The sequence below is a fragment of the Microchirus variegatus genome, assembly GCF_963457635.1.
Source record: "Microchirus variegatus genome assembly, chromosome: 19".
Lineage (NCBI taxonomy): Eukaryota > Metazoa > Chordata > Actinopteri > Pleuronectiformes > Soleidae > Microchirus > Microchirus variegatus.
In genome coordinates, this window is record NC_139820.1 from 16,336,477 (window position 1) to 16,458,637 (window position 122,161).

Consider the following 122,161-nt stretch of genomic DNA (forward strand, 5'->3'; position numbering starts at 1 on the left):
AAAAGATTAAATTAAAAAATGTGCAAAAACCAGGTCATTATTTTTAAGACTGCAGATGACATCATTAAAACACCATTGATTTTTAAAAGTGTCTAAATCTTTTGTCATTTTATAAAAAGCAAATTCTAGCCGTAGTCTTGCTTTGATGTTGCAGGCTAACACCGCATTGACCTCTTGACCTTCTTTGTTCTCCAACTTGTTTTTCCTAGTAACGTAAACAGCAAGCTTTGCTTCACCTAAGATAAAATTTAAAAGCTGCCATTTAACTTTGTTAGTTCTGTTAAAACCAACACCAAGAATAAAAACAGACAGAGAAAACTTTTCATTAAAAAGGCTAAAAACATGAGTTAGTAGATTAAAAAGAACAGTGAGCCTGCAACATTCAGTAAAAATATGAAAAACAGTTTCCTTTAAAACACAGAAAGGACACTTGTACGCAACAGTCGGGTTAATCACAGTGATGAAAGCATTGGAGGCTATAGCACCATGTAAAATCCTCCACTGGAGGTCACCAGTCCTTTTTTTGAGGGGAGGTTTATAAAAACTTTTCCACTGTGGACAGATGGGGTTTCCGCCCTTCAGTCTCTCTGTCCACACAGTGGATGGTCTGTTGTGAAGCTTGTTCTTGTGGATGGCCTTGACACAGTTTATATATAGGGTCCTTTTGTCCGCTGAGACGAGGCTCAGTCTCTCTGGGTTGTGTGGAGTCAGTAGGGGGCCACTCAGCTCACCAACATCAGGGCAGAGGTCGAGATCAGGGAAGCAGTCCAGCTCGTCCGGCACAGCGGCCCCTCTACTGTACTCCACGATGAGGCTCTTCTCCTTTCTAGAGAGCCTCTGCCTCCAGAGCTCCAGAACCCTCTGGGCCATCCTACAGGAGTGAAGATTTAATAAAATCGCCAAAGCTTCGGTGTTGTTGATGTTAGGTCCTGCTGTTTTGATGAGCCCCTCCAAGCATACAGTTTTTGATTTTTTTAGGGCTGCCGTCAGTCCAGGAGTGGCATCAGTGCTGACGTCCAGCCTCGCTCCGTGGATCAGTGGTTCTTTCAACAGCCAGTGCAGAGACTCACACTTTTTCCTTTTGCAGGTAAAAAGTGCCCAGGATTTAAAAACACCCTGATAAAATGGAGGTAAAACCCTTAAATTTAGAAATTTAGAATCAGTTAAAAACAGAGCAGCATCCAGCCCTAGATTATTAACACGTCTGAAGATGCAGCTTGCCGCTCCTCTCCAAACTAAATCTGTTGGGCCTGTTAAAAACCTTTGAGTAAACTGGAGCCTGAAGGTGGCTGTTCTACTGGCCAGGTGGATGAGGCCCTGTCCCCCCTCCTCTCTGGGTAAAAACAGCACCGCCTGTGGGACCCAATGAAAACCATTCCAGTAAAAATGTATCATCTTTGCTTGAGTTTGAGCTAAAAAACCAGGGGGAGGGTCCACACATTTAAGGCGGTGCAATAAAAGGGAAGCAACCAGATTATTTAAAACCAGAACCCGGCCTCGATAAGACATCTGAGGGAGCAGCCATTTCCATTTGGCTAATTTTCCTTCTACCTTTTCTGTGGCACCCTCCCAGTTCTTCCTGACCACTGCGTCATTGCCCAGAAATACGCCGAGGTATCTTAGGCCGTCTGTTCTCCAGCTTAGGTTCTGGGGAAGAACTGGGGGGTCACCACGCCACTGACCAACAGCAAGTGCTTCACTTTTATTCCAGTTTATTTTTGCTTTTGAAATAGTGTAAAACGTTTTGGTAATGCTGTTTAAAAAGTCAATGTCATTTTGGTTTTTAATAAAAACAATGATGTCGTCTGCATAAGCAGATAAAACAATGTGTTCATTAAAACCAGGTAAAACGAGGCCATTAATACTGGTTCGTATTTTTTGTAGGAGGGGTTCGAGGGAGCGTGTGTAGAGCATGCCAGAGAGTGCACAGCCCTGTCGGACACCTCTACCCACTCTGAAAGGCGCACACAGACTACCATTTATCTTCAGCAAACTCTCAACCTCACTGTACAACACCTTGATCTTAGCAATGAAACCGGCGCTGAACCCAAACTTTCCCATGGTTTTCCACAGGAAGTCGTGTTCAACGCGGTCAAACGCCTTTTCCTGATCTAGTGAAATTAGACCAGTGTTTAAGCCTAATGAACTGGAGACTTCCAAAACATCACGAATTAGGTAGATGTTATCTACCATAGACCTGCCAGGTACACAGTACGTCTGGTCCCGGTGGATGACCTGCTCCATAGCTCTTCCCAGCCTGTTAGCCAAAGCCTTGGACAGAATTTTATAGTCAGTGCAAAGCAGAGACACAGGGCGCCAGTTTTTTATCTCCTGCAGGTTTCCTTTTTTGGGCAGGAGAGTGATCACTGCCCTTCGGCAGGACACTGGCAGAGAACCCATGACCATGCTTTCGTTAAAAACATCTAAAAGATCCGGAGCGAGAACAGTCCAAAACGCCTTAAAAAACTCGACTGTTAGGCCGTCAATGCCCGGAGCCTTCTGTCCCTGCATTCCCTGCAGAGCGGCGTGAAGCTCACCTATCTGCAGCGGTGCCTCCAGCTGAGAGTTCGTCTCTTCAGACACCTGGGGCACCTCACTGCAGAAAGTGTTGAACAGTTGTTCGTTCTCTTCGAGTTCAGAGGCGTAAAGTGAAGAATAAAATTGGACTGCTCTTCCCCGAATTAGGTCAGGTTCAGTCAGCTCCTGCCCTGTGTCCGAAAGCACTGAAAGGATCGCCTTCTTCTGTCCAAGCTTCTTCTCCAGGCCGAAGAAGAAGCTAGAAGGAGCATCCATCTCATTAATGTTTTGGACCCGGGACCTGACTAATGCACCGTGCACTTTTGTGTCCAGCAGGTTGGCTAAAGCCATTTTTTTGGATTTGAGGACGTCAATATGTCCTCGATTTCCTGTGGAATCACTCAACGATTCAAGTTCCACTATGTTTATCTCCAGATCTTTAATAGATCTGGTGATGTCTCTGGTGACATTGAGAGTATGCTGTTGACATAGAAGTTTAATCTCTGTTTTCCCGCGGTCCCACCATTGTCTAAGACAATTAAAATCACTCTTTCTTTGTCTAAAAACTCCCCAAAAAAACGTAAAAGCATCTTTAAAACTCTTATCAAGCGTCAAAGCAGAGTTAAAATGCCAATATGCGCTTCTTGGTGAAGTCTTTTTTAAATAAGTGTGACATAAAATCAAAGAATGATCGCTAAAACCAACCGGTAAAATCTTACACAACTTAAACACATTAAAATGGTGTTTAAAACAATAAAAACGATCAAGACGGGCTAAAGAAATGATACCTTCTCTGTGATGGGACCACGAGTACTGTCTGGAGTCTGTATGCGTCCTTCTCCACACATCCACCAGGCTGTGAGCGTGAACGAGCTGCCTCAGAGCGTGTTGAGAAGCTGGATGCGGCTCTGCATGATTACGATCTAAAAACTCATTTTCAGTACAATTAAAATCCCCACCCAAGAATAAAAAATCCTCCTGGGAAATGTTATTCAGCTTATCTAAAAGCTTGTTAAATAAGAGTTTTCGCTCTGCACCGTTGTTGGAGGCATAAATATTGATAAAATACACAGTAAAATGAGCAAAAACAGCTTTGGCTAAAAGGAACCTCCCCTCTATAACATGTTCGACCTCCAGGGAAACAGGAGAGAAGCTCCTGGAGAGCAGGAGGGCGACTCCTCCACTGGTGTTGGTGCCATGGCTTAAAATAATGTCACCTTCCCACTCTCTGTTCCAGTTTACCTCCATGCTTTCATCACTGTGAGTTTCTTGTAAAAAGAGAACATCAGTTTGTTTTAAACGAGCGGTTTCAAAAATAAAAGCTCTTTTTTTGACGTCTCTGGCTCCGTTAACATTTAAACTCCCCACCTTTAAAAACGCCATAAAGAGTAAGAAGTTTAAAATGCCAAATAAAAACAACTTAATTAAAATTTGAAAACATACTTTTGTCAATGTCGCCATCAAGATGTTTTCTGACTTTGCGTACAAGTTTCCTTAATCTGTACACTTCTTGATCAGTAAAAGCAGACTCCCCTCTGTTCTTCATGTGGAATCTGGCTGAGTCACAGAACATTTCCAGATCAGGGAAGTATTCGTTTATGTTAGGCTGTCTCATATTTTTTGTTTCATGGAGAAACAGGCTAATCATTTTAGCGGAGTAAAACTTTTTTTGTTGACTGCTGCTTAGTTTCTGCAGTGTTGCATCACTGCTGTCAGATATATAATCACCTTCACTGTCACTGTTTGTTTGTTTCTGATCACTCAGTCTACTGCTCTTCCTTTCACCACACACACTATTTGCTTTTGCTTTTCTTTTAGTTGGAGTTGGTTTAGACATCACTGCCTCTTCTACCATCTCCACATCTGTTCGATTTTTTTGTTCACTTTCTTTATTCAACTGTTCCTCATTTGTTTTTTCTTTTGATTTCTCACCTACCTGTTCTTCATCTACCTGATCCTCACTTATCTGTTCCTCACTTACCTGATCCTCACTTGTTTTCTCTTTTGGTTTCTTATCTACCTGATCCTCACTTATCTGTTCCTCACCATGTTCCTCACCTGCATGTTCATCACCTACCTGATCCTCACTTACCTGATCCTCATTTAATTTTTCTTTACCTACCTGATCCTCACTCACCTGATCCTCATTTAATTTTTCTTTACCTACCTGATCCTCACTTACCTGATCCTCATTTAATTTTTCTTTACCTACCTGATCCTCACTCACCTGATCCTCATTTAATTTTTCTTTACCTACCTGATCCTCACTCACCTGATCCTCATTTAATTTTTCCTCACCTACCTTATCCTCACTCACCTGTTCTTTTTGTGCCTCACCTGTCTGTGTCTCACTCACACGCACACCAGTGTCACCAGTCACAACACACTCACCTGCATCCATGCCACTGACTCCACTCTTATCTACATCACCCTGTGTTACACCAGCACCGGTTTTTCCCGCAGCGTTACCGGGTCGCTCACTCGCAGCTCGTCCCGCGGTCCCGGTCTGCACCGTAGCGATCGACTGCCAGGGCGCGGTCCGCGGAGCGGCAGCGTCGGTGGCATTCTCCCCATCTGAAGCCGCCCCTGCTCGGTTGGGGCAGGTTCTAACTGCATGTCCCTCTTCGCCACAACCAAAGCACTTCATTACCTTGGATGTGGCGAAGAGGACATAATCGCACTCATCTACCTTTACGCGGAAAACCAGATCCAAATCAGCATCGCGTTTGTTCATGATCATGAAGAGTTGTCTCCTGTGGGAGACAACATGCTTCAGCAGGGGCGACTTACAGCCGGTACTGATCTTTTTAATTGGGGAGACGATTTTACCATGCCGTGAGAGTTCTCGTGACAGAAACTCATCAGAGATAAACGGAGGGACGTTGGATAGAATTACCTTTGTGGCAGGTAGTGACAGAGGCTGGACTGGAACGAACGTGTCTTTAAGTGTGATTCCCATTTCTATGACCCGGTTCGCCTTGTCCACCTGATCTAAAAACAGGACCACCGCACCGTTCATCCGCGCCAGAGACTTGATGCTGCTGTGACCCACGATCTCACCCACAGCCAGTCCCACGTTCTCAGTACTGCACGCAAACCCGGCAACAATTTTGATGCCGTGTTTGCGTGTCAGTCATGACAGGTTGTTACTGCTGACAACCATGTCGGCGTCTGAGACGCCTGCAGCCACGAGGCTGCACACACAAACAAATCACACACACACACACACACACACACCTAAACCAACAGTGAACCCCTATAAACACACCTTATACCATTAACTGTGATACTGTACAATATTACCAGAAAATATTAGAGCTAGAGAAGAAATTTGACAGAAAGTCAATCGCACTCTCGCCAGACGCTCCGCACACACCCACTCACTCAGAGAGAGAGAGAGAGAGAGAGAGAGAGAGAGAGAGAAACTAGATAGAAGTTAGTAGCGTAACACACTAAGGCAACATAAGGCAACATTAACAACCCTGATTGAACTCTGTGCCAAGACGCCCAGAGCCAGCCCCCGCCGAGCTACCGGCTCGCCGCCCACCATCACCCCTCCCAGGAGTCATGGCAAGCCCCGGCCAGGTCCCCCGGGGCTCCCTCTGACAGGCCGCCAGCTGACCCAACCACTTCCAGCAGGCCGCCAGCACCCGAGGCTCCACAGCCGCCCCCCAGTCCAAACCGCCAACCCCAGCCCAGCCGAGAGTCGGCGGGATTCACGTCTACAGCCACAGTTCACCAGCTCTCAGTTCGTTCGCGAGATTCACGTCCACAGCTCACCAGCTCTCTGTGTGTCAGTTCGTTCGCGAATAATGAGTGAGTCAGTGACTGACAGTGCGAACGAATCACAGCAGAACGGCAGCCACAGTTCTTCTTACTAGTCACTCCCTCCCCGCTCGGCGCAAGTTGGCGTCGTTTGCCGAAGATTCACAAGTGATTCACAGAACGTGGCAGTTCATGAAGTGATCCCAGTCAGTTCGTTCACTCAAATGATTGGTACTTTCGAAAGAATCACTCCTGACCGACACAACACTACAAAGAACCCACACCTTCAGTCCGACAACATAAACCGGTCACTCGATAATCACAAAATCAACATCAGTAAATAAGCAACATTCCTTGGTGTAACATTCCAAAACAACATGACCTGGACCAAACATATCAATAACCTGGAACAAAGAGCAAACAACAGACTCAACCACCTCAAAGCTCTCTGTGGAAAACATGGAGGATCAGCATCAACAGTTATCAAAGTTTACCTGGCATACATCAGACTGCTTTTTGAATACTCCGTCCCAGCCTGGATCACCATCTCTGACAACCAGGTACGACTACAGATCATCCAAAACAAAGCACTGAAGCTGACTCACAGACTCCCGTTCTACATCAGCAACCACTACATCCACACCATAACCGGCATCCAAATGAGCACAGCAATAAACAACCCAGCCCTCCAGAAAACTATACAGGCATCACACATCATAGTTGATACCCCCATGTCACACATGCTGCAGCTGGCCAAAGACCCCCACTCACAGAACTTACAACCAAATAAATGAGCACGTAGAGCACATCTCCTAACATCACATGCACACACACACTAATGTAAATCACATGCACACACACACAGTGTTTTTATTTCTTTATTGTTCTTTTATTTCTTTATTTGTGACCTTGGTCTTCACCTGCCAAAACCTCATGAATCCTTTGCCTCCTCACACCTCTCCGGCCCCTTCTGACGTCAAGAAATTATGGATAGAAAATGGCCCTGAGCTATCCCTCCAGGCTCATGACTCTTTAAACTGACGCTTACGTTTGCCCTTCCAACCGGACTCCGTCTGCTCATCCTCACTGGCCTAGCTGAATATTTTTCCTTTGTCCGTCCCTGTTCGTTTTTGTGCCGCAGTTTAACTGCTGATCTCGGATCCCTGCGGAATAACTCACAGCCAGAGCATTTGTCCTCGCCTCCACTGTTTCTCACGTTCGTCAGGTCCTAAGTTATGTTCTGTTTTTTGTCTTGTCACATTTTGTCTTTGTGTCTGTGTTTCCTGTTCTATTTTGTAATCCAATCCCTTTCCCTCTCGTTCCAGCATTTCACTTCCTGGTCCCTGCTCCCTGCATGCCTGCCTGGTTCCCCCTGTGCACCATGTGCGATTGTCTGAACACGCCCCTGATTGTTTCCACCTGTGTGTAATTAGTTCACTCCCCTGTCAGTATATAACCCAGCCTGTTCCTCCCTTCTGTGCCAGTCTGTCTTCAAGCCTCTGTGTGTAGATTTCATTCCAGCGTTTTTTCCCCGTGTCCCTCCTCGTGTATGATCGTTGCCTGCCTTGATTTTGAATATTACCTTCTGCCTATCGGATTTGTACTGTTGCCTGGACTGCTTGCCACCCTGTGTACCGAACCTGTTTCTGGACTCCTTGCCACCCTGTGTACCGAACCTGTTTCTGGACTGCATTAAAGAATTGTGAACTCTCCTACCTTTGTAGTCGTGCATTTGGGTCCTATCCTGTCTGTATCCCCAGTCGTTACACTGTTTGCTTCAAGGAAAAGATATTCAGAATGAAGCAGGAAACCACCAGAACCAGCCGCACTTTGGAAGAGCCCACTTGGTTTCTCCCCCACCTCAGCTGTTTCCCTTAAGGATATGCAGCGAGTGGGAGCCTCACCTCTTGCGCTCAAGGAATATGACTGATAGTAAGAGAAGTTTGTCTGGGCAGATTAGTGTATCCATAACAGCACCCCTCTATCTTCTTATGGGGTTAGTTTTCATTAACGTTATTAATCTACTTAATCTTCATTCGAAGTTGCATACAGGGATTAAAACATGTTTTGTCTTTTAATAATCCACTGTGCGTTTCAGAACGCTATGGGGCTGCATTGTTATTCACTAGCTCCAGGGCTTAAATCAATCAAACCTTCAGTTTTTGGCTGCTCCAGGAATCAGCTGATTTCACCATAATCTTGTTTCCACACACAACAGTATTCCTGGCTGACACAATTTATGGCACATTTCCACTCCATGACTGGAGCACAGACCCTGTCTGACACAGTCACTAGACTGAAAACAGCGACAGGTTTTGTGATGCCAGCTGGTGACCAGACTCCTGGTACCAGGAACTATGCTAGTGGAAACGCAACAAGGCGAGATGAATAGAGCTTGGGGAAATGCACCATTAGTCAGTTTACTTTTCTTTTAGTTGATGAAAAAAAAAAGTTACTACTAGCTTGGTATTTTCTCACTTTCCTCAACTTTTCATTCCTCCTGCTCCTTTCAGTTCACAGGTGTGTTTGATTTGTATAATAATGAAACTCCATCCTTCAATTCAATTCAATTCAATTGTATTTGTATAGCACCAAATAATAACATACAGTTGTGCTGATAAGTTTACATACCCTGGTAGAATTTACAATTTCTTGGCCATTTTTCAGAAAATATGAATGATAACACAAAAAAATTTCTTTCACTCATAGTTAGTGGTTGGCTAAAGCCATTTATTGTTAAACGACTGTGTTTACTCTTTTAAATCATAATGAAAACACAAACTATCCAATTGTCCCTGATCAAAAGTTTACATACCCTGGTGATGTGGTCTGATAACATGCACACAATTTGACACAAACGGGTTTGAATGGCTATTGCTAGTTATAGCAATTATTAATATTAAATTAGTGGGTGTGTATAAAAGGTCAATGATTTTCTGGACTCCTGACAGACCCTTGCATCTTTCATCCAGTGCTGCACTGACGTTTTTTGGATTTTAAGTCATGGGGAAAGCAAAATAATTGTCAAAGGGTCTGCAGGAAAAGGTAGTTAAACTCTATAAAACAGGAAATGGATATAATAAAATATAAGGAATTGAGAATGCCAATTGTGTTCAAACTCTTATTAAGAAGGGGAAAATGAGAGGTTCTGGTGAAACCAAACCATGGTCAGGTAGACCAACTAAGATTTCGGACACAACTGCCATGAAAATTGTTCGGGATTCAAAGAAAAACCCATAGATAACTTTAGGTGAAATACAGGTCTCTGAAAAAATGTGGTGTGGCTGTTTCAAGATGCACAATAAGGAGGCACTTGAACAATGTTGAGCTGCATGGTCCAGGCGCCAGAAGAAAGCCATTACTACGCAAATGCCACAACGTATCCTGCTTAAAATACACCAAACAGCACAGAGACAAGCCTCAAACCTTCTGGAACAAAGTCATTTGGAGTGATGAGACCAAAAGTTTTTGACAACCATAAACACTACATTTGGAGAGGAGTCAACAAGGCCTATAATGAAAAGTACACCATTCCTCCTGTGAAACACAGTGGTGGATCGCTGATGTTTTGGGGATGTGTGAGCTGCAAAGGCACAGGACATTTTGTCAGAACTGATGGAAATATGAATGCAGTTAGTTATCAGAAAATACTGGAGGAACATTTGCACTCATCAACCCGGACACTGCGCATGGGACGTACTTGGGCATTCCAACATGACAATGATCCAAAACACAAGGCCAAGTAGACCTGTCATTGGCTACAGCAAAATAAAGTGAAGGTTCTGGAGTGACCATCTCAGTCTCCTGACCTCAGTATCATTGAGCCACTCTGAGGAGACCTCAAACATGCAGTTCATGCAGGACAGCAAGACAATTTACAGGAACTGGAGGCTTTTGCCAGGAAGAATGGGCAGCTTTACCATCTGAGAAGATAAAGAGCCTCATCCACAACTACCACAAAAGACTTCAAGCTGTGATTGATGATATTAAGAACTGGTATATGTAAACTTTTGATCATTTGGATAGTTTGGACAGTCATTTGGATAGTTTGTGTTAATTATGATTTAAAAAGAGTAAACACAGTCATTTGACAATAAATGGCTTCAGCCAAACACTAACCATGAGTGAAAGAAAAGTTTTTGTGTTATCATTCATATTCTCTGAAAAATGCCCAAGAAATTGTAAATTCTGCCAGGGTATGTAAACTTATGAGCACAACTGTATATTATCTCATGGCACCGTACATAGACAGCATCATGCGGAGCAGAGAAACCCAGTGAGCAAGCACTAGGCATCAATGGAGAGAAAACTCCTTTTTAACAGGAAGAAATCTCTGACAGAACCAGACTCAAAGATGTGCAGCCATCTGCCTCGACCGATTGGGGTGAAAGGAAAAATGAGGGACAGAGGAGAGGTGGGGACCAAGAGCAGATATACAAAAATTGTATCAAGTTATATCTGTATACAGGACAGTTAAAGTCAGTGATGATGTGTTTATAGAACTACAATATCATTTATATAAGCAGCAGCAGTGTGCGTGCACCACAGGAATTCCCCCAGCAGTCTAGGTCTATAGCAGCATAACTAAGCGATGGTCCAGCTTTTCCCTGAACTAGCTCGAACTATAAGCTTTATCAAAAAGGAAAGTCTAAGTTTTAAGTCTAACTTAGTGTCCGCCTCCCGAGCTGTCATTGGGAGCTGCTTCCACAGGAGAGGAGCCTGGTAACGGATGGCTCTGCCTCCCATTCTGCTCTTACAGGAACACGGAGACAAACAGCACCTTAAGTCAGTTTACAGTGTCCAATTTGCATGTTGCATGTTTTTTTTGGACTGTGGGTGGAAACCAGAGAAAACCCACGCACACACAGGGAGAACATGTAAATTCAATACAGAAAGACTGCGAATGATATAATGGTAATAATTATTATTATAATAACATTTTATATATATATTATATGATATAATAATTATGTTTTTCCATGTGTAAACTATATCTATTACAACTGTTTCGTGTTAAAGCTCCCATAGACCGGACTTCCAATTAACGCTGTTTTTTGGTGTATCTCGGACTGTATTACCTCATTTATGAAGCCCTAAAGTTTGGAAACAAACAGTTCAGCCACTGCTGAGAACGCTGGGTTGTATTGTATTCTTGGGCTCTACAAGCGGTCTGAAGAAGCCTGGACTCATGACGTAAGGATCCCGTCTCCTGAACAGCAGCTCCTGCTTCGGGCACTAGTCCAGGCACATCCAGTTGTGTACATTGAACCGCAGAAGAAGAAGAATGTCTGTTGTGGAGGTGTTTCACTTGCTACAGTGTAGACTACAGTGAATCTGGATCCGACTCCTGAGGGACTTCGGTGGGGAGTCGTGACAAAGCCATTTAACAATGTTTTGTTTCACAGGGGGAGCTGAACTTCTGAGAGCTGATAATAATGATAATTATGTCACTTCGAGGTACCTGGCCAATCACAAGACAGTGGGAAAGCTCTTGTTGGCTGGCCAATCACATCACAGTCCGTCTTCCGGGGGTAAGATTCCGGTCTGAAACAGCGCGGCTGACGAGAGCTTGAGTGAGGAGAGATTTTGATCGGCTCGTTTGCAGCAACTCTATGGGAGCTTTAACACACTGATGTGAAAAGATTGAAACCTTTATTATAATAATTGGGATTGTACATTAATGCTGAAAGCTAACGGGGCGTGTGTTCTTGGAGCCTGTAGTAAAAAGACTAACCTTTTCATTACAGCACATTTTACTGCCAAGATTGTCTGCAGACATTTGTTAATCTCACAGAAACAGAAAGTTTTTTTCCAGGGATATAATTATAATTTGATCAGATTCCACCACCACCAGAATATGCAGTATGTGTTTATTTTATTTTTGTGTCAGATCTCTTGAGCTGAGACATCATTCCACTGTGGTGTGGGAGAATTTCTCTCTAAAGTCATATAAAACCTGCAGTGAAAGTGGCCTCGCCCCGTCTGCAATCGTAACTGAGATTGTTTCAGCAGTAGGAGTTTTTGAGGGGAGAGAGGTACGAATCCCTTCATGGTCAAAACTCTGATCTGGTGGCATTTCCACCTGAAGAAAAGGGGCACTATCGGTGTGGCAGCAGATATTTTTTCCAGCCTTTATGCCAGTCAGTGTGTGTGTGTGTGTGTGTGTGTGTGTGTGTGTGTGTGTGTGTGTGTGTGTGTGTGTGCAGTGACATGCAGTCAGGGTAGGCAGGGTAAATGCTGTCAGGGAAAAAATTTGAGGTTGAGTGTAACGTTAGATTATTTTTTGTTTAATGTTGTATTTTTTAATTTCAGATAACTCTGAATGTGTCCACATTTGGTAATTTTCATAGTCTAATAAAAGCGACCCAACAGCGCTGTTTTCTGGTCAGGCAGCGACTGCACAAGCCATTCGCCATAGCATTCTATTACAGAGCAAAGACACAGACCTCCTCTGCCTTTCTGTCTCATCGCCTTGTATGGGACTGTTTGCTTAGTTAGTTAAAATGTACGTCAAAAAGCACAATGCTACGCTGCCTGTTGACGTAACTGTACTATGCTTGTGCTGCATTTACGTTCGCATCACTTTCGTGCATTTGTCAACCCGCCGTCACAACCTCTCGCCGTTTTACGTCCAGCAATTTAGCGGGAGGTGTAATGATGGCTCTACAAGAGAGGCTTAAACATTTTTTCTTAAGGCTGGCATTTGATGAAAAACACAAGCTTTTATTAGTGGGAGACCCTCGACTGAGCTACAGGACCTTCTCCAAAGGAAGGGCCAGAAAACGATACGTACCTTTCAAAAGGAGTGGTATAAGAAAAAGGACAGAGCAACTGTAAAGTCTGTAGACTGTAAACTGAAGTCAGGAGACTTTTAGAACTCTGTCATCGACAACTTTATGGACTTAATCTTCAAATGAACAAGTGCACTGCCTCTCTTTAACACGCGACGCGCGCACCCATCCACACACACAGTTTAAGTTTCTGTTATAGTACAATACTACAATCTTGATATTCTCAGATTGCATGGTGCACTGACTGCAACATATGAAATACTAATTTAGTGTGTGTACGTCTTGGGTCTGTGATTGCCTGCCTACCCTACCCTAGAGCTCACCGCACGTTACTGTGTGTGTGTGTGAGAGCATGTCAGGTTGAAGTGTGTGGTCAGTGTTGGCTTTTTGCTGAAAGCCAAAGCTCTCCCAAAGCCACAGACAAAGCCACAGCAGGTGGATGAGTAGCAGAAAGGAGGAGAGCGGGGGTGGGGGGGGGTGGGGGTTGGTGAGGATGGGGTCTCAGAGCTCAATGCTGCCCTCATCACGCTCCTTGAACCTGAAGAAAAGGCTGATTAATCGGAGCCTATTGGGATGAAGGCGCCACGCTTGTCCTTTTACTGTGGCTGGATGAGTCTGCGGGACACCAGCTGAGAGACAAGAAAGGGATGAGAAACAATTGAAGAGGAGCTCTGGAGACAAAATTAAAATAATCATATTCTTAAACGTAGCTGTTCTTTTGCATTTTTTTATTCAACTGGCATCAAATTCCTGTCAACAAATTGTTGGACAGTGACAGTATGAGATTAACATTTTCACATGTATTATAAGTATACCAATTTTGTGGGTTTAGTATATTTGGTGTGTTTGAACTGTTACTTTTATACACAACAAAAGTTCTCTGTCAAATATGCAGACAGATGATCCCTGTGGCGACCCCTAGAGTGACAGAAAATTAAAGAAACATTTGATTTTCTGTTTTGTTTTTTTAGTTTGTGTATCATTCAGCGAGACTGACCCCCATTCGAATTACGAAGACTTCCAATCCCAAATGGACAGGATTATGGACGGTTTTTCACACCTAGCATATAAAAAGTGTCCTGGATGTGTTTGGTCATGTGACCACATGATTGGATCTCACTCCCCTGTTCTGTTCTGGATGCAAACACAACACACTGGTGCCAGCTCTGGTCCCAAGACTAGAACACACACATAAAAAAGTCACTGAATCTTGTCACTGGTCCGCAAACCACCTCCAAATGTGGTTCCTGTGAATCTGAGGAAGCATTCAGAACACACTGGATGTGTTTGCACCTGTACATGGAGCTGTCCACTTGTTAATGGAACACTTAGGATGTTACTGTAATACCAGATCTGAACAGGGTCTGACTGAGCGTGGCAGAGATGGAGCCCATGGCTGACCCGCTGGCTGCTGTGCTCCTGTGATTCCTGCCAGGATTTGTGTAATGGATTCCTCTCAGGTCCGATCATCTGTGCTCAGTCTGGTCCCTAGAGCCTCTGGGAGTCTGCTACTGGCTCCTCATTGTCTGTTTGTGAGTGAGACCTTGGACTGAAACCTGGATGTAAGGAGGCAGAACCTCATGTCGGAATGTTTAGGCTGTTGTTAAGGCCGTTGACATTAATGAAAATCAATACAGTGTGTGTGTGTGGGGTGTGTGTGTGTGTGTGTGTGTGTGTGTGTGTGTATGTGTGTGTCTTTGAAGGCCTCATGGGGGTCGGTGACTCCCCTTTGTCTCCTGTTGGCCTGCTGTCAAAGTGTCTTTGTTGTGACAGTTGGGCTCCTTTTATACAGACTAAATCACCACTTTCAGCTGTTCATTTACTGGCCTATAACACCTGACAGCCTGCATGACACACACACGCACACATTCCCTGACATCACCAGATTCTAAATCTTTTTCTGACCAGAAAATGCATCAACATCCACCCTGTGAAAAAAGAGAATGACATGAAAAGAAAGATGAGGAGGAAGGGTAACGATGTGGGACAAGAGGGCAAGGGGCATTTGCTCTCTGACCATTGTCTTGTGGCTGGGACAAGGGGACGGGGGGGGGGGGGTCATATGACACAACAACCCAAGGTAATCAGTAACTCAACTCTAGATAAGACACAGAAGTAGAACGCAAAAGAGAAGCACAACAAATTTCATTCCAGTTTCAGTCTGATTTGTCCGAGTGACAGGAAGTTAATGTGTGTTGTGAAAGCAGTGAAGCACCACTGAAACACAAACTGTAAACACAGCCACTGAACACATTCCCCATGAAGCTGTTTATGTTTACTCACCACAGCAGTGCAAACCATTATTATTGTGTGTGTGTGGTTGGGGCGGGGGGGGGTCCTAGGTTTGCCATGGGGTCGACTCCCATCCAGAAAGCATCCTGACTAGATGCCCGAACCATGCACCTCAACTGGCTCCTCTCAATGTGAAGGAGCAACGGCTCAACTCCGGGCTTCTCCCAAATGTCCGAGCTCCTCATCTTATCTCTTCGGGTGGACCCAGACGCCCTGCAGAGAAAACTCACTTAGACCGCTTTTGTCTGCAATTTTGTTCTTTCTGTCAGTACCCACAGTTGAAGACCATAGGTCAGGGTTAGAACGTAGATTGACCTCTCAATAGAGAACTTTGCCTTTGGAATAAAACGGCAGTTTTGTTCATTAAAATCTATGATAAAGTACGACACGTATAAGTGTGATTGACAGTTGGTCGGTGCCTGATTGTAGGTGAAGTGTGCATTTTCAACATGGTGCCAGTCAAACTGCAAATCGCAAGGTTTCAAAATGGGAAATAAAAGATTAAAATTTGTTTAGATTAAAAAGAAGACACAGACTTTCGCTCTCACTGCAAATATGGCTGTTAGGGAAAAATAAGCTTAATGTTATCCAATGGATATTTAATGCAGTCAAAGTGTACATAGCTTGAGTTATGTCACACCTTCTTGCAAAAGAAAGCAGAGCTTACTTGTAATGTAATCCCTGAATATCAATATGAATGTCAGATATAATATAGTCATTGAATAAGTTACCACGGTTTGGAGCATAATTATACAGGAGAGCTAAAACAAACTTTTTATTGATTCTATTTAGCAATCTGTACTTTACTATAGATTAGGCCTCACACAATCAATTTTTTAAAGTTGTTCTTTTTTGCCAATATCTTTGCCAATTGCTCAATAACCTAGCTAGCTCCAAGTTTACTTAATAGCACTTGTTCTGTAGTATACAACATCAGTATTCTGTTTACCTTCATCTTCAAATATCTTCTCCTGAGAGCAAAACACAGTGAACTCAGTGGGAAACAGATCGAGGAAGACACTTGTCAGACTTGTTATAACTCTTTCAGAAGTGTGTGTGTGTGTGTGTGTGTGTGTGTGTGTGTGTGTGTGTGTGTGTGTGTGTGTGTGTGTGTGTGTGTGTGTGTGTGTGTGTGTGTGTGTGTGTGTGTTGCCGACGTGTAAATGTTAGGGGGCTGAGCAGCATTAGTGTTACCAGGGTGATGGCACAGGAGTGTAAAGGCAGGGGCAATATAAAACCTGTGCCTTTGTGCATGTGTGCCAGCTCTGTTGTTATGGGGATGGGCGGGGGGGGGGGGGGACTGTTGTTAGGGTAACACATCCTGACTCAGACCTTTTCTCTCATGACCCTCTTTGACTCCAGAAAGAACGAAAGGCATCCATAACTGTCTGTCTCACGTGTGTGTGTGTGTGCGTGCGTGTTTGTCACCTCTTCAGTGCAGTGTAAATCATGCTGCATTTGTTTGATTTGTGTGCGACTTTGTGTGTGCACCCTCTGTCCTTAGACCCTCTGTCCTTAGACCCTCTGTCCTTACACCCTCACATTGAGTGAGGAAAATCTCCAAAAAAACGCTTGTTCAGGGAAAATGGGAGAAATCTCAGGAAGAGCCACAGAGGACGGATGCCTTTGTCAGGACGGACAGACATGCAGTCCACTACAAACAAAACATTACATTTATAAAGAGTGGAAACATATAAATCATAGAAAGGTCAAATGTAGTAGTGAGAATTGAGAATTGTATGAAAAGAGTCAGATGAAGTAAAAAAGAAAGTTAAACTATCACCGGTCAGACGTTCTCTCAGCCAGTGTTTACAGAACTTTCTGAATTGGGACCCACTTAACCAATTGCTGTAAAAATGTAGGACATCTTGAACAGTAATGTACCGTTCTTCGTGAATACAGTTCTACTGCAAATGTTGATAGTAAAATTGCAAACTGCTGCAAAATATTATGGTATAATGCAGTATTCTTGAATGTGTGGGTTAAGTCTGTATCAGAATCAGTTGGAGTCTGATACTGTTGACTGAGGTCTGTGCACTACTCATCTGAGTAAAATCCTGATCTATCAACCCACACAACTGCATTTAGAAGTTAATAACAGATTAATGAATTAAGGCTAAAGAAGGAGACGACAATGATTTTGAAACTTCCAGCACCAAATTGGTTTGAGAACCTGCTTTGTGTCTGACAAAAATGTAATAACTTTGAATTTGTCGGTGCTGTGTGTGTAATACATTGACTTGAATAAAAGCATCATTTGGTAAAGGCATATTTTGTCCAAGCCTTTACAATGCTAGCAATTTTAACTGGAAATGATATAGTTATCTTTTTTTAAATTATTAACAACTTAATGTGAAGACCATACCAGACCTTTTACAGCAATAATTTGTTTATGGAGATTACAGTAGGTAGACAGTATAATGGAAGCTAAATAGCTCACAGTATTATACTGTACAGTTTATAATCTGTACAGCATAATACTGTCATATTATTTACAGTTACAAAATTGTTGTTCTATTACAGTAGCGACACTGCAGAAATTGTAGCGACTGTAGCTGCCAGTATTTTACTTTAATATAACAGGACATTTTTCGTACACTGTGAAAAACTATCCTGACCCAAATTACAACACCCTAATATAATTTTGAATTGATGAATAAATCCTATAAATCCATTTCCAAGAGATATTTGGCAAACTAATTAAAACTTAATTTTTCTATGTGCTTTATGTGATTCAATCTGAGAATGGACTGAAGTGATGGGTTCACTCAGGACAGATTTAAATGCTGTGTTCCATTTTCATATCTATGGTTAAACTTTCAACAGTGCTATGTGTATGACTGATTTTACTGTGAAACACATATGACAGAGTGATATTAACGGTAAAAGTTGCAGTGTTTGTACGGTGGAAATCAAATAGGAACTTCCCCTGACCATGGAAAATCTGAGTTCCGACTACAAATGGAACGCACCTGTGTGTGTGTGTGTGGGTTAGGGGTGGGGGCTGCATGCTGTGTCTAGTGAGCCCAGATGTCTAAGGCTGTGTTGGGGATAATAGTTTCTTTTAGAGGCAACACTGTGTGCAAATGTGTGCGTGTGAGAGAAAGAAACTTAAAATGTAGAAGAGTGTATGTGTGTGTATGAGGGGCCGTCAGGGACATTATTCAGAATAACCTCTCACACACGTGAAACGCTCTTACATACACTACTGAAAAACTATTCTCTCACATACACTACTTAAACACTCTCACACATACAAGTGAAACGCTCTCACACATACTACTGAAACACTCTCACACATACAAGTGAAACGCTCTCACACATACAAGTGAAACGCTCTCACACACACTCCTGAAAGGCTCTCACACATACTAGTGAAAGGCTCTCACACATACTACTAAAACACTCTTACACACACTCCTGAAACGCTCTCACACACACTCCTGAAACACTCTCACACATACAAGTGAAACGCTCTCACACATACAAGTGAAACGCTCTCACACATACTACTGAAACACTCTCACACATACAAGTGAAACGCTCTCACACATACTAGTGAAAGGCTCTCACACATACTACTAAAACGCTCTCACACACACTCCTGAAACGCTCTCACACACACTCCTGAAACGCTCTCACACACACTCCTGAAACGCTCTCACACAGACAAATGAAACGCTCTCACACATACAAGTGAAACGCTCTCACACACACTCCTGAAACGCTCTCACACACACTCCTGAAACGCTCTCACACACACTCCTGAAACGCTCTCACACATACAAGTGAAACGCTCTCACACACACTCCTGAAACGCTCTCACACACACTCCTGAAACGCGCTTACACATACAAGTGAAGCGCTCTCACACATACAAGTGAAACGCACTCACACATACAAGTGAAACGCACTCACACATACAAGTGAAACGCTAATGAACTAATTAATTAATTTAATTAACCTAAATAACATTACTTACGGTTAGTTAAAATGTTAATTAACTGTTCATAAATGTATATGACAGCATTAAGTACCGTATACTTTTGGGTTGGTTTTTATACAATTCACACTTCTCTCTCACATATATGGGAGACTGCCTCAGATGTGTAGCATGGTGGTAAATGAGGTCCCTCTCACTGCCCCCCTCTGTTGGCCAGTCAGAAGCAGAGCTGATGCAGATGACCTCTGGAGATGAAGATGCAGCCTTCACAGCAGCAGACTAAGCGGTGGCAGCTGTGAGTTTGGTGCACTCCCCTGATCTTGTTGCAGGTGCCATCTGTCTCCACTGCTACATTCAGAGTGGATGTGAGGAGGAGAGTGACAGCACAGTGTGGCTCTGCTCTGCTGTCCAGGAGCACAAACACTGTCTGAGGCTTAGAGGAGAAAACATCAGAGTCCATGGTAGTTGCTGTTTTCAGCGGTCTTCTTCCCACAGGGACCAAGACACGTTTGTCTTATCTATAGATGGTACAAAACCAGACAGATGACAAGTCATACAATGCTATACTGTGTGTGTGCGCGTGTGTGTGTGTTTGTGTGTGTGTGCATGCATGTGTAAGCCAGGAGCCACACTGCACACAGCTGGTGGTGCGGCAGCAGCGTCTGGTCCCAGCAGGGTGTATTCTTAGCTCCATACAACCCAATAAGTGAAATGAGATTAGTCTACACACTCACTCACTCACTCAGACAGAAGTCTCCTGTCTGTGGGAGTTTTTGTGGCTCTTTCCACATCTGTGTTGTGCCTGAAAACAGCCCTGGCATCATATGTGAACATACACTTTCATTGTCCTTCAAGCAGGGCTTTTCAGAAGGCTGTCCAGCCAGTGTGCCGGTCAACCCCTGTACTACTATTTTGTGTTACATGTACAGTAAACGGATACAAATAGATACAAAATGTTATAAATAGAAGTAACAGTACCAATAATATTCAGGTACAACTGCTACAGTTGGCTCATAGTGCAAAAATTAAAAGTTACAGTACCAACAGGACACAGGTACCACTACAGTTGGCTCATAATATTCTGTGCAAAATATTCTGGAACATACATAGGCTGCCTACAATTACAGTTGTACTAGTATTTGCCAAAAAGTGTCACAAAGTGTCGCAAAGTGCCAGAAATAGGGGATGCTAGTGTTTTATTGGCTTTTTAATAATACATTCATTATTTATGGGTTAAATTGCTTGAAGGGCCGGTTAACAAAAGGTTCACACATTAAAACGTGCAAACCACTCCTTGCACCGAATTTACCCAAACTGAACAAAGGATCAACAGTTCCAGTGTGCTGTGATGTAAAATCACAACAAAATGTTGTTAATGTTATTTGTGTGTGGAGCTGACTCTTGTCGCAGGAGGGCATGCTGGGCTGCAGTCAGTGCTGACTGTGTGTCAGACCTCATACATCCAGACTTCAAAGATCCTGAGCTAACCCTTTAAAAATGTATTCTATTCCAAACAGCCTGACATAAAATTCTGTATTCTGTAAAAAATAGGTGTGTTTGCTGACAGACATGTGTTGGTTGTTACATATTTAATTCACAGTGTACACTGCACCATGAAGACACATTTAAAGCTCACATAGAGTGGTCCTGTTGCACATATATGTTAGTTATAGAGGTCTACTTACATACATTAACATTACATTGTTTTTATGGTCAAAAACCTCCTAGTTGCTGTAAACAAGCCGATAGAAATCTGTCTTTTCTGACGCTGTGCTGAGCCGCGAGATTTGAGACATAAATCTCACACCCAGAAGACAGAGTGTGTTGTGATTGGCCAGCCAGCATAGAGAACTTCCCAACTGTCTTGTGATTGGCCAATACCCGGAAGTGACATCATCAGCACACTTCAGAACCTTCAGGGCTTCGTAAACAAGGTAATGACGCAGATACTCACTAAAAAACAGAGTTAATTGGAACTCCCGGTCCAAGTCCGCTTTAATATTATGTCTGTTTTTACTTAATGTAAACCATTTATGATCATATATCAATGAGAAATGCTACGATATTAAAGAACTATCTTGTTTTACTTATTTAACTTTTTTTTTTTTTTTTTAAATACAGGAGTGAGTGTACTGTATATAAATAAAACGTGATTTTGATACACAATGTGTCGTATATTGTATGGACCTGTATACAGTGCGAGTGCAGTATCACATTTCTCTTAAATAACTACAGCATTTCAATCTGTTTCTGGTTCTCTTTCGAAAATTCATTCACACAGTGGCTGCAGCCTCTAATACAGAAACCCTCTCCATGTTTGCAGATCTTATTTTCTGCATAATTAATTCTGACATATTTGGTATATTTGGAAATGTTGGGATCGTCACTTTTTTCTTTCTTTCTTTTTTTTTTTTTTTTTTACAGTAAAAATCTCCAGGGATAGAGCTGTGGGCAGTTCTAATGCCCTGGACAATAAATACACTACGTGTGAAGTTTCTTTTTATAGTATTTGATGTACATCCCGTCACCACTGTCCAACAATTTGAGCAGTTTTCACGTTTGTTTTCATCAATCAATAGCTGACATTTGTCATATTATTGGAATTTGCTGGTTTTGAAATGTAGACATTTGGAAGCCAAGCTTTAAATAGACTGTTGACCACAGAATATTTGGTTGAGTGTGTGACAGAGAGAGAGAGAGAGAGAGGTGCTGCCAAGAAAATTGTGTGTGTGTGTGTGTGTGTGTGTGTGTGTGTGTGTGTGTGTGTGTGTGTGTGTGTGTGTGTGTGAGGGAGCGAGAGAGAGTGAAAGAGAGTGTGTTTACATGTGTTATGTGTATGTTGGAGAGGAGAGGATGGTGACAGGGGAGGGCATTAGTGAATGACTGTGCTATTGCATCCTCTCAGGAGACCTCTAAAACACACACATTTCTGTCTACACAGAGGGAGAGAGAGAGAGAGGGAGGGGGAGAGAGAGAGAGAGAGAGTACCTTAGCACCTCCTTCGTCCTCCCCAGAAAACTCCCATCTCTCATACCTCCACATCCTCGCGCCGCCCCTCAGCTAAAGTCAGCTCTCACACACTCTCTCCTGTGGCAGACGGACACACCGAGGGACGGTGCTGTGTGTGTGTGAGGAGCAGCAGAGCCGTGCGTTTTTTTTTACCTTCAGACTGTGTGTAAATACATATGTAGATATATATATATTTATATAGATATATAGTTGTGTATATATATATATATGTGTGTATGTACGATATACACGTCTGGGGAAGACTTGGAGATCCCGAGGCGCATGTACACAGACAGGAGGACAGTGGGAGCCGACAACGGGTGATAAGCCCTTCAGAGTGGAAGAAGAGGGGGGTGTTGGAGGACGAATCATCTCCCCGAGAGTTCGCTTGTTCGTTCTTTATTTGACTGACTCTCCTCATATCCCCCCACCGGCTTGTGTTTACGCGGGGCTGAAAGTAAAAGGAAAGCGCAGGAGTTGGTTTCAAAGAAAAGGTCTGATTCAGACAGAGCTGCCCTGGGGATTTTTTATTCGTAGTCTGTAGTTTTTTAATTTGATTTCAGCATCCCTGTTTCCCCCCCCCTTCTGTCCCCGTCCTTTCCTGAGTGCGCAGAGGAAGGGACGGGAGAAGCAGGCGGGACGGAGCGTCTCCGCCGGGGCTTGATCGACTGGTTGCAGGATGATGGAGTGACAGACTTCCCTGGATCCTGCCTCTACTCTGCTTTGTGTCAACTATATTTCGCACTTCGGAATTATTTCAGGCGCCACTGGCCTCCCCTCTTCTCATGATGACCGGGGACTGTGTTCTGCGCTGCGTCCTGATGCTCTGCTGCGTGCTCCTCTCCGCCAACGCCAGTAACTGGCTGTAAGTTGGACTTTTAAACCCTTTTAACACCTGATTTTGTTTGAGACTTTTTAGACTCCACTGCTCATTTTTCTCTTCGTCCTTCACCTGCTCTCTTTCTCCTCATCATCTTCACAGCCTCCTCCTCCTCCTCTTTCCCTCCAGCTCGGTGGCCGCGCAGGTTAATTAATGGTTAACCATCCAAACTCACTCACACTCTCTCTTTATGACAGCTCCCCCTTTCTCTGTTTCTCCCCCAGACCTAATAACTTACCAACACCGCACACACACCAGTAAAAACGCTTTCTCTTTGGAAAGAGGCACGTCCATAAATGTGACGTTTCTTTGTGCAAATTGGCATTGTAATATATTGGTGTAGTCGATATAATGTAATATATGATTTGATAAGACCCACACGAATTGATTATAAAATGTAATTATCCAATTATTAAAAAAAAAAAAAAAAGATATATATATATATATATATATATATATATATATATTTATTTATTAAAAAAATAAAAATAAGGTTTTACATCATTGATTTCAACACTGATGCTTTTCACAGATTAAGAGAGGTGTGGTTATAAGAGGGACAGCACCATCACTGCAGAACTGACCCTGCTCTGACACACGGACACTCTCTCACTGAATACATGATTTTAGCCACTTAAAAAACAGCTCGCTGAATAAAATCTACACCTACTCTTAAGTCTATGATATGTTAAGAAATGACTGCATCTTTATCACTCTACCACACCAAAGTCCATTGAGATAATTGGTGTTTTAAGCTTGTGGGAACACATGTGCTGCTGGTATACTGCTGCCTCATTTGGATTTCAAAACACAGAAATCAGAAATGATGTAAAATCATTGATTATCTCCATGGACTTTGGTGCAGGGAGTCAACAGTTTACAAAGCAACACATGGTAACAGCAGGATATATATTATATATCTATCTATAAAGCAAGTTATGTCTGTCTGTGTGTCTGTGACGGGCATATCTCGCTGACCATTAGTCAGATCACCCTAAGACTTTGGATATGGGTTGAGCATGGCCCGATGGTGTGCATTCTTGATTGTCAATTTTTTTTGGAGGAATTACATTTTTCGCCGATTTATCATGCTGCACTTTCACTGATTTATCACGATGCACCAGGCCAGGCAGCGGCTCATCAGCAGCAGCTGCGCTGTCTGGAGCAGGGAGGTGGGAGTAAAGAGGCTGTTCTCATGGTGGGTGAGACATTTTCACATGGTTCACGGCAGAACATGGTGTTATACGATGAAGTCGTGTCCATTCACCAATACGCGAGCACATGTTTGTTTTGCATTAGCATGCTACAACTTTGTGGCTAACTTGGCGAACCTGTTTCCAAAGGTAAGCTAGCGAGGCTACGATTAGCATTAGCGTAGGGATAACGTAATACAAACACTGTGCAACCTCATTAGGCACAACGCAAATGTTTTCATTTTCAATTAGCATTAGCGTAGCTAGCTGTTGTGACTGTCAGCCGCGCCAGTCCGAAAAATCTTCTTCGGCTCCCACTATAGGAATGCATACTTCCTACAGGCACTGCACTTGTATAGCAACTATATGATTAGGCTATATCATTATTATTTGATTCAAGCAGACATAGACTTACACTTAACGTGTTTTCATGTTTTCAGTGAGAGCATATCAACCATGTCTCAAGCTGGTTCTTAGTGCAGGGAGTCCACTAAAGTAACCTCTGTCTATATGTCTGTACCTCAAACAAACACACACTTGTAATGCATTATTATATGAAGTAGATTTAAACTGTTGTTAGTTTACCAGTTGATTCTGCAGGTGAACATCAAATATATAGCCATGTACATAACTGGGATATCTCTAGACAGAAAAACTGCAAATCTGTACGTTGATGATCCTATATGGTGTGTGCTGAGTTAATTGTAACACACAGACATTAGCCTGCAGTTGAACTGCACAGTGCCACCTCTTCATGGGGCCGGTCGGTCGGGTCGCATGTGTGTGCCTGCTCTCCCAGCAGCCAGTGGGAGGAGGCTAGGTGGGTTTCTACATTCCTCCGCAGGCTGCACTCTATTTTGTGCTGCCATTCATTTCTCGCAGCTTCAGCTAATTTACAAACAGCGTTCATCATTACAAAGAGAACCCGAGGATTATGGCCCAAGAGTCTGACAATTACGATGATCAGACTCTCGTATGTCCCTTGTGTGGGGAGTGTCTCTTTAGGAGCTTGGAAGATGGCTGCTTTGCTAAATATCAACTGCATGTTTGATAAAGATGTTTGTATTTTGTATTTCCTTGTGTTAAATCCCGTACAAGATTCGCACCAGGATCTCGCTCCAGCCTCTTGCATTTACAGACCGTCTAACTGATGTTGTTGACAGATTGATCAGAATAAGTCAAATTAGGGCTGTGCCAAACAGAAGTGGCTGCCCTCGCTGAGTGCAGAGGTAAGTGTGCTGTTTGAGGTTGAAGGCGTGGTGACAGCAGCAAAGAGCAGACATGTACAGGCAAGCTGTAGCTCTCTATGAGACTGCAGCGCCAAAGCAAAATGTGAGTGAGACTGTATATGAACAGCTCAGTCTCAGCTCCACACAGCTGCAGGTACACTCAGGGTCACACTCAGGGTCGCAGGATGAGGAACAGTTTGATTACTACTGTGTCAAACTCGTGGTAACTTGGAACACGACGCATAACATAATGTCCATAATGTCCTTTAGGGACGGCATGATACCACTTTTTCATGTCCAATACCGACTTCACTCCAATTAAGTCACAACATGATTCAGCTAAAATGTTGTTTCTGATTTGTATTCATTAATATTTTGCAGTCTGTGCAAAGTGAAGCATGATATAGATCTATTTATAGAGAGAGGATTTTTGGATTGGAATGCACCGCTACCATACTGAGTGTTGTATCAGCTCATCCTTAATATTTTATAATAAGAGTCTGTTCAAAGTCTGATATATATATACATATATATATATATGTATGTATATATATATATATATATATATATATATATATATATATATATATATATAAATACATTTGAAACCAAGTTTTCATCTTCATTATTTTTTTTGTGAGATATTTTGTTCCCAAATTCCTAACTCCCAGAAATTTTGGAGCATTTTTATATGGTCCCCTCATGATGCTGTTCTTTCATTTGGTTAGACACTACTCAAATTTGTCATGTATTGTCATGTTTTGATATATTTTGATGACAAGTACTTTTTATTGGGTGTATTTGTTTTCTCGGGTAAAAATCTCCCGGGCGTTAATGATGGTGTTTTGAATTTGAGGGATAGTGTTGTAGGGTTAAGAAAGTCACGTGACCGATACAGCTGCAGTATCGTAGGTCATGCGGCACGCCAAACTGTGTTTAAAAGGAAGCGCATCTGTCAACGGGATGCATCTCTGCCAAAACAATCAGTCATCATTTCAAACATTCAGAGATACCTGGCAGAGGGCAACATGCCAAGATCTCAGGATCCTTTGAGATATTGGGACAACCAAAGGCACACCTACCCAAACCTCTTCCTCCTGTCCCTTAGTGTTGTGTCGGTCAGGAGTGATTCGTTCGAAAGTACGAATCATTTGAGTGAACGAACTGACTGGGATCACTTTATGAACTGATTCGTTCCTTTCTTAGTTCAGTTGAGCTCAGCAGCGATCGTGGCGGCTGGGAGCGGAACTGCCGCGTTCTGTGAATCACTCGTGAAGTCGTTTGCAGACGCCGTCACTCACTCGTGAATCTTCGGCAAACGACGCCAGCCAACGAGCGCCGAGCGGGGAGGTAGTGACTAGTAAGAAGAACTGTGTCTGCCGTGCTGCTGGTATTCGTTCGCGCTGTCAGTCACTGACTCACTCATGATTCGCAAACTAACTGACACACAGAGAGAGCTGGTGAACTGTGGACGTGAATCTCGCGAATGAACTGTCGCTGTGGACGTGAACCTCGCGAACAAATTGACACAGAGAGCTGGAGAACTGTGGCTGAGGACATGAATCTCGTCCGCACTGTCACTCACTCTATGACCCGCGGTGCGAACGTACTGCGAACGTACTGCACTCAGGGAGGAGGTGAGTCACGTAGCAGGGCACCGGGCTCCTGCTTAGCGGTGAACGAATCTTTTGAAAGAATCATTTTATTAACAAAATGAATAATGTTTCTGTGTCTTTGACGACCGACAAGCCTCATAACACAAACATGTATTCGCCTTTCCATCTTTCTTGAAACTGCCTACCATCTGCATCAATCTTTCTCTTCCTGGACATTTTGGGATCATTTGTGGATATTTCAATCTCAATTTCATTCGCATGATGCATATACAATGATACACTGCAAACTATTGGCAGGATGCCGTCACTCCACGGGTAACACAATCGCCATGCATTGTGGGAAAGGTAGTTTATGGTCAACACACGCCTTAAAGCAGCATGGACCTCGCGGGCCACATAAAATGATGTGGCGGGCCCCATATGGCCCCCGGGCCTTGAGTTTGACACATGTGCCTTAAATGATATTATTGTATAGCCTATACTAGGTCATTAAATCAGAATGTCAGTTGAGTCTGTCATTGGGTTGCCAGTAATTACTTTTAAGATCCAGGAGGTGTCAGAAAACAGAGTTGTCGATAGCTCTCGTTGATGCAGGAGACATGGCGACCTGAGGCAGAACAAAGGCTAGTGAATATCCAGGAAGTCAGAGTTGAGAGAAACAGAAAATAGGACTACGATGTTTACCGCCGAGGTGTAAAGAACAAGCAGACACTCAGGCTTAAGAAGGTGAGGAGGAGCCGCCGCAGGTGTAGCTGATCACCAGCGTCCTCAGTGGAAGTAGGTCAGCCACGCCTCCTGCAGAGAGGGAAGAGAGGGAGAGCAGCACGGAGGAGCACCACAACAGCAATAATAATAATAATAATAAAGGTAGAGGAGAGTGAGATCGTGACAACAATAAAACCCAACATTCTCAGCAGTGGCTGAACTGTTTGTTTCAAAATATTTAGGGCTTCATAAACGAGGTATTTGTGCAGATACACACCAAAAAAAAAAGTGTTAATTGGAACATTCTGGTCTATGGGAGCTATAATAAGTAAATGATGTTACATTATTGACCAGTTATTACAGTATGAGTTTTTATTACATTATCAGCGCTTATAAGGCTACTGACCCACACCATAATACAACCACACATAATGTGACACTGATGTTATTTCATACATGCATATCTTCATCTAAATCCTGTGAGGATTCACATGTTACCACACTCACTGCTCTTGTGTGACACTGAACCACAGCCTGAACTGGGGCCTGTTTCAGAAAGCAGGTTCAACAAACTCTTAAACCTTAAGTCTAGGTTGACCAACTCTGAGCAAACAGTGATTAGACTCGATCCTCCTGCTTCTCCCCAGAGGAGTTGGTGATATTAATAAATGCATATGCAGCAAGTGAGCATATATTTCAAAAAGAAAATAAAAAATAATAATTGGTGAAAAAAACAAATGTTTTGTCTTGATTATTCCATTTATATTATTATACACTTATATTATACAATTATATTGCATAAGTGTGGCACCAAACGGACTTGGCAGCAACTAAAGATGAAATATACAAATGTAGTTCAAAGAGAACTACTGAATTAACATTTAAACATAATAGTCTCTCCAAGATCAAGTCCTCCTTTTGTCAAAATGGTAAAGGAAAAGTGTTCACTTGCTTGTAAAAATGTAAACAAAACAGTGTCTCCAACTTGAGAACTAAAGTGTGAAAAAAGGTCAAGGAAAAGTGCACATTTTTGGAACCAAAAATAAATAACTCAATACAAACAAAAAGGCTACTTTTATGACTTTTTTTCTGTTACTTGCTAAACTCCAACGCTACATGATGTTGAAAATGTAAGTTTATAAGGGGGTAATAACTCAAAGCAAATGTGTTTAGTGAAAAACATGTTTATTCTGCTGCATTAAATGTAAGCATGAGTCAATGTCTTATTATTCTGTACTTTGATCGAGATATACTAAGTATTAATACTTTGTGGCAGAAAGAAGTAAAAAGTATAAGCTTTAGTATTAAAGTATAAGTGTAAGTCTTATGTACTTAGTCTTAGACTTCTGTTTATACTTTTCAGTATATACTGTATGTATGGTATATGTATATCAAATATAGTATATAAAAAGTAAACTTCAAGTATACTGCCCCAGTTTTAGTATAAAATAAGTATACTTAAGTATAAGTACAAGTGTACCATGTCTGCCACTGCCTTCACTCTGCCTTCCCTCAGTATATATGCATACTGTATATACAAACCTTTTGTGCGATAAAAAAAAGGCAGTCTCAAGACAAAATAATCCAAGAACAAAGCAAAGAGCACAAGGATAAATGAAAAATAATAATTAAAAAAATTCTGGAGAACAGGACATGAGAAACCTTCGAGTTGAAAGACAACTCGCTCTACCGTTCAGTGACATGTCTGTGACACAGAATGTCAATTATCAGAATTTAAATTGTTAAAGCCTAATTGAAGTTCATACAAATGAATGTAAAGTTGTGTCCATATAACTTAGTACATTTGAATCAACTTTATTAATTTGAGTGTTACCAACTGAAATCAGCAAAATAAACAGTGGAAACTATTTTTTTTTTTTACTACAGTCCCACCAAACCCCACTGATGGTATTTCCGTGCAAATACTCCTATGTGTCAGTAGGGTCTGGTCTACCTTGTTAGTGTGGACGAATAATTCTTTAAAAATAATTAGTTTTGTCAGTTTGACGCACACACACCGCAGCTCCTGTCAGATCAGCTGATGAGGCCGAGATTCTTATCTTTATGAGTTCATTCTGCTCATCTTACAGTTTTCTTGCACATTCTCACTTTTCTCACATTTTCTCACAGAGCAGATGAGAGTTAAGTGATGCCTTTGGTGACTTTTTCTCTATATACCTACTCTACAGCTTTGGTCTGTGGCTACAAAAGCTAATCATAGAATGACAGCAAATATCTTACTTTGAAATTATAATCAGTTTAGGGTCTGTTTCTGAGGTGTTTTTGAGGTATTTTTTAAAAACAAACAAACTTATATCTATATATCTATTGACAGTCTTTTACTAACCCTTACCATGAACCCTGAAAACAAAATAGATTAAAAACATTTTGACAGTATAACATATTTTGGTCTATATATTTTAAAATAGTTATGATATCAACGAGAGGAATGGTGTAAATATTAAGCTCAGGAGAGAGAATAGAGAGAGGGCATAGAGCTTGGATGCACAGAAATTGTGGTCCGCACTGGCGCCTCACACTTGAATGTGTTGAGGCTGTGGCATGTTATTTCCAGAACTCTTGTCACCAGAGTGTCATGCGGTTATGGTGACACCTGTGGAGCCACAGGGGAATCACTTTGGGTAACCAGATTATGTGCCAATACAGCTCACAGCTGGTGAGGAAACACCAGGCGCCGCTGAAGGCATAAATGTGAGGAGCTGATTGAACTGATTTCACTTTGGCATCTGCTTTATTGCATTGGCTAGAGAACCAGGTACAGGGACTTGATCATTTGAAAATGTCTCAATCATAGATTGAATGCAAGAGATGAGTGTTTTGCCGCTGTCAGTGTTAAGGCCACATTATACTTCTCCGACTGCGTAATGCGTTATCCGTCTGCGTCACCACGTAGACCACTCGAGCCTTTATACTTCTGCGTCGTGGTGACGGATAGGCGCTGCAATTTCCCGCCCGATCACTAGGGGTCGCTGCGCAAGGTTGTTGTGCTTTTGGCTACAGTGAGCAATGGCGTCCGAGGGAGAAAGACTGTTGTTGTTGAAACAGCGGCCGTTTCTCACTTTTCTGTGTCCCGGAACGCAGTTTTAAGATAATTTGAGGCGAGAAATTGACCATTTAGAGTCTAAACATGTGCTGTGTGTGTTAAGATATGACGTATTTATAGTTTGGCAGCGACGAAGTCGGCGGTGTTCAGCTCCGCCCTCTGTGGTCGCTCGCTACTCACTGTGAGCCGGCACAGAGCAGCTTCGCTTGGCCTGTCCTGAGGACCAATCGCAGCTCTTGTCGTCTCAGTTGTCCCTTGACGGAGTGACGGACACTTAAAAAATATTCCGTGCACCCGGAGACGACGCAGAGGCTCTTGACAGGTTCTGCGTAGGCTACGCTGAGGAATCTGCGTAGCCTATGCAGAGTCCTCTGCGTAACCTACGCAGAGCACTTTACGCAGGAGTATAAATTGGGCTTTAGGGACAGCACCGCTGACCAGTGAGCTGCATAAACTGCTGCTGTATGTAACTGTATCAGACTGAGTCTTTGCTCCAGAGTCCTCCGACACAAGGATCAAGCTGATCACTGCCGAACTGTAAATCACTTAATAAGAATTCAAAATCCTAAAGACGTGGGTTAATCTCCGACCATTAGCAGGGAAATATCTAAAATCTCATTTTTAACAGAGGAGTCTGGTTCGCGACTGGCATCTCACTGCCGCTGTGTTTCATTCCAGAGTCTGGGCTCCGGTCATGGAGGACGTACTGAACAAATATTTTCAATTAACTGCTTCGCAAGTCACTAGACACTTGTTTCGTGTGTGCGTGCTTGTGTGTCTGTGTAAAACCTCATTCATTTGCACATATTACCCCATATGAACAATTATTTTGTATTTAGTAGTTTAAAAAAAAAAAAAAAGATAGATTAACATTGAAAATCGGATCTGGTATAAAAAATCAATTGGAAAATATAACCATACAGACTTCCACTCAACATTTTCTCACAACAAAATTTTAAACAAACTCTAACCGAAAAAAGTAATAGACTGAAGCTGAGGCTTCATGCAATCCATGAAATAAGCCAAAATATCAGTAATACTCAGCACTGCCCCTGCAGGCTGGAGCAGGGATTTTAACACCCCAAAGGCAGTCTTTCCAATAGTAGTAGGGCTATTCACCAAACTACTTTGTGAAGAAACAGTCTATTGAAACAATTCATTGTTTTTGAAACAAAATATAAAGGTTCAGTAGATATCAAATAGATAAGTTTCAAACTTGATACTGTATTAAAATAAAGGACTGCCCAGAAAACAAGAGAGCTATACATATTTTAAAACCTTAAAAAGAAAAGAGAGAGAGATCAAATTTGAAATAAAATGGTCAGAAGAAGTAACCTTATTTTCTGTTTTAAATAAGCACTAATATCTTATTTAGAGTCTGACTAAACATCAGATTTTGACTAAACCATTCAAAATGTTCAGCCCCAAAATACTCATCAAACCAGTTTTCACAAGGCCTGGATGTCAGTTTTCAGCTTGTGTACTCAAGTCTTTACTTTGTTGTTGTGCATTACAGAAAAAGGTCGACACTTGTATAGCATGGAACGACACAAGTGTTGGCTGGTGAATAAGGACACAAGTCCACTCTAAGGGCACTTTCACACCAACAGCAGTTGGTGCGCACCAAACGATCCATTGGAACCAAAAACTCGAGTTCGTTTCGTTTTCGTTGGTGTGAAAGCATCAATCGCACTCGGTCCGCACCAAATCAAGCAGACCGAGACCGGCAAAAAGAGGTGGTCTCGGTCCGCTTGACTCCGCACCAAATGTCAGACTCTGGTGCGGTCCCTCTGGTGAGAACGTGAACTCGGGTCCAAACCATATTCTGCAGTAAATGCCATGAAAAAAACGAACTGAATTTTCGTTTTTTTGGCCAAAAACGAAAAAACGACCCGTTTCCAGTTTCTGCCTTTGTCAAATGTACCAGAAAAACAAACGGAACAAACGTACCTTGGTCGACATAGCCTACCGTGTAGGTCTTTGGAGCAATCTTCGTCTCATAGTTAGCTGTGACTCATTCTCAAATTGGATATTTTGGAAAAAAATGGCCAATACAGAGAATGTAATAAATGAAGATCAGAGCAAGTAGCAATGTGCGAACGTGTTGCTCCATAGTGAGTCAAAATTGCCGTCAATCGGGCCAATTTTGGTTGGTTTGCTGGTGTGAAAGCGGACCACACTGGAGTCATATGTTACATAATAACAATTGTATTGTCAAATAATCAAATAATCGATCTAGTGGTGTGAAAGCGCCCTTAGATAGTGCAGCGCGACAGACACACTCCGGCATTGATAAATAAAAGAAACAAAATTTAATGTATGATACTAGTGAGAAAAATAAAGTTTAATGTGCATTTCCTAATTTGTATGATTATGTTTGAAACAAAATGTTGCCTATAAGGCAGCAGAATAATTGAAGTATTAAGTATTTAATACACAAAACAAACAAACAGAAAAAACCCAAATAGAATGAAGTTACAAATAAAATGGACAGGCATAAGATAACTTATTTTTATTTGGAATCTCTCTGATTAGTTTTATAAGACCTTCAAAGTTGTCTATTCCAAATCTAAAAATACTCCTGCTGAGATTTTACAAACCCTGACTTGGTTTATTGTGTTTTCTTTTTGTGAAACACATACAGGCGTGCATTTTATACCCAAGCTTAAGACTGTTTAAAATAAAGGCCTTGTCTGTAAGTCAGCAGAGTAATTAAGTATTTAAAAACCTAGAAAGCAAATAACATGACTAAAATAACATGAATAAAGTTGTAAAAATGGGCAGGACTGAGAAAACGTCTTTTTATGTTTAATGTTAAGTTCCAAAAATCTTCAATGTTCATACCAGAGGCTCCTATAACCACAGATAGAAAAGACAACAAGACATGCATATTAAGTTTCAAAGCCAAAGTGTATTTTCATGTATTTAAACCTATATAGACACTCCTAAACTGAGAGTTTCTCACCTGCTCTTGCTCCAAACGATGGACATGGCTTTCTACATGATATACTATCAAGACAGCATATGACATGGAAAATCTCACAAGCCCACAGGCCTTTCTTCAGACTGCTTTGAGGTAGCGGCCCTTCCTGTAGAATGTACATCTTCTGAGTTTTCTGAAATCACATAAATGTAAATAAATGCACTTAATTAAAGTGTTCAGTCACATTGTAATTAGTTGACAGATGGCAGCAGTTTAAACAGTTTGTGTCCGGGGTGTGAGGGGTCTGCAGAGATGTTTGCTGCCTAAATTTCCATACCCTGGACCTGCACAGGTCTTGGATTGGGGGGAAGATCTTCTCTGCAGACTTGATTGTCCGTTGCAGCCTGGTCCTGTCCTGTTTTGTGTCTGAGTCAAACCACACAGTGATGAAAGTGCATAGAACAAACTGAACAATGTCGGTGTAAAAGACGACCAGAGAATCTGTGGCACTCCACCGTTGTCACTGTGTTTTTGAGGGTGGTGAGGGGGGGGGGGGGTTTCTCCTAAAGTTCACCTCCGTCGCCACCGTCTTGAACGGCTTCAGCTCCAGGTGGTTCTGACTGCACCAGTGGACCAGCTGGTCCACCTCCTGCCTAGATACCCGGACTCGTCAGTCATCACTTTTGGACTGACGAAGAGACGAGATTCATGTGTCCTTGTGCTCAAGTTGTTTCACTGCCCATGCAGCAGCTCAGCTGATTAGATGAAATTAGCTTTGTGGAAGTGTTTGCAGAATATCACAGTAAAATGCTTGTTGTGTTTGGATAACAAGAGTCTGCCAACTGTGACAGACTCATGCATCTATGGCAGCAAGGCTAGGGGAGGAAGAGGAGAAAGATGATCATTGCAAAGACAGCAGTGTCCTCAAGCCCCAAAGCAACAACTAACTTTTGACCAGGCTAAAGCTGTCAATCTGAGGGAGATTAAAGAGGTTTTAGCAAACTACATGTGAGGAAGATGCTACTTTTCCAACTATGGAGATCCCTACTTTCTAAGATAATCAATTAAATTATCAAATAACCCCATTATGCACCAAAAAAGCCTGACGAAATCAAGCAGCAAATGTAACCAAAGTTGGTAGCTCTTCAGCTCCTGAAATAGAGAGAGAGACAACCACATACGTGTGTGTGTGTGTGTGTGTGTGTGTGTGTGCTGTGTCAAACTCAAATTCCTGTTGGACTAATAACCCTTAATTATCAATGCAAGTGCATATGCAGCATTAGAAGTGTTTAAAGATATCACTGTGTGTCAAAAAGTCAAATGAAGGGATTTTGTGGAGTGGTGATGAAGTACCACACAGGTGAGAACCACACCTGAAAATGTACAAAAGAGGGTTCTTTATGCACATGTTACACATGTGTGTTAACTGAGTAAACAGTAATCAGGAGCAGTAAATGGTTCATGTCTGAACCTGCTCACTGTGCATGACTGATTTCAACTTTACGAGCAAGCTTATCTTGTTATCTATTTAAACTGAATGTGAAAATAAAAATGTAATTCATCCTTAACACTGTAGAAAAAGACTCAGTCACACACCACTGCAAAGTCTGTTTAGTTTACAATTTTATGGATGTTTCCAATTAAACAGTTCACTGTTTTAGAGGTCATTTATGACGTAATATATTATTTAAAGCGGGCCTAGAATGGAAGTACCAATTAGCGCTGTTTTTTGGTGTGTATCTGCGTCATTACCTTGTTTACGAAGCCCTGAAGGTTCTAAACAAACAGTTCAGCCACTGCTGAGAACGCTGTGTTGTATTGTAATCTCGGGCTCAGCGAGATCCCTGAAAAATCCTGTTCTGGTTACGTAAACAGCATTTATCCTGAACAGCAGATCCTCCTGGTCTGGGCACTAGTCCAGGCACATCCGGTTGCAGAAGAAGAATAACGTCCGTTGTGGAGGTGTTTCGCTTGCGACAGTGTCTTCTGACTCTGGGTCCAACGGAGTCCCTTTTACCATCAAAGTCGTAAAAGGGACTGCGGCGGGGAGTCGTGACGGAGCTATTTCTAAACATTGTTAAAACAATGTTTTGATAATGAGTAGCAGTGCATCCACCATCCCCCCCACCGAGGGGGAGCTGCGCATTGAAATGAGTTTCCTCTGTTTCAAAGCCCAGTGTCCTCCACTTGTATTTATACACGTTTCCACTCAAAGCTGCTTTACGCTATACCAAGGCTATTCACCTTCAGGCCCACGGGCCAGAACCAGCCCTTCAAGCAATTTGTACCAACCCGCGGCCCATTAACCCATAAATAATTAATGTATTATTAAAAAGCCGATAAAACCGTAGCTTCGTCTAGTTCTGGCACTTTGCAACACTTTGCATCACTTTTTGGCAAATACTAGTACAGCTGTAATTGTAGGCAGCCTATGTATGTACCAGAATATTTTGCAATACGAGCCAACTGTAGTCGTACCTGTGTCCTTTTAATTTTTGCAAAAATAGCCTATTGTGGCCATTGCACCTTAATGTTGTTTATATTGTTACTTTTAATTTTGTAAGAGCCAATTGTGACTGTTATACTGGAATGTTGGTTTTACTGTAACTGTGACCTTTTTGCATAAAAAAATGCAAATTGTATTACCTGAATGTTGGTGGTTTTATTACTTACCTTTTTTGCACAAAACTAGCAGCCATTTCATTAAATAAGCGCTAGATAATGTATAACATTTTGTATCTATTTGTGTCCGTTTACTGTACATGCAACACAAAATAGTAGTACAGGGGTTGACCGGCTCACTGGCTGGACAGCCTTCCGAAAAGCTGGTTAAATTTTAGTTGAATAGCCTTGCACTATAACGTTTTTTTTACCCTCTACCCATTTTATGTGCAGCCAGGAATCGAAATAAATAAATAAATAAACACAAAACAAGTCAACTAAGTTCTGAAAGGCCAGTGGCCTTGCTGGTTTGTGAAACAGTTATTTATAACTATGTTCTTCGATGAGCTCCCCCGGATGATTTTGCCCGATTTATCCGATCACCATCTCACTCACCACAGTGAAACCTGCTCTGTCTCATAGAGATGAACTGAATATATGACAAGAAACTCATGTCAGACGACAACAACAACAATTTTGTCACACACACACTTTGTGTGTGTGTGACAACAACACACACACACACAAAGTGTGTGTGTGTGTGTGTGTACATGCACACACTCTCTATGTGAGTTTGTGTTTTCTCCCTCGCCCTCGCTGACTGTGTTGTATTTCTCTGTGCAAAGATTAACTAACATGTTTAAAACATCAAGATGCATTTTGCTGTGCCAATTTTGTACTTTGCAGGAGAGAAACTGTGTTTAAAGTTTAAAGAAAGCCATTAAAACAATTGAGTTTAAATATATTTATCAAGATTAATTACAGAAAATTGTGAGATGAATTAGTTCACTTTTTTTGATTGCTTGACAGCACTAATATAAATACAACAGTACATATTTAACCATTTATTTTATGATTATTTTAGATGACGCAGAGCTTCCCTTGCTGTCATAAATGTGTAGTTATATAATACATGTTGTATATGTTTTTAAATCATATGTTCAGTTTGTTCATATTTTGACATGAAATTAATGTGTTATGTTTGTTTGCATGGGGGGAAATGGGGAAACACTGTGTTCGAGCACTTCTTCCTTGAGCTTGAATCTCACCTGTGGTGTTGCTGTTGTCACTGCAACACCACAGGTGAGCATTATAGAGACACATATAATGCAAATACAATTCTACACATCACAGCATGTTTGTCACTCAGGTGGTGGTTTAACCCACAAATATCCAGTCAGCTGACTCTACCTAGACACAGCAGTGGTCACAGGTATACAGCACAGGAATCATCCGCAGCCAAGTCCTGCATTTAGAAACAATCAGCTGTTCACAGCTATTGTTTCCCAAAGCTTCAGACTACGAAGGCCGCCAGGCGCTGGTTACATCACCTGTTATGAGATTGACAGCAGGGCAAAGAGTCAGAGGACATTTGGAAGAGACCGGAACGTGTGGACATCATGCACACACGTACACATGTTAGCATTTAGTCCTTTGGGCACTAAAGCCCTAAAGCACTAAAGCCAAGATGGAGGATAATTTCATGACTTTCTTAAAGTCTCTCCCCAAAAGTGTGTGAAAGTCTCTCTCGCGCTCTCTCTCTCTCTCTCTCTTTCTGTGTGTGTGTGTGTGTGTGTGTGTGTGAGAGAGGGTTGCGGTGTTGGCAGAGTATGTTATTTTTAGGGGGAAATGAGCTCTAGTGGAGCCAGCAGAATTAAAAATACATCCATGCACTTCACTGTCTTTACTTGTATCTCTTTCACCAGTCACATTGAATGATTCCCTCTTTTCTTTTCCATGCACATAAACCCTCCTTCAGTCAGGTCTGATAGTATTGCTTGACAGAGCAACATTTTCAGATGGAGGACATCGATAACATTTGTGTTTCTTTAATGCTGAACTAGACCGGAAGTTCCAATTAACGCTGTTTTTTTGGTGTGTATCTGCGTCATTACCTTGTTTATGAAGCAGTGGAGCTTCGAAACAAACAGTTCAGCCACTGCAACACTGTAAACAGCATTTCTCCTTAATGAGACAACCTCAGGTTGCGTACACTGAACCGCAGAAGAAGAATAACGTCCGTTGTGGAGGTGTTTCACGAGCGACAGTGTCTTCTGACTCTGGGTCTGACTCCGGGTCAAAGTCATAAAAGGGACTGCGGCGGGGAGTCGTGACAAAGCCATTTTTAAACATTGTTAAAACAATGTTTTGATAATGAGTAGCAGTGCATCCAGCATTCCAGAGGGGGGAGCTGCTCTTCTGAGAGCTGGTGCGCTAATTACATCACTTCCAGGCATTGGCCAATAACAAGACAGTTGGGAAAGCCCTTGCTGGCTGGCCAATCACATCTTTTGGGGGTGTGATTTCAGTCAGGCTGATGAGAGCTTCAGTGAGGAGAGATTTCTATCGGCTCGTCCAGTAACTAGGAGGTTTTTGAGCATAAGACCAAGTTAATGTATGTAAGTAGACCTCCATAACTCACATATATGTGTGATAGGACCACTCTATGTGAGCTTTAATAAAGCTGGGGTCATTTCACATATGTCTTCATGTTAGTTTAAATCATAATTGACATTTTTTCCAACTTTACTTGCAGTCTCTAATTTAGCTTGACCTTTTTTATTGAGCCAAACATCGTTTTCTAGAGTATGGCTGCTGAATCGTGGATTATTATGGTGGAAGTTGAATAAGCTCCCTCATGTCCCTAAATATTCTCTTCTTCAGCTTCATGGAAATTACCTGCAGATATTTAGAGGAAAACAGCAGCAATTCTTTTACACAGTTCAAAACATGACATTTTCTTTTCTTTTTTTCTTTTTTTTTCCCTAGTAGAATAATTAAGCCATTTTTCTGTAACTTTATTCAAATCAACATTCAATGAAAAGATGGATTTTTTTCAGGGAAAAGTCTTTCACAACAGCCAAGACAGCTGCAAAGTCGAAAAACTTTGCAGTCTTGTCAGGTGTCTGGGGTGAAACTGGGAGGATAGTGAAACTGGGGGAATAGTGCCCTCTAGAGGCCCATTTTCAAAATGTCTTACACACAGGGGGTGTCCACTGCAGAGGGAACACAGAGGGTTATTTTAGGTCAGCCTAACTTTAAATCTTTGGCTTTATTGTTTGCAGTAAGTGAAAGTGATTTCACTTGAATCCTCCTCATGGTGTGTTACTGCTCCAAAGGCTAGGACAAATATGTTCAGTTCATCAGGTTAAAGACTAGACTGTAAGTGGCTGCAGCACTGTTGCTCTGTCGCTCTGTTGGCTCTGTTATGAATCTCATGTGCCCAGAGGCTCGGGAGAAAAGATGTTGCTTAGACTCTTGCATTTACCATCCACGCTATATTTACCTGTCAGTGTGTACCTCCACTGTGTCCACTGCTGGAAAGGCAAACATGGGGATATTTTCATGTAAATACACATAAAAAAGATGATGGGAGTGCAGTGTGTCATTTTCTCTCTCACACTGTCTGTGTGTGTGTGTGTGTGTGTGTGTGTGTGTGTGTGTGTGTGTGTGTGTGTGTGTGTGTGTGTGTATACTCACACAGTAATACGTTTATTACCTCTTGAGGACCTTTGTGGAGTGTGAATACTATATGAATGAATGGTATATTCAATATTTTACTTCACTATTTTATTAATGGTATAACATTTGGAAATGATTGACTACATTTTACTATATAAATATTAATAATATATATACATATATATATATATATATATATATATATATATATATATTTAATGAATTTTATGTTTGAAATTCACAGATTACTCTGTCTAATTTATTGATTAACTTAGAATATCTGACCAAATTACTAAATTAATCTATTATATTATAATAGAATTTTGTAAGAATATACTGTATATATATATATCAAATCCTTTATTTTACCAGGGAAGTCCCATTGAGATTAAAAACCACTTTTTCAAGGGAGTCCTGGCCAAGAGGTAGCAAAAGTTTCACAGTTACAGTTACCACATACATACCGACAGCAATTAAAATGACGAAAAACAGTTACAAGTGAAGGTGGTCGTCTCTGATACTCTCAGCCTGGATTTAAAAGCATTCAAAGAAATCAATTCAGTTATTGTCTTTTTGCAGCAAGTTCCATGTAGAAGGAGCAGAGTAGATGAAAGCCCTCTTTCCCAGTCCTGCGCAGGCAAATGGAATAGCAACAACGGATAATTTGAACGCAAACCATAAGAATCAACACTTCTCCGTGTGATTAGATTGCAGATATAGGAGGGCAGTAGCCCAACCATGGCAAGCATTTCAAACAGTCATGATTGTTTGTTTTCAAATTGTATTATTGATATTGCAATTTAAACTGCATCCATAAATCATTTTGCATACTGGTGCTAAGATTCTGCTTTAAGTGAAAAGCTGGATCAGGCATAATTATTTTTATCTGCCTGATAAACTATCAATTTTATGAAATTGAATTTAATTGTCTGAATCATATTATTCACCAATAGATTAGTTAAGGGCATTAAATATGATTGAATGGTGTTTTTACAGGCTTGTCTATTCCACGGCTGACATTTTCGAAAATGGCGAAATTTTTGCAGCCACTCTTCCATCAGTCTGGACACTAGTGTGCTCGCAGGCTGCATGTGTGTGTGTGTGTGTGTGTGTGTGTGTGTGTGTGTGTGTGTGTGTGTGTGTGTGTATACTCACACAGTAATACGTTTATTACCTCTTGAGGACCTTTGTGGAGTGTGAATACTGTATGAATGAATGGTATATTCAATGTTTGTTGTGCAGAATGAGTGCTGTAGCATGGCTGGACATTTTGATTAAGACTATAATCAGTCAACTGATTTTACTGATGGATTAATACTTCACTATTTTATTAATGGTATAACATTTGGAAATGATTGACTATGATGATTGATTACTATATATAATATATATATAACGGAATAAACGCCAAGTCGAAGAACAAGAGATGCTTGCGGTGCAATGCTATTCTAGTGAGAACTCTAGGTTCTAGGGAATAGCTGTGCAGTCTTTTGTTTGTGTGTGCGATGACTCCTCCGTCTCTGTGTTTCAGAGTTTTTCTAACCTTGTCTCTGGGAAGTGAAGGGTATTCGCAGAAGAATGGACAGATAAAGCGAGACAGGCCTGAAAACTCTCTTTCACACACACACACACGCTCAAGGCCTGAGCTGAACTGTTCCCACGCATGAAAACACACACACAGATACACATATCCAGAAAATCACCTGAATAACAACTTATCGAGTGTTTATTAAATGGGTAAATGTCAGTGTGTGTGTGTGTGCGTGCGTGCGTGTGTTTTGTATGATGTTCTGCATGATGGTCCTTCCAGCTGGATGCCTTGGCCTGAATGCAGCTCTCTGCCCAGGGCTATGCTTAACTACAGGGGGATCAAACGCCACACATGGCTTTGATAAAAGCCTCACAACTGCAGTGGAGCAAATCAGAGGCTGGCAGAGCCGAGTTAGAAGGTGGAGACTTAGAATAACTTCAAAGAGAGTGAGCCCCACTTTGAACCCCATTTGTTTAATTTCTCTTGCATTGTCATTGATGTTTTCTTCTTTAGTGTTCAACCTGTCTCTGAAATACATGTGGCTATATTTCCTTTTCATGGCATAAGCATCCTTGCATTGAATTAACAAAAGACTTGAAGCTGCAGGAGAAACACTGGAACTATACTAGATTCTTGTGTCTCATATATATATTCCATATATATCAAAGGGACAAAGACTTTTGTTTGAAAGTGAAGCCCAAGGAGTTGGATGAAAGTAGCAGTTAAAACCACCGGAGGGCGGCTCTGCTGGTTACTAAAAGACCGTTTGCGTGGAAGTCTATGGGAAAATTAGCTTCTATTATTCATTCGAATTATTCAGATTCTTTATCGTCATGAACGCTGTGTTTTATTGTAATCTCAGGCTCAGCGAGATCTCTGAAAATCCCGTAATAGTTACTTAAAACAGAGGTTCTCCTGAACAGCAGACCCTCCTGCTCCGGGCACTAGTCCGGGCACATCCGGTTGCGTACATTGAACCGCAGAAGAAGAATAACGTCCGTTGTGGAGGTGTTTCATGAGCGACAGTGTCTTCTGACTCTGGGTCTGACTCCAGGTCAAAGTCATAAAAGGGACTGCGGCGGGGAGTCGTGAAGAAGCTATTTTTAAACATTGTTAAAACAATGTTTTGATAATGAGTAGCAGTGCATCCACCGTTCCAGAGGGGGGAGCTGCGCTTCTGAGAGTGGGTGTGCTGATTATGTCACTTCCGGGTATTGGCCAATCACAAGACAGTTGGGAAGGCTCTACGCTGGCTGGCCAATCACAGCACAGTCTGTCTTCTGGGTGCGAGAGTTTGTCTGAAAGATCGCGGCTGGCAAACAGCGTCAGAGAAGAGGATTTCTATCGGCTCGTTTACAGCAACTAGGAGGTTTTTGACCATAAAAACAAGTTAATATATGTAAGTAGACCTCCATAACTAACATATATGTGCAACAGGACCACTCTATGTGACCTTTAAGTTCCTGTAACCCCCCAGACACAGAGACTTTAACATAGAAATACCGATCAGTGTAGCATTTGACTCGCTTGACTGGTGGATTATGAGACAGTGAGGTCACTCCTGAGGCTGGAAGTGAGCAGATGTGGCTGAGATGTGGTAAAGTGGAGGCAGCAGGGTTATCACCGCGATGAGTGCTGAATACTGACACTGTCTGGGTGGGAAGAGAGGAAAGCGGCAATCAAAGAGGCAGAGAGAAAGGGGAGAAAGATTATCTGGACAGCTAAGAGGAGGAGATGAAAGGCTGAATAGAGAGGAGGAGCTGTTTGACCTCTCAGGGATGATATACTAATTATACAGTAATGACAACAGTAATGTGCTAATGCCTACTGTCTAGTGCTTTTGTCCCTGACAAGCACAGAGACCATCTGAGGTTCCAGCTAAGCGTAACTGAAGAGGCATGACTTGTTGTCGTTGTCAATAATCTGACAGCAGAATCCTTTGCAGTCTGGATCTCTGGTTTGATTGAGACAGGTAGACAGGGCTTCACTGAGGTATGTGTGGTCTCAGACAACTCATAACCTGAGACTCATAACACAAGCCTGAGAAAAGAAAACAATGACTTGTACTGAATAATAGCCTAAAAGCTACTTTTGTTGGAAAGCAAAAATACTGGTTTCATCATGAAATTGTTGGGTTATCACATTTCATGTCCTTTAAATGACCTTTTTGTATGTGAATGTTTTTTTTACTATTGAATGTAGTTTATTTAGAATGTGAATATTTGGATAAAAACGTTTCATTATTTTAAATGGATAGTTCAGGTTTGGTTGTATGAGGTAACTATGCTGAATGCAACCCCTGACTCGTGCTCTTACAATGAAAACATGGCTGCCTGAAAACGGATTTAAGCCACATAGCAAAAAGCTCACCAAAGAGAATATTTTTGCTATTTTATCCATCAGACAACCTTTTCTGACTGTTCACTCTCCTTTACCAAAGTCCAATCTGCTAAGGTTTTATTATCACATGCAGAGACAACATTTTTGTTGAAGTTTGGTTCCAGTGCTACAGTACAGTGTACACTACTGTGACAAAATGACAATGTCATAATGCCACCTCTCTCTTTGCTGTCGTTGTCATGTTCCTCTTCCTGTGTTTGGAGATAGTTTGGTCTGTTAACTTTTTCCGGTTTTCTTCGTACTTCGTTTCTGTGATTGTACTGCAGTTTAGAGTACTTTTGAGTCGTTTCCTGAAATGTTGTTGTGTTCAACGTTTTCAAAATGACAAAGGAAAAATATGTTTATATTCCCAGTTTTCATGTGGATACGTCCTTATTTACATGTAAATGCAACTGCTGGACCTACTTGTCAAAAAATAACAACGAAAAAAGTAGTTTGTGTACGTTTTGTTCCATTTCTGTGGACATACTGTCGGTCCTGTTTCCTCAAGAAACCTGACTGTGCCAGGTGAATCTGCACTGGAGTTGAGAAACGATCACCTTTGTTTTTAAAAAAAACCAAAGACTTATAGTCTCAATAACAAGTGTTGAAGTGACGCCTTCAGACACACTGTGGTGTAGACAGTGCACAATCAGCTCTGCTCTGTCAATGGGAGACTCACTACCAGCTTGTAACAAAGAACTATTTCTGTGAGGTGCAGCTGGGCTCAGGAGATAAAAGACTGAAGTGAGGTGAGGTGGATGTGTGAGGGTCAAGGCACCCAGACCAATGCCATCTTCTCAGATTATGATATCTGCCTGACCTGGAGGTGCTGTGTGTGCGATAAGCCACTTTCTCTCCTCTCAGTATCCTTTACCAGGCATTTACCCAAAACATTCTCACAACGTCATGGGAACAAATCTTCAACTAATTCACTTTCCCTTGTTTTAAAGGAATCGTTACATGCCTTTTCTTCAGCCACATTTTACAATTTACACAAATACCCGAATGGAAACACAGAAAAAAAATATTGAAATATCACACAAAGCTTTTATGGTTGAGGGAGGTCAGAAGTCAGCACATTGATAAAAAGTCAAATTTAATGTAATAGGTAAACTAAAATTTCTGAAAATTCACTTCAAAAATTGAGACAACTGAATGTCACAATCTATAAATAAATGTTACATCACAGAGGATGTATCACCAAATGTTTCATTTTGGTCAACAAAAACAACATTTAACAGTCAACAGTCAATAAGGACATCGTTTTAAAAAAAATTCAAAAATAAATCAGAACTGCCTGCTTTTTCCTCATGCTTTTTTTTTTCTCTTCTCAATGTTCTTTCATGTCACAATCTTCTTTTTTTTCCTTCTGGAAAACATAACTTCATCATCACTGCTACAGTCTAAAGAGATCGTGTGTGTGTGTGTTTTCTGTCAGATACTTGGCCAAGCTGTCATCAGTGGGAAGCATCAGAGATGAGGAGACGTGTGAGAGGCTACGAGGACTGATCCAGAGACAGGTTCACACTTTTTTTCCATACGTTCATGTTACACACTGTACACACCACTGTCAGTAGGACTGGGTATTTAACTGAATTATACTTATTTTAAATGCCAATTTTATAAAAAAGTAGATGGACAACCTTCACTGTGTGTCTGTGCTGCAGGTTCAGATCTGTAAGCGCAGCGTGGAGGTGATGGATGCCGTGCGTCGTGGGGCTCAGCTGGCTATAGAGGAGTGTCAGTTTCAGTTTCGCAACCGGCGATGGAACTGCTCCGCTCTGGAGACGATGCCTGTGTTTGGCAAAGTGGTCACGCAAGGTAAGATTATTACACTCCACAGTGATGTACGGTGGCCCTGAGGTGCAAAACACAAACACAAATCACAAACACAAACACAAACACAAACACACTGCAATCGACCACGGTCGTCGCTCAGTAGATGGACACACAGTCCGTGTTTTTAACAGGAAGGAAAGGCACCAGACACCTATCCACCCTGCTATCATGGATGGGGGTTATGTTATACATCCATAGGTGTATGCTTGGAGCACGTCATTTTGCGTAACATTGCGTAAAATGGGGCTGTTTTCGGTCAAGGAGCCACTGAAGATGACGGTAAAATGATGTCCGCCACGCGGTGAAATCAGTTTCAGGTTGGATATTCAACAGACATTCGCTCCAGATCCAGTGGCATGCTCCTCCGCCTCTCCCCAGAGATAGCTGCACGATCATGGCTTGTTCAAAGTCCGGTCTTGACTACCGCGGTCCCATTTAGGGACCATCAAAGTGCTGAAATGGAATAAAAAAGGTGTTGTCTAGGCAGTCTAGTACTATCTTTCTGCACAAATTTTGAGGCTTTAGGTCACATGACCTGGAAGCGTTATTCCATTTTAATACTTCTCATGTATGTATTTTGTATATATATATATTTATGGCAATATTGGCATTTCAACGATAATTTGTTGATCTTCTTCATCTTCATCTTCAGTAGCTCGTTTACCAAAAACAGCCCCATATTCAACAGTGACCCTGAACTGGAAGTCCTAAAACACGTTATGCAAAATAACATTTACAAAGCCTACACCTATGTATGTATAACATAATCCCCATCCATGATAGCAGGGTGAACAGGTGTCTGGTGCCTTTACTTCCTGTTAAAAACACGGACTGTGTGTCCATCTAATGAGCGACGACCGTGGTCGATTGCAGATACCTACCTCTTTCGTTTTGAGATAACACTTTTGTGTTTTTTTGTTTTCTGCTTTTGGGTTTTTTGATTTGCGTTTTTTATTTGCATTTTTGTTTTGCGTTTGTGTTTTTTTTTTTTTTGCGTTTGTGACATGGGGAGAACATGCAAACTCCAACCGGTGCTCTAACCAGGGAACCCGTGTCTTCTTGCTGCAAAGGCGAGAGCGCTAACCACTACACCAACCGTGGGACATTTGCAGCGAGAAGATCTGGGCTCAACAAGGGCCTTTCTGCATGGAGTTTGCATGTTCACCCCGTGTGTGTGGGTTTTCTCTGGGTTCTCTACGTTTCCTCCCACAGTACAAAAACATGAAATATGGGGATTAGGTAAATTGTTCTCAATAAATTGACCATAGGCGTGAATGTGTGAGTGAATGGTTGTTTGTCTCTATATGTGGCCCTGCAATGGACTTGCGAACTGTCCAGGATGTACCCCACCTATTGCCCTATATCAGCTGAGATAGGCACAGCACCCCCTATGACCCTCCGGTGGAGGATAAAGCGGTAGATGATGGATGGAGATGAATGGATGGATGGATGGATGGATGGATGGACAATGGATGGAATATCACGAGAGTGCTGTTGTACTGAAAATCAACGTGGGGAAATCAAAAGAGAATTTGATGTTATAGGCTAGCTAGCACACACAAGAAGGTTTTTGTTGAGGCTATAATTTATGTTTGTGTTCATGCTTATAAGTGTCTCACCTGTGTTCACTCACTGCAATGAGCTCCCTCACTAATGTAACATAAACACACCAAAGTATCCTCCTTCTTCTCTCTGTCCTCTCCTGACAACCATTCATACATTAATTCAAATGTTATTTTGAATGAATGAATTATTACGTTTTTTTTTTGTTTTTTTTTAGACCCCCATCAAATGTTGCCTTTGAGGCTTTCAGGGGGTCTCGAAGGTTAATCGGGGTGGTCTAACCCCCCCAGACCCCCATGTATTTCGCACAGTGATTTTACATCCTAAACATGCAGGAACTGTTGATTGTGTCAGTTAAAATGTATCCTTTTGTGACTTTAGTGTTTGAAATATGTCATGTAGATGACATGACCAAATGTGCCAGCAGTAGAAAAGCATGTCCTGTGTCTCAGTGAGCTAAAAACACTACAATCTTTGGTGAGGGAAATTGACTTCACTTCCCAATCTAAGAGACGTAAACATATTTTTAAGTAGTTTTCAGTAAATGAGCATCAGTTACTGGTGTAGGGGACACACAGTCAGTGCTGACTGTGTCAGTACCTCGTACAACCACCTTCTAATGTCTGGGCACCTTCCCTGAAGACTTAAATGCTCTCGTCATCTGTATACACACAGCTCTTTTCAGTTCTATAATGAAACAATATGACTGTGTTTATGTGTGTGCGTCTCTGCTAGGCACCCGTGAGGCAGCCTTTGTGTATGCCATCTCAGCCGCCAGTGTGGCATTTGCGGTCACAAGGGCCTGCAGCAGCGGAGAGCTGGAAAAATGTGGCTGTGACCACAATGTACATGGAGTCAGTCCAGAGGGTAGGTCTCTCACTCTCTCTCACACACACACACACACACACACACACACACTATAATATGCGACAATTAAAAAATTATTTTTATTTTGAAAGAACCTGGCTGGAATTATGTGTTAAAGGTACCGTCTGTAAAATGTTGTAACATTTATTCACGGAGTTAAATGTTGCACCAGAATATCCCTCGCCTTTTGTGATCATCATAACTCAAAAGACATGTTTATGCAGTAAATGTAGAACACTCTCTTTTCCAGGGTTCCAGTGGTCGGGCTGCAGTGACAACATTGCATATGGTGTGGCCTTTTCTCAGTCCTTTGTGGACGTGAGAGAGAGGAGTAAAGGTCAGTCCTCCAGCCGTGCACTCATGAACCTGCACAACAACGAGGCGGGCAGAAAGGTAACTCACTGCTCTCATTAAGTAAAAACTTTTCATTTGAGTATTAGAGTAAGGAATATTTTTTTCCATGTAAAGTTGTTGAGAATTCGTTTTTGATATTGACATAGTTTGTTATGTGCTCACATACATGACTGGGATTTAAGTACAGTAATAAGAGAGACATGAAAATAAAGTCACTTTTCTTCAAAACTTCACTTGTCTCAAATTGAGACAAGAAAAGTGACTTTGTCAGTGATTCATATGAGATGGTTACAAGTTAAGACTCAGGTCCTGCAAGATAAATCAAGTCCAACACAAGTCTCTCAGATAAATTCATTTCATGACTAATCTTGTTCATTCAAGATTAATTAATGAATGTCTGTCAGACTCAAACAACAGTCAAATGAGTTCACACTATTGCAAACAGGTAAACAGGAGTAAAACACATTGGTGCCGTTAGTAGATCATCTGCTAAAAGGGGCGGGGCAAAAACTCTAATCTCAAACATTAATAACGGTAGCATATTAAACTAAACAAATAAACAAAATATAGATGTATGGTAGCCCATGTGTAGGGGCGTTTTGTTTTTTCTAGATCAATAATCAGTCATAATGTATATAATACACAGATAACATTTGCAGATGCTCAGGTCTAATGTGAACAACTCTGGTAGCAGATCAAAAGCTTGTCTTATTTCATTTTTATGTACGGGATATGTTACTGTGAACACTGTGTTACTGTGTGATGGATGCACAGCACCAAATCTTTTTGTATACACTGACAGTTTTTATCAGCTAAACAAAGTTGTTGTTTGGCTTCTCTGCAGGCCATCCTTTCCCACATGCGAGTGGAGTGCAAGTGTCATGGTGTGTCAGGCTCCTGTGAGGTAAAGACCTGCTGGAAAGCCATGCCCCCCTTCCGCAAGGTGGGTAACGTCATCAAAGAGAAGTTTGACGGTGCCACCGAGGTGGAGCAGCGCAAGATGGGCAGCACCAAAGTCCTGGTGCCTCGCAACGCTCAGTTCAAACCTCACACTGACGAAGACCTGGTCTACCTGGACCCCAGTCCAGATTTCTGCGATCACGATCCACGGACACCGGGCATGCTGGGCACAGTGGGCCGCCAATGTAACAGAACCTCAAAGGCCATAGATGGCTGTGAGCTGATGTGCTGTGGCCGCGGCTTCCAGACACAGGAGGTGGAGGTGGTGGACAGGTGCAGCTGTAAGTTCCACTGGTGTTGTTATGTCAAATGCAAACAGTGCCGCAAAGTGGTGGAGATGCACACTTGCCGGTGATGGAAGCGGGACCACAGAAGGCACTGCTGATGGACAAAACAAACGCCCCTACACTCTCTCTCAGTTACCAAGACCAGAGAGAGCGAGGAGAACTCGTGAAGCTCAAAACCACCATTCCCACCTAGCACTGGTCAACGTAAACAGACTGGCTGAGAGGTCAGAGGTCAACCTGTTCATTTAATGCCATGTATGGAAATGAGTCGTTTATGCATGGGATTTAAACCTACAGAGGCAGTTTGTTTCTTCTCGAGGCTAGAGTGTCTTTTGCTTTCTGTCTCTGTCCCTCGCTCTCATATTAGGTTCGTCATTGATAATTCTTTTTTTTGTAATGGTTAACTTATTTGTTGAGACTGAGGAGGCTGACGGGGGTGCGGGGTGTGGTCCTCGGAGGAGGGGACGAACTGGACCAATTGATGGGACGATGGGTGGGAGGGATTAAAGTGTTGGGGTGTGGGGTCCAGAGGAGTGTTATTTGCCCCCTGTCCTTGCTGCTGCTGCTTCAGTGACTCAGTTGGGGTGTTTGTAAAGGGAGACGCCAAGACTGTCGGAGGTTGGACTTGAACAAAAAGGAAGACGTCACAAATGGACCTGATGTGATTTGATTCCTGAGTGAACATGGGTGCACTGAGGTTAAGTCACTTATTTTGCCCCCTGCAATGCCCTGATGCTGCTCCACTCACTCATACAGTAACTCACTGTCTTTCCACCAGAGGGACAATGATGATGATGATGATGATGATGATGATGAACAGGTGAAAGCCACTGTCAGCTCCTTTCTGTCTTTTCACCTGTCACCTGTCAGCAGTATCACTGACTGACAGGTGACAGGCATCACAAACACACACACACACAGAGCTTAAACAACACCTTCAGTCATTCATAGCTGCTACCTGCAACAACAAGAACCCAGAAACCTTGTACTGAAACCGGTCTCAGATCTGATCTAAAACGTGCATCACGCTGTTTCATGCTCATTTGGATCAACGCAGATCATGATCTTCACCTGCACATCTACCACCCTACAAAGGCTAGTTGGCACATACACATTAGGGCTGTCTTAAGGACTAATCAAGCTAACCATCATCATGAGTGGACAGTCACATGACCAAAGCATCTGAAACTGAGGAATGTGGAAGAATTTTGGGTCCTTTACACAACCAAGGTATGCCCTCTGGCAGGAAATGATGCCGTTCACCTCTGTCGACATATGTACTATACAACACATAAATCAGATAATATGTCAGACAATTTGTCTCTTTACCAGCTGTTTTTTCATCATAAAAGTGAAGATGGTGGACAGATGTTGTGCCAAAACCGTCAGAGACAGGCTAACAAATGTGATTTTGGAATAAGTGACAGCCCTAAAACACACACACAGTTGTCTGCTGGGGTTGCCGAGCATGTTCACCATGCATGACAACTGAAGCACTTTCACTCCAAGCGCATACAGAGCCCACATCGACAAAAACACACACTCTCTTTCTCTCTCTCTCAGTTTTCCATGCCACTGTTAGGACTGTCTTGTTATCTTGTGCCATCGCAGTAAAACCAAGCTTTCCTATAATAAATAACATGATATCATCGACATATAGAGACATACTGTAGCTCTGTAAAGACTTATACACTGAAGAAGACCATACTGCCAATGAATGTATGTTAATATGGAATATATGCTGTGTCAAAAATGACTGTTGTCAATTATTTTGTGTGTGTGTGCGTGCATGCGTGTGTGTGGGTGTGTGTGAGAGAGAGAGAGAAGGAATGCCACAGAAACAATGTTGCCCTGACGGAGAGAAAGAACACAAGATGGAAAGTGAAAGTGCAGATGTGTGGAACACACACAGATACACACACAGCCCTGCTGAGAGACACACATTTTTCAATAAAATCATCCATTTCCCGTGTCTTCCAGCTGCATTATTATGTGGCCACAGTGTGCACCATGCTGCATTTTAAATGTGTGTGTGTGTGTGTGTGTGTGTGTGTGTGTGTGTGTGTGTGTGCTGTTTGTGTGAGGTACACTCTTAGAAATAAGGGTTCAAAAAGGGTCCTTCTACAAGGTCTGAGGTTCTACCTGGAACCATTTGCTTCTGGAAAAACCCTTTCCCTGAATTAAGGGTTTTCAGAGGGTTCTTGGTGGAACCCTCCAAAAGGTAGAACCTTGAGCCAAAAAGGGTTCTCCTATGAGGACAAGCCAAAGAACCTTATATGGTTCTACTTAGCACTTTTATTTCTAAGAGTGTACACCCTGAGGCCCTTTTCCCTGAACCCCTGACATCTATAAACACAATTTATGTACAACATACAGTACATGTACAACATACAGTACATGTACAGTATATGAAGTCGAGAGATATGTGGCCGTGTCTCCTTGCAGCACTGGCAACCTGGTTGCCTGTTTTTTGGTTAAAGAACAAGAGCTTCTGGTTGAGTTTTAGTGACCAACTGACTGATTTTGGGTTGAAGAGGGAAAACAGGCAGTAACACTGGGCTAGAAGAGGGATCACAGCCAAATGCAGACCACATGGCACAAGCTATTTTCCGAGTCTTGTCTTCATCAATAGGATACTGCTACCACCCCCAAAACACACACACACACACTCCAGCTTTCTCACTCTTTCAACCTTTGACTTGAGCTGGTTCCTGTCTGAAGCCCGTCTGAATAACATGAAATTCCAATTGCTGTCGGTCTGTGATGGCGAGGATCTGTCCCTCATTAAGCTACCATGATGGCGTAGATGAGATGGGTGGTGGTGGCACACTGATTGGGAATGTCAGTGGGGGTTTATTTGTGTACAGTCAGTCAGATAACTCAAATACGTCTTGTGGTTTGCTGTGGTTGTAACAGAGACATGAAGCTGACAGTTGATTTTACCACTTGGTGGGTGGGTGTGTGTCTGTGTGTGTCTGTGTGTGTGCATGCATGCGTGCGTGTGTATGCCTCGAAAAACTATTATGCAGCAAGTATGGTTTTGCGAAAGACGGTTTGAATATTTGCCGAATGAAACTCCTCAGCTTATTTTATCTAATAATAGTAATAATGCTAATAATACTAATACTTCTGCAGTGTGTGTGTGTTGAATGAAGATGGATAAGGAAACCCACAGAAGGACTGAACTGTGGCTGGACTTCTTAACAAAGACAGTGACAGACACAGACACTTTGCTCGGTGAGTGGAATCGTTAGCATTTTAAGCTAGCGATCTTTATGCTAACGTGTTAGCAAACAACAAAGAGATGGATTATTTAGGGGCAGAAAGAAAGCAGGACATGAAAATAACTCGACACAATAGTTAGTAGTAGTGGCTAAAGTTAGCTTTTGTTATGCTAACGTCAATTCATTATGTGTGTGTTTCTTTAGCAGCATGTTTAGCCATGTTTACATGCCATGGTCATCTTTTTGTGTGTTATAATAGCCAATCTGCAAGCTCACAATGTGTTGCAGTGTGTTGAACTTATAGGTCTGCTGCTATTTTCACAACTTATGTGTGACACTGCCCAACAACAATATCCAATACTTATTGACCTAAATAAATTACTTCTTTTTTCAACTAAAACTAGACTAAAACCTTGAGTGTTTGTCGACTAAAACCCTTTTGAGTTTTCGTCGACTGAAACTGGACTAAAACTATCACATAGAAGTGACTAAAATGTGACTGAAACTAATAAGCATTTTCGTCCCAAAGACTAAGACTAAGACTAAATCTAAGATGGTTGTCAAAAACAACACTGGTGGGGACAAGGACTTCCTCCCCTTGATAGTGATGGATGCAATTTAACGGATGGTACATAAACTCTTAGAATGTATCAATCTTCAAACAGGCTATTCAATACTCTGAACGTTTTTGAGCAGCAGTCCCGGTGCCAGCTCAGTACAGAACAGCCTTTTAGCCAGCAGGGAAGCCCTGTGGGCCAGGTGCCCATCGAACCCAAGTCACACTATCAAATACGTCATTATTATGGTTATATTGTTCTTACCAAGAAAGATGTTTGTTGCATTTATTTGGAGTTACATTTGTTCCACTGATATTTCTATATGTGCAAATTGTGATCCACACGTATTTCTTGATTTGAATGCGTGTTTTGAGATCCACAAATCAAATGTGTAACTTGTATATTTATTTTACAAATAGAGATGTGCAAATAAAAACGTGACATTTGTGAAACAGAATTTTAGTTCCGCGTTTGTGGATCACCACACGCATTCGTATTGAGACGGTAGTAGTCTCAATAATGCCTCCCTTCATCAGCAGGTGGCAGTGTTTCAGTAGAATCTAGTTTCAATCTGTGAACACGTCGTTCATTTGTTTTTCAAAATAAGACCAGAAAAAACAAAAAAATGAAAAAACAAATCGATAACGACAGTTTCCCATTTAATCCAATTTTGATAAATGCAAATTGCGTGACCCGGAAGTTATCTGTACTAGAACTCTATCAGAGGGCCTGCAAAACAAAACAAATGTCACGATCTCACCTGCACCTTCCTCACTATTTTATAATTATTTGTATTATTGTTTTGCTGCTGCTGTTTCTCCTCACTCTGACTCTGCAGGGGGCGTGGTTAACCTACTTCCTCCAAGACGCCGGTGATTGTCTACACCTGCGCGGCTCCGCCTCACCTGCTCCAGATGAGCAATCAACGGGGCTTAAAAGCGGAGCCTTTCCTCTTCACCGGCGTCAGATCGTTTTCTCACGTACATGGTAAAGACATGCCAATCGTTTTCTCGCTGAACTTACCTGCTCTGGATACTCACCCGCCTGTCTTCGCTCCAGGTTGCCACGTCTCCTGCCGCTCCACGAACTCACTGGTTGTGTTCTTGTATCCCTACGCTCCTGGGATCCTCGTCTCCAAACCCGTGAGTTCGTTCCTCGCTGGAACACTGCCATCCTGCCGAGCCACCCCCGCAGTAGCTGCAAGGACATTTTTCCTCCTGTCTCTCTATCTATCCCCTATCGCTTCCTTAGTTTTTGGAAGTCGCTGCACATTGGCCAATCACAACACAGTCTGTCTTCTGGGTGAGAGAGTTGAATCTCAAATCTCGTGGCTGGGAAACCCTGTCAGAAAAGAGGATTTCTATCGGCTCGTTTACAGCAACTAGGAGGTTTTTGACCATAAACACAAGTTTAATGTATGTAGGTAGACCTCCATAACTAACATATATGTGCATCAGGACCACTCTATGTGAGCTTTAAATGTAGTGTGTTTCTGGACATGGAGGCGAGGATTAGCCAGCTAGAAGCGCGGCTCCGCACTGTAGAAGCTAGTCCTCTAGTCTTTGGCATTTTCTATCCCCCGCTTAGGAGTGCGAGTCCGGTAGCAACCGCAGCAGCAACGGCAGCAGCCACCGCTACCTCACAGTTAGCTACAGCCCCCTAAGCAGTTCACAGCAGCCGGGAAATCAGGGAGAGTGGGTGACTGTCCGCAGTGGGAAGCATAGCTCTAAGGCCGACCCACGTTTCAAACACATTTTCCCCACTCAGCGACACACCTGCTGAGGAAACGACTTTAGTTATCGGTGACTCTATTTTACGGAACGTGACAGTCGGAGGTCACCAAAATTAATGTTGGGTCGGTGTGTACGTGTGCGGTTTGTTTAATATTTGTTCTCTCCGCTCTAAAACATTACTTATAAATCAATTAATAAACAAACTGTCACGATCTCACCTGCACCTTCCTCTCATTTTTATTGTTAGTGTTTTTGTTCTGCTGCTGCTGCTTCTTTCCTCCCACACTCTGACTCAGCAGGGGGCGTGGCTGACCTACTTCCTCCAAGACGCCGGTGATTGACTACACCTGCGCGGCTCCGCCTCACCTGCTCCAGATGAGTAATCAGCGGGGCTTAAAAGCGGAGCCGTCCTCTTCACCGGCGTCAGATCGTTTTTCATGCTACACGGTACAAGTCATGCTAGAAGTCAACTCGCTGTACTTACCTGCCTTGGATACTCACCTGCCCTTCCTTGCTCCAGGTTGCCCGTCTCCAACTGTGAGTTCGTTCCTTGCTGGAACCCTGCCTGTCTGTCGAGCCACCCCCGCAGTAGCTGCAAGGACAATTTTCCCCCTGTCTCTATATCTGTCCCCTATCGCTTCCTCTAGTTTTGGGAAGTCGCTTTTTGTTATTTCGTTTTTGTAAATAAATACCTTTTTGTTTTGAAATACCTTGTCTCCGTCTGCTTCCGGGTCCAAACCTAAACGAACTCTGACACAAACAGGATTTTAACTTGCTCTGTTTAACGGAAACATGGTTTCAAGTCAATGACTAGGTATCTATAAACGAAGCAAAGCCCCCTTCCCACACCAATGTCCATACTCCTAGAGGGAATGGCAGAGGTGGAGGGGTCGCAGCAATATTTAACTGTACACTTTCTCTCACCTCTCGACCCACGGGCCAGTTTATTATTGTATACCACCCACCTATCTGATTTAGTTCTCCGTTCAGACAAAATCATCATAGTAGGTGATTTTAATATTGACGTAGATGTAGCCAGTAATAGTCTTGGCTCATCTTTTAAAGTTTTGCTTGAATCAATTGGCTTCAAGCAGCAGGTTAACAAACCAACACATCGTCATAGACACACACTTGACCTTATCTTGACATATGGTATTGACATACATAACTTGGTAGTATTTAATGAGAATCCCTTGATATCGGACCACTGTCTGATCTCATTTGAAGTTATAATCACCAATGCTACTGACCCTATACAGCAGCATTATTTCACTGTTTATCTGACAGTTCAGTTGAAAAATTCACTGAACAGCTCTCGTCTGCCCTCCAGCCATGTTTTATCACAGAGGAAGACTATAGAAACATCTCTCCCACGGGACTTAATGGAATAGTGGACAACACAAATTGAACCACACCACCTAATAAGTGAATTTCAATATAAATCAATAAAAAAAAAAAATGTTTGCATAAATAGCAAGACGAGTATTACAGTCCTGTAATTACTCGTCCTGCAAACAGCAAAATCTGTTCAACACCAACAGACATGCAGTCAACCATTGTGCATGCCTAAGGTACTGGACAGGACAGGTTAAAAAAAAAAAAAGGAAAAATTAATTGGAGAGAATATTCAGAAAAAAGAAGTTTTAACATGCGAGTCAATGGGAGAATGCTGGGGTGATTCTCCACGTCAATGAAATCGCCCGGAGAGGCAAGACCATTTTCTTCAGAAAAGGATTTTTCAGAAGCAAATTCCAGGTAGAACCTCAGCCCTTGTAGAAGAACCCTTTTTAGGAAGCCTTATTTCTAAGAGTGTAATGCGTCGCCCAAATTGCCCCTATACACTGTCTGCCTATGTATATATGTTTGTCTGTGTCTAAGCAGTAGACCAGCTGCTCCTGTGTCCTTGCAAGCTGAAGTGACATATTTTCTGACCTTGACCTTTGTTGCAGGAGAGTGAGTAAGTAAGAAAATATTGTGACATTAAACATGTCCCTAATGCGTCGTAAACTGAACTATCCCTTCAACTTTATAATGACAACATCACAAATACAAATCATGTGAAAGTTTAAACAAACCAAGGCAGTGACTCCTCTCCAAAAAATTCATTCAAAAAGTACGAGAGATGACAAGATAAAGCATTTTATGCTTTCACATGAATCTTCTTCCCAGAAATGCAGATAATAGTTCAGATGACACCTCATCATCCTCATCAGGTACTGAAGATCTGCATATTTCAGGCTAAAGGCTAATGCTCTTTCTCTGTGTGTCTCTGAGTGAGTGTGTGAAGGGTTAACAGAGCAGGTTGGCTGGATGTTAATGCCACTCTCACAGAGAACCCAGACGAAGGCTGGCTTTAGGCCAGGGCTCGGCCCTCCCAGGCCTCTCTCAAACTCCCACATCTCTTCAGCATACTTCTCATATTAAAAGAAAACAAGTTACACAAATGAGACAGATGGTTCTTGTTTGTGATGACAGTTGCAACTCCCCCCACCCCCCGTAACAGCCTTGTTGTGCAATATGATTGTCACGGGCAAGTGTGGAACTCATGGACATGCAATTCAATTCAATTCAATTCAATTCAATTCCATTTTATTTTTTGCTAGAACGTGATTAGAATGTGTCACTAGTTAGTTTAGAATCAGCAGTTTATCACGGATGACGGATCCGCTTAAGTGATGTTCGTATTCCCATAGCAGCCTCTGCATTAAAACCACTTGAAGCTCAGCTTCAACTGTTCTCTATGTTTCTTAACCTTTATTTATACAGGTAAAATCTCATTGAGACCCAGGGTCTCATTTACAAGAGATACCTGTTCCAGACAGGCAGCAGCAAAACATAATTTTTGGGGAGTACTCATGACTTTACTCAAGTATATTTGAGAGGCAAATATTGTACAATACATTTCCATCCATAACCGTGAGTACCCGATACTTCATCTAGGAAAAAAAAACAAAAAACTCCATGGTCTGATTTAGTTGAGAGACGAAACCATGGACTCAACAATGGATGAAGATGCAGCAGGTCCATCCCGGGAATGTGCCAACCCGTCGCCGCACCTTGTCAGACTATTTAAATTTTCAAGTTAATGATAGTGTTCACTTCAAGTGTTTGTTGTGTTTACCAAAAAATAAAAATGTTCACCGCCAGTGATATTACACATGTATGTAAGCTGAGCATTTGTTTTTATGTTCTTCAGTATGCTGTGTGTTTAACACAGTCAGGTTCAAATGCGAATGTAAAAAATCCATGAAAACTCTAGCAGAGGTTTGTCAGAGCGTTGCCATTCTGCTATTGCATTGTGGGTAAGTGAGAAATGTTAAATAAAGCAACATAAAAGGTAAAAAAGATTTTACTTTCAATTCCTTTTACATTCTTCAAGGCATTAACATGAACATTTTTCATAACTCGATGTAGGACGTTTCTATACGTAAATGTAAGTACTGTGGCAGTAGTAATGCAATATTTACAAAACATGCTCTTGTAATCTTGATACTCAAGTACTTTCAAAAACAAGTACTTTTACTTAAGTAGACATCTGACTGTAGTACTTTACTTTTACTTGAGTACAATTTAGCAAGGGGTATCTGTACTTTTACTCAAGTAATGGAGCTGTGTACTCTGACCGTTACTGAGAATGTAAAGTGTTGCATTACTTGCCTTACTACAATTTGTTTGAATGAAACGCAGCAGTGTCAAGCTTTCTGACAGCCACACATCAGCTGTAGGGAGAGAGCAGGGGTGGAGATGATTGATGACGACACCATTGCAAATGCGATGATGATTGGCTCAGTGCGGGGTTGCCCTGCTCACTCTGACTCACTGTACGCTCTAAGACAGGGAAACATGGCGTTTCCAAAGTGGAAGTACCGACACTACTTCTCGCTTACTGAGGTCAAAGGAAAGAATGTGCATGTAACATGCACCCTATGCCTATGGGGAAAAGTTTATCCTAGTCTGACTCAAGCAACGAGCTGAATATGCTGATTGCAAGGTATGTTGTTGAAAACATGTTACCCCTGTTGTTGTGATTCAACTTAGTAATTGGTGGGAAAATATTAACACAAATGATTAATTATTTTTAATAATTAATTTAGTTATTAATTTCTTAAAAACGGGGCACCACTCCTCTTAGCGTGAGGAGAATGACAGAGAAACTGTCACTTTACAACCTTAAAGTGTCTCTTGACTATCAGTTATAAATAATTCATAATAAGTATATTAATATGAATTAATAAATAACAAAGAAAGTGTGAGATCGTACACTGGCTTCTTTCAATTACCCTTTGTTACAAACAAGCAAGCACAAAAGACAGAAACGGTACTTTTAAAGTAAAGGTTCAACATTTATTAAAGCCATAAAATTAATCAATAACAGCAACAAACATCAATCCCTTAATCTAAAATAACTGCTGGTAAAAACGTTTCAATATAAAAGAAAGAAAGTAAAATAAAATAAAAAGGGGTATGGACCTGAGTGCAGGAGTGTGTGTGTGTGTGTGTGTGTGTGTGTGTGTGTGTGTGTGTGTGTGTGTGTGTGTGTGTGTGTGTGTGTGTGTGTGTGTGCATGTGTGAAAAGGGGGCGTGTCACTTTGGCAGCAGGTAACAGGAAGTGAACAAAACAAAGCCAAAGTAAAACAGGAAGCAACAAACAAAGCTAAAAGGTAAAGGAAGGAGGGGTCTCTGACGTGACGGTTGTCACGGCGACGCGCCTCCCACTTCCGGGTTGCCAAAAGCTACGTCACGTGAAAATGGCGTCACTCGCTGTTACCGTGAGGCGACGCGAGATGGCGCTCGTGCTCTGATTTCTTCACTCCGCTCTTCCGTCTTTCACCAGCGGAAGCGCTGAGTAAAAGAGGAGAGTTGAAGGAGGAAATGAAGTCAGCAGTGACGTGGAAAATTTAAAGAGAATGGCGGCAGGAAGTGGAATAGACAAAGGAACGAGTCTGATCAGAAACTTCTGTAATCACACAGTTTATCCGGCTTGTCCGAATTAAACGGGGGTTCTTACAGATCATGGAAAATTTCCTCTCAATGAGTGATCGCGGACTGTGTTGAGGACACAGGATCGCGATACACGAGGACAAATCACAGTACAAAAGGGGAGACAAGTGAGGAGAAGCAGTCGTCATCAAAGCTTTGTTGAACAAAGGAAGGCAAGGAGAACAGGACAATAATTGTCTGTGGCTGAACTTATTCACAAAGACAGAGAAAGCACTGAGACTGCTGGTGTGTGGACTGTTAGCATTTTAAGCTAGCGATCTTTATGCTAATGTGTTTGACATTGTTAGAAATCACACTTTCAGAATCTGTAAATAACTCCAAATGTTCCTAAGTAGACTTGTGACCGGTTTTGCCATGGTTGGACACAAATATTCAATTTCTAAAACAGCGCCCCCTGGTGATGGCAGACAATGCCATTTACTGTGCAACAAAAAAACAAAATGTTATGACTTTGCAAATCCTCTTCCAATCTGAACCAAACTTCCTTGGATTGATGACTGTCCGGCCCTGAAGAAGTCTATATGAAAATGTTCAATTAAAAAACAGAAGTGGAATGTAACTTTGCCGTACATTGCCCGATCTCCACGCAACATGATATGTGAGTCAAGGGAACTTCCCTGAACACGTTAATGGACACGCCTTTGACCCAACAGGAAGTCAGCCATTTTAACCAGGAAGTGCCCTCTAACTTTACCGTAAATTGACCAATCTGCACGGAACTTGATGTGAGACCAGGAACCTATCCTGAAAATTCAAAAGATGACCTTTAAAGATCTTTCTTTAAAAGAAAGTGTAACGCACTAAACAGGAAGTAAAACATTACTTTGCCTCCACAGCCCAACATCCGCATGGATGGTGCTGATAATAATTACAACCGCAAACAGTGAATGAACAAGAGACGAGCTCAGGGCGCAAGTGTCGAGGTGGGAGCACATCGACTGGCGCGCTTCAAGCTCAAACCCGTTAATACCGCTTGCGATACTAGTTATTATTATAATTATTACAACGATAATATTACAGCTCTAGTCTTGTCATATTACAACTTAAAAAAATAAAAACCTTCTGTGGATAACTTTTTTTCATAATCAGTGATGTTTGTGACAGATTATTTGAGAGATGTCATCAAACAACAACAGTGCAGTCACTCAAATCCACTGATGTAACATACATGTCCGCTACTGTAAGTGACATTCACTGTGAATACAGCTGTGTTTTAGACTTGCTAAGACTTGGATGGAAAGACCTACAGTATATTTTGATCCAGGTGTCTGTCCAACACAGATGCATTTTACCCATCCAGTGAAAGTGACAGTTCTTCTCCTGCACACACACACACACCAGCAGATGGTGGATGAGGTTGTTGATGAGGGCTTTGCCTGCCACAGCTTCACCTCTGGATGCTGGTATAGAGGATTACTAAGAGCTTTACTGCCTTTACTCACTCTCCCTCTCTCTCACACACACACACACACACACTTTCTCCCTCTGTGTCTGTAAGTGCTTATTGTAGAACTTTTCCTTAACACCTGGACAACAGTATCTGTGTGTGTGTGTGTGCGTGCGTGCGTGCGTGTTAGCTATCTGCCATGTCAAAATAATCCTTGCAGTGACCAATGGTGACTTCAGACATGTTCTGACACACACTCACTCACACACACACACAGTTACATATTCTTCTCAGGACTCTGCATTGACTTCCATTCATTTGGACAGACTAACCAAAGACTTATCACTTCACCATAACTTAACCATAATCATTAATGAAACTAACCCTAACCTTAACTTAACCACAATTCAAATCTTAGTCTTAAACTTAACCAGCTCATCGCAAACGAGGCTCTGCTTTGTTAGTGGTGTCCATGGGGACTAGGTCCACTGTGCATAATGTACCATATATATATATACATATGTATATGTATATATATATACATATATATATATATATATATGTATATGTATATATATATACATATATATATATATATATAGCTGAGATGTCTGATTGCTGATTTAGTGCTGGGTTTGGATTTATCTGTGCAGATCATCATAACGGTGTCTCCTAAAACACACACACAGTCTGGTTTCCAATGCTTTAGAGAACATAACATTGATTTACTGGAGATCCTTTTCCATAAGTACGACTGGCCTAACACTAACTTTAACCTTATCCTAAACATACAACATGTCTTCATCTCCACCTTAAAATGTAATCATTTACATTATGGGGACTTGATTTTTGTCCCCATAAGAAAGTAATTTTTATAGGTGAGTGTTTTGTAAATTGGCTAAAAGCTCTCATTTACTGATATATGGTCTGTCAATAACTCATCCTCAATGTTACACATTTGACTTTTGAATTATTAAGTATACATGTGAATTTGTTTTCAGATTTTCTTTTATGAATTTTAACCTTTAGGCTTTTGTTTCAAGCAGCGGATATTATTTTCAGAGTGGACATTCTCTGCATCGTCAAACTTTCTGTGTCTACGTAAGCAGCAAACCCACCAAAGAAAAACATCAACACCATATAATTATCGTCACATCGTCAGCTCAGAATTCAACATTACCACACATTGCAATGTTATGTTCATTTTGTGCAGCCCTCATCCTAAATTTGCCTGCTGGTTCCAGGCTTGATGCTGACTGGATGATCCCAGAGGACAAAACATTTAGATCCATTTGTCAAACATAATGAAGACCAATGGAGGCCAGGTGGTGTCTCAATGCACGTGGAAAGTGTGTGTGTGTGTGTGTGTGTGTGTGTGTGTGTGTGTGTGTGTGTGTGTGTGTGTGTGTGTGTGTGTGTGTGTGTGTGTGTGTGTGTGTGTGTGTGTGTGTGTGTGTGTGTGTGTGTGTGTGTGTGTGTGTGTGTGTGTGTGTGTGTGTGTGTGTGTGTGTGTGTGTGCTGACAGACAGCACTCCAGAAACGCAGGGAATGTGTGAACACTTCACAGGGATTGATGAGGGTGATGGAGGGCGAGAGCAGATGATCCAGGTCACCTCACCTTTGAGGACATAATAGGAATAGGAATGACAGAATACATGATCTGTCAGCATCAGCATTACAGCAATACACATTTACATTATCTCAGTGGTAACTATGTGTAGGACAATAACACATTTTAGACACAACAGACAACTTTCCTGTCCCTAGGTATTTGGTCGCGGTCATAACAATGTGGAAGATAACTTTGGTTTTAATGTCTGCTTCACGTACTTCAGATGAAAGCTGATCTTTGTGAGAATAAAAGCTGGAAACACAACCTCCATATGTGTAAGACATGGTTTGATTCCACTTGTCAAACCTGATGAAGAGCCATTCATTAGAATCCAGCGTGTTGGAGCAGAGAAACATCGAACATCTGCAGGACAAACACTACCACTGAGAAACCCTGGATATGAACTGTCACTATCACATGTAAACAATATGTATCAAAATGTTGATACAAGGTGAGAAAAGTCCCAAGTCTCGTGACCAGTTTAAAGTTCCAACCATGTTTCATGTGTGTGGAAATAATTTGAAGTGATTTTTGTCACAAAAATAGTATATCTATTACTCAAAAAAACATAGAGAAATAACTTCATTAAAACTTAGCATTAAGTTGTGGGCCACGACTTTGGGCTCTCTGTTCCACAGAGATGCATTCAAGAATCCTCATCAACTTCATCACTTGTGCAAACACATGAACTCTACTAAATAAACGTTTGCTGCCACCTTGTGATCATAAATGGACCCCAAATTAGAAAGACTTGTTTGTATTCATGCAATAATTGATAAAACATTTATTTCTAAAAATCTTGATAATATATTACAAATTGTCACAGGAGCTGATCTACGTTTTATATATGGATGTATATATATATATATATATATACATATGTATATCTATTTATACTGTATATATGTGCGTGTGTATATTTATAAACAACTTAATTATCAAATACTGATCCCTAATTTATACTGCATGTAAAGCTAGAATAGCTTAAATATCCAGGCTAAATTAATCATCTCTATTATCTTTTGAGGTTTGAATTCTGCAAATCTGATAAATGTACTTTTGAAATAATTTTAATTTTTTATGAATATATATATATATATATAATATATAACTGTGGCAGTGGGGCTTGGTTAGAGCGGCGGCTGCTGGAGGGAAGGGAGGAGTGGCTCAGCCGGTGATCAAACAGCTGGACAGAATCAGGTAATTAGTCAGCTATATAAGCATGTTTGTAACCTGGTTCTGGTCTCTTGCAGTAGGCTGGGTCCACACGCACGCGGAAAGAGACGGAGAAAGAGACAGAGAAAGAGACAGAGAAAGAGACAGAGAAAGAGAGAGTTTGACACCACAGCAACAGCTGGCTTCCTTTGTTCGTGTGATTATTTCTGTTACAATAAACCGGACTGTACTCACTCAAACCGATCTTGATGATATATATATATATATATATATATATATACATAATTATTTTTTGAGATTTACCTCACAACTGTCATTGTCACTTATCAGCTAATAATCAAACAATAATCATGATGGTGACTGAAGTCACTTTGTCTTTGGTTTTATGTTTCACTGAGACTGTGATGTTTGAGTCAACAACACCCCCCACTGGCTGAGCAAGCAATGACACATAATTCAGCAGTTGTGGTCCTCAACATTTGCAGAAAGAGAGAGAGAGAGAGATTTTTTTGATTTTTAAAAATAACATTTATTTACATGCAGATGACATCATTAAAACACCACTGATTTTTAAAAGTGTCTAAATCTTTTATCATTTTATAAAAAGCAAATTCTAGCCGTAGTCTTGCTCTAATGTTGCAGGCAAACACAAACGCATTGACCTCTTGACCTTCCTTGTTCTCTAACTTCGCCTAAGATAAAGTTTAAAAGCTGCCATTTAACTTTGTTTGTTCTGTTAAAACCAACAACAAGAATAAAACAGAAAGAGAAAACTTTTCATTAAAGGAATACTTCACTGATTAGCATGTGGCTTTGTATTGCTAGAATAGCAATAATTTTTTTTTAGAAAGTGTGCTTCCCTCCCTCATTTTCCCCCTGATTTCTATTTTTTTTTATTTTTGCTCCCGGAGGAAATGCACAACGTCAAGATTAGAACTACAACACTAGTTCTGCACTTTTTGGACTCACCCACAGGTTGACGAGACTTCCCAGAATGGACGAGCCTTCATTCCCAGAATGTAAACACAGTGTCCGCCATCTTTGCTAAAAGTTACCACCGGCTCTCGCTCTCTTTAATTTGGCCTTATAAACTGAGAAGACAATGACAGAATGTAGTTTTCAAACTGTTATGGCTGCGAGGGAAAAGACCTGCTTTTTCGCATTGCCCGCGGCCGGAACCGGGTACCTGGAGAACTTTTTGTAGGCACTTGAATGTGCCGCCGCGGGCTCTGGCTGCCGCAGCGGAGCGGAGCTGCACACACTTCGGCCTGGCCCTGGCCGGATCTGGAGCAGCTCGCTCCAACTCCGGGCGGGCAATGGGGGTAGCGGGCGCTGAAGTGGATGAAGTTGTCATCGACTTGAGTGTGTCGAGAGGAAAAGACCACCACATAAGCCCTCCCGCCCGCCATTCGGGAGTGGCTGTAGGAACTACAGAATTGTTGTGGTTGTATAGTACACGGGGTCCTCGCCCCTGTCGGAACACCAGGCAGAGACAGTTTACACCTGTTCACATACTGCATTTGGGTAGAAAACGCCGTAGTTTTCAGTGTAGTACATTGGGCTGTGTCTGAACACTCTGCCCGGAGGTCGTGCCCTGCAGTGGCCGACCCAGAGCTGGAGGCAATGAGGGTCAGGATGCCAGACCTGGCCCCCTAACTTAGACAGGAGATCCAACCTGTCGGGGAGACGCTGCGATGAGCTGCAGCAGAGCCTGTGCAGCAGAGGAAAACATGTCATCCCTGATCAGAAAAGGGGGCCACCAGTAGCAGGCTGTGGCCCTGCTGGGGGACCCTCTGCAGTGTTTGAGGAATCAGCGGCTCTGTGGGAAGGCATAGATTTGGTTTGTCCACCGGAGGGCAGTCTGAAGAATCCAGCAGCGATAAACCAGATTTGACCTTACTTGTAATGACACGTTTGTCCACTAGAGGGAAGTTTGAATAATTTCTCAGCCAATAATCAGATTTAACCTTACATGTAATTACATGTTCGTCCACCAGAGGGCAGTTTAAATAATTTACCATCCATAAATCAAATTTGACCTTACATGTAGTAACAATTTTGTCCACCGGAGGGAGAGTCTGAAAAATCAAGCAGCGATAAACCTGATTTGACTTTACTTGTAGTAACACTTTTGTCCACCTGAGGGCAGTCTAAATAATTTAGTATCCATAAATCAAATTTGACCTTACATGTAATCTCAAACTTGTCCACTAGAGGACAGTCTGAATAAATTCTCAGCCAATAATACAAGTTGACCTTACATGTAATAACATGTTTGTCCACTGGAGGGCAGTCTAAAGAATTTACCATCCATAAATCAAATTTGACCTTACATGTAAAAACACGTTTGTCCACCGGAGGGCAGTCTGGACAATCTAATTTTTTCCCCCTTTAATTTTGAACAGGAACATAAACATTGAAGTCAACTTCACAATATTCACAAGCAGAAGACGGATGTTTCCAGATTTCCAGAGTGTGCTCTGAAGACGTGGGTCAGAAAAAAATGATATGAAACTGAATTATAAAAATAGATGAATAATGCAAACTGGGTCGTCATGAGTGCAGCACTCGGGTTAACTGACAAACTGGGTGGCAGCAGGGTCTGAGCATGTGTCTCAGGTCTGTGTGTCACAAGGAGAAGGGAAACATTGCTAAGATCCTGACAGTTATGGGGACTTTTTTGTAATTATTGCTTCTTTTTTTCCCCCGTAGCTGCTGTGTCACACTGTCTTCAGTCGTTTTGTGTCCCTGCCACCTCTGTCTGCCTGTTTTTATATAATAATTCATGCCTATACTGTTATTTTAACCACAATGGTTTTCATACAGTTACAGTTGTTATTTTTGACCACTGTCAGTCAGGTCACTGCTAATAATAATCATTTTCCACCAGGTTGTACACTGAGAGGTGTAATGCTGCCCTCCACAGGAAAAAATACATACATACTTTTACATGCTTGTATCTGGAGCAGGGTCTGTTGAAATAAGCCCTGAATTTCATCATATTTTTTTAGATTTTATTTATCACCGCATTTGAGTCAAAGGAAAGACACTCCTCAATGAAAAGATATTCAGAAGTGAGAGACGTGGTCTTTGACTTGTTTGAATATACATTGCACTAATAGTTTGGCTCCCTCTAGTGAAAAAAAATGCAAGGTCAGTTTCAGGGGTGGCTTTATATTTATAATAATAATAATCACAATAATCACAAAAAATACATACATATACAGTATATAGGTATATACACACACACATACACATATATTTATACATACAAACAGAAAATTAGTGTTATAATTGGCTTCCTAAAATTAACAGATTTATAACTTGACACCAGTATGCTTATAATTGTGATACAATAAAAGCTCTTTAATTCCTATCAGATTTTAATTCCATAAAAATAAAATATCTCTTGCTCCCAAATTTGAAATAACTCTTCACCTGGAGAGGGTAAAGCTATAAAACTCCATTCTCCATCTTGTTTTTTTTTATAATTTCAGTTTGACATTCTCTTGTTATGTTTTTAATATTTTTGTATGTACATGTACACCGAGGACATCAACACGGCCATCCAACCGCTAAAAAAAAGAAGCAATTTTTTACCTTTTTTTAAAAAAAAGCTATCAATATGAACAGATACAAAGCAGATTTTGATCAGAAAAAGATGCATTTTTCATCTTAAAGTGAAAATGTAGAAACTATATTTAGAGAATCATCACGTTATAGCTAACCCTATTGCATTGTAAATATTTATTATAATTTATTTAAGCTCGTACAGCACTTTGGGGCAACAGGACAACCTCAAAACAGGAATTAAGTATATGGATATACACGCATGTAAAGAAATGTTCAGTAAATGAAGGATAATCAAGTTATCTATAATGTGAAAGAAAATATTCTATTTCATTTTTTGTCTTTAGTCATTTCTTTGTGCTGCTGCCACTTTTCTTCTTTGCAATCTCTCTGTCAAAACCTTTTTAATGTCCTTCGTCTTGAGACAGTAGATGAGTGGATTAACTACAGGAGGAATGAGGCTGTACATCATCGTGATGATAATACGAGCGTCGTTGCCGAACCTGAAGCCCAACAGGTTGGAGAGGTAAACGAAACACCTCGGCACATAATAAAGGCAGGTGATGAAGATCTGAGGAGCGCAGGTGGAGATGATTTTGTTCGACCGCTCAACTTGAGACATTCTCAGAGCAGCTACGATAATGGAAAAGTACGATATAATGATAAAAGTTAAAGGAAGTAACAGCACGACCATGGCATTGGCGACGGCGACCATTTTGACATATGTGACGTGTTTCCCACATCCCAGCTGAGATATCGATATATGATCACAGTAGCAATGCACAATGATATTGAGGTTGCAGTATGGTAAAGTTAAGGCATGGAGCACGATCCCCAGCATACACATAAATGATATGAGGCAAGACAAGACACAAGCAGCGCAAACTGTTTTGTTTGTGACCCAAACAGGATATCGGAAAGGAAGCCATATGGCCACAAAACGATCCAAGGCCATGATCAGCAAAATTAACGAATTAATCGTTCCCAAAGAGTGGACGAGGAACATTTGTGTAAAGCAGGCGCCGAACGACGTCGTCATGTCGTTCCACCAGTATCTGGCTATGATTTTTGGAAGCGTCACGGTGCCAAAAGTCATGTCTGTCATCGCCAGGTGGCAGAAGATGAAATAGGACGGTTTGCGAAGTGTCCGCTCGAACAGAATCACGGTCAAAATGAAAGTGTTTCCCACCACAATGGCCAGGAAAACGAGGAGGAGGAGAGCGGACACCGCTCCATTGTACTCGGGAGGAAGTCCAGGGAATCCAATGATCATGAAGTCTTTGATGTTTGTCGTGTTGGGGAATTTCATCATTATTTACATGTGTATTAAATGCAATATTTTAAAGTCAAAGTAGAGCAAAGCAGGCATAGAAACATCCAGGAAATCAAGGAGTATTCCACAAATGATATACAATACCTAGTTCTACATGTCCTGTATCATCTGTATGTGTATGTACTGTAGTGTGTGTGCAGAGTGTGGAGCATTTCATCTATTTACACCATGAGGTACTCGGCATTTATGACGCGTGTGGAGCCAGAGTGCAAAAACGTGACAACAAACTGACGTAGTGTAAAAGAAGGAGTTGTTTTTGTGTTGGGGGGGAAATACATATGTGCAAGATGTGTGTAAAGATTTGGGCTGCAAGAAATAAGGAAATCATGCCATGGTGTTTTTGAATATTGCCATGATAATTACACTTGGACGCGTTTTGTTCTACACACAGAAAAGCCTGGACTGAGACGCGAACCAGCAACCGTCTTGATGTGAGGCAACAGTGCTTGTCCGAAATGTTACATTTACAGTTTTAGTTCATCATGATGTGTTCAGTAGCTTCAGACACTGAGAGGAGACATTTTGAGGGTGAGGTGTTAAAGGCTTAAAAGAGAAAACAACCATGTACACAAGTATGGTCTGAAAATAACAATAAAGAAAACAATTCAGGAACATTGTGACAGCGATGGCACGACCGGCGCAGTATTATTGCACAAACACACAATCAGGATGCACAGCATGCACACAATATTGCTCGCTGATGAGAGCTGACCTGTTATCTTTGACATCTAACCGCAGAAACACACCATATTAAACATGTCAGCTAACCAACACAACACAACACAACGCCAAACGACGTGTTAGCCAGCTAGCGTGCTAACCGCTATCGCACACATGCTAATCGCTAACACACATGGTAACAACATAATACGACAATTAAACAATCAGGCAGTAACAAACATGGTGTCTGTTCACTTACTGACTTGTATATATACACATAGTTAACACACAACAGGCTGCTGGAACTCCAGTGAACAGCAACCTGACTCACAAACATTGAATACTGAAATTGAACAAGGAGGTGTCCCCCAAAACCTGAGTTTGCACCTTACTCACGGGGACACTTGTAATTAGAGGGACGCTGGGTCTCTCTGTCTCTCTCTTCCACTTTGCCCCTGGTGGTCACGGGGAGGGGAGACGGGTTTGACGACAATGACACAAAAAACCAACCAGCGTTGAGATAACTGGACTAACGTCAACGTCGTGTTCTTATCCGGTGTCCAGTCAAACTCAGTGGGTTCACTGTGGAGGTAAAACCTCATCATCTCTGAGCTCTACAACACAAACATTTTAACTACAGAGAGTGTTAAAAAACATACACTGCACTGATAGTTTGGTTCCCTCCAGTGGACAATTCAAGTTTAATTTTAAGGGTGATTTTATAACAACAACAACGATAACAACAATCAAAGGGGAATTTTTTTTTTACACATATATACATATACATACAGACAATTGTATTGATTAATATAATTGTCTTCCTAGATGTAACATGTTGAAATGAACTAAATTGAGTGTGAAGATTTATTAACTTGACACCATCATGCTTGTAATAATTCGACAATAATATCACCATTCTATAGGAAATCAAATATCTTTTGTTCATATCTTTTAAATAACTCTACACCTGGAGAGGGTAAATCTATAAAAGAATACTAAATTGTGTATTATGAATGAATATATCTTCCATATAGCGTTAAATAGTTCAGTTTCCTGCTGACGATTTGTAATTTATGTTGTTAATGTATTCAATATTATTTGGGATATGTACACACACAAATTACAATTTTTTTTTAAAGAGCCCACATTTATCACAGTTAGGTTTCAATTCAAAATGAGCTATAAAGTGGTTTATTAATCAGTTCAGTCTATCAAGTGAGAGAAGAAACACTTCAGAGATCGTTGATTGTTGAGCCTGTTCAACACATGTTCAGTAGCAAAGTTCGAAGCAAGTAAGACAAGCAAAGTACTGATGGTGAATCATAATATTACATTTAATGTGTGCACTTAGAATCAAAATCAGGTAAATATATCAGATAAATATATTGAAATAACATATGAAGACTATTTACTGAGGAATAATATGAATTTAAATAAAACAAGAAATATAAACAGGTACAAGGTGGATTTGATCAAAAAAAGAGAACATTTGACCTTGAAGTGGAATTGTATGTATCTGTATATCTGTCTCAGTTTTACTCTGAAATGTTGAATAACTAAATGGAATGATTATCATTATTATAAGTTGTAGATAAAGTGTAAAAATATATATATATACACACTTATTATATATTAGGAAGTAAAATGTTCCTTAAATGAATGGGAGTGTGTACAAACTATATTTCCACAATAGTTATAGATGAGTTTAAAGAAAACTATACACTGTTCATTTATGACACGTTATTTGACATTGTTTTTTTTGGACATTTCTTTGTGCAGCTGCCACTTTTCTTCTTTGCAATCTCTCTGTCAAAACCTTTTTAATGTCCTTCGTCTTGAGACAGTAGATGAGTGGATTAACTACAGGAGGAATGAGGCTGTACATCATCGTGATGATAATACGAGCGTCAGTGCTGAATTTGAAGCCCAAATGGTTGGAGAGGTAAACGAAACACCTCGGCACATAATAAAGGCAGGTGATGAAGATCTGAGGAGCGCAGGTGGAGATGATTTTGTTCGACCGCTCAACTTGGGACATTTTCAAAGCAGCTACGATGATAGAAAAATACGATATAATAATAAAAGTTAAAGGAAACAGCAGAACGACCATGGCATTGGCAAGAGCGACCGTTTTAACATATGTAACATTTTCCCCGCATCCCAGCCGAGTAATCGATATATGATCACAGTAACAATGTATAATGAGATTGAGGTCACAGTAGGGTAAAGATGAAGCATGGAGCACGATCCCCGTCATACGTATAAATGTTGCAAGGCAGGAGAAGACACAAACAACGCAAACTGTTTTGTTTGTGACCCAAACAGGATATCGGAAAGGAAGCCATATGGCGACAAAACGATCCAAGGCCATGATCAGCAAAATTAACGAAACAATCGCTCCCAAAGAGTGGACGAAGTACATTTGTGTAAAGCAGGCGCCGAACGACGTCGTCATGTCGTTCCACCAGTATCTGGCTATGATTTTTGGAAGCGTCACGGTGCCAAAAGTCATGTCTGTCATCGCCAGGTGGCAGAAGATGAAATACGACGGTTTGCGAAGAGTCCGCTCGAACAGAATCACGGTCAAAATGAAAGTGTTTCCCACCACGATGGCCAGGAAAACGAGGAGGAGGAGAGCAGACACCGCTCCATTGTACTCGGGAGGAAGTCCAGGGAATCCAATGATCATGAAGTCTTTGATGTTTGTCGTGTTTGTGAATTTCATCATTATTTACATGTGTATTAAGTGCAAGCTTTAAAAAGAAAGTAGCTTAATGTCACTGGAAATCAAGCATCAAAAAACATTCCACAGATAATACAAAGTACCTTGTAACTACATGTCCTGTATCATCAGTATACACTTACGTTTTATTCTACGTGTATTGTGTGTGTAGCATTCAGACTGTGAGGTACTCAGCTTTTATGATGTGTGTGTGTGGAATAACAGCATCAGGAGCCAATTCCCAGGTGTACTAAAGTTGTGACGTAGTGTAAAAGAAGTGCTTGTTTTTCTGAGGCACGTTTGGGGGGCGAGGGATTTAAATCTGTGCAAGATATGTGCAAAGATATTGACCAAAACAAATAAATGTATTTGCTTTGATATGTTTTGTCCAGTAAATTTGTCATAAATGTCACAAAAACTGACCGTAATGAACTACATTTAATTGTAATTTAAAGCTCCTCCTCACACAATAATAATTTAATTTTAAAGAGATGAGAAATTATCAGGAGCATGACCATGCAACGACTTAAAATTGATCAAAAACAATCACTCTGAAACATATAGAGAAGTGTCAGCAAAAGAAAACAATACATCCCTTGATTTTCTTATCTGTTACAGAATATTATTTTATTATTGTATTTCATCACGTCTTACAGCTCATGTTAATTTTCCTGACGAAGAATCTCTTTTTCGGATTTTCCTTGATATCCTTGGTTTTGAAACAGTATATTATGGGGTTGATGGCGGCAGGTAACAGGCTGTACAGCATGACCAAGACAATGCGAACCGGAACGCTGAAACTCAACCCAACAATGTTCGCCATGTACACAAAGCACCGCGGCATGAGTTGGAAATACGAATAACAGCCACAATGATGACAAAGTACGAGAACACGATGAAGCCCAGAGGCACCAACAGAAAGAACATGGCCCTAACGAGGGCAACAAGCTCAATCTCCTATACATCAACAACTATACCCACCATCCACGATAATGGCAGAATCCACAATATTCCGCACAGCACTGAAGCTGTGGTGTTGGTGAAAACTGTCGTGTAACGCAGCGGAGTGCAAACAGCTACGGTACGATCGAGAGCCATCACCATCAGGACGAACGAATGAGTCGCTCCGGGAAAATGGACGAAATACATTTGCACGAAGCAGCCGTAAAACGAAACGACGCCGTCGTCGAACCAGTATTTTGAAATGATCTCGGGAAGAGTCGCGGTCCCGAACGCCAAGTCTGTCATAGCAAGGTGGCAGAAGATCAGATACGTGGGTTTGTGAAGAGAACGTTCACATTTGACAAACACTAAAATAAAAATGTTTCCTGCCACTATCACCAAGTAGAGAACGAAAAGCACGACTGATACAGATATATAGTAGTCTGGTGAAAGCCCAGGAAATCCAACGATGAAGAAATATTTTATCCTGGTTACATTAGTGAACATCATGTTCTCTGAATTAACAACAACAAACTCAATGAGAAAAAAGGGAAACAGTCGTTGGTCACTAAGCAGTTGTTAGACACAGCACAGAGTCAACCTCTGTCTCTCGTGTTGTTTCATATAAAACATATCAGTGATCACGAGATCCGCCATCATCTCACCTGAGATGAACTCCAGTCTAACGCCGTACTTTATGCAAACAAGTAGTTCCTAAAGGGCTGAAACCCCAAAGGAGATCCACTGTGACAGGTGACGTGTGGAGTACAAACACCGTTGTTATGTTTAAGTATTTGTGTATAACTTTTGACATGTTTTGCAATTTGTTTTGTGATATAACTCTCCTAAGTCAAGCTCCGGCTCAATATTTACTGTATTTAAACCAAATTGGAGCATCGCTATATGAGATACCTTCAACTAAGATACACTAATGCATGAATGCTTAATTTTGAACAAAACACAATAAAAAATACAAACGTAATATAGTAACTAATTATATCAGTTGACTTGCTTTTTACATTTTGTTTTACAAATTAGTGTTGTGTCGGTCATGAACGATTCGTTCGAAAGAACGGGCACACAGAGAACTGGTGAACTGTGGCTGTGGACGTGAATCTCGCAAACAAACTGACACACAGAGAACTGGTGAACTGTGGCTGTGGACGTGAATCTCGCGAACGAACTGACACACTGAGAACTGGTGAACTGTGGCTGTGGACGTGAATCTCGCGAACGAACTGACGCACAGAGAACTGGTGAACTGTGGCTGTGGACGTGAATCTCGCGAACGAACTGACACAGAGAACTGGTGAACTGTGGCTGTGGACGTGAATCTCGCGAACGAACTGACACACAGAGAACTGGTGAACTGTGGCTGAGGACATGAATCTCGTTCGCGATGTCACTCACTCTATGACGCCGCAGCGCGAACGTACTGCACTCGGGGAGGACGTGAGTCACGTAGCAAGGCACTGGGCTCCTGCTAAGCAATGAACGATTCTGTGAACAAATCTTTTGAACGAATCATTTTAATGAACAGATTCTAGTGATTCAGTACACTCAAATGAACTGAAGTTCCCATCACTATTACAAATCAATACATAATAAACGTTGTTAATCTACGTTGCATGTGTTCATTCCAAGTCACATACAGGGATCAAAAATGTTGTTTCATGCTAGACGCTATCTTTTAAAAAATCCACTGTGCGTTTCAGAACGTTATGTGGCTTACACTGTTATTAGCTAGCTCAGTATTGTTGTCTTAGATTGCAAATGATACAAAAATCTAAACTTCTGTTCGATCAGATGATCGTATTATAAGCTGTAATGGGAGCATGTGAGAATCTGCTATTAGCACACAGCTTTGGTGGTGAGTTATTGTCTGTGATGCTAATGATTTAGCTACTAGCTGAGAGTTAGCCCATCATCAGTTCATTCAGCAACAGACTGAACCATCCGCACAACACCACAGAGCCACTTAAATGTATTTTATTTTATTTTATATTAGAACTATGTATCTATATTTGATCCTTCTACGTCTTAAATATATTACTTTTCTTGTTTGTCATTTGTATATATTTCCATGTATTTTTTTCTCTGGGAACCCCCTGGGATCTTTTCATAGAACCCTCAGGTTCCCTTTGACCTGCTATTGAAAACCATTGTTCAAACTATTACAATAGTTTCTGTCCTGTGGACTAACATGGGGAAACATATGAATAAACAAGTACATAAATAATCTGTGGGACCCATGTTAATCTGTGAGACCCATGTTAATCTGTGAGACCCATGTTAGCTCTTCTTCCTCCTTGAATCTGCTGAAAGACACGTTTGTACGTCCACTTTAGCTTTGTACTCAATCTGTTCCACTGTGAGGTAGATTAGATTAGATTAGGAGTCAGACAGAGACAAATATGGACAGAAAAGGCAATGAAACCGATTTAAAAAATAATAATAACAAAGTGCAAATACTAGATAAAAATGAAGGAATAAAAAAATTAACATTATCAGGATATTTATGTAGTGAACATAACAAAACTAAGAGGCGTAAAAAGTTGCATGAAAATGATTTTTGAATCGACAATGAACACATGGCAAATAAACAATAGCATTATTAAAACACAGCCTTTGTGATTTGCTTGTTGCATTGTTTCCAGGTGTGACAAGAAAAAGATGAATTGTTTAGTCCCACTGCTGTTTGAACAATGTCACTAAAATTCAATTCAATTATGGAATATTGTTTAAAACATGGTGGTCCAAAAGACCCTGATATAAATATAAAAAGGCTTATTCTACGGTAATAAAATCAATGATTTATACATTCAGGTTTTTTTTTTTATTATACACTCATACAAGCACAGTAGACTTTTAACTTTTACATTTGAATAAGAAATAGTGGAAGTTTTTTTTCCCCAACATAATAACTACATACGTATATATAAGTATCATTTGTGGTATAATGTCAGTGGATCTGTAAATACTTTCATCACGCAAAAAATCAAACATGCAATGTCACTTTTTAATGACACACACACACACATAGTGCAGTGTATGTAAAGAAATCACACCTAGATATATGTAGACAATATATATATCATACAAGTAAAACAAAATATATCATACAAACAAATGCTTTTGTGTGTAGATTTGTCTTTTGTATGTGTGTAATATTGTCACTGTTCTGTACATTTTCTTCTTATAATGACCAGTGAATCAGCATGAAATGGGAATTTTGATATCAACACACGTTTACTCTGAAACATATAGAGATCTTAAAGCATCACTGGATTTTACTCATCTATTTAAACAATTTTATATTGTGATCGTATTCCATCATGTGTTTGAGTTTGTGTTCATTTTCCTGACGAGGAATCTCTTTTTCAGATTTTCCTTGATGTCCTTGGTTTTGAAACAGTATATTATGGGGTTGATGGCGGCAGGTAACAGGCTGTACAGCATGACCACGACAATGCGAACCGGAACGCTGAAACTGAACCCAACAATGTTCGCCATGTACACGAAGCACCGCGGCATGTAATAGAGGAAGGTGATGAGGAGCTGCGGCGTGCAGGTGGACAGAGTCTTCATGCGACCCTCGGAGTTGGAAATACGAATAACAGCCACAATGATGACAAAGTACGAGAACACGATGAAGCCCAGAGGCACCAACAGAAAGAACATGGCCCCAACGAACGCAAGCACCTGAACTTCTCGCACATTCTCACACCCAAGCCTTGTGATTGTGATGTGGTCGCAGTAGCATTGAAGAATAACATTGGAATTGCAAAAAGGCAGCGTCAGAGCATCAACAACTATACCCACCATCCACGATAAAGGCAGAATCCACGATATTCCGCACAGCACTGAGGCTGTGGTGTTGGTGAAAACGGTCGTGTAACGCAGCGGAGTGCAAACGGCAACGGTACGATCGAGAGCCATCACCATCAGGACGAACGAATGAGTCGCTCCGAGAAAATGGACGAAATACATTTGCACGAAGCAGCCGTAAAACGAAACGACGCCGTCGTCGAACCAGTATTTTGAAATGATCTTGGGAAGAGTCGCGGTCCCGAACGCCAAGTCTGTCATAGCAAGGTGGCAGAAGATCAGATACGTGGGTTTGTGAAGAGAACGTTCACATTTGACAAACACTAAAATAAAAATGTTTCCTGCCACTATCACCAAGTAGAGAACGAAAAGCACGACTGATACAGGTATATAGTAGTCTGGTGAAAGCCCAGGGAATCCAACGATGAAGAAATCTTTTATCCTGGTTACATTAGTGAACATCATGTTCTCTGAAACAGTCGTTGGTCACTAAGCAGTTGTTAGACACAGCACAGAGTCAACCTCTGCCTCTCGTGTTGTTTCATATAAAACATATCAGTGATCTTCTCCAGTCTTACGCCGTACTTTATGCAAACAAGTAGTTCCTAAAGGGCTGAAACCCCAAAGGAGATCCACTGTGAAAGGTGACGTGTGGAGTACAAACTACGTTGTTATATTTAAAGGTGCATTATGTAATAAATATAAAGCAACTGTCAATACAATCCTCCTAATATGTCACAGAGACTCAAGAATAATGCTCATATAACAAACTGAACTCACCAACAACAACAGTACAGACAAAATATTTGCATTAAAAAAAATATTTTGCAGACTGCAAATCATGTTTATGTTTTGAAATCATGTTTTGGCATGTGGCGCCACCTACCGCCGTCTACCAATCATTGCAGTCAGAAGAGTCTCAGCTGCCGAGCAACCACGGGTTGCCAGTTACGTCAGAAAACGAAACCTAAAAGACCTCGGTATTTTGAATTTGAATGTAGTAACTGTTTTTGGCCACATTCTTACATATGGCACCTTTAAAGGCCACATTATACTTCTCCGACTGCGTAATACGTTATCCGTCTGCGTCACCACGTAGACCACTCGAGCCTTTATACTTCTGCGTCGTGGTGACGGATAGGCGCTGCAATTTCCCGCCCGATCACTAGGGGTCGCTGCGCAAGGTTGTTGTGCTTTTGGCTACAGTGAGCAATGGCGTCCGAGGGAGAAAGACTGTTGTTGTTGAAACAGTGGCCGTTGTCACTTTTCTGTGTCCCGGACCGCAGTTTTAAGATAATTTGAGGCGAGAAATCAGCCATTTAGAGTCTAAACATGTGCTGTGTGTGTTAAGATATGACGTATTTATAGTTCGGCAGCGACGAAGTCGGCGGTGTTCAGCTCCGCCCTCTGTAGACGCTCGCTGCTCACTGTGAGCCGGCACAGAGCAGCTTCGCTCGGCCTGTTCCTGAGGACCAATCGCAGCTCTTGCCGTCTCCGTTGTCCCTTGACGGAGTGACGGACACTTAAAAAATATTCCGTGCACCCGAAGACGACGCAGAGGCTCTTCGCGGGTTCTGTGTCGACGCAGAGGACTCTGCGTAGCCTACGCAGAGCACTTTACGCAGGAGTATAAATTGGGCTTAAAGGGGAAATAAGTAGTTTATAGTGCCATCTAGAGGAGAGGCTGAAATTTACAACAGAGACCTGCTGCTCTCCTCACCCCCTCCCTTCCCTGAGCGCTACGGTATCCGCAGCTGATCAACTGTCGTCCTCGTCGTCTTTCTCCGTGTCAGCAGATGAGGTTCGTGAGGTGAGGGAGAGGGCGAGCTACCGCAGCCGTAGCAGACGAAGCGGAGAGAGAGGAGGCGGGACTTCCGCTACAAGTAAAGAGACGCTTGTTTTGTTCTCTCGCGTTTGTCCTTACAGGTTCCGATAGAAACATGGCGTCTCGCTGCTAACAGTGGCTATGCAACCTTTTTGAAACACTACGAAAATGAAACAAAACCTATTATACAGCGACTAGACAATGCAGGAGCACATAATATGTATAAAAAAGTGGATTTTGGGATTTTTTATAAACCCATAAATACTACATATTGTACCTTTAAGTCTTTGTGTATAACTTTTGACATGTGGTGCAATTTGTTTTGTGATATAAATCTCCTAAAAACCAGGCTACAGTACATCCAGAAAAAATAAAATGGTTTTACAGATTAGACAAGATTTGACATCACTTGTTACAACACCAATTGTGTCCAGTTGTGGTTTGTATTTGGAAAAAAATATAAATTGTCTATATTGTGTATCACTGCTGTATGGAATATGAAACAGGACTATTTCAATCAATCAATCACTCAATCAATGTTTATTCATATAACTCTTTACAATATCTGCAAGGTACTCACATAAAAATAAATAATAAAAGAAAACACTCAATAGCAGGAATAAAAACACAATAAAATAAGATTAAATACAATGAGAAAATGTACAAGTAAGAACAGGGCAAAGTGTCACAAGGCCACTCTGAATAAATAAATATCTTTTGAATTTACTTTTAAAATCTCCCAGGTCAGTGATAGAACAAAGGAACGCTCGCCCCTCCCCCGCACCGTTTGTATCATGACCAGGGGACAGTAACTGTTGACCTTTTGTTAAAAGCTCTGCTAAATAAGGTGGAGCGAGGCTGTCTACTATTGTGACTTGGCACCATACCAATAAAGTTGATATGACATTGAAATGTGTTGTGTTCATTTACATCTGTTTTTCACACGCTTGTCATTAAAGTGATGTCATCCTTTTACCTTGTATTTTATTCTTAAAATGTCATTATATTTTGTTGTGTGTTGCTTATATTATATCTGTGAAGGCATTATTATTATTATAGTAGTAGTAGTAGTAGTAATGTTATTATTATTATATGCAATCAAGTATTATTCGTTATTGTATCATACCTTTGGCCTTTAATTTAAAAAACAACATCCCACTGAAATTGAGAGCTGATTTTACAAGACATATGGCATCAGAAACACACAAAACAACTGAATCGGAAACATCTGAGGAATTTTTCTTCATAACTGCATATACAAGTATCAGTTGTAGTATAATATCAGTGGACACGTGCATATACATATCATACACTGTACACAACACACATGGAATATAATCTTCACACATTTAATCCCATTTCTTGCTAATCAACTGGACCTTTCAGACTGAAACTTTGATCTCGACTCTAACTTTAGTCGCTCTCAACCTCTTCATCAACATCTGCTTGATGTCCTGAGTCTTAAAACAGTAGATGAGTGGATTAACGGCAGGAGGCAAAAGACTGTACAACAATATCAGCAAAATGCGAACGTCCAAACTGAAGGAAAAGCCGACTGTGTTTGCGACGTACACAAAACATCTGGGCAGGTAAAACAGACACGTGATGAATATCTGAGGGCTACAAGTGGACAAGGTTTTCTTGCGTCCGGCGGCGTTGGTCATCTTCACGATGATGACTATGATGGACATGTAAGAACACAAGATGAACGCCAGAGGAACCAAGAGACAGAACATGGCCATGCAGAGAGTCGTGACCTGGACGATCCTCACGTCCTCGCCGCACGCTTGACTCGTGATGGAGATGTGGTCGCAGTAACACTGAGCGATGACGTTCGATTTACAGTAATTCAAAGGCAGCGCTTGGAGGATGATGGTGATGAGCAGAGGCAGAGGGATGAACCAGGCGAAGCCGCAGAGCGCCGAGATGCTGTTGCTCGTCACGAGGACGGGATAACGCAGCGGGACGCATATCGCGATGAATCGATCCAGGGCCATCACCAGCAGGATGAACGAGGTCACGGATCCCAAATAGTGGACGAAGAACATCTGCAGCAAACAGCCGTGAAACGAAACCGCGCCGTCGCCGAACCAGTATTTGGAAATGATCTTGGGGAGAGTCACGGTGCCGAACGTCAGATCGTTCAGCGCCAGGTGGCAAAACACCAGATATGTCGGTTTTTGGAGAGACTTCTCACACGAAACGAAGGCTAAAATGAAAATGTTCCCAATTGCGATGGACAGGTAGACGACGAAGAGCAGAGCCGACACGGGTCCATAATACTGAGGTGAAAGTCCAGGGAATCCCAGGATGAAGAAGCTCCTCGTCCTCGTCACGTTAGTGAGGATCGTCATCGCCTCCAAGACAAAGAAAGACCTGTAAATCATCATAATTTATAACATGTGAATGATTAAAATTGAAGTATCAATATCCATGAAAATGACATATAACATTTGCATTAACATTATAATGATCACATACATTCACTCTTTTCTCTACCTTGTGTGAATCGCACACAAATGTTATTTTCCAACATTTATTTCATGGATTATTTGATTTTCTGAGCTTTCCATGAAAGTCAGAGTCTTACCTCTCAGATCGGACACCAGACACTGAGAGATGATGTGCGTCCTGCTCGTGTGATGCTTAATATCTGTTCTCCACAATGTCTGACCGTGATTATACCCAAAAGGATCATATCCTCAAATGATTCTCCTCCACAGCGCCCACTACGCACACCCTGTGGTATCAACAACACTTACATCATGAACATCAATACAAAAAACAAAGTCACTAAAACAACGTCTTCTGCCTACACAGGATTATCAAAGATAAAAATTATTTAATGACAGCACAGTCTTTGTTGCTATTAAATAAAGTTTGTTAATCTTTAAATATGATGCAGTACAGCTTTAAAGCTATAGTTCTTACGTTTTAAGTTGAAGATTTTTGGTCCCCGATTCGGTCCTTTTGACAAACAATTGTTTTCCTTCAGATTATTATTATATCCATGGGTTCACTGTCATATTTGAGGGGGTTAACATGCATAAAAACACTTGAAACTCTGCATGGAGTTTCAGGTCTGGCAAAAATGCGATATTGGCATTATCGCTTGGGCCTGTGAGTTGCACCAGGACTCTATAGTGTAGATGGAACAAGCCAAGATTAAGTTGCACTGAATAACACGAAACATAATGGGAGCTCGTAATAGACCAAGACGAAAAAAAAAAGTGCAAATTGGGACCACGTCCTCAACTCAACAGGAAGTCAGCCATATTTGAATTTGGCGTCCATCTTGGCGATTGGCACGCTTTGTTAATGAACAAACTCATCTGAGCCCGTTCATGTACCCACATAAAAAAAATGTGACACTGTGTACTAGACACATCAAAGCATAAACATTATCAAAAGATTTTGCAGATTCAAAAGGGCGAATTTTGACCATTCGCCACCAAACAGGAAGTGCCCTATAACTTCGCCATACATTGACCGATTGCCTTGAAACTTCATACGTGACACGAGAGGGGGTGAACGAATAAAAGTGAAGACTGTTGAGTGAGGGCGATGATGAGGTCAGGGAAGTGCTGCACTCCCAGACTTGTGTGGTCTCCCACAGACACAACAGAAAAACAGAGATAGAGTTGTGTGTCGTCCCTGGATTAATCAGCATTATGTGAACTCATTTTATAATAGAATCAAACATTTTTGTTGTTCCTGGAGGGCAATTTGGTTTGCAACAGTAATCAATTCACCAATTGACACCATGACATAAATACTATACATAAAAACCTGACAAAAATGTTATTATATATGCACAAAACTAAAACTAGACTAAAAAAATTGATACATATAGTCAGTTGTTGTTATTGGCCCAAACATTTGTCAGACTTTTGTTTCAGAGGGTGATGTGGGTCAGCGAGGATGACATTTGCGCCTCTGAAAGACTTGGTAGACCTCGTCAAGGTTTTGAATTTAACACATTCATTTGCATGGAAAAGTTACAAACTACAGTTTTAATAGAAAATGTAGAATACACAAAGAGAGATGGACTATCTCTATTTTTTTAACACTTTACACAAAATGTACCTCCATCTATTCTCCCCTTTTTCATGTTCAAATACACACAAATGCACCAAGAATATAAAAATACAGTATTTGATATATGTGAGAACAAAGCCTGGGATGTTTATGATTTAACTTATCTGATGTTCTCATGATGAAGTTTTGATAAAACAGGATTTAAACTAATACAATTTTTAACCGAATTTAAGAATGCAGTGTGTGTCGGTTTATATTGTTCAACTAAAATTAACAAAGAGACGAAGAGAACAGAGTCAAAATGACATTTATTGACATATTATAGAACAAATTTAAAGTACAAACATCTAAACTCAAAAAAACACAAATTCAAAAAATCTGAGGATTATACACTTAGAAAAAGATTAAGTGTAAAAATGTTATATTCAATTTCAACCCAATCAAAAATAATTCAAATGACATTAACACAATATTTACCTTTAATTTAGTGGAAAGTCCCATTAACACGAACACAAACAAATCTCTACGGTGCAGAGATTGAAAAAGAGAGAAAAATGAACGTGTGAGTAATTTTACTTCATAGTTGTAGTATGAAGTACAGCATGTGCAGACCAGTAAACACATATCCATGGTAACATTACAGTAATAAGATGTTATTTCCAAAGTAACAGTCTTTTGCTTGTGGTATGGAAATGAGTGTGACTCAAAATTGATAATTAACATATTATTGTACTAAAGTTTGTCACAAAAACACATTTCTCATAGTTATTACCTGTGATTACTAAAAAATAAAAGAGATTAGATTAGAATTGAGTTCTTCAAAAGCAGAGTTGGAAGCAGACAGTACAACACTATGATATAAAATAAGCAATATAAAATGTACAAAATATTCAAAATGAAAAAAGTACAATAACAATACTATGTGAACAATGGAGCAGGTTTGCAAAACAACTGTTTTTATAATGTACTAAAAGATAATAATATTAAACCTAATTTATACATAATTACAAAATAATTACCATTCTATGACCAAATGTTGGTATTGTCCTACTGTTTGGTTCATTGTGTGCTTTTTAAATTGACATTAATACGACAATTTTATCTCGATTCCAATTTTCCTTCTATTCAACCTCTTTATCAACATCTGCTTGATGTCCTGAGTCTTAAAACAGTAGATGAGTGGATTAACGGCAGGAGGCAAAAGACTGTACAACAATATCAGTAAAATACGAACGTCCAAACTGAAGGAAAAGCCGACTGTGTTTGCGACGTACACAAAACATCTGGGCAGGTAAAACAGACACGTGATGAATATCTGAGGGCTACAAGTGGACAAGGTTTTCTTGCGTCCAGTGGCGTTTGTCATTTTCAAAATAACCACGAGGATAGAAATGTAGGAAAACAAGATGAACGCCAGAGGAACCAAGAGACAGAACATGGCGACGCACAGCGAAGTGATGGCGACGATCCTCACGTCCTCGCCGCACGCTTGGCTCGTGATGGAGATGTGGTCGCAGTAACACTGAGCGATGACGTTCGATTTACAGAACGGCAGCGTGAGGACGTGGAGAACGACGGCCACCATCAGAGGCAGAGGGATGAACCAGGCGAGGCCGCAGAGCGCCGAGATGACGTTGCTCGTCACGAGGACGGGATAACGCAGCGGAGCGCATATCGCGATGAATCGATCCAGAGCCATCACCAGCAGGATGAACGAGGTGACGGATCCCAAATAGTGGACGAAGAACATTTGCGCGAAACAGCCGTAAAACGGAACGACACCGTCACCGAACCAGTATTTGGAAATGATCTTGGGGAGAGTCGCGGTGCCGAACGTCAGATCGTTCAGCGCCAGGTGACAAAACACCAGATATGTCGGTTTTTGGAGAGACTTCTCACACGAAACGAAGGCTAAAATGAAAATGTTCCCCATTGCGATGGACAGGTAGACGACGAAGAACAGAGCCGATACGGGTCCATAATACTGAGGTGAAAGTCCAGGGAATCCCAGGATGAAGAAGCTCCTCATCCTCGTCACGTTTGTGAGGATCATCATTTTCAAAAGGAAGAATTAGCAAGGAAAAACATGAAATAACAACCTGCACGAACAGAACAAGTCTGAATTATTCAACTTAAATGAGACAATCAATATTAAACAGTTCAAATTAAAAGCACCACGTGATAAAAACCTCACGAGTCTAATGACTCAGTTTGAATAAGACTCTTACTTTCGAAGAGCTCAGTTTCCAAATGCAGGTCAGGTCAGATCAGCCTTTTATCAAGTTTGATCTTTAAAGGTAGGGTTAGAGATCCTGGAAACAGTTGGAGCAGTCTACATTCTGAATTCAAAAGTCCAAGCCCCCTTTCTCTAGACCTCCCTCCGAAACTACGTCTCCAGAGCACAGTAATGAACGCGCAGCGAACATGGATTCACGAGCACTTATATTATACTTTTATACTTTTCGCTAACTTCTTTGGATACTTGGCCACCAACAAATACTCTCGAAAGATCACAAAGACGAGTAGACACAGAGCCACCATGGCATCACTTTGCAGCCCTTTCTGTTCTTTCAGTTGTCGTCACCGTTCAAACGCAGCACCGATGTTCACTCTGATCTTGGATCGCTCTGCATCTGCCTTTTTCTTGGCAGTAGCTTCGATCGCAATAGGGAACATTTTCATTTTAGCCTTTGTTTCGTGTGAGAAGTCTCTTCAAAAACCTGGTTTGGCGATGGCGTTGTTCCGTTTTATCGCGCAAATGTCCTTGGTCCACTGACCATGACCTTGTTCATTCTGATGGTGATGGCTCTGGATTGATTATCACGATACTTTTCATGAAATTTCCCACAAAAATACATCTTTTGTTTGCGACTAAAACCTGTTGTTGGCACCTTTTCTGGCATAACATTGCTGCAACTCTCCCGTTGGATTTAGCAAGCTAGCGTTAGCTCTGGCGTTGTATTCTGAGCATGTGCGATTAGTGCAGGAAGAGGGGTACGTGCATCAGGGAGAGGGCGTTTAGATGGCAATTTGATTGATGCATCACGATCTGATTATTTTGATTGGATGGTGTTTTTACAGGCCTGTCCTTTTCCACAGCTGACTGACATTTTTGTGGGTTAATTAACTGGTTACAATCAGTGTGAAGAAGATTTTTAACCCAAAACCCAAAGTATGAACTTTAATGTTGTTGCCGATCAGAATGAGGTTTGGTGATTCATGCTGAGTCTGTGAAGAAACTATTTTCATAACTAAGACTTTGAATGTTTGCAGAAAACCTCACAGTGACAATAAACCAAGAAGAAGTTCCTCCCATAAATTTGTCACTCAAAAAAAAAAGTCAGTCTTAAAACCATGAGAACATAAATTACACATTTATATTTTTTATTGTTTGACTGACACAACAGAACAGCCGTACATCAACATTTTTTTCATTTTTCTCTGCACTGCTAAATTAAAATGAGTTGGGAAAAATACAGTAGAATCATTAAGACTGTAATTTGTTAAATGTTTCTATAACCTTTATGCCTTTGTATGCAGTTGTTCTTACTGCTCTTATTATATTATGAGGAACTTCATATGCACCACATGAAATAAAGACACACTTTTCCCATGGTACAATAAAATATTACAGTTTACATGGTTATTGAATATTGCGTAATTAACAAAAAATAAAATATGTAATTACTTAAAAAATAAATTAGAAAAAGGAAAACATGCTCGGTCACAAACTGCAGAAACCTTAGGCGAAATAGTCTTTTTCGTGTATTTTTAGCTCTTATAGTTTTGTAAAAAGTATTTTAATGCTTGTTTTGTACATTCCCAGTCATATTTACTTTATACACAAAGTAAATACTGGTGACCTATGACAGCTGGGATTTGCACCAGCAGCTCGGCAAGCCTCATGTGGAGGATAAAGCGGTAGACAATGGATGGATTGAAATCAGCAAATACATGAGAATAAGAAAAAGAAAAATACGGTCAGTCACAAACTGCCGAACTTTTAGCCTTTTGTGAAATGACCCCTTTCAATCTCGTTCTCGCATTTCTTTAGCTGTTATTACATTTGGACACATTCACATTTACTTCCTCAAAATAAGATATAAATAAAAAGATGCTCAGCCTCAAACTGCAGAAACGTGTGTTTTCCGTGTAACTTTGTTGACGTGTCTCCACAGACTTTCCCTCATATCTTGTGCTCTCAGGCAGTAGATGAGAGGGTTGACCATCGGCGGACAAAGACTGTACAACATGATGATCACGATTCGCACGTCGGCGCTAAACCTGATGCCCACGTTGCTGGCCAAGTAAACGAAACACCTGGGTAAGTAATACAGTGAGATGATGATGAGCTGAGTGCTGCACGTGGACAGAGTTTTCAGGCGACCGCTCGAATCCGCGATCTTCAGCACGGCGACGATGATGGAGCCGTACGAGAACGCGATGAAGGCCAGCGGCCCGAGAAGAAAAACCAATGCCATGATGAAGGCGGGGAATCCATACGGCGCTCGGTCGGTGCACGCCAGCACCGTGATGCCGATGTGATCGCAGTAGCAGTGATTGATGACGTTTGACGCGCAGTAAGGAAGAGGATACGCTCGGATAACCATCATTAAAGGACCGGCGTTTGCTACAATCCACGCCGCGACACTGAGAATGTGGACGGTGGACATTTTCAGGACATTTGAGTATGTGAGAGGGTGGCAGATGGCTAAGTATCTGTCCAAAGCCATGAGGAAGAGAATCAACGAGTTCACCGAGCCCAGATAATGGACAAAGTACATTTGAATGAAACAGGCCATGAATGAAATGCTCCCTGAGTCAAACCAGTACTTACTGATGATCTTTGGCAACGTGGTGGTGCTGAACAAAGCGTCGGACATGCAGAGATTCAGAATGATGAAGTACATGGGTTTGTGGAGGCGACGGTCGGCGGCAAACAGGAGAACGATGGTGGCGTTTCCGAACAACGTCAGGAAATAAACCAGGAACAAAAGTGCAGAGACAAGACCGTGGTACTCTGGATGGAGACCGGGGAATCCTGTCAGGAGGAACTCAGTCACACCGCTGTGGTTTCCCTCTGACATAGTGGAGCGGGAACGTCCTGGACAACAAAGTAATCAAAGTAAACTAAGACAGACTTTAACTATAACCACTTTAACCTGACCACAATTCAAATATTACTCCTAAATTAACCCGTTCCTCAGTAATGAGGAAGTTCTGCCTCATCAGGACCAGGTTTTGGTCTCGGTGACGACTTGCAAGGTCAGTTTTGTTGCCAGAAAAGGTCCTAAAGAGGTAACAAATAGGTAAATACAAACATATTTCAACTCATACATATATCGATTCAGAATAAATAGATTGATTATTTCTCATATATATGACTGACTGTTTACTAAAAGACTTTATGTTGTCAACCATTTATGAAACTTTTATTGGCCCAAAAGGAGGAAATTGACCAGCACTCATTGCATTAAAAACATAAATAAAATAAATAAATAAAGATAAACAAGACCAATTATCAATTACTGCACAGGACTCCATGAAACTCACCTTTAAAAATACATAAAGCATTCATAAGGCATGAATTATTTCAGGAATGACTGAGACAAATATCTACAATTATCATTCATATTATTCTTTTTTTTAAATAAATAAATAAAATAAATACATCAAGAATAAACACATAAGTTTCTCAAAGCCTGTCGCAGCATATTCTACTATCTCGCATCCGTATTCTACCTTTTATGAAGTCTGTCAGCATGACTCCATATGAAGTACGGTTGGAATCCATCCCATCTTTTCTCTTATTCTCTGAGGATCACTGTCGATCTATTGTCTCTACGAACAGAAATATACAATTTCTACATCATTATTTAAACTTTTGAATTCTAAAAAGTCACATTTTTACTCTAAAATCCTTCTTTTTAGTTGTGTACCCGTATCTTGTGCTTTTGCTGACTTAAGTCCGTGGCATACCCGGCGGAAAGTACGAAAGTATACCAGGGCCTTTAACATCACATGGTACATGGCCAAGTGTATCCTCTATTTGTTGGACAGTCTTCAGGGATGCGGAAGTGGCTTGTTACCATTTTCTCTTGCATTTCTCATTCAGTCACCATTAAAAGTCAGCTCTGCACACACTGATGTCTTCTTCTTCTTCTTTGCCCCATAAGTCCTGGTAGGCTGTACCCTAATGCTGCATTTCTATCATGGTACGGTTCGGTTTGGGTCAGGCTTGTGCTTCAACTGAGAACATTACCTGGTACATGGTAGGCAGGGTGTGTACCTGTGCGACGACAATGAATGACGACATCGAACGAGACACAACAGACACGATGGAGGACGTTCAGCAGCTCATTTTGTGTCTGTTTGTCTCAACAAGACGCCAGGCTTTGTATGAGAATGGACTGCGGGAAAAGAAAGTTTGTGTTTTTCTGTCGCCCCACCAGCTAACTGAACGTGCCGTACCATTTTACCCTGGTACCTGGTTATTTTGAGGCTTTTCCAATAGAAACGCAAAAAAAACCACATACCGTTCTGTACCAAACTAAACCGTTCCACTTGATGGAAACACAGTCTAAAGTTACTACTAACATTTTGAAAAATTTTTGAAATCACAGTTCCAAGTTCTTGAACACAGACAGAAGTTGCGTGAGGGCAGCATCTGTCTCTGTTTGTTTCTCCATGTGAGACGGGGCAGAGGTGGTTCATTTAGCTACTGATTTCACTCACATTTCTCATCCAAACATCACCAAAGTTGGTACGACACAAACCGGAGCCTTTAGTGAGTCACCTGCCAAATTTGAATCCTGACAAGCAAACTGTTGGACATTTATGTCATTAACAGACAGATGTTCCTTGACTAAATCCATCCATCCATCCATTATCTACCACTTTATCCTCCACCGAAGGGTCACAGGGGGTGCTGTGCCTATCTCAGCTGACATTAGGCGATTGGCGGGGTTCACCCTGGACAGTTCGCCAGTCTATCACAGGGCCACATATAGAGACAAACAACCATTCACTCTCACTCTCACACCTATGGTCAATTTAGAGTGACCAATTCACCTAATCCCCATATCGCATGTTTTTGGACTGTGGGAGGAACACGGAGGAAACCCACGCACACGGGGAGAACATGCAAACCCAAAAACCTGGGTCTTCTTGCTGCAAAGGCAAGAGAGCTAACCACTACACCAACCGTGGGCCCCTTGACTAACTCGAGGGATTTAAATTATACAACTCAGTTGGGACACACTAAATGTGTTAAAGACATTCACCTTGCAATTGCTAATTGCTAGATATTTTAATTTTATTAAGCTAATGGCTCATACGTTCCCACCTGGGTAAACAGGTGCCGTCTAATAAAACTCCCCGGTGTGCAGCTAAACTGTTACTCAGGGCCGTGTGTTGATTTCCCCCAGTGATTAATCGCTGTCTCTCAGCACAAATGTGTTCAACAAGGCAACGAGCTGGCAAATGGGTTTTTTCAATTCAAATCAGTGACGGTTTGTTTTTCACTCCGTAGCAGAAGCAAATTGAGAACAACAACACCCTTTTTGGTATGTGAAGGCCACCGTGGTTCCCTGATGTGCTTTGGGAAGGAATGAGTAAGCAGAGGAAGAGGAGTCCACCATATTTGTTTCAATCTGCAAGACCAAGACTTACTGGGTGAAATACTCTAAATACACACCTTGTCCCTGATCTTGGTCCTGGTCCTGGTCCTGGTCCTGGTCTTGGTCCTGGTCCTGGTCCTGGTCCTGGTCCTGGTCTTGGTCTTGGTATTGATCTTGGCCTTGACATTGGTCTTGAGGTTGACGTTGGTCATGGTATTGTATTTGGTCTTGACCTGGACTTTGTTTGGAATTGTTTTTGGTCGTTGGGCTTCATCATGGCCTCACTCGTCTTGGTGTTGGCCTCAGACATTGTTTTCAACTAGACTTGGCTCTTGGATTGACTTTTCTTGGTCTTGGTCTTGTTAATGGTCTTGACATGACTTTGGCTTTGGTTTTAGCTTTGGTCTTGGTCTTTGTCTTGGCCTTGTTTTAGTCTTGATCTTGGATTTTGGTCTTGGTCTTAGCCTTGATTGTCTTAGTCTTGATCTTGATTTCAATCTTGATCTTGGCCTTTGGCTCGACTCAATCTCAAGCAGTAAAAGTCTTGGTAAACTGTGGTCTTGGTCTTTGTTTTTCCGTGACCTAATCCAGATTCCACTATGAAACCATTTGCTTAACCATATTTGTGAATAAACTTTATTTAGCACTGAAAATATTGGGGGTGTTTGTCAAAATCTACAAAGGACCATCACACATACGATCTGTTTTTGTTCTCATCAACAAGAAGCAGTAAGAAACTTTGTTTCAGTAAATGAACAACATGTTTACTTCTGTGTCACTGTCATCACGAGTCGACATGAGAATTCATTAGGGTTTAGTGACGCACGCACATCTCATCTCACACACATGGACCCATTAATCGCTAACAAGCTTCCTCTTGAAACTTGTAATCATCCGTCACTCTGACTCTAAGACAAACAATAACTGAATGTACATGGAGCCAAACTAAAGTTAGTAGCAAGTTAGCAGCATTGGATGTCACCATTTAATTTATCGGTATTGGGGCCAAACTGAAGAGAGCAAAAAGTAATATTTCGAGAATAAAGTTGTAATATTATGAGATTCTTTTGAAATCATTATTTTTAAATGAAATGTGTCATTATTAAATAGCTATAGAATGCAGATGAGCCTTGCAGTCGACCACTAACAGCCATTTCCTCCTCCACAAAAGAATGAGATTCTTACTTAGAAACTTGTACAATGTTAAGTATTTATTTATTTGTGAATGCTCACGTTACGCTCTGCATTCCTACTGTTGATCAATCTGAGATTTTGCTTGAATGATATTTACGACTTTATTCTCATAATATTAAAATATTTAAAAAATTATTCAGTTCGGCCCTGATAGTCCTGTCGTACTAACATCAGTCATTTGTTATATTACCTACTTACACATACTTCCTTTTATTCTGTGAATTAACATTTGGAACCTTTGGATCTGATTTTTTTTGCATTTAATTAACTTAATAAATAGTTAAATGAATAATGTTGGATGTTGTGAATTTGCATTGTTCCAAACATGGTGTAACTGAACCGAAGACAATGTTGAATGAATAACATCCAAATGCGACATACGTTTGTCCATAGTCGATTTCTACTCTGACTATCACAGCTGTGGTTTTCCAACCTTATTTATGGTTACGCTCACACCTTATGAATGATATAACCAGCACTATTTTTTAACCCTTTAAAGCCCAAACCATTAAATAATTGACAGAAAATTCCAATTCTTTGAAACTGGAGCCTTTATTGGTCCTTCTGAACAAAAAATACACAAACCAATCCAACAAATCCAACAAAAACAATGCAGCAATGGACCTGGCAAGGTGAGAGTCTGGAAGACATAACATTTCAGTTATTTTTTACTCATTTTGCAGTTCACAACCTTTTTATTTTGAGTGATTGTAGGCTTGAAAACAGTTGCTCAGACAAAGATGCTCTCTGCCTTTCTCACAGTACACATGGGCAAAGTGGCCTACGCAGTGCTTGCATCTCTGTCGGGTTTCCCATCATTTTATACATTTTATTTTTAAAGGAAAAAATTGTCACACTGCTCATGTGGGGGCGCTCAAAAACAAATGTATCACATATACGTTTGGCGTTATAGGCGTTAAAGTTAACCGTTATTTATACAGGTAGTTTCAGACAAACACAACTATTGGATTAATCCAACCATGGACGGCTTCAACGTTCAATGTGCCGGTTCTAAACACAAACGTATTATTAGTACTTACACTTACACCCAATTTTTCTATTTTATGTTTCCCCAAAAGAACTTAAAATAACCACATCAACTGACCAAAGATAGAAAATCATCCGCCCATGTTCTATCACTTTATCCTTCACATGATTGAGAAAAGAATAACACAACACAAAGGTATTATGTGAGTTTGAGGAAGAGTGAAAGGCTTCAGTGTCACATCACTTTCTACTTGAGGACATAACAGTTCAGTGCTGCCACCTGTTGGTCAATCATTACTCTGCACGTTAGCAGCAGGAAAAGGGGACAATGTTTTTTTATCAAAGAGAATGAAATTGATTGTAAAATATGTGTTTTATGAGAAGAAACAAAGGTCATTACATTACATTATATACAATACTGTTACATTACAGTGGACGAAAAGCAGATGTTACATCATGAGAAAAAAAACACCTACTCTGCCACAATTCATTCAATAAACCTAATCAAAATCAATTTTCATTTTACAGATGCATATATATATATATTTACATATATATGTAAGATTTTTATATCTATGTATATATATATATATATATACATATATACTATGTATAATATATATATTTATATATGTGTGTGTGTGTGTGTGTATGTATTTATTTATTTATGTATATATATATATATATATATACATATATTTTTTTTAATTTTGGAATGTCCTAGCTTGTCCATACAGTATACATGTATGTATATACTGTATAATCTCTTCACACATTATACATGTTAGAAAATAGTGGCTTCATAGAAAATAGCCACGTAGCCACGCCGATCAAGATCAATACTTTACCGTTCACTGGTTAGTATAACTAACTAAACACCTGCTTCTTCACTACACTGTCTGGTTTGCGAACTAGCCGAGACGATTTTGTCCTTAAAAATGTGAAAACACCCAGAAAAGAAGAACAGAGTCTCCTGCCGTGAGGCTGCAGTACCACTGACAGAGTCAGGGGGAGACAAAGAGCAGTATGTTGTTAAACTGTGAACAAAGTGATGGAGAAGCCGCTTTGTCTACATTTTTGTTTGATACCAGAGCGTTTAGGTCCTCATTGCTTTGGTCCTCATTAAAGTGAACGTGTGTGTGTGTGTTCTTGTTGGTGTGGCTTTGTGAGGACCAAGAAAAGAGTGAGGCAAAGTGGGGACATTTTGGGAAAAATTAGGACATTTTGGGAAAAATTCGGACATTTTGTTTGGTCCTTACATCTTTAAAGGGCTTTTTGGTGGTTAAGACCTGGATTTAGGGTTAGGGCACGGTCTAGAGAACGACTGGAAAGTGTGATTCCAGTGTCACAGCTGAGAATGAACATCGTTTGTTTTACATTCTGTAGTTTTGATTTTGTTGTTCTTCATAATGTATATATATATATATATATATATGTACATACACTACACACTTTATGTCCTGTGTATTGTGGCCAAGGGAAACTAAATTCAAAGTATTTATATGTACTGCACATAAAAATATAACATTTAATTCATTTAGAAACCCATTGTCAGAGGATACACTTTTTTAATAATTTTACTGGGATTTGTGTGTGCGTGTGCGTGTGCGTGTGCGTGTGCGTGTGTGTGTGTTGTGAGTTTTTTTCACAGCAGCAGTTGTTTGGGTTTGAAACACAGGTGAAACTAATCACTCCAATCAAGACGCTTCCTCTATAAAACACAGCCTGTGCACGGCAGCCATTTTGTCTCACTTTAGCTTGAAAAGCACAGGGGTTCTGTTCAGAGGGGAATATAAGCGTCAATCTGTAATTTGGGTAAAAAAACCAACTTTTATTTAACAGAGAAAAAGACAAGGACAATGAAAGTGTGTGTTTTTCATTTGGAATGATTTAAAGGTCACAATAAAAATGTGTGTGTGAATAAAAAACAGAGAAAGACAAGTCATTATAACAATATTATGGACTATATTTGGTGACAGGAGAAACATTATTGACAAGTGTTGAGAAACATTGTTTGCAGTGACTAAACCTTATAGACTGATGCTGCAATTTCATCCCCCTAACCTGGTACCAGTTAACGTATCATTTATGGAACCTTACAGAACATGGTTTTATAGTTACTTTTCATAAATTTGTTTTAATTTGCAAAATACAATGAGGTTCGTTAGTGAAAATAGTGAAAATGTATGAGGGGCCGTGAAGGCCATAATTCCTTTTTTTCCCTCTCACATACACAATTTTACCTCTCACATACACAATTTTACCTCACACATTCACATACACAATTTTACCTCACACATACAATTGTTTTACCTCTCACGTACTCTCTTTTACCTTTCACATACAATGTTTTACCTCTCACGTGTAATGTGTAAAAACATGTAATGTGAGAGGTAAAAACATTTAATGTGTGCGGTAAAAACAAACCTCTCACATTACATGTTTTTACACATTACACGTGAGAGGTAAAACAATTGTATGTGAGAGGTGAAATTGTGAATGTGTGAGGTAAAATTGTGTATGTGAGAGGTAAAATTGTGTATGTGAGAGGTAAAAAAAATTAATTATGGCCTACACGGCCCCTCATAAAAATGTTTCTGAAATTTTTATCTTAAATTCAACAAATAACATGTTTTAGTTAATTCTGAAACTAAACTGCTTACAACTAATTTAGGGAAACGGGGTTTCGCACATCTTACAAGTGGGAAAAAACATAAATTATCTTACATTTGTGTTATATATTAATATATTATTAACATTTATAGGTGGCATTGTTTAATGACAGGTGCAGTAAGTGTTACACTAAGATGCCAGGATGTTCGGATGTATATGAAAAGACATTATTTATTGAATATTTGTAGGTAGTTTATTCCAGGGAGTTCTAATCATAAAATCTCTTAATTTCTCTTTTCTTTTCTCTTATAATCAGAATATTCTCTTCAACTGTGAGTTAAATCTCTTTTTATTATTATGTCTTACAGTAAAAATGTGACGCCTTTTAGGCAGTGTTACTGTTTTTGCTACTTTCATATAATATAAACGAATATATACACAGGTGTTTCTGTGGAAAATGAACTTACTTTTCAAATACACTTTTCAAAAATGTTTGACTTTATTGAAGACATCATGAGCTCACTCATTTGTCACTGTTGAAAACAAAAGAGTAGCTGTTTACTGCAGAGCGTCTTCAAACCCTCTGAGGATTCATTACCACGTCCTGTGAGGTTGAGGACTCATCTCTCCCGAGGCCTCGACGATGTCTCACATCTTTCCGATCAACACTTCACAAACAAGGGAGGCGAGTCATTAACCTAATGAGCTGAAGAAGTTAAAGAACGAAACAGTTGTTCAGTGTCGGTAAACACGACGGGGAAGAACTTTGTTACAACTGTGACAACATCATGATTTCGTGTGCAACATTAACGGCTTTCTATGAAAGAGCAATAAGGCAAAATATATATATATGTATGTATATATATGTATGTGTATATATATGTATGTATATATATATATGTATGTGTATATATATGTATGTATATATATATGTATGTATATATATATGTATGTATATATATATGTATGTATATATATATGTATGTATATATATATGTATGTATATATATATGTATGTATATATATATGTATGTATATATGTATGTATATATATATGTATGTGTATATATATATGTATGTATATATATATGTATGTGTATATATATGTATGTGTATATATATGTATGTATATATATATGTATGTATATATATATGTATGTATATATATATGTATGTATATATATATATATATGTATGTATATATATATATATGTATGTATATATATATATATGTATGTATATATATATATATATGTATGTATATATATATATATGTATGTATATATATATATATGTATGTATATATATATATATATATATATATGTATGTATATATATATACATATATGTATGTATATATATATACATACATATATATATATATACATACATATATATATATATATACGTATATACATACATATATATATATATATATATATACGTATACTATATATATGTATATATATATATATGTGTGTGTGTATATATATGTGTGTGTATATAAAATTGGTAAAATAGACTGAGTTTGGTTAAAATCAAACTTTTTTTAATTCCAAAAAAAGATCATATGTGACCTCTTCCTTAGATTTTTCGATCTATTTTTTTATTTCTATTATTTTAACATTGATATGTTATATTTATATAAAAATCAAATTTCCAGAAAAGTTGGGAAACCTTCTGAAAATGCACGTATAAATCTTAAATGTAAATATATAATGAGTTGAATCACTTGCACCTTCAATGATCAGATAAAATGTAAAAAAAATAGTAAAGAAAATATTTTTATACAGAACATATAGTATATATATATATATATATATATATATATATACATATATATATATATATAGTATATATATACATATATATATATATATAGTATATATATATATATATATATATATATATATATACATATATATATATATATATAGTATATATATATATATATATATATATATATACTATATATAGTGATACGCAATTTTGGTTATTTTCTCCCGTGTCAAAAAATACCCAATTTTGGATGTCTCTTCCTGTTCAAGTTAGCTTGATCCTTGGTCCTCAGGACACGCCGAGCTAACGCTGCTCTGTGCCGGCCACAATGCGCACCGAGCGTCCACAGAGGCGGAGCTGGTCACCACAACGTCGACAACATCGCTGCCAAACTATAAATACGTCATATCTTAATACACACAGCACATTTTAGTTTAGACTCTAAATGGCCAATTCCTTGCCTCAAATTATGTTAAAACTGCATCCCGTGACACAGAAAAGTGAGAAACGGCCACTGTTTCAATGTTATTCCGCTGCAACAACAACAAGAGTCTTTCTCTCTTGGACGCCATTGCTCACTGTAGCCAAAAGCACAACAACCTTGGATAGCGACCCCTACTGATCGGGCGGGAAATTGCAGTGTGTATCCGGCCCCACGACGGAGAACTATGAAGGCTCGAGGGGTCTCCTTGGTTACGCAGTCGGATAACGCATTACACAGTCGGAGAAGTATAATGTGGCCTTAACACACACACACACACACACACACCCTCCTCAGTCATAAATTCAAAAAAGTCATTAATTAGCTCATGTTTGCCCCCTAGTGGTAGATATGTGAACTTACTCATGGGAAAAATATACTACTGCTGAGATTGAGAACCTCTTTTTCTAGGAAGATTGGGCGAAGACAGACGTAGGCATTAAACACTGAGTTGCAGACATAAAAGACGACAGAAAAAAATAAAGAAAAAATCAACAATTTAACTATCCGACTAGTTCAACTACCATTACTAACCGAAAGAGAAAACTTATTATTGGCCATACAAATTCAACCAAAAACTGTATTCAAATGCGTCACTCTGTACTTAGTTGATCCGCCACTGGCAGTGATAAAAGCCTCTTTTTGAGCATGAGGGGATAAGCTCTGCATAACTGGATTTTCTATCTTGTCTGCAGATACTCTGCTTTATATTAACATATTTTACATTTTCAGGTCTATTAGAGCTGTTTATCTCGGAGTTCTGTCTAGGCCAATGAAGTACATTCAGAGTTGTCCCCCAGACTGTTCTGTGTTGTCTTGGTTGTGTACATTGGGTCACTGTTCTGTTAGAAGTTTTAGGTCATGAACTCTCTGGGCCAGGTTTTTGTGACGGAAATCAACAGTAAAGTGTTAGAGCTCTGTGTTTGGTTAGATATGGGCCAACAACATTGTGCTTACACACACACACTCACAAAACATTTTTCATCGTCTACCTCTTTCAATGTCATTATCAGTCTTTGTCCTTCTTGGTACGACAGCCCTGTCTCTTTCTCATTCATACTCTTTCACTTATACACACTCTCTCTCCTGCCTGGATGTGCACCGTCACTCGTTCACTTCCCTCTTCCCTCTCTCCCTCTCTGTCTGTATGAGTGACTTTCTTCGGCACTGGATAGGAAGGAGGATAGAAGCCATCTAAACTCCTCTACGCCCCCATTAGTCAACCTGACATCCCAGTGTGTCAATACACACACACGCACGCACTCACAGACACACAGACAGACACACACACACACACACACACACACAGAGCATCCCACTCAGCATTACACTGACTCAGGAAGGCCACAGCAGCACAGCTTGCCCGGCAACTTCTTCCAAAAACAATTTATTGCTCCAAACTAATTTTATGGTCTTTAACTTTCTAGCAGCACAAGTCCAAAACATAAGAGAAGGCCAGGTTGTACTTTCCAGTCCAGCCTGAATCCTGGCCATGTCAACTTCCAACTTTTCCTGCTTGTAGTTTTTGTGATGTGGAGAAATCCAAAATGTCAGATTCTGGCCAGTGTTGAAATGGAGGCACTTTTCCACAATTGGATGAGTTGAATAGTCATGATGAGTAATCGGTCTGTGAAAGCAGATGTATAATGTCTTATGTTGTGCCAGAGGAGCCTGTAAGATACAACAGAAAGCTTAATTAACCAAGACGTGCTCCAACAAACAACATAATTGAGTTGCATTATGTCTAAGCCAGGATATATCAGTTCATTCTTAATGAAAAGATAATCTTGACTCATTACAGCATTTTTAGCATTGTGTATGTATTTTAACATATCCTGACAGGCTTTTTTTAATTAAACTTTACGACCATGGACCTTTAACTCTTGGTCAGCAGAACAATGTGGAGCAGAACAACAATCTCAGCACAAACTTTAGCTTAGCTTAATATTAATTTATTTGTGTTTTTGGCCGCTCCACCCGGTGAGTTGTCTGTTGGTCCAGTCAAATTGAGGGTTATGGAGAGCCAGCCAGGGAAGAACCAGGACCACTGGAGCCGAGGAGGAGGGGATCAGGTAAAGCTGGATGACCTTGTGGTGGTTGCCAGAGAGGATGATGGTGATGGGCTCAGTCCCATGTGTCACCTCCGCCAGGGTCTTGCTGTCCAGGTCAGAGATAATTTGGGGTTCAGGAAGTTGGACGATGGGGATGCCTGCCTGGTCGACAACCCTCCTGTCGATGAAGCATTCGAATCTTAATCTTAATCTTAATCTTAATAAGGTTCCCTAGGGCAAAGGGGTGGAAGCTGTGGCGGGAGGTGCCGGTGGTTTGTGCATGGCGTGAGCAGAAGAACTAGCAGATGGTTGTAGCGATGCAAGGTTATCAGATAATTCCCGCACCGATGCTGCTACTTCGGAAAGGAATGTCTCGTGTTTGCCTATGAGAGCGCCTTGTGCTGTGAGAGCCTGACGAAATGTGTCTCTGTCTGCCGGGTCCATGTTGATGAGATCGTAATGTCACGTCTCTCTTTAAGGAGAGACGACCAAGATGGTTAGCTGGACCCGGAAATGCAGACAGACACACACACACACACGAGAGTAAAACTTAAAATGTATTTATTTAAATAATAATAACTGTGAGCGAACTTTCTAACTGTAAGTGAGTGAGGCTATGGGGTAATGTCGATGCAGCTGGGTGAGGACAGTAGCTTCTCGGGGAGAACCAAATGTTTGTAGAAGGAGCTCCGCCTAGGAACAGACTCACTTGAAACTGGATGTAGTGGAGGTTTTAACTCCAAAAACGAAATAATCTGGAGTGCAGGTAAAGAAGTCGCTATTGTATTGTATAGTTGTTTTTTTTTTACATGTGACGCCTTTCATAATAACTAGTCATTTGATACATTATACTACTTTATACACTATGTGCTGAAATATTAAGAGTGCAGCTTTGTATTGATGAGTGGTATGGCTGTGCAGTGGTGCAGCATTATTGTGTACTTGTGTACATAATGGAGTACAGTCCTTTGTTTGTTGCAATCTGTGACTCACCTGTAGATGTTACTAATTCCTAAACACTAGGTTCTGGACCTTAATCTTTCTATAAAATATCGCAACCCTTATCAGCAATAAAATGTTGAAAAATACTGATCGGTGCGTCTCAAAACTGGAAATGGTGCTGTTCGCAAACAAACAGCAAAACTGGTTTCAATCCTTTAAAAATCACTTTAATAGTTTAATCAATGATCTTAATAGTTGACAATTCATTTAGTAATCGATTAATAATCGATTAATTGAGTAATTGTTCCAGCCTTCGTGGTCTCTTGTCTTCACAACTCTATGGCTATGTTTTAATGTTTTATAATGGGCTTTTTGGACATCAGCCATTTTGACTTGTTTTAGCCAAGATGATACTGATCACATTAACCATTGCGCTGTTCAATTCAGAACAGTGTAATATCATAGTCCCGCCTCTCTAATCCTTAATCCTGTTTGTAGGGTGCTGTGATTACGGAAAACCTTTTAAAGAACAACAAGGAAGGTAAATATCTGTTTCTCATGTGGATAAGGCATTAAATTGGGTTCAATTTAATTGTAGACTCAAAATGATCTGTGTAAATTTTTGTTTGCGTCTGTATATTGTCCTGTGATCTGCTGATAACCTGACCAGGGTGAACTCTGCCTCTCATGCAATGTCAGCTGGAATTGGCGTCAGATATTCCTCAAATAGATAATGTGTGTATTAGGGCTGTAAATTCAAATTCGACTGGTCGACTAATTGGTCGACACGCTCTTGCGCGACCAAAATTGTGATTGGTTGACTAAATTATTTTTTTCATTTTTTTTTTAATGATGAATTTCATTAGGAGGAAAGTACCACATGCTTATAGGGGTGTTTTACAGCACCCATGCTACACAGGTAACAGTCTGTCTTTGGAGAACACCCCCCTTGTTTTCCACTATTTTGGTTTAGGCCAGCCCAGTGGGTTGTTGACACAGATTAGAGTTGCTATTAATTAGACGTGAATTTTGAGCTTTCATGTGAGGCTACAGTCAGTCCTCCTGTCACATCCATGTCAAAGACATCAGCAGTGTGGCAGCATTTTTCAAAAATAGATGACAGTAAAAAAGTGGAACACAAACTTTGCAAGCAATAGTTTGCTTTTCACAGCTCTACAAACATGACATATCATTTAAAAACGCTAAGCTAAGGTTGCTCCTTCGGTTTTGAGTATGAATATATCAGAATTATTAGCATATTTCAATGTTTTAGTCTAATTATCGTCGATTGGTTTCATAATTGCAGGCGCACCTGCGCGCAGCAGCGTCCCGCGGTTTATTTGTGCATCAGCCGCGAAGCTGCGCTGTTCAGTCTCGATCTGTATTCCTCAACAGTTATTGTGCTGATATTACTAGTTATTGTCGGATATCACGGGCTATGATATTGCGCAGATGAACGTAATGCAAAATGCTGTCAGAGCCATCAGACTCTGTTGAACTCCAGCCGCGGCTGCGGGTCTTTTCAAAATAAGAGCCGCAGCCGCACAGGTACTTTGCGGGTGCGGGCCTTTTCAAAATAAGAGAGCCGCAGCCGCAAAGTACCCCCCGTCGATTAGTCGATTTTTGGTCAAAATTTCAGGGCTTTAGACGACCAAGAGTTTCTTTGGTTGATTACAGCCCTAGTGTGTATCGATGGATGGCGTAGTAATCATATCAGGTTTAAGGCCTAGGAGTCACAAGAAGGGACACTGTAACAGCTACTTAAAGGTGAAGTAAGTAGTTTATAGTGCCATCTAGAGGAGAGGCTGAAATTTACAACAAAGTACTGCTCCTCTGCTCACCCCCTCCCTTCCCTGAGCGCTACGGTATCCTCAGCCGGTCAAATGTCGTCCTCGTCGTCTTTCTCTGTGTCAGCAGATGAGGCGAGGGAGAGGGCGAGCTACCGCGGCCGTAGCAGACGAAGTGGAGAGAGTGGAGGCGGGACTTCCGCTACAAGTAAAGTGACGCTTGATTTGTTCTCGCGTGTGTCTTTACAGGCTCCCGTAGAAACATGGCGTCGTGGCAATGCAGTAGCGGAGTAGCGGCCCGCAACCATGTTATTTTACATGATTTTTTGAAACACTACAAAAATGAAACAAAGAATATTATACAGCGACAATGCAGGAGCACATAATATGTATAAAAAAGTCGATTTTGGGTCATATAAACCCATAAATACTACACAGTGTCCCTTTAAAGCAGAAATGTGTAAGTTTGGCCACCTTTTTTCTCTACAGTTTACTTTTTTTACGACACCACTGTTAACATCCATCCATCAATCGTCTACTGCTTTATCCTCACTGTCTTAAAAAAGATCATGCATAGTTCTGATTTTACAGATGGTCTGAATCTCAGTTTTTAACATGCCATGTGTAAAACCTCTAATATAGATTATTTTATCTTTCCCTTCCCATTAAACCATTGTGGTGACACAAAAAGACTTAGCCTGGCTTTACACGGCAACGCTCCCGGGTGAAACCGACAAAATATTTGATCAGATGTGCCTTACGTTTAGACGTTTTGGGGGCTTAAAAACGCAAAAAAAATTAACCCACCCTCCATAGTGGAAATCTTAAAAACACTTCCCGTCTAAAGGGTTGAAAACACAAAAGTGTTCTCTGAGCTGCTCACGCTGGTTATCCTCCTGTACGCGTTGACGTCAGATTCATGCGCAGTACAGCCAAACAACAACAAACATGTCGAATTATTATCCATCAGTCGGACATTCAAGTTGCCTTAGCTGCTCTGATACCTATCCAGGAGTCATTTCAGCAATTACGCCGGATTAATATTTTGGTTTTCGACTGTGGGCTACTCAGCGCTACTAGAGAGAAGTAGAAAGACTTTTCAGCGCATTCGCGTGCTCCTGGTGTTGTTGTATGACAGTGCTTCACAGTGCCACCTAGCCACCTGGCATGTATACTACATCAAATTTCACACACTTTTGCGTCACCGTGTGCATGCAGATTTCCACCCAGAGACGCTCGTCTATACGCGAAAATAAAACGTGGGAACGCAACGGCACTTTTGCGGTTTGTGTTCAGATCGTTGTCGTGTAAAGCCAGCCTTACTTTACAGCCAACTTTCTCCTGTGTAAACTTTAACTATCCACAGAGGATTGTTTTTAGGTCTGTTACATTAACACTCGCTACATTTGATCCACATTTACCTACTGAAGGCAGCATTGCCCTCCAATGCCTCAAATTACAACAGAATCTATATAACCACTGTGCTGTAGCTGTGTGTGTGCATCAGCATGAGTGGAGAGTAAGGGCAGCCTATGAGAAGGACTCCAGGAGATCTTGTCTTGAACAGCATTAGGATCCCATTCATTTTCAGCCACGTTATGAATCCATGATACGGGCTAATGAATGCCATAGCTCACTTATGCTAATCAGTCCCTTGAATTAGCTGGAGTGGCCTATTAGTAGAGATCACAGTGTAATGGATGATATCAGGGCTAGACTACCCACTATGACCTCTCTCTGTATGTACAGTATGTGTATATTTTATATAATAGAGTTTGGTTTCTGAGTGCTTTAAAATTCTGTGAAATGCCTTTTGTGTGTATTACAGTTTTTCTCGATTGTTTACACACATTTTCTGAAAGCATGCCTCGTGCTCTCACAACTCTACACACAAATCCAAAAAACACACACACAATGGGCAAAACCCCTCAATTCTCCTGCAAAATGAAACTTTACATTCAAAACAATGTTATTTCTTCTCAAAATGGTATTTTGTTTTCAAATGACACACACAAGCCATCATATCAATAGACATTTATAAGAACCAGTTGAACACTGATGTGCTCAATGCAAAACACTATGATGAATGGAAAACACTTCTCCATTGATCATAATGACTTAGGCCTTTTTTTGTTTAGTGTTACACTTACTACAGACACTACTTACATAAGTGTGTAAAATATTTTGGAATATTGTTTTTATAGGGGGCCCACGGTTGGTGTAGTAGTTGGTGTAGTAAATTGACCGTAGGTGTGAGTGTGTGAGTGAATGATTGTTTGTCTCTTTATGTGGCCCTGTGATGGACTGGCTAACTGTCCAGGGTGTGACCCCGTCAATCGCCCTATGTCACCCCGCGACCCTCTGGTGGAGGATGAAGTGGTAGATAATGGAAGGATTGTTTTTATACTCAAAACACAAATACACAGTAACACATATATTTTATTCCTATTTATTTCCCACAAAAACAATGTACACAGTGTCCATCCCAACCAACACAAAGTTGCACATACAGTGGTCTACATACAAAACAGAACCCTTTTATGCTAACGCTCTGATTGCAAATTGTAAACCTGTGTGACAGGTGTTTTCCCATGTGATGAGTCAGTTTGCATAGTAGGAAAATTAACTTTTGAATTTTGAATGACAGTGTGTTCCTTGTGAAAACAAGAGATTTTCTTCATGAAAATTGTGCCAAATGCAAAGAAATTGTGTGTAGTGTTTTGAAAAAAGTGTGTTTTACAACTGCAATTTGAGTGTAAGGCAGGAATTGTGCTTGTAGTTTAGCAGAGTTGGTTCAGGGGGTTGGTTCATGAGTTACCTGTTGTGGTCATTGTGTCTCAAGTACCAGAATGTGTGTGTAAACAATTGAGGAAAAACTGTAAAGGAACTAGAAAAGCTCATAGTGTACCAAAGTTATTTATGTAGTGCTTTTCACAAACTTTACATTAAAAGCACAATAATTATGAATGAGAAAAGACAGAAGTCATGCAAATAAGTTCAAACTATTAATCATTAAAGAGCACTTTTGAGGATCACTTTGAATACGGAGAGGTCAGAACAACATATGGTTGGGGAAGTGAGTTCCAGAGGGAAGGGGCTGCAGTGGAGAAGGCTCTGTCTCCCTCTGGTCCTGGGTGGTTGCTGTCGCAGGTTAGATTCTGAAGATGGGAGATGTGAGATGGGAAGCCAGTGCAGGTTCTGGAGGACGGGGGTGATCTGATCTTTGCAACAGGAGTGGAGTCAGGGTGCAGCGGAGTTCTGGATATTCTGAAGTATGTATGCTGAGGAACTTTGCTGGTGAACTGTAGATGGTGCTATTGCAGTGGGTGATTCTGGGAGTGATGAATTGTGTACAGAAGACAATAACTCCAGGGCCACACATTGGCACACGTCTAGAACTTTTGCTGGTTCGCATCCTGGTCTGAGCCTTTTTTATGGAATTTGCATGTTCTCCCTGCTTGTCTCTACGTTGGCCCTGTGAAGAACTTTTGCCCTATATAAGCTGGGTTTAATACTAGCAGCCCTGCGACCCTCGTGTCGGATGAAGTGTGAGACAATGGATGGATGGACAATAATTCCTGAACTCTTAAAAAAGTGGCAGGAGTGGCACCAGGTGTGATCGTCTTCTGCATTCATTGGTTGAAACAAATGTATTTTTGAGTTACTGTTGCTATTGCCTTAGGTATAATCTAGACCAGTCTGGCCTTTCTCCTTTGACCTCTGGCATCAGCAAGGCTTGTTCACCCAGAAACTACTGAAAAAAGACAACTTCTCTTTTTCATACCATTCCCTCTAAACCCTAGTAGAGTTTGGGTTTTGTCTGCAAATCCCAGTAGATCATCAGTTTTTTAAATACTCAGATCAGCCTGTCTGGCACCAACATCATTGCCATGATCAAAATAATCTTTCGGCCCCATTCTGATGCTCAGTCTGAACTTCAGCTACTCGTCTTGACTATGTCTTCAGGCCAAATGCATTGAGTTGTTGTCATGTGATTGGCTGATTAGATATTTATATTATCAAGCAGTTCAACAGCTGTATCTATTAAAATTGCTTAGTGTATATTTTAATATGTGAATATGTACTGTACATAAGGTCATTGGTAATGGGTAATGGCATTGGTTCCCCACAGGGTGGCAGTAGTGAATTATACAGGATTGGAGATGATTTCTCATTTCCAGAGCCTCTTAGTAACCATACCTCAAACTGTGAGATAACATATTCAAGCACATGAGCCAGACTGAGCTTGTTTCAATAGTCATTGTGAGGATGATTAAAAAGGAGAGAAAGTGTGTGTTTAAACGTCTCTAACTTGGATTGTAAATTCTGCTCACAGTGTATCACACTCGGGGTCTCCTTCAAAATTTTTCCTCAACTCTTTTCTTCTTTGTTTTCCCCATCACTCTCTTATCCTCTCCCTGCCTATTCATCACTCTCTCCTCAAATCCATGCCAGGAGGCATCAATCTGAATGTTGCATCAATTGTACGGTCTTTCCATATATCAGTGCCATGCTTAATTTAGCCGACACACACAAACATACACTGATGCGTTGCACACTTGTGAGGCCTATGCCTTATCTTACCTCTGGGATGTAGCTGACAAATGACAGTGCTATGTGTGTGTGTGTGTGAGCCCATGTACCAGTTTGTATTCTTCCATTCTACTTTCAGTTATTATGGATATTTTATAGTAACATGAATAGTTCATGAACAATTCTGCAATTCATCGTCCAACTGCATGATAGTAAGAGTTTATCATCATCAGTTGATCTATGGCAGTCTTGCAGGTGGCCCCTAAGAGAGATGGTGTGTGTGTGTGTGTTCACGTACGTGTGTTTATTTGTGTCATTTGGCCTCTGAGGGTAAGAGTGTGGATTTTACTGCTGTTTTATTATCCATTACAAGCCCATTACTGCAGCCTCATGGTCCCATTCTGTTCTTTTTTATTCCCCATCTCTTTATGACTTTAAGTAGCTTAATAATGATAACTGAATGGGCATTAGTACTAACAAGGCCACTGCTGCACACTCAGGTTTCGCAGGAAGTTAGCAAAAACATATTGTTCTATCAATATAAAACACTATGATGAATGGAAGACACTTCTTCTCCATTGATCATAATGACTGAGGCCTATTTTTTAGTGTTACACTTACTACAGACACTACATACATAAGTGTGTAAAATATTTTAGAATATTGTTTTTGTAGGCCCTGTGGTGGACTGGTGAACCAACCAGGGTTCGACCCCACCGATCGCCCTATGTCACCCTCCGTTGGAGGATGAAGTGGTAGATGATGAATGGATTGTTTTTATACTCAAAACACACAAATACACAGTAACAAATATATTTTATTCCTATTTATTTCCCACAAAAACAATGTAGACAGTGTCCATCCCAACCAACACAAAGTTGCACATACAGTGGTCTACATACAAAACAGAACCCTTTTATGCACAGGGTTAGGGTAACGCACTGAATTTGATTGCAAATTGTAAACCTGTGTGACAGGTGTTTTCCCATGTGATGAGTCAGTTTGCATAGTAGGGATATTAACTTTAGAATTTTGAATGACAGTGTGTTCCTTGTGAAAACAAGAGATTTTTTTCATGAAAATTGTGCCAAATGCAGAGAACTGTGCGTAGTGTTTTGAAAAAAGTGTGTTTTAGAACTGCAATTTGAGTGTAAAGCAGATGTACAGGTTACTGCCACATCTATTTGATAATAATGATACTATGAGTCTATGATTTGTTGCTGAGGAAGCCTGAACACAGAGGTAAGTTGAACAGCTTCTTACCTGACCACCAGAGGGCGGGCTCTTCTGTTTAAACCAATGGACTCACCTGTAGTGAAGGGCTGTAAAGTGCGATGGTGTCGACGTCTTGAGCGAGTCGTTTTTCAGAGCTGTGACGTTCACGAACGAGTCGAATCAAAACGATGAGAACCGAGTCGCAGTTGCAAACCGTTTCTTTTTATACGCAAATCGTCCACGCTGTCTTCAGGTGAGGTCTTCTGACGTCTTCTGTATGAACTTGGGGGAGGAGCCAAGCACACAGCGCCAATAAAGTATATATTGGTGAGATGTTTACGTTTGAATCATTCTGATCCAAATCTTACCTTATAATTTACAACCAGTGATTATTTTCTTGATAAAAATTAGTTTTTACCCGTTTGGATTCTAAAAAATAATGAAATATAAGAACGAGCAAAGTGTTTTGAACGGCTCTCTGCAGGGAACGGCTCCTCTAGAGAAACTGGTACCAAAACAGATCCAGTTCTCGATTTTCATCCCAATAAGTCAAGAACAGAAGTCAGATGATGGAGGTCTTCACAGGTCAACAACACAAATGATCCACCATGTAACACCAGAGACACCTAATATGTGGACATTCAAACCCAGACCTATGTAAAACTGAGACATTCTAGACACAAAACTTGACAAAATTCATCCAGATCTGAGATATAAACATCTGAACTTATTAACAGGACTGAACCATGTTACATGATAAGCCTGATTCTGTACCAAATTTCGGACAAAGATCTGTTGGAAGATTCTGACCAAAATAAAATATATTTGGGTGATCACCAACCCATCACAAAAACATTCAGATCCATTCGTCAAAAACTCTGGACAGGAAGTTGCTAACATTAGGACAAACTTACAGAAAAAAACAATGTCAATGAAAACATAAGCTCTGGACTATAACCTGAAAGATTTAACGACGCTGAAGTTGGCACCACATTCGCCTCCGGTTCTCTTTAAGTTTCCGTTCCACCTTAAAAAGTGCAAGTTTCAGCCACTGGGTGGCGAGCTATTCTACAGAGCAGTGCTGATCACACAGCTGTTGATGGTGGGGTTTTTGTTTTTTTTTTGGTTAAAAAAACTTGCCAGCACATACAGGTGCATATATATACAATAGATAAAAAATATTCTGGTGCATACTTGTATTTATTAAACAACACAAAAATTAAACACTTTAGAAGAACAGCATTCAATAATATTTAGTCATGTGAGGGGGAGATTGTTGATATACATTGTTATAATGTTATTGATATAGCACTGTGGAAATCTGGTGAAAATCCACTTCAAAAATCATAATTTTGACACTTTTATTGCAACAATTGCTGACTTTGCAGTGCCACCTAATGGCCAAATAAGGTTTCATGTTGAATGTCTCACCTGATTCACATACTACAGCTTCTCAACTTTCCAGTGATGACCCATATATTCACATTTACTGTGGAATTTTGGAGAAAATGCATTTCAAAAAAAATAATTTTGACTCTTTTATTGCAACAGTCGCTGACTTTGCAGTGCCACCTAATGGCCAAATAAGGTTTCCCGTTGAATGTTTCACCTGATTCAAATACTACAGCTTCTCAACTTTCCATTGATGCCCCGTATGTCCATATTCACTGTGGAATTTTGGAGAAAATCCATTTAAAATATTAACATTTTGACGTTTTTATTGCAACAATTGTTGACTTTGCAGTGCCACCTAATGGACAAATAAGGTGTCCCGTTGAACGTCTCACCTGATTCACATACTAGACCTTCTCACCTTTCCAGTGATGCCCCATATGTCCATATTTACTGTAGAATTTTGGAGAAAATCCACTTCAAAAATCATAATTTTGACGTTTTTATTGCAACAATTGTTGACTTTGCATTTTGGAGAAAATAATTGAGTTCTGACTTTAAACTCAGAATTCTGACTTTAATCTCAGAATTCTGACTTTATTCTCAGAATTCTGACTTTATTCTCAGAATTCTGACTTTAATCTCAGAATTCTGACTTTAATCTCAGAGTTCTGACTTTATTCTCAGAATTCTAACTTTATTCTCAGAATTCTGACTTTAATCTCAGAGTTCTGACTTTATTCTCAGAATTGTGACTTTAAAGTCAGAATTCTGAGTTTAAAAGTCAGAACTCAATTTTTTTTTTTCTCCGTGGCCCTAATCCTCTTCCGTATTTTCGTCAACGATGACGGTGACGAAATCTTTTCGTTGACGCCACTTTTTTTCATGACGATAACGAGACGGTGACGAGTAAATATGACTCTTTGATGACGAAAACATGACGAGACTTGTGTGAGTTTTCGTTGATGAGACGAGAATGGACGAAAATGTTAGTGGGTGGTCTGTCAGACGTTTGAAACGCATGACATTTCGTTTTTTCGGCCAATCATCTGACGGTCACGGAGAAAGCACATGGCTACTTAATATGCACGTACCCCGCTACTGCTTCTGCAGTGTGTGTGTGTGTGTGCGCGGGTGTGTTCACCGTTGAATGACGATGGATAAGGAATCCCACAGAGGGACTGAACTGCGGCTGTACTTCTTCTAACCCGACACTTATGTAAGTGGACTCGTTAGCATTTTAAGCTAGCGATCTTTATGCTAACGTGTTGGCAAACAACAAACAGATGGATTATTATTTCTTTAGCAGCATGTTTAGCCATGTTTACATTCAGTGATGGTGTGGTCATCTCTTTGTGTGTAATAATAGCCAATCTGCAAGCTCACAGTGTGTTGCAGTGTGTTGAACTTATAGATCTGCTGCTATTTTCACAACTTATGTGTGACACAATGTGCCCAACAACAATCCCAGTCCAATGCTTATTGACCTAAATAAATTTGTTAAAAGACTAAACTTCTTTTTTCGACTAAACCTAGACTAAAAACTCTTCTGAGTTTTCGTCGACTAAAACTAGACTAAACCCCTTTTGAGTTTTCGTCGACTAAAACTAGACTAAAACTATCACATATAGAAGTGACTAAAATGTGACTAAAACTAATAGGCATTTTCGTCCAAAAGACTAAGACTAAGACTAAATCTAAGATGGTTGTCAAAAACAACACTGTTTCAAACATCATAATTTTGACTCTTGTATTGCAACAGTTGCTGACTTTGCAGTGCCACCTATGGATTCACATACTAGACCTTCTCACCTTTCCAGTGATGCCCCATATGTCAATATTTACTGTGGAATTTTGGAGAAAATCTATTTCAAAAATGATGCACTTCACATGCACAGTTCTGCCCGAAAAAGATACCCGATAAGTGTCCAAAGTGCTTTGCAATATAGCTCCCGAGTGGAAGGACTTGCCGAGAAGGACATTGTGCCCCCCACAGCACGCCTAACGCCCTCTCCCATCTCTGTCCAACATGGTCAGTTGTATACAGCATATTGTTATGGAGCATAGTGATATTATACACGATTGGACAGCTTGGAGTCTTGGAAATCCATGCATGACAATTTTTTACAATATGTCCAGTGATTTACATTGTCAAACTAATCTTAATTGTCTCAATTACATTTAATAATAAAATGACCACCCCATTAATACGTTTTATGTTTTAAAATAAGTTTTTCTTTTATATAAAAAATGTTATGGCTGTCACATCACCTAAGAAGCCTTCTAAAGAGGTCAAGCATTTGATGTTAGGCCAATATAAGTGGGAAAGGTGCCCTCAAATTTGTCACAGTACAACATCGGTGAGGAAAAGTCTAGAAATGGCCCATACAAGATCATGTTAAGCCAGTAGATTTGCGTGTGGCACATCAGGCAGTGACCAACATGAGGACAATCCACCCCCAAGATCATGCAATTGTTGCAATAAAAGTATCAAAATGATGATTTTTGAAATGGATTTTCTCCAAAATTCCACAGTAAATGTGGACATATGGGGCATCACTGGAAAGTTGAGAAGCTGTAGTATGTGAATCAGGTGAGACATTCAACGGGACACCTTATTTGTCCATTAGGTGGCAGTGCAAAGTCAGCAATTGTTGCAATAAAAGTATCAAAATGATGATTTTTGAAGTGGATTTTCTCCCAAATTCCACAGTAAATGTGGCTATATGGAGCATCACTGGAAAGTTGAGAAGCTGTAGTATGTGAATCAGGTGAAACATTCAACGGGAAACCTTATTTGGCCATTAGGTGGCACTGCAAAGTCAGCAATTGTTGCAACAAAAACATCAAAATGTTGATTTTTGAAATGGATTTTCTCCAAATTTCCACAGTGTTATATCAATAACATTGTAACAATTTATATCAACAATCTCCCCCTCACAGAACTAAAAACATATCAATATTAGTAATGATACTAAATATTATTGAATGCTGTTCTTCTAAAGTGTTTAATTTTTGTGTTGTTTAATAAATACAAGTATGCACCAGCATATTTTTATCTATTGTATGTATATGCACCTGTATGTGCCGGCAAGTGTTTTTAACCAAAAAAAAACAAAAAACACCCCCATATCAACAGCTGTGTGATCAGCACTGCTCTGCAGAATAGCTCGCCACCCAGTGGCTGAAACTTGCACTTTTTAAGGTGGAACAGAAACTTAAAGAGAACCGGAGGCGGATGTGGTGCCAACTTCAGCGTCGTCACTTACGTCTGGTTTGACTTCTTCCTCTGAACCTGATAATCACAACAGTACAATGTTGTTCTCTTTTTGTATTTTCAGGTATATAACAACATATTACGATACACTTTGGTGAACAACATCTTGTTGTTACAGTAACGTTTTTTTGGGGGGGGTTTCTCAAACTCAAACGGCTTCGTCATTCTTGAGACGTATACACCTCTCCTCCTCTGCTTCTCTGTTTCCACATTTCAACAGCAACCCTGTGTGTCTTGATACAATAAACAGAGAGATGCATTATTTTTAATTAATCTCTTTTTGGTAATCTGCCTTTCTTTTGGTTAAGCGTTATTATTAATTTCAGGTTTGTAGTAGGAAATATTATTTAATATGAAAAAGCTAAAATGTTGTGTGGTCATTAGCATCTCTGGGCTTTTTTATAACTGTGAAGGACAATTACATTCACCAGAAAAATAGTACAAATATCATACCTTCTTGGTTTTTAGAGAGTCCTTGTATTCTCTCAAAAGAGCTTCATGCATCCTCTTGTAGGTATGCGCAAAATCATCCAATCTGGTGATTTTGTCCCTTTTCATGATTCTGTGGCTTTTATTTTCTGAATGCACTATGTAGTTATATGTTTTGGCCAAGAGATGGCACTATGAGACCACTGAATAACAGTTGCATGTTGGTTGAGAGAAGAAAGGAAGCAGTCGCATTTGGAAGTGAGCAGTATATGTATATATATACATGCATATATCTATACATTTATGTATACATATACATATGAATGAATGGATATGTAAATAAATATTGTTGATCTGTACCAATGTCTTTTTTTGTATTTTTTTATTTATTTATATTGTTTGTTTTGTATTGTTGTTGTTTGTATTGTTTGTTTATGGGTTTTCCAGCAGTCAGGTCCAAAACCATTCATTTATAAAATAAATTCTTAATATTCATCAAGATACAGGCTGAGTTCAACAGACTCATCCTGACAAAGCAAAATCTGTCTGACACGAAAAGGCATTCAGATGCCCATGCTGCTTTCCTCCCTAACCCTGTAGATAACCCTGTAATTACTTGCCCTGCAAATACCTAAATCTATTCAACACCAACAGACATGCAGTCAACCATAGTGCATGCCTAAGGTACTGGACAGGACAGGTTAAAAAAAAAAAAAAAAAAAAAAAACCTTTCAAACCTAGTGAAGTCATAAAAATAATGTGTGATGTTACTGAAATCATCGTGTCATGGGATTACATCCTTTCATCTTTTATCGTTTGTGTTTGGGTAAGGGAATTACCTCTGATTTTGTGAGTGCTCTCAATTTTTTCAATGCAGAACTCTGTCGAAGGAAATAATGCACCATTGTAAAAACCCCAAGAAGAACTAGAAAAAAAAAACACTTCTACACGTCGGCAGATCAAAGCCAGGGAATGACATCATGGAAACACGTAGCCCCTGTATTGTGGTAAGAATTCCCCACACACTCTACACCAACCGCCTCTGCAACAAATCTAACAAATTCAAACTTATCACGACACAAAGAACAAATCTGTTGATGAACATTCACTGGTGATGGTGGTTGCCTTGGAGATGGAATCATGCTTATTAGATACTATGAAAATTACGGCTTTACAGCACAGCTTCACAAGGGGAGTTTGGTGACATTAGGCTATTAACATTCATGTGTAAGATCTGGTAAATGCAGAGATTAAAGCGAGAGAGGACTATTAGTGATTTTTTTGTCTATGTTGTGGCAGGTTTGGTCAACATTTTTCTACAGAGAGGAAGAGAAGGGCCACATATTGAATTAAAGCAAAATCTTAAAATTGTAGATGGCCCATTGTCAAGTATGCAATGACCATATATATGTATATGTATATACATATATATATATATATATATGTATCCTATTCTAATCAATTTTAGTGTCTTGTTCAGGTGCAACATGCATTTATTAAATGCAATAATGTAAATTGTAAGAAACACATTTGAGAGCTACACAAGAACCATCTTTTACAAAACAGCACCATTTCACATGAAAAAGAAAGCACGGTTTGCAGTAACATAGTGAGGGGCTCTAACTAAGTGTACTATAAAGTATATCATATTCCACAAAAACACAATAGTTTTTCATAATTTATTTACAAGTGACCTTTGAAAATCAGTGGGTGAAACGGATAAAACATTTCCATGAAAAGGGCAGTGGCAGAAGCTGCCAAATGTGGCACCTCACTCATCTGACCTGGTGTTTTCTGACTTTATCTGTTTCCCGAACTGAAATCCCACTTGAGCAGTTGCCATTTTCAGAGTAATGAAGTCATCAGTCCTAGGATAACAGTATCATTGATGTCAGCAGGGATTGGCTCCAGTCCCCTATGACGCTAATAAAGAATAAAGCGGTTGAAAATGTATAAAATAACTAAAATTATACAGAAAGATTAATTAATTAATTAATTAATCTTTCTGTATAATTTTAGTGGGCAAGACTGAGACATATTTGAAGTTCCGTTACACTACCCCTGTCCCATCCCCTGATAATTGTGTGCCCTGTTTAATCCGAATGCTATGTAAATTATGTTATGTAATACTCCTGATGGTTTACGTCACATTTTATTTCAGATCAGTGATGAGGAGCAGGGGTATGACCTGGATCTATTCTGCATACCAAAGCACTATGCTGATGACTTGGAGAGGGTCTACATCCCACATGGAATCATCCTGGACCGGTGGGTTTTAGCATTTTTCATGGCTTGTTACATAGGTGTGACCACAAGATTAGATGCTTATCGGAATGACTGGTTAAGAAATGCCGACCCTGGCTGAAAAACATGTTCATTAACTGAAACTTAAAGTTGCACCACTTGTACCAGTCTTGCAGTATATACTTCAATTCCTCTATACGCAGTTTTATCCCCACATCCATACACACATACATAATGATCTTTATGACGAGGATCGAGTACGGTCGCGTTTAAATACAGGGGATCTGAGTAGAAGAGAGCACTTTTCATTGTTTACACTCCGTGGTCTCAATCTTTGTGTAGAAGACGCGTTAGCGCTGTAATTAAGGGAATAAGAGATTCATCAGGTGAGCTGATCTCTTTAGTTAACTGCTCAATGAGAGAGTTCTGTCTGAGTTCATAATCTGCGCTGATTGCAGGCGCGTGCTGGCCGCAGTTTTTTGCATGCGTCATCACAACATCGTTTCGGTGGATACCGGGGGAAACGGGAGGAAACAGGCGGAAAAAATAGGGCGTCTTTAGGGCATCCTGCCTAAAAGTAGGGCATCTAATTTCTTATTATTTTCAGTCCCCAGGACGCTTGGACGCACTGCTGGCTAAAAGCTTACGATTGGCTCATGTCTTCGTCACGAGACCGCAATGCCACAGTTTTTCTCTCCCTCTCGTGCCACTCTTCGTTATCGCCACTGCGGGCCACACTTACATTAAACTTTGATATTAAGTGGGGGCATGTCTGAGACTACTGGATTAGACTTTGAGGTTTCTGAAACACACATGGTTGAACAGGATGACGCAGGAAATTTTTACCAAAAAGAGAAGCTAGCTCTGTTGTTTGTTGGGTTCAAAAAGTCTTAGGTGGTCCAAACCACAATTTACTGCAAAGTTAAAAGGCTAAAGCTGCTGGAGGTGGCAACACAAGCAATGTACATCTTAGCAGAAAACACGTCTTGCAGTACCAAGAAAGTATGCAGTTACATTCACACATGAACACCCCTACCTCTCTCTTGCCCGACCACTCACTCATGCTCATGCATGAAGAAAATTTGTTGTATACCATGAAACCAATAACCATTATTCGACTAGAACTTTCCTCCTTATTCTAAAGGTCTTTGCACACCAGACACAATGCAATTAAACAAGACAAAAGTGCGGATAGACAGTAGCTCAGGGAAAACTATTTTAAAGCTTCATTTACACACACCGTCCCGCTGAAACTCCAGTACAACCACCCTCCACACATCAAATAATTTTACAGTTTTTTCCTGTTAATTAAAAATAACTGGCTTTTGGGAAACAAACACAATCAATTGGTCTGATGCCGCGTTAACTGTTTGGACTGTGCGTCATCAACACTCATTCTGATTGGTTAGCTCTGGATTTGTCGGAAAATCGCTTAGGAAAAAATTGACCAATCCAAAAAAATAAGTCACAATATTGCACGGCAAAATTAGGCAGCAGATGTCACATGTTCAAAAAAACCATTTATTATATTATTATATGGTTTCTCTCTCCTACATGACGACAGGACAGAGAGACTCGCCAGAGAAATCATGAAGGAAATGGTGGGACAGCAAATTGTGGCCCTCTGTGTGCTCAAAGGAGGCTTCAAGTTCTTTGCAGACCTGCTGGACTACATCAAGGTCCTGAACAGAAACAGTGACCACTCCATCCCAATTACGGTGGACTTCATTCGCATAAAAAGCTACAGTGTAAGCAAACCTTCATACATTTTTTATATTTTTTGCTAATTATCATAATTTTTTTTAAACGGACTCTATTCCCTATTTTAAAATATTTACAGATTTTTTATACTTCTGCACTTAAAGGGTGCTTTCACACCTACAGCATTTGGTGCTCACCAAATGTGTTTGGTCCCTTGGTTTGGTTCGTTTGCGTTGGTGTGAATGTAATCTATAAGCTTTATCTGCCCTACTTTGGTACGGTTCCTGTGGTGTGAAAGCAACCAAGCCAAAATGAATGTGACGAAATGTTCGGATTCATGCTTTTCCACTCAACATGTTACACTGAAAAGACATTCAGCAATAGGCCACCAAAGCCACAGTAGCCATGGATATAATATATGAATTACAATATTCATATGATTTGACTTGTGTTGAATTGTTCCTTGATGCCTTTATGTGCAACATACTTTCCTGTCTCATGTCTCTACAGAATGGCCAGTCAACAAGTGAAATCAAAGTCATTGGTGGAGATGACTTTTCTACTCTGACAAACAAGGTAAGTCCTTGTTCACACCATGATAAACATTATTCATTTACAGTAGCTCAAAGCATTTAACGTGATCAAATGAAATGCATAATCATTTTGAAAACACGTTTATCGAGGATTATAAATAATGCTGAAGTTCAACTGTCTCTCTGAAATATTGTTTTTTTATCTTGTTTTCACACAGAATGTCTTGGTTGTGGAGGTAAGAATACTATATTGAAGTAGGAAAATCTGAATTCCAGCATCATTAAAAAGCATTTTTCTTATGCTATTTTTAAGGACATTATCGAAACAGGGAGGTCAATAAAGAGATTATTGCAAATTGTGAAACAGTGCAATCCCAACATGGTCAAAGTAGCAAGGTAACGTAATATTTGTGTGCCTGGATACACAACTGCATCCTGTTAAAAAAATATGGATCCTGTAAGACATTCTTGTAATTTTTATACATCGCTAAGACTGTTAATCAACCTGGTTTCTGTCCTCAGTTTGTTGGTGAAAAGAACAATAAGTGATGGCTACAGACCAGACTGTGAGTGGAAGACAGTGTTTTTTTGTAGTTTGTAAAGTTTTTGCCACAATGTGCTCTTTGTTAAAACTTACAAACTTTTCTTTTATTTCAGAATTATAAATTCACTACTGTGAATATAACAATAATGATTTTCTAACCCATTTTCTTTGTAGTTATAGGATTTGAGATCCCTGACAAGTATGTGGTGGGATATGCACTAGACTACAATGAATACTTTAGAGATCTAAATGTAAGTAATTAAGATGGATAAACAAAAGTAGCCTATAATGAAGCTTATCGTTTGAGTTTGTACATGTTTTGTTTAAATGTTACCAATGACCATGTTAAAGCACTATAAACAAAAATGATGTAAATCAGCAATATGTTGCAATATTAAATTATTCCTTTTCTCTTTCAGCATATCTGCATTATTAGTGAAACTGCAAAGGAGAAGTACAAGGCATGAAGAGCACAAGGAAACAATATATCTTGAATGGCTCAACATTTTTAATTTTTTTTAATATTATTTTTTGTATTTTATGACATTTGTATCATACTGTCATGGAAAATAACATTTCCATTTGTTTACTTATCTCAATCTACACATTCCGGTAGCTTCATACCATGCATTCACATTTGACCTTTCTCACCCTAGCATATTATTTACACCTTTAATCTAAACACCCAGCAAGCTGAATTATTCCCACACAAACCTGATTCACATATAGAAGCTGTAGTATGTGAATCAGGTGAAACATTCAACGGGAAACCGTATTTGTCCATTAGGTGGCACTGCAAAGTCATCAACTGTTGCAATAAAAGTGTCAAAATTATGATTTTCTTAAGTGGATTTTCTCCAAAATTCTCCAGTAAATATGGACATATGGGGCATCACTGGAAAGGTGAGAAGCTGTAGTATGTGAATCAGGTGAGACATTCAACGGGAAACCTTATTTGGCCATTAGGTGGCACTGCAAAATCAGCAACTGTTGCAATAAAAGAGTCAAAATTATGATTTTTTTTAAATGGATTTTCTCCAAAATTCCACAGTAAATGTGGCTATATGGAGCATCACTGGAAAGTTAAGAAGCTGTAGTATGGGAATCAGGTGAGACATTCAACGGGACACCTTATTTGTCCATTAGGTGGCAGTGCAAAGTCAGCAATTGTTGCAATAAAAGTTTCAAAATTATGATTTTTTAAGTGGATTTTCTCCAAAATTCTCCAGTAAATATGGACATATGGGGCATCACTGGAAAGGTGAGAAGCGGTAGTATGTGAATCAGGTGAGACATTCAACGGGAAACCTTATTTGGCCATTAGGTGGCACTGCAAAGTCAGCAATTGTTGCAATAAAAGAGTCAAAATTATGATTTTTTTAAATGGATTTTCTCCAAATTTCCACAGTAAATGTGGCTATATGGAGGATCACTGGAAAGTTGAGAAGCTGTAGTATGTGAATCAGGTGAGACATTCAACGGGAAACCTTATTTGGCCATTAGGTGGCACTGCAAAGTCAGCAATTGTTGCAATAAAAGAGTCAAAATTATGATTTTTTTAAATGGATTTTCTCCAAAATTCCACAGTAAATGTGGCTATATGGAGCATCACTGGAAAGTTGAGAAGCTGTAGTATGTGAATCAGGTGAGACATTCAACGGGACACCTTATTTGTCCATTAGGTGGCAGTGCAATTTCAGCAATTGTTGCAATAAAAGTGTCAAAATTATGATTTTTTAAGTGGATTTTCTCCAAAATTCTCCAGTAAATATGGACATATGGGGCATCACTGGAAAGGTGAGAAGCTGTAGTATGTGAATCAGGTGAGACATTCAACGGGAAACCTTATTTGGCCATTAGGTGGCACTGCAAAATCAGCAACTGTTGCAATAAAAGAGTCAAAATTATGATTTTTTTAAATGGATTTTCTCCAAAATTCCACAGTAAATGTGGCTATATGGAGCATCACTGGAAAGTTAAGAAGCTGTAGTATGGGAATCAGGTGAGACATTCAACGGGACACCTTATTTGTCCATTAGGTGGCAGTGCAAAGTCAGCAATTGTTGCAATAAAAGTATCAAAATTATGATTTTTGAAGTGGATTTTCTCCAAAATTCTCCAGTAAATATGGACATATGGGGCATCACTGGAAAGGTGAGAAGCTGTAGTATGTGAATCAGGTGAGACATTCAACGGGAAACCTTATTTGGCCATTAGGTGGCACTGCAAAGTCAGCAATTGTTGCAATAAAAGAGTCAAAATTATGATTTTTTTAAATGGATTTTCTCCAAAATTCCACAGTAAATGTGGCTATATGGAGCATCACTGGAAAGTTGAGAAGCTGTAGTATGTGAATCAGGTGAGACATTCAACGGGAAACCTTATTTGGCCATTAGGTGGCACTGCAAAATCAGCAACTGTTGCAATAAAAGAGTCAAAATTATGATTTTTTTTAAATGGATTTTCTCCAAAATTCCACAGTAAATGTGGCTATATGGAGCATCACTGGAAAGTTAAGAAGCTGTAGTATGGGAATCAGGTGAGACATTCAACGGGACACCTTATTTGTCCATTAGGTGGCAGTGCAAAGTCAGCAATTGTTGCAATAAAAGTATCAAAATTATGATTTTTGAAGTGGATTTTCTCCAAAATTCTCCAGTAAATATGGACATATGGGGCATCACTGGAAAGGTGAGAAGCTGTAGTATGTGAATCAGGTGAGACATTCAACGGGAAACCTTATTTGGCCATTAGGTGGCACTGCAAAGTCAGCAATTGTTGCAATAAAAGAGTCAAAATTATGATTTTTTTAAATGGATTTTCTCCAAAATTCCACAGTAAATGTGGCTATATGGAGCATCACTGGAAAGTTGAGAAGCTGTAGTATGTGAATCAGGTGAGACATTCAACGGGACACCTTATTTGTCCATTAGGTGGCAGTGCAAAGTCAGCAATTGTTGCAATAAAAGTATCAAAATGATGATTTTTGAAGTGGATTTTCTCCAAAATTCCACAGTTAATGTGGCTATATGGAGCATCACTGGAAAGTTGAGAAGCTGTAGTATGTGAATCAGGTGAAACATTCAACGGGAAACCTTATTTGGCCATTAGGTGGCGCTGCAAAGTCAGCAACTGTTGCAATAAAAGTGTCAAAATTATGATTTTTGAAGTGGATATTCTCCAAAATTATCCAGTAAATATGGACATATGCGGCATCACTGGAAAGGTGAGAAGCTGTAGTATGTGAATCAGGTGAGACCTTCAACGGGAAACCTGTGATGCGGCCCAGCCTCACCCAGACTCTAACTCATGCAGCCCCCAGGCAAATTGAGTTTGAGACCCCTGATCTACATGTAATATCACGTGTGTCCACCGGGGGGTAGGTTTAACAGTTGAACA

At 40.4% G+C, this 122,161-nt stretch overlaps 8 protein-coding genes across 8 annotated transcripts; 2 read left to right on the forward strand and 6 right to left on the reverse strand.

The window, feature by feature from the left end:
- Positions 1-23,105: 23,105 nt before the first annotated feature.
- Positions 23,106-49,901, forward strand: wnt4 (wingless-type MMTV integration site family, member 4; the record flags this gene model as incomplete). The annotated part of the gene is made up of 6 exons (XM_083906354.1): positions 23,106-23,182; positions 45,402-45,483; positions 45,631-45,784; positions 48,101-48,232; positions 48,483-48,625; positions 49,431-49,901. 6 exons carry the CDS (start codon positions 23,106-23,108, stop codon positions 49,899-49,901), a joined length of 1,059 nt encoding a protein of 352 aa, XP_083762480.1.
- Positions 49,902-68,436: 18,535 nt separating this feature from the next.
- On the reverse strand, positions 68,437-69,402 carry LOC310941006 (olfactory receptor 52J3-like; the record flags this gene model as incomplete). The annotated part of the gene is made up of 1 exon (XM_083906077.1): positions 68,437-69,402. One exon carries the CDS (start codon positions 69,400-69,402, stop codon positions 68,437-68,439), a length of 966 nt encoding a protein of 321 aa, XP_083762203.1.
- Positions 69,403-70,474: 1,072 nt separating this feature from the next.
- LOC310941007 (olfactory receptor 52Z1P-like) lies at positions 70,475-72,811 on the reverse strand (the record flags this gene model as incomplete). Its single annotated transcript, XM_083906078.1, has 3 exons — positions 70,475-70,541; positions 70,621-70,700; positions 71,873-72,811. 3 exons carry the CDS (start codon positions 72,809-72,811, stop codon positions 70,475-70,477), a joined length of 1,086 nt encoding a protein of 361 aa, XP_083762204.1.
- A 640-nt stretch (positions 72,812-73,451) lies between these two features.
- On the reverse strand, positions 73,452-74,260 carry LOC310941008 (olfactory receptor 52E8-like; the record flags this gene model as incomplete). Its single annotated transcript, XM_083906079.1, has 2 exons — positions 73,452-73,739; positions 73,781-74,260. The coding sequence occupies 2 exons, from the start codon at positions 74,258-74,260 to the stop codon at positions 73,452-73,454; spliced, it is 768 nt and encodes a 255-aa protein (XP_083762205.1).
- A 2,823-nt stretch (positions 74,261-77,083) lies between these two features.
- Positions 77,084-78,043, reverse strand: LOC310941009 (olfactory receptor 52E8-like; the record flags this gene model as incomplete). Its single annotated transcript, XM_083906080.1, has 1 exon — positions 77,084-78,043. The coding sequence occupies one exon, from the start codon at positions 78,041-78,043 to the stop codon at positions 77,084-77,086; it is 960 nt and encodes a 319-aa protein (XP_083762206.1).
- Positions 78,044-80,785: 2,742 nt separating this feature from the next.
- LOC310941010 (olfactory receptor 2AT4-like) lies at positions 80,786-81,757 on the reverse strand (the record flags this gene model as incomplete). Its single annotated transcript, XM_083906081.1, has 1 exon — positions 80,786-81,757. The coding sequence occupies one exon, from the start codon at positions 81,755-81,757 to the stop codon at positions 80,786-80,788; it is 972 nt and encodes a 323-aa protein (XP_083762207.1).
- A 2,768-nt stretch (positions 81,758-84,525) lies between these two features.
- Positions 84,526-88,528, reverse strand: LOC310941011 (uncharacterized protein; the record flags this gene model as incomplete). Its single annotated transcript, XM_083906082.1, has 2 exons — positions 84,526-85,500; positions 87,599-88,528. 2 exons carry the CDS (start codon positions 88,526-88,528, stop codon positions 84,526-84,528), a joined length of 1,905 nt encoding a protein of 634 aa, XP_083762208.1.
- Positions 88,529-114,720: 26,192 nt separating this feature from the next.
- On the forward strand, positions 114,721-119,229 carry LOC310940808 (hypoxanthine-guanine phosphoribosyltransferase-like; the record flags this gene model as incomplete). Its single annotated transcript, XM_083905821.1, has 9 exons — positions 114,721-114,747; positions 115,902-116,008; positions 117,549-117,732; positions 118,196-118,261; positions 118,437-118,454; positions 118,532-118,614; positions 118,741-118,784; positions 118,937-119,013; positions 119,182-119,229. The coding sequence occupies 9 exons, from the start codon at positions 114,721-114,723 to the stop codon at positions 119,227-119,229; spliced, it is 654 nt and encodes a 217-aa protein (XP_083761947.1).
- Between the last annotated feature and the right edge of the window lie 2,932 nt (positions 119,230-122,161).